At 45.3% G+C, this 144,179-nt stretch overlaps 1 protein-coding gene across 2 annotated transcripts; it reads right to left on the bottom strand.

The window, feature by feature from the left end:
• Nucleotides 1–67,530: 67,530 nt before the first annotated feature.
• On the bottom strand, nucleotides 67,531–127,904 carry LOC119167665 (sulfotransferase 1C3). 2 transcript variants are annotated; one of them, XM_037419175.2, is made up of 3 exons: nucleotides 127,826–127,904; nucleotides 87,343–87,591; nucleotides 67,531–68,425 (listed from the first exon to the last, which is right to left on the bottom strand). In XM_037419175.2, the coding sequence occupies exons 1-3, from the start codon at nucleotides 127,835–127,837 to the stop codon at nucleotides 67,706–67,708; spliced, it is 981 nt and encodes a 326-aa protein (XP_037275072.2). In that variant the 5' UTR covers nucleotides 127,838–127,904; the 3' UTR covers nucleotides 67,531–67,705. The 2 variants fall into 2 exon arrangements, with proteins under 2 accessions (XP_037275072.2, XP_037275073.2); XM_037419176.2 differs by lacking the exon at nucleotides 127,826–127,904 and adding an exon at nucleotides 120,442–120,620.
• Between the last annotated feature and the right edge of the window lie 16,275 nt (nucleotides 127,905–144,179).

The following is a 144,179-nucleotide window of genomic DNA, read 5'->3' as shown; positions in this document are numbered from 1 at the left end:
TTATTATGCATGCGTGTACAAGAGCCTAGTTCACTGCTACCATATGTGCCTTTCAATGTGCTGTCACACAGCTATAGGTAGAAGCTTCTTTATGATGTAACATAGACGAGATGTGTAGTCACTGGCAGGAAGGTAGGCTTCCTGTCGATCAGAGTCAAAGAACATGGTCACTGGTTAAACCTACAGTCACGCTTAAAGCAAGTTTTACAGTGTTGCAACCAATGTCTGCCTTGAATATCATAGATATACGTTTCATTAATTTCAATGCTCATTGGGAGGTAGGGGTTGGTGGAATACTGTCAGTACATAGTGGATTTCTCTATCTGTTAAGACCCATGATGGCATAAGTGATGCAGCCAGCAACTGCAAACGCAGGAGCAACAGCGCGTAACCTAGAAATATCTGGAGTAAGAATATATTCCACCCAACGCTAAACCACGCAGTCAACACAAGCCTACAAGTTTGTCTTTTGCAAGGTAGCAGTATAGTCAATGACACGATAAAATCCCCAGAAACGTCGCTGAATCAAGTGTTTGGGCCTGCAAATATTTCCAGCAACGTCATAAGGTGATTAAATTGTGAAGTGCTGCAAATCATTTGATACAGGTGGTACGTAAGCCCACGTGATGCTATACACCTTACGTTATCTGCCTGGGGAAGCCTCTGGATTTCCCGTGTATTTGGGCATGAAAGACAGTCTAGTAATATGCCTAATTGTGCTTGTAAGTGGGCATAAATGGTCAATTCTTGGGTCACAGCATGTGTTGAAGCTAATATGTTTCTTGTTGAAGCTAATATGACCACTGAAAGTCTAGCAGCGTCAAGCTTATATTTCTAGCAGATGGCAGAATTTGTTGTCATGTCAACCAGTCGCCACTTTTAAGGTGTATATTTCTCTGGGACAAGTGAACGTGTTGATTGGGCTATGTGACAGGGCATCAATGGTTGACAGCTTCTATGATATGTTTCTTATATATTTGACATCTGCTGCAGTTCATAGAAATATGGATGCCACGATTGTAATCGAGGGAGTGTAACATGTAGCGATAAGAGATGTCCTCAGATATTCTATGACAAAGAAATCACGTAACTTCTTCCATGCAATCGTGTAATGACATTAGCACTAATCATTTATGATTGATTTAATTGTGGGGCTTAACGTCCCCAAAACACATTATGATTATGAGAGACGCCGTGGAGGAGGGCTCCGGAAATTTCGACTACCTGGGGTTCTTTAACATGCAACCAAATCTGAGCACACGGGCCTACAACATTCCCGCCTCTATCGGAAATGCCGCCATCGCAGCCGGGATTGAATCCTGTGACCTGCAGGTAAGCAGCCGTGTACCTTAGCCACTAGACCACCACGGCAGGGCAACCACTTATGCCCGCTTGTAAGCACAGTTACATATATCACAATTGTAGAGTCTTTCACATACACCCAAGTACACGGGAAATCCAAAGATTTCTCCAGGTAAATAACACAAGATGTAGTGTAGCATCACGTGGGTGTACGTACCACCTGAGTAGATTGATTTGCTGCGCTTCAAGATTCCGCTGCATTGTCACATTGCTGGGTATGTTCAGAGGCCTAACCACATAATTGAGTGACATTTTTGAGGATGTATTGGCTTCACCCTCCACAAAAAATGCTGTGATGCTGCTCAGATAGTGCGCATAAGTTTTCAGCACAAGTCTGGGAACTGATTGGCCGCCATGTGTACTCCTTTGACGAGTCGGTGATCCAGCACAAATTGCATTCAAGATGTCGTATGATGATGTGAAGTGGAACCCTCTTTTATATTCAGGGAGTAGCATATACTGTCGCGCAAGCATCTGTTAATCTCCAAAAGTCAGTATGGGAGTTCCTAGTCTAAGGGAGCTCAATATAGTAGCATTTCTGTGTATCAATAGCACGAAGCGAAGGAAATATGTATAATAGCCTGGCACCATGGTACAAAATGTCAGTAGAGTACGTAGTCCTCAAAACTTACACGAAGGAACTTGTAGGGCTTATCAGCATCTAGTATTCGGAGATGGAAAGCTCTCAACACCTATAAATCTGCCTCGGTAGAGCTGAATACTGGATGCTGAGATGACAGGGATAGGAAAGGTGAGCTTTTCAACATCAAATTCACACCTGCTTATGCTGACAAATGTGCCTTGTTCATGTGTTCGATTACATAATTCAGATGTGAACTGTGCTCATTTGATGAACTCGCGATGAGTAGGTTGTTGAGGCAATTATGACATAATTCAAGCTGGGGAAAACGCTGAAAAGTATGTCTGGAATTTCTTATGCCGCATGACATATGTAGAAGATCAGACACGATGAACGGTGTCACTAAAAGTATGTTATTTGAAATCTACACGTCTTCTTAAATGATTTGCTGGTTGAACCACATGAGGCTAATATTGGAGGAAATTGCTGCATCATATATCTGTGACATCATATACAAATGTGAGGTGCTGGGTTGAAACAGCTAGGCTCAGTTGACTACTGGTGCTATGCCGTCAGCATCCTGATTTAGACTTCAGCACCATTCGCAGAACACAGTAACACCAACACACACCCTATTGTGGCTGAGTGAAGTCTGCAAAATCTGTAAATATATGCGTAATTTTTATAGCTGCCTCAAAAATTCTTTTGAATTGCAGCCCAGTTGAAATAGTGCTTCTTATATAATTTATGTAGTATATCAATTTCATGGCTGAGTTTCCATATGCTAAATAATTTTCTTTGTTTCTCTGTCATCAGAGCCTTGAGACTTGAGCTCTCCCTCAAAGAACTGTTGTGGCGACTCCATACTGTTGTGGTTGCTCCATACTGTTGTGGTGACTCTGCGGTTTTATATATGAAACAGTTATGATAACGTAGTGTGCGATAATATTATTGCAACGAAAAGAAGCAGGTGCGATTGCTATGCCTTAAAACGCAAGTAATAATCTGACCGATCGCTTCGCACCGATGAAGAGCTTTCCTTCGCTGGTAAGCTGTCAAAAATGTTGAAAATTAGAGCTCGTGTTGTGCACAATCTTCCACAGTCCTCGTTATTTTTGCGATGTTTTGTTTATATGCTCACTGGTAGCATAGTCTGGTACTTTTCCGAAGTGTATACGTGTGATGTTGTTAGGAATAAGTTATTAGCGGACCGGCGTAGGCGGACTGTCACGGCTTTGCACATTACTTACTGATAAAGCGTGCACGTGTATACGCTTGGTTATTGTATTTTACGAGCTGCCGCATTTGTTCACGCGATCTGATGTATGTCGCAATCAGAGCAAGAGGTATTAAATGTACACACATATGTGACCAAGCTGGGTCACGTTTTCAAGGGCGTACCCAGTATTTATTTCTGGATGAAGTGCAAACCCACGGTGTGGTTGAACCAGTATTACTGTTTTGAATTGTATAATTTGAATTCAACCTTGTAGCAATACCTAGTGCCTTATACTACCACTTAATTTAATTAGGACAAACTTGTGCGCTTCTTCGCCTCTTTACGGTCGTCATTCTCGCTTGGTATTTACGCGTCATTCTCGCATGTACAACCGTGGCTTTTCCCGCATGTCGAGTTCAAGACTACTGCAGCTGCATGCCATCCGGAACTCCGGCATGATTAAATGAAATATATGCTGCAATCGGATCAGCTGATGCTGGTTTTCGCAATTTTGCGAGGATCGCCTGATTTTTCTTGCTGCTTTTTTAACGGTGTATTTTGATCGTGATCAGACCCCTCAGGTTGTGTTTGGCGCAAAATCCTGCAAACGTTTGGCGAAGACGTTAGCTAAATCACGGCCTGATAGTCTGAAATTGCGATGCGCAGACTGTGACCATATTTTTCCCTCCGCTATGATAGGTGTCCGTGTGCCAAACAACGCAAGCTTAGCACAGTCGTAAGAAGTAGTACGCTGGTTTTGTTGTTTATACAGTCAGCTGATGCTGTATAAAAGCTATCAATTGCATGCTACTTCATTAAAAAAATTCGTTTCACAGTATTTTGCGCCAACCACGACCTCGGTCGTGATACCAGCTCGCCAAGCTGAGCGACAGTAGATTTTGACATTTTCTGCTTGACTACACCATCACTGCCTTTATGAGTGCTCAATATCATTTTTGTTAAGGAGGCATGAAATGATTTTTAGTTGTGTTGGGAATAAATACTTCCCTGGCCACATTTCGGGCAATTTTGTCCGCTTTCGTCGAGGCTTTCTTACCAAGACCTGGCAACACTGATTTTGTCATCCAGGTTCTGGGAAGAGAAAAGAAAATTTCAGCTGCCTCAGCAACGCCAGCGACGAGCCAGATTACATTTGCGAGTGTAAGTTACCGTTCTTCTGTACAAGCTCCTTCTTGTTCATACCTGTCAGGTGCACCTTATTCAACCGCTCGCTGTAGTGTGCGAGTATTCGGCGAGTAAGCAGGATGAACAGTTGCGGCTAGTCGCATACGTGCGACCCGAGAGATCGATCTTTTTTCTTTCGGTTCGAGAGTACATAGTAGAGTACAAGCAATCTTGCGGTGTGCAACTTGTGTAGGCTTACCGCAAAATGACGGGAGCCTATGTCGTCTCCCTATGTCTCGGGTATCATTTAGAAAACTGCCTGCCTGGCACCAATGCTAATTTTATGTGCCTGGGTGCAAACTTGTGCAGTGGATTGGCAGTGTGAGCTAAATGGTGCATACAAGTAGCACATGCTGCACCATTTTGCATAACCGCATCTTTACGATGCACACACAACAAGGCCAACTACTACAGTCTGCCGTGAGTTCAGCGTGGCCAATATGTGGAGCGTTGCCCATTGTAACTAGAGGCAGTTCTCTGTGTGGGAGGTTAGTATGCTATACAAGACTTGTGTAACTTGCTAGATACATTGGATATAGTGAGCAGTGACGTTTTAAAGCTTCGCGACATCAATATGGGCAAATAAAAGTGGCATCGACACTTATGTCAGTTACTTCTCAGCAAAGGAAGTGGTGGGGGTGATTATATATATTGCTACAAGCGGGGTTAAGTTTGCAGACAACAAAAGGAGGTCTGAGTTACTTTTTCGTGTTTTCTTGCTTTGCAAGCCCAACAATACCTTTCAGTTCGTTTTAGAAATTCGCTCGTGGCGAGTCAAACAAAAAATGATATTTCAAGTAATAATTCATCTTAATTTCTACGTTTGCCTTGTCTGTTAGCTTCGTGTCGCTTTTATAATGTAAACGTTCCCCATTCCTCATCGAGCGATGCTGTTTCTGCACACAAATGTGCCAAACTAAGTTTCCTGTGCCATCTTAATAAAATCAATGTAAATTATGCCATGCTGCACCAGAGTGCCACATTTGACAGTGTGTATCAGTGGAAATAGCATTGCTGGTCTAAACATTTGCTGCTTGATTTCGAGGCCACCAATTTCACAGGCATACACCAAGGATTATTTTAATAACTGAACAGTGCTGGCACGCAATATGTGCTCTACTGCATGCAGCCAGAAACCAGATGTAATATTTAACCACCCAGAGGTGGAAATTCAGTTGTGGTGAAGAAGTTGTGCACAAGTGCACAACGACCATAAAGCCGTTAAAATTTTTTTAAACAGTGCTGTAATAGCGGAGTAAAATGCGTTTGATTATCTAAGCACAGTAATCACTCCTTTCATTTTTCTTTTCACCACCCTCCGTTGGTACCCCTCACGAAGCCGTTTTGCCCTCTTGCCGAACACCTCTCTAAATCTTGCGCGGCATAGATCATCGATGACATATTGCTCCAAACACTGTCTTGTTATGGTTGCCGCGACTCCACCCTCTGTTAACTGTGTGCTTGTTGGCGGATCGCTGTTGTTTTGCCAGCTGGTGCTTATATGAATAGTGTCGGTATGAACCTTGTGCTACGGACCACAGTACCTGATTTGCAAGCACGCATATGCATGCGGGCATCACGACAACCGATGACTCGCGTGGACAGCTTCTTGCAGGCTAACAGGAAGTCAGAGGTGCTTGCTTGACCAATTGAAGCATTTTATTCTGCACGTCAGATTCAACTTCTTGATGTCACGGGCTAGCGCGAAAGGCATGGTAAGATTGTTTTTTTAGAATTTGTGGAGCACTGGCGGCTTGTTGCGCTGCCACGTGGAGAATCATTGATCATGCAGCATTTTGCATATGAAGCACGTGTTTACTTCAAACGTTTAAAAAAAATTAGGGGGTAGGTTAGGGGCCCTTTAAATGGACCGGAGCAGTCGCCGTACTTCAAAGTAAGGATTGCGTTAGTGTTTTGCTAATTATGATGAACAATGCAGTACGGCTGAGAAGAGGCTATAGCAAGACACAGCTGTGGGCTAAGGAAGCTCTGTTACACCATTGCAAAGCGTAATTTACTAGAAACGGCCTATGTAGACATGGGGGTTAATTTCTAAGCGTTTTAATTTGAATGGGAGGAGATAGAATGAAAGAATAAGAGGGATCAAAAAGCTTGTAGGCAAGTTAAGAGAATTCGGAAATGCATTCAACACGAGAAAAACTATAAAATGAATACAGAACATCACCATTATGGGCACGTGTTGTTTTTCAAAGTTCGAGATTGCAGAGTGGGATGACTTCATTCATTTATTCGTGTCTTGAGTAGATGATAGGTGGTGTTGCAATTCAGAGGAGTCATTTTGTTTTGATTTTCGCAGCAGGATTATGGCTAGTCAAGTGCAAAACAGGCTAATTCGATTCTTTGGACTCCAGCACTTCATTTAAATCGAATCTATGTGATTCGGATGTCATTTTGTCTCCATTTTTTTGACGCAATGCGGCCTCCACCCGTTCTACGCACCTTTAATGGCTATACTCATGTCTTAATAATGAGAATAGCCTTGACTATTGTAGTGTAGTTCCCTTGTGTTCTTCTGTTTCATGTCTGCCCTGTTCTCGATAGAGTACTTACAAAATAACCCTTCCGATTTATCGCAAATATAACTTGAAATGAAACTTTTTACTCTTTCTTTATATTTCAAAGAAATAATTCTTTGCTGCTGTAGTCATCAACATACGCTATATATAGGATTAACACACAAGTAGAATTCTTTAAACTTCCAGTCTTCTGAGCGTGGAAAAGAAAACTGAAAAGCGTACCGATTAGGTAGGTGCTTATTAGCTGGTATTTCCCTCAATACCCTTGGGGGGGGGGGCATGTGCTCGTAAACAGCGCAGTAGGTGTAAAATTTTTCCGTTCACGTCATGACTTTCGGGGCTCATTTGCACCTTACAATTTCATGCCGTTTGCAGCAGGGCAGTTGTGTATTGCCTCCTGATCATTTGCTAAGCCACCTTTGTGCGTAAACAGTGGGAGCGCACCCACAGTTCAGGGTAACAGATTTGCCAGGACAGCATTTTTTTTCAGTTTTGAACAGTGTTGACACACTTGCGACATCTATTACCATTTTACGGCACCCAAAGGTGGATACAAGATTTTTTGAAGAAGAATCATCATTTGGAATAACAGATTTGCTCTTCTTGGGGTATAAAAATAATAATAACAAGGGGGAGGGTCAAGGCATTCGGATCGCCCTTCCGAAATCGGCCGCCCGCTCTGAAAGTGCACATGAAATGCTTGAAAAGTACAAATAGTGAAGCAATACGTGTACAAACCTCATCACCAAATTTTACCTTATTAAACTCCACAGTAAACAAGTAACTATAAGCAACATGTTTGTGCAAAACCGGTTCATTAGATGAGAATCAATGACTTGCAGAAAGTACGTGGCTAATATGTCATTGTTATCGCTATGTAATCAACAATTTAAGGCTGTAGACAGCAGCAGAGGCAAGCATGAGTAGCCTTGAAGCAGCTTTGAAGCTCGTACACAAGGCCGGTTTGTCTATACCTGCATTCACACGGTGCAAAAACTGTTCCATTCTGGCATGGTATAAAAGAGCGTGCTGTGGTGAGTGCCTATACTGTCCCACTACCGGATAGAACGAATAACACAAACACGCATTTATTTGTAAGCAGCGAGTGTAGCAACAAATCTGGCCTTTTGTGTCAGCCACGAGGAAGTCAAATAACGTAGAGGTTAATTTTCTGCAAGCATATTTTAGCATCCCAGTTTCCTCAGTCTGAGCAACATGGCACACGAAAACTTGTTGGCACTGCCGCCCCTATCTGCCACTACACGTTAATATGGACATTCCATGGCCGCACAGATGGAGCGCGCCCAGCCTTCAACATTGCAGAAATGCGCTCGGTGTCCACTAGATGGCCGCAGATTCTACACAAGGTCTGTGCAGCGCTGTCGGGTGTTTCAAAAACACACCAGTTCACAAATTATTTCTTTTTTAGCCTAGCAAGTGTTGTCGTCCTGCAATGATAACAAAGAATTCCTTTGTTTTTTGTGCTGTTGACCTGTGGTTTGCAATCTAAGGCTTGTTTAGGCTAGTGTGTCTGCTATCGCTTGGACACCAGTGCTGGTACAGAGTGGCAAGTTTCAAAATGTCTCGTAAGTGCTTTCTATTCATATAAACCAGAAAAGCTGAAATCTCAAAGTGACGCTTCCCTTAAAGGCTGAGCTCCTGGTAGTCACTTGCTTTTCATAGCAGAGCATTTTTCAGCGAACTAAAAACACCTTATCCTTATGTGTCTGTCAGCCGGTCTGAATAGTACCTATCTGATCGATCGATTTAATCTAGCCTCTTATATTTGGGCGCTCTGTGATCGTCTCCTTGACTTGACTCCTTTGGTCAGCAACTCACTTATGAGTTGACTTGGTCGAGCCTCGCTCATACTTAAGCCATGTGCTTCAGTGAGTAAGGATGAGTAATATATTAGGGAGCTTGAGGCCGAGCGAGTCTGGTTTAAGAAAATTTTGGTTGGTCAGAATGAGCCCCAGGCGCGAAGTATGTATAATAAGTGAGCTCTAATTTTTTGCCAGCTGATGTTTGACATGAACCAAAACTTGCATGACAAGACAGAGTATGTTATAAAAGGGTTTAATTCAGCAATCAACTGACATTTGGTTTCTATGATATACAAGATGTTTATTTACACTACTTAACAATACGTTAGAGAGCCAAAAATCTATGGTTGATTTTTTTCGAAAAGTCTCATGTCACTGTCTTTTTGACCACTGATTCACCACGCACCGACCACTCTTGTCTTCCTCTATTGCTTGCTGCACCGTCCAGTATACCAAGGGTCAGTCATTCAGTTTCCGTAACATATTAAGCACGAGGCCCACCACCAGAGGCGCGATTGCAGCAATCGCTGTGACGTGCAGGGTTAGATCACGTGATCTCGCCTCGCAGTGACAAAGGAAAGCTTGCAGTTGCATGGGTGATTTTACCGTGACTGCACCTACTAGTCTGACCAATATAATTGTTGGCGCACGACAGGGGAATCTTGTACACTACTCCTGTAACACAAGAAATGGAGAAGCTTCGGTGTTTCTGACCATGTTCACCTTTATTTTTGGTTTTGCTTTTGGCGCCGAACTTGACAAGTGTGCAAGGGCTGCCTAGTTTCTTGAAAGCTGTACATACCACTGCTGCATCATATATAGATGCGACACTCTTAAATGTGCTCCATCTTGTGAACAAGTCTTACAAGTGTGGTGTATTTTTATGTACTAATAAGATCTTGTATTAATAAATAACTTGAACATAGGGCAGCAGGCTGAAGCGGCTTTCATAATTTTTCTCACAGACTTTGCATTTGCTGAACCTTTGATCCATCTCGCCACCTTTTCGCAGCATCTAGTGACCGCATAATCTGGAAACCCTGCTGTTGGAAACCTCTAGATCTGAGCATAAACACTGCTCAATACCTTGTGCACGCATGACTTGCACACAGCCTCCTGTACCAAAGATGCAGGCAATTCATCTCTGATCCCTTTGGAATAAGCTAATGTGTAAGGCAAAAGGGGCTGTTGTGACCTCGACCTGTACTGCCAACACACATGCATTGGTAAGGAGTGAGACAGCTGCTCATATTGCGCATTTTCGATACATTTCTTTTTTTGCGCCAAGCTTCTCTAAAAGCATAATAATCAAGAAAATTGCACCGAACTGTTCCGAAACAGCCTCAAAAGCTAGAATTTTGTTGCCGACCTCAGCTTCAGTCGGGAAAAAATAGTGAGTTTGAATAATAAGACGCACCCAATTGTGTTTTTTTCACTTTCTATCTTTCTGGTGACAAAGGCTCCTATGGTGCCACCATAATGTTTAAACTTTAGCAAATATGCGTGACCCCTCCAAAATGTGCTGCCGTGCATCGAGCGTGCTGCTTCTACTGGCTAGGCTGTGTGTTCTAGTGCCAATGTCGGCTAACGAAAACCACTGAGTTGGCTGGCAGGCATAGCGGGGTAGACTCTCCGGTTCTCTGTCGTGCATAGCGCATTCCTCCAGTCACTGTGGCTTTCATGTCGACGCCGCTGCATGCGGTCACCTACGAGTACGTGTTTGCTGTGAGCGAGTAAGTGTGAACATTCGGGTTTACACCCATTATCTACTAATTTATTTAGACAGGCGAGTTATCATTGCATTCTGCATTTAAAAAGCCATCGCAAGTGAAATACACATATCAGTGTCTGCAGGTAGAGAGGAAGAATTGGTTACATGCGAAGCCGCGGTGACGAAACGGGCGTTCAAACCATTGTAAACTATATTAACAGACACCTTGGCGCTTTATTCGAGACTCATTACGCATCGGCAATCACTTGAAACAGTTTTCATTAATGGCAATTTGCCACTGTTCCATTTTGTAGTCGAAACTCGCAACAAGTGCCTAAAGAGGTGTCGCTGCATGCGTGCCGGCCCCGGGCTACACGAACTTTTGGGTTATCTCAACCAGTGCTTCGGTCGGCGGCAGTGTGACTTCGTTTTCTGTCTTTTCTTATTGTTTGCAATAATACCTGCCTCTCTATGATCAGCGGTTTGTTTGCGTGGACAGGGATCTTTTCACTTGCGGTGCGCGAGTACTTCACGCGAGTCACGGAGCGGCGCGGGCAGAAATCGCAAGTCCATGTATCATTGGGAGTTTTTCATCGACGGTGTGACCGATAGATATTGAAAAAATATAAAACGGGCCAACTTGTGCTACAATTATAGCGCGTGGTTGCTGATGTGGAGAGGCGTTATCAGTATCACTCACTTATCACTTAGTGCCATATGCACGTGCTTTACGAGATAGTCTATGCGGCGAGATTTCTTGGCTCTCGTGCTGCACTTTTGAAAGTGGTCCTGCATGAGGTGGCCGCGAACGGAAGTGCAGCATGGTTTTGTTTGTTAAAAGCTCTTGACGCTATCATGTCAGGCTATCTTAAGCGAAGGACTATTGTTACATCACCAAGATTCTTGTGGAATCACAACTTTTTAAATGTCTTTTTAGTGTGATGCGCTTTTCTAATGTTTCCGTGGAACCTAGTTTTCTACAAAACCTTTTTTAAATATTACTTCGCGTGTTACGGGGGGTAGAAGTGTCACGTGGTATGTAAAATGTAGTGCAGTTCATACCTACCGATAATCTGTTCAAAAACTTCCTTCAATATCTGTTTCAGCATAATGTGTAGCCAATTAAAATGTGCACTGGTGCCTCCACGTTGGTAAACAATGGTATTTTTAAGCTAGCAGGAAACTTAGTAAAGGCTGCTAACTGCTGCAAATTGAAACTTCACTGCTCCAAAAACTGGTCCTAATTTAGATTCAACCGTCTCACCCCAATTTCAGTAAAGCGTTAGCCTTAGGTCGAAAAACTAAAGGTTTAATTCATGCGGCAGTTTTGTCGTAATGTCAAGTGCGTTTTCATTCTCTTTAAAGAAACACAAAAGAGCTAAACAAATTTTTGTATAATGGTAACTAATTTAACTATCCCAAAAACTCCTCTCTTGCCGCGACATGATGCTTAGCAACGGAGAAAACATGCAAGAAAAAAATTTGGGTGGAGATTCTGCTGAGATTGCCATGCCACGCACAGTGAGATACGAAATAATGAAGGCGTTTACGGGGGGGGGGGGGTCCCACATACCTTCCACTCAATAAAAATGAAATACATTGTGTTCAGTGGGTGCTAGGTCTAGCATATGATGGTTTGGAAAAATTTTATTGAGTCAATGTCGTGAAAATACGAAAGAGACATTTTGAAATTTCCTACGTGATCCTCAAATGCAGGGGCGCAACAGCTGCGCGATTGCGCCAATTTGATAAAATTCCTCATTTGTGTGCCGAGCTGTGCCAAAACCATTAAATTTGCCCGAAATTGCGCCACGCTGTGCCAAAATATTCGATGTGATGGTTAAGGACGTTCGTCACAATGTTTGTTAATAGCGGACGAGAAAGGATTAACATCAACAGTTTATGCGAACAAAAGAAGCTTTATATTGCACACTAGAACAGGAAGTGACAGGTAAAAATAAAACTATCCAACCCTACACGCCAAGCATCACGCAACCTGCACGAGAGTCAGACCTCTATTATGCGGAGAGCTCGTGGCTACGCTAACTCAGAGTCCAGTGCGTATAGTTCTCGGTTCGCAAGAAGAAACCGCTGTCTCACAGTTTGGGCCCCCGTCGTCCCGACATGATGTGGTCGTCGACGTGCGCGAGGGCAAAGGTGGCACGGCTGGAACGGCTGACGGCACACGGATGCGCTACCGTGTGCAGCGCCGCTGAGTCGGACGTCACGGCCAATCCAGCAGTCAGGGTCGCAACTCCTGAGGTCCAGGATCAGGCCACGGCTCACGAGGACCACACCCGTTAGGCCTCGCCCACGAACCTGCTCCCGGCCCAGGAACGCTGCCAGGAACTCGTCCTCTCGAGCGGCGCACCGCTTCGTCTGCCTTTGTGCCCCACGTTCGAGTCTGGCGCGTCGCTCGGTACGGCTCGGCACCTCTCGGCGATCCTCGATTCAGCCAGCAACTCCCCTGGCATCTGAATCATCGGCCACCCTGGACCTCGCCCGGCTCGGTCGTCCTCCGTACACACGCCCGCGTCTCGCTCGGCAGAACGTCTCCCTCGTCCCTTGCCGATGTGCGACGCTCTGGTGACACCGGCGCTTGATGGAATGGGTGCGGGTACGGAGCAGTCAACTCGCATCGAAGACGCGATGCTCCATGCGGAGAAATGGCCAGCCCGTCGAGCGAACAGCTTGCGTCGAGACGCGATGCTCGGCGCAACCGTGACCATTAGCCAGGCCACGTTCATCGCTGTGCCGAACGGCTGGCCGTGGAGACGCCTCGCCGAGATCCGCGATGCCCTCGGCAAGGAAGAGAACAGCAGGCCAGGCCGCGCCCCGAGATGCAGTACTCGTGCCGGCAATGCCGCCCCAGCTGGTGGTTGGACGGCAGCAGCTGGACGGCCGCGTTCCCTGGCCGGAACCTGGATCGCCTGCGTCCGACGCTTTGGCCCGCTGTCTTCCGTCTGCCGCTGCTTCGGCTCGTCCCCAGCCACAAAGCTTACCGCCACGTAATGGTCAGACGTGGCCCAATCGTGGGACGCCACTTCTATTGGCCACCGCAAGTCATCAGCTGATTGGCGCACAGTTGCCTCGTAATCCCACGTGCCTTGTCCCGCACCTTCGTCGTTGTTTTTCTCGAATCCTCACAATAACCCCCATCACAAGAAAGTTGTTTCTACAAAACAACTTTTCTCACACAACAATGAACAGACATCGCTCCTCGAGCCGGAGCCTTTCAGCCTCCATGCGAGCTTTTTCACGCTCATGCTCCGCCTGTGCTGCTAGACGTGCCTTCTCTCGATCTTTCGCTCTCTGGTCCCTCATTTATTTTTCCTCAGCACTCACCCATGCCAGCAAAGCCTCTCCACTCAGCCCCATCTCCTTCCCTAGCTCAACTAGCTTTCTCTTTTCGTCCATTCTCGTCTGCCACACACAAACAACGTGAGGCTCTCAGATGTAACGCGAGAGCTTAGCCCTGTCGCAGACGCCAGAAATTGTGATGGTTAAGGTCGTTCGTCACTATGTTTGTTAATAGCGGACGAGAAAGAATTAACATCAACAATTGATGCGAACAAAAGAAGCTTTATATTGCACACTAGAGAAGGAAGTGACACTTTCTTGTTGATGAGCTGCGCCAACCAATGGCACTGCGCCTCCGGCGCGGGGAACACGCCCCCAAGCAGCTGCAGCAGCCCGATGAAGGCCAGCGTCGGGTGCGGCAGGTGCGGCGGAAACACATACTTATACAGGCACACCTTGTTCTTCTGGGTTTTGTGCACTTCCTGGTCCAGGAATGGGAACGTCGCAGTTTGGGCGAAGAGCGTGCGTCGTGACGCGATGCTCGGCGCAACCGTGACCATTAGCCAGGCCACGTTCATCGCTGTGCTGAACGGCTGACCGTGGAGACGCCTCGCCGAGATCCGCGATGCCCTCGGCAAGGAAGAGAACAGCAGGCCAGGCTGCGCCCCGAGATGCAGTACTCGTGCCGGCAATGCTGCCCCAGCTGGTGGTTGGACGGCAGCAGCGTGGACCGGCCGTTCTCCGGCCGGAACCTGGATCGCCTGCGTCCGACGCTTCGGCCCGCTGTCTTCCGTCTGCCGCTCCTTCGGCTCGTCCCCAGCCACAAAGCCTACCGCCACGTAATGGTCACACGTGGCCCAATCGTGGCATGCAGTTCTATTGGCCACCACAAGTCATCAGCTGATTGGCGCACAGTTGCCTCGTAATCGCATGTGCCTTGTCCCGCACCTTCGTCGTTGTTTTTCTCGAATCTTCACACCCGACCAGCCTCAAAATAGTGTCGTTTCCCCAAAATTGAGCGAGAAATAGAGGCCACTTAAGCGACTTGTTGTTTGCGTCATCAATTTATGGGGGCAGACCCTAACCCTAAACCCAAGTGTAATAACGCTGCTCATTGGGTCAAGACGCTCATGAAGTTCGATCGACCAGATGAAGTAACAACGCCGCGTGCCTGTAGGTCTGCTGACCGCAGAAGATATTTACCGACGGGACGACGCAACTACAACACAAAAGATGTGTTGCCGTAGCCAGCAACACTTCGTCGGAAATATGAATTTTCTAGTCAGCAAGTGTGGCCTGGGCATGCTAAGAACCATTAGGAACGAAAGGTAGAAGTGTACAAACTCTCAACACATCGAGCTTGTACACTAGCAGCTTTAGTTCATGCCATGACCACGTCAGTTGCCATAGCAACACCACATGCGACAGATATCCGGTGTCATTGCTAGGCCAATTGGCGCGTGCCATTATTACTTTATCTCTTCCAACGCGCCTTTCAAGCAAGCCAAAAAGTTGTGCAAAAAAGTTGAAAAAAAAATGGAGGGGAGGGGGATGGTGGTTCGAACACTTCATGGTCTTGTTCTAACCTGTGCAGATACACCGCTTAAGCCACCTTCGCCGTATTACATAGGTGGCCTTAGAAAAAGCAATAAAATATTTAGAAGAGACTTATAGTTGTCTCTAGACACTGCACAGTTTGTTCGATGACTGATGTATGTATATGCCACATATTTTTGAGTACTATTATGCTCGCTGATGTCTAAAAAAGTTACTGGCAAACTTATTTGGAGTACAATATGACATTTCTGGAGCTATAAAAAGTCAAACAGTTTTGTTCCCAGTTTTACAAATCTCATGGTCACCATCTTGGGAAATCCACATTTGAATTCTTAAACAATTTGACAGGCCTGGTGAATTCTAATGTGGATGTCATCATTGTTTGCTGAGTGGGGGGGGGGTGAATAACGAAAATACTACTTTGTTAAAATAGCAGTGCTCCTATTCACTGTGCCCTGCCGCGGTGGTCTAGTGGCTAAGGTACTCGGATGCTGACCCGCAGGGCGCGGGTTCGCACCCCGGCTGCGCCGGCTGCATTTCCGATGGAGGCGGATATGTTGTAGGCCCGTGTGCTTAGATTTGGGTGCACGTTAAAGAACCCCAGGTGGTCTAAATTTCCGGAGCCCTCCACTACGGCGTCTCTCATGATCATATAGTGGTTTTGCGACGTTAAACCCCACATATCAATCAATCAATCAATCAATCCTATTCACTGTGCATAATTTAGGGAATATCGAATGGCTTGCACATAGATATATGTTTTTAAATCTAAGCTTTCTTTCTCAAGCTCTCGAAATTTGGTCCTTCGAGGTGAAAAAATGATTGTTTTTTCGCTTGTAACCTGCTCCAAATTTACGTTTTTGTGCTCCAAAAGTAACATTTCGCTGCTGCAAAAATTGCTCCAAACTCTAGTTCGGCTGTTGCACTCCTGGCAAATCTTTGAGCACGAAGTTTAACAATAAAACTTTCACCTTGATTTCTATTCATTAATAATGAAATGATGACAGTGAACCTTGCAGCGTTAGAGTTCTCAGACCACAGTTTGTTCATCTAGGTCAAGTAATTGTCTCTCTTTATTTTTATTTTTTTTTATTTGTGGAATACTGCAGGCCAAAAAGGCCCAAGCAGGAGGGGCACAAACACAACCACAAGATCAGTACATGAGTGACACAGCTTCACTAAAATACATCTGTGTAGGAGAAGAGCGAGTAGAAGAGAAACATCAAAACAAAAAAATCAAGCGATATTGGGAGGGGGGGGGGGTCAAGATTCACAGAAATAAACATTGGGTTCATCAAGATCGAAGGTTTGGAGGAAATCAGAAGGCAAGTTATTACATTCTGTTACACTTCTCGGAAAAAAGGAAAACTTAAATAAATCTGTCCGCGCAAAGATCGGACATGAGAATGACGAGTTTGCATAGTCGAAACTGGGGTAACGTAATGTGATGGGTCTAGCCCTAGTTTATTGTTAATTAGTGAGTCCAAGAATTTTAGACGGAGAAGCTGGCGCCGCGATTGTAGTGTCTGGAATTTGTTATCTCGCATTAGTTCAGTAACTGATGTACCACGACCATACTTCGAGTAAATAAAACGCACTGCTCGTCTTTGAATCTTTTTGAGGGAATATATGTTAGACATAGTATGCGGATCCCATACAATACAAACGTATTCAAGCTTTGGACGTATTAAAGTGTTATAAGCTAATAGTTTCACTTGCGACGGGGCGTCTCTGAGTTTGTACCTTAAAAGACACAGTTTACGGAAAGCCGATGAATGTGTGCATTCCAGGACAACTTATTCGTTATCGTTATACCTAGGTATTTGTATTGACTGACTTCTTTTACGGGTTGGCTTTTGGAGGAATAGGAAAACTGAAGCAGATTTTTCTTGTTAGAAATTCGAAGGCAAACAGATTTATCGAAATTGAGCACCATGCCCCATTTGTTACACTACGAAAGAATATTGTTAAGGGCAGTGTCGAGAGCAACCTGGTCATCTGGCGAGTGTACATCTGTGAAAATAATGCAGTCGTCTGCAAAAAGTCTTAATTTAACCGGATCAGTAATAGCATTAACAATATCATTGCAATAAATTATAAACAGCAGCGGACCTAGAACACTACCCTGCGGTACGCCGGAATCTAATGGGAGATGAGGTGATGTCTGTCCACAGACGTCGACATACTGTTTCCGGCCGTTCAGGTAAGCAGACACCCAGGATACTAGATAGTTTGGAAGCCCTATAGTCTGCAATTTCTCGATGAGCTTGTTATGCGGAACACGGTCGAAGGCTTTACTGAAATCTAAAAACAGTACATCGACCTGACCAGCTTTGTATAAAATAGAAGCAATGTGATGAATAACTGAGACCAACTGGGTGACTGTGGAAAACCGTTTTCTAAATCCATGCTGAAAGGGAGATAAAATGTGGTTATCATCTAAGAAGCTGTTTATACGCGTGGCAATTATATGTTCTAGCATTTTGCAACATGCTGAAGTCATAGAAATTTGACGGTAGTTTAGTATGCACTCTGGGTCCCCCTTTTTCACAAAGGGCAGAACACGTGCCGATTTCCAATCAATGGGTAAAGTTGCTGAACTTATTGAGGCTCGGAAGATCACAACAATGTACTTGGCCAATATTTCGGCATATCGCCGGAGAAATGCATTGGGTATGTTGTCTGGTCCAGGGGTTGATTTAACTTTTAATCGCAGCAGTAAATTTAGGACACCATCGAATGAAATGAGGTTAGGATCTGAATCAGAAGCGTCAATGCTAATTGAGACAGGCAGGGTAGAAGTTGAAAAAACGCTATAAAAATAGTCGTTGAAAATTTTCGCGATCGTATGGGGATTGTCAATTATAGTGCCGTTAAACTTGATTCGGTTTACAGAGCTTTTACGGTCCTTAATAAAATACCAGAATTTTTTAGGGTCCTCTTTGATGAAATTTTGTAACTTGACAGTAAAATAAAAATTCTTGGCACTTTTAATAGCTTCGGAGAGGGAGTTACGAATTTCCCTGAGAATGTTAGCGGGAGCACCTTTTTTCCGATAGCGCTTGGCTTTACGCTTCATTTGTATTATTGGCCTTGTGATCCATGGTGTGAACTTTGGGGGGTTTTTTGTTTTGTTTGGTACAAACTGTTCAATGCAGTGGAAGCATAGTTTCTTAAACTTATCCCAGAGAACAGCAGCGTCGTCGCCATCAAAATTCACCAATTTGAATTCAAGATAATTTTGGATGCTCGTATCGTTAGCACGGGAAAAATTTTTGACCTGTTTAGAGTTAGGTGTGCTATTGGAGCGATTAAAATGCAAGGGAAAACAAACTGTGACCATGTCGTGATCAGATAAGCCGGGTTCAACACAAACACAGCAATCAAGAATAGTGCGATGCATGAACACAAGATCTAGTAACGTGGACGAAGCATTACCAACACGTGTCGGTTGCTGATCAATTTGGGCGAAATTTTGGGAAAGCACAATATCGAACAGTATATTTGCATTAATCAAATCTGATGTCGACTGCATTTGGTTCCAGTCAATATTAGGCAGATTGAAGTCGCCGATGACAATTAGCTTTTGATTACTGTACTTTTCCATATAGGTTTTCAAGTTAAACAAATAATCCGGCAACGAATTCGGCGGCCTGTACACTGCATACAATACAAAAGACTTATTGAAGAGTGAAAGCCTCAGGCATATGCTTTCTGTGCTTCCAACGTCAAGTAAACGGGTGACAGTAATTCCTGTTTTAACAAGTACAGCAACTCCACCACCTCTTGAGGCCCTATCTCTGCGGTACATTTCATAAGCTGGAGGCACTAAGTCTTGGTCACACATTTCACTGTGGAGCCACGTTTCCGTTATTACAACTACATGAGGGTTGTATGCTAAGAGTACAGCCTCAAGTTGTTCGGTTTTATTTCGGTTGCTTCGAGCGTTAATATTAATCAGTCTAACTTGCTTCTGCGCAGCTGGTCAACACTTGCTATTGTCTCGAGTATATCTACCTGCGGCCGGTCTGGAGGCGCACGCTCGCTTTCTTTACGGCTTGTGTACAGGAAGGAGGCTGTTCTTCTACCTATCGCCGCAATCTCGCTCCAAACTAACTCGCCACCGTTCATTGAAAAAAAGGCTAGCGCACTCAAATAATGCTCAGGTTCATTTCTACTGTTGCACTTCCTGGTGGTACCACTGCAATAGGAACACGGTAGGAAGCATACATGACAAGTCTTTCTGATACTTCAAGAAAGGAGTAAATTGATAAATATTCAATTCTGCACGCATGCACCAATGTGCATGGCGTTCAGAAGGCTCGGCCACATGATTCGTCACTAAGTGGCAGACGAAGTGACGTACAACGTAATCTTTTTTTCTTCCTGAGAAAAACAGTTTTCGGAACGCTTACTTTGAATCCACACGCTGGCAGCCAGTGCCCATGAAAATAATAAAATTTGTACATTTTTGTTCAAGGTATCACATTTTGTCCTGAATGAAATAAGTACTTCAAAAAGCTGAATGTAAAAGCATAATAAGGATGGTCACTATTTTTCACAAGTAGGTGCAAATAGCAATCGCACTAGCAGGAGTATTAACAATGGTAATAAGATTTTAATAAAAATAATAATTGTTCAAAATGAAAACACAAAAGTTAGAAGCATGAAGGAGCATGTAGTGATACATTCTTAGAAAGTCATTGTAGTACAGAAAAAAACAACCCCAAGTCCACACGCCCATATGCAATCTTCAGTGCAGATGAGAAAATGTGAATAATTTTTCTATGCAGTAAGGCTCGCCAGAGACGCAGGAGAACAATACAATTTTAGAGAATCAAAAAATTTTCTCATTAGTACTAATATATTTTCATTGCCCATGAAGAAAAAAACCACTGTTGGCAAAACTTTGTCGTTATGGTTTTAGGTGAAGTGGCGACATTGTTTCTAGCCAAAAATGCTCTTGTGTGGGCTTGTAAACAAAGCTAGAGGGGCATATCATTTTGATCAGTTGACATTTTTATGCAATTAACTAGAAGAATCCGGAGAAACATTTCAGCAATAATTAGCGCCGACCCTTCTGCGTGGCTCTTGTCCACGCTTTCTGGGCAGGCCAGTAGCGGTGAATATTCGATGTATGGCTCAAGAATCATTCGTCATTGTCAAGGATTTTTGTTCGAGGAAGATATTTCATTGATATGTTTATAAAGGACGCCATAGTGGAAGGCTTTGGGAATTTTCACCATGTGGAGTTCTTTAACGTGCACCTCAATGATAAGTCCAACCACACGAGCCTCAAGCATTTCTGATTTTAGCGAATAGAATGTGTTCGAGCCTAAAAAAAGATTTGTGTGCCATTGCGTGTTCGTATTCATTACCCAATGCATGAGTGCCAAAAAAGGCAGGCTGTGCCCACACATACCTCTACTACTCTCACTGCTTCCTACAAATGAAAAAAATGCCGCCATATCCACGAAGTGAATGATGATGAGTGGGCGAAGCTCCGAAGGTAAACCTGGTAAACCATGAATCCTCCGTACATTTTGCCCACTCAATTTTATTGCAACGCTCCCCCTAGCGTACGTCACCGCACTATATCGAACGATGACACGCGCCATATGTGGCATCATTCCTATTTTATAACACCTCGCATCTTTCATAATCAACTACACGTACCGCCGTCTAGTTTATAACATCTTGCATCTTTTGGACGGACGGACGGATGGATGGATGGACGGACGGACGGACGGACGGATTGATGGACGGATGGATGGACGGACGGACGGATGGACGGATGGATGGATGGACGGATGGACGGACGGACGGACGGACGGACGGACGGACGGATGGATGGATGGATGGATGGATGGATGGATGGATGGATGGATGGATGGATGGATGGACGGACGGATGGACGGATGGACGGATGGATATGGCTGTACCCTTTAGATCGGGCGGTGGCTAGCGTAATACTTAGAACTGAACGAGAGGTGGCTACATACAGGGGACACACAACCCACGCCTTAAGGAGCTTCGCTCCTAAAAGTAAATGGCTCGAGAAAGTGGCCGGGGACAGCTGACTTACAATGCAATGCGTTTTGAAGAGTTGGCTCTCGATGCCCTCAAGCGGAGTGCGCTGTCACTGTATAAAAAGAACAACATTTTACTGGCGGTGGCTGCTTAGGCCATAAAAGCAGGGGGCGAGTGAGCGCCTATATACCGGCCGTGATCTACCATCCATTCGTTAACATTGGGCCCTTCAGAATTGATCAGGTAGTCGTGCATGTACCGATATACATACTGCCAAAGCATCTAATATTACTGTCGCGATTCATCTTGTTGGCATCACCCAAAGCAGTACTGAGACGAATTTTCAATATTTAGGAATTGTTGTTTTATAGAAGACGATTGGGTTCAAGAAGAGAGTTCTTTGTCGCCCGGGAAAGCATCGCATATATTTTTAATACCTCCACCTTTTAGAGACACTTTCACTTTTGATATCAAGTGGTTGGCTTGTGCGTGACATGACAAAGCAGTGTGATGTTGCAGGAACTTGGCGATTCGCTACGTACTAATGGCAGATAAGCGATCTGCTCGTGGTACATATAAACGATGAGTGCATTGCCCCTATTGACCATGGCAGTGATTTATGTGATTTAGGCTGCATGGAAACTCCGTTTGCAAACTCGGAGGCACCTTGTTCACTCGTCACGATAATGTCCACTCCAATGCTTGCCAATACTCTGGAACGAAAACTTTAACATCAAAGCAACTATCTTATGCATGCTGGCTGACTATTGTGGGGTAAGTGATAATACTACTTGCATACCGAGTAATCTAAAAATGTACATTTTGCGATGTCTCAAAATTATCTCGGTACACCTTTAAAAAAACTAAAACCAAAAACACTTTCCGCGTATTAGTCAAGTAAAATTTCTCAATCCAAAAAATAACCCTTGTACCACGAAAAGACGCATGGTAAGTGAGAAAATGCGCGAAAAAAAAGTGTGCGTGGAGATGACGCCTTGATCTTCTCGCATTAAACCACGTGACATCATGAAGTTTAAAGGTGTGTACTGGGTCTTACGTACATATTAATTCATAAAAATTCAGTACACTGTCATCTGGTGGTGTGATGGACCTAAGATACAAAGTTTGAGACATATTCATCAAGCCAACGTTGCTAAGATACAATACATTTCAGGATTTGACCATCACGAAATTAAAAAATAAACTTCAACCCTAATTTTCTCCGCTGATAATGAGCTTGTGGCATGAGAGGTCTCGGTGTGTAGCGTGTCAATCTAAACTGATACATTGGTTCTCTTTAGTGTACCTTTAAGAAAATATTGCCAACTGCTGGTGCACCACGAGTCACTGCAAACACTGCTTTGAAGCAATATTTGATTTCATTCAAGTAAAACATCAGAGGTTCACTGACATCTTAGTCCTATCACTTCATTGAATTTGGCCTTGTCGTAGACCTCGTGTTCTAGCGACTTAAGAGCAGTCACGAGTTCTTTCGGGGGCATGGCATGGCGTTATTATGATCCCTTTCTTCTGCCCAATTCAGGGGCTATCGTGCTATTTCTGCGGCAGAATGATCAGAAGACATGCAGTTAATTTAGCTTAGATATCAAAGACCTGTACTACCATGAAATCGGGTTACTTTGTGACAGATTTTCCATGTTTTTTTCTCTTGCTGGAGAAGCGTCAAAATAAAGGCAAATGAATAATGGAAGAAGGTTTATAAAACCTTCCCTCGCAATACAGAGTGTTCTACTGATCCGCATTTTTAATACAAATGGCTCTATTGAGGTGAGGAGGTGAGGTGGCGCAAATGACTCTACATCGTGTGGGGCAGCTTTGTGACAACGCTGTTTTTGGCTGAATATGATTGGGAAAAAAAGGCTAGCACAAAGTTACACAATCAAAAGTTCATTTGAGTTATGTACAACTGGTTTCTGTTCTAGCAACCTCACCGTTGTATGAAAATTTATTCATACATGTACCTCCTGAATCAAGATGTTTTACCTCAAAACTACATTGTTTCCCTAGTGGATTCAAATGAGTACAAAATTTAGTCTTCACAGTCCGGCCGACTACAGTTATTTAGGGTCCTCCCCGTAGCGTTGATGATGTGCCTATCAAGTTTGTTTACTGTTGCTCATCCCAGGTAAAAGGGTAGTTCGAAGTTTCCTATGTCGAAGTTATCCTTTTCGAAGGTTTTTTCTCCGGAACCCGCACCATCGAATCCTAAATGTTGCTAGTATAGGGAACCAGCGTTGGAGTTTCCACGGCTACCCTGGCGGTGAGAGCGCGCACTTCTCAGCTGCTCCCGCAGACGAGAGTGGCGGCTGGTAAAGATGGTGCTTGCGCGCATTGCCGTAACAGAAACAAAGGAGGGGCTACTCGGGCTGGTTGGTATTGCATTTTTTGAGAGAAATATACTTCCTTAGTGCGCAGAAAATGTTTCAGAGAGAAGATATAGCAGAGAGATAAGATATAGCGCACACTTACAACCAATTTTATTGCACAGATGGCGGGAATATATATAAAGCCAAGAAGGTGAGGAGACCACACGAAAGAAAGAACTAATGATGGCGCATGCGCCAGGTCACCTTATTCCAATCTTAAAATGACAAATAAACTGAAAAGATACCTGTCACTCTGAAGAGTAATGAATACAGGTATCTTTTCAGTTCGGTTGTCATTTTAAGACTGGAATAAGGTGGTCTTGCGCATGCGCCATCATTCGTCCTTTCTTCTGTGCGTGATTTCCTCGCCCTCTTGACCGCATATAAAATCCCGCCATCTGTGCAATAAAATAGGCTGGAAGTGTGGGTTCAACCTAAATCTCTCTATCTCTCTGATTTGATTGATATGTGGGGTTTATCGTTCCAAAACTACCATATGAATGTGAGAGACGCCGTAGTGGAGGGCTCGGGAAATTCTGACCACCTGGAGTTCTTTAACGTGCAACCAAATCTGAGCAAACAGGCTTACAACATTTCCGCCTCCACTGGAAATGCAGCCGCCATGGCCCGGCTTCGATCCCGCGACCTGCGGTACAGCAGCTCAGTACCTTAGCCACTAGACCATCGCGGCGGGGCCTCTATCTCTCTGCAATATCTTCCTTTCGAAACGTTCCCTGCGCACTAAGAAAATATATTTCTCTAAAAAACCAAAGGGAGCTGGCGGTACTGCTGCGTAATAAAGTGCAACAGTATGTAAAAAGGGGGACGTATAGAGGAAAGGGAGAACGTAGAAAGAAGAGGTCGTGTTGCATCCAAGCGGTCAGCCAAGCGAAATTCTGCTCTCGCTCCCCTTTCTAGTGCTGTCGGGGTCGTTTCTAAACAGGATGGCACGTGTCTGCTATATTTATTCAATAGTGAAGACAGCCACCAGTGGAAACCAGGGCTAAACAGTCGAGTTTAAACGGCCTTTCGCCGGAAATGAAACGAGTATAATATGCAACAAACGGCATTGTAAACTCCTTTCTACTTGTCCCCTGAACGTTGAGTAGTAAACTTCAAGACTAACAAAGTATCCATGCGTCCGTCCATTTGACCATCATCACGAAACCCTTATCTGATGCCAATGCGTTCAGTGAACAAAACGATAGGCAGGTATTTTTTTTAAACAGTTGCGTGTAAAGAAAAGATGCGTCGCCCAAGGCACTTGTGCAGGGCCACGTTCATACGCCTCCGGGCTGTTATAAAAGATACTGTCATGGTGAAAACTCGATGCCGAAGTGCCTCTGTTTAACATACTGTGTTCAAAAGACAGGGTTCTTGTTACGAACAAAGGAGCGGACTACTCAAAGCTTCGCTTCATGGAGCCAGCCAATTCAGTGAGCGTTTTTCTCACTTGCTGCCGTGGCTAAGTAACATCGGAATTTATGCGTTGCTAGAGAAGTATGAAATGTCTTCGATGTTTACTTGTTGTTTAGTTCACCTAACACACAGTTTCGGTTTTTTTCCGATTGCCTGAGTCGGCCTAAAATGAACATGTCTGTTCAATATCGATAATTGCTAGGCTTTAATGTACCAACAAGATATCATTCCGAGGTACGCTGTAGTGTGCGTACCAAGATTTTGACCACTTGGGGTTCTCCAATGCGCACATATCTTTGGTTCACGGGTGTTCTATTTATATTTCGTCCCCATCTTAAATGCAGCCATTGTGGTCGGAGATCCATCCCGCGTTATGAAGCGTAAGACCTGACACTAGCCGTGCTATGCTGTCATTGTGGTTTGCTTCATCAACGTCCACGTACATACATACCGCAGACAGGGCTTACGTATGCCACCTGAAAAAAAAAGTGATGCAGCAGCCACTACTCATTTGATTTTTTTACTACAGAAGTGCGCAGTGTAATATCCTCGCCGCATTGGCGTATAAGCCGGTACTACCATAGAACAAAATCCCAACCAGGAAATGATCACGGCGGAGTTGCCATCCCTGCACAACACTATCTCTTCGATGCCACATGTATTGATTCAGTCCGTTTTGCAGAGCTTCTCTCCGTTTTCCAGTGCTATTATGTGAGAGTAGCCTTCAGACAATTGCTTTTTAAACCACAGTGCCGTATTATTGGTGCATTGGCTTTTAGAGCTGTTCGTTCCTGAATGAAGCACGGCCGCGCCACAAGTACGTGCTCTCCCTGCAGCCGGTAGTCTGGGCGCAAACGGCTGAGTTCTGTCGCGACTCTCTGCCAAGTGCTTTTTTTTGGTGAGCCGCCTATCCAGTACTGGTCTCCTATGAAAACAAAACTTGGGATTAATGCAAGTCTCAAAAAGCACGTGAAACTTCGGAGGTTTATTTAGTGCGAAAACAACTACTTAGGAAACCACATTAGCACATCATTCATAGCATTCGGAGATACCAATTTAAAATTAATACAGGAGCCTTGTAATGATCCAAATGTGTTAGTGCTGAAATTGGGTTTGCATAGATTTTTTCATCTTTTGTGGTCTATCTGGTGGTCAGTCATCCTCTTGTGTAAAATTAGCTGATGTGTGCCCAAGAACAATTTAGAGTTGAAAGTTAGTGCGGTTGTTTGTCTTGTACTGTTATAAATTTATACAGCCATAAGCTATAGCTGCAGACTAATTCACCTGGCTAACAGCCCTGTAAGTCATGTTTAGAAATCGTGAAATACCTTGTGTTTATTTGTAAATTAGACAAACAAGCTTGTTTTATTCAACTTTCATTGAAACCTATTCCTAAATATTTTCGTCTGTGGCAGATTTTTTTGCACAACGAGTGTCGAAGATTTGTTCATTTATTTTTATAATCGCCACATGGCATTTGATCTGAATAGTACAACATAACGTCTGCTGTAATTGTTTTTTATTGTTTTAGCTTGCATATATGTTATACTGCACTGCTTATAACTTATTTTGAGGTGTTTGTTTCCATTCACTTATGCAGGTGTCTGAAAAAGCTCAGCGTTTCATCAAGACGTGGTTGTTGAAGTTTTTTGACCTCGATGGAGGTTAGGAAAGGCACTTCACAGTTGTGTTCATAGATTTGCAGCCCGATCGCTGCTGTCCCTCAGAGCAGGTATCTGCGACAGCCTGTGATGGTTGGTTTCCTGCCCAATCGCTGATTTCAGGACCCTGGGCAGCTCACAGTCATTGCCTCATCTCCTGCGGCAGCCTCTGAATCATCGCCTCACCTCTGCTGCCCTGGCCAGCCCTATGCCCCTTAGAGCCTTGCTGAAGTCGCCTCCTAGTTTGGGCTGCATTACTGAACAGTAGTAACTTGAAAAGCTGAACTGAAAAATAAATAGTTTGACGTGGTATATTAAGAAATAAAGTTACAAAAACTGCGTACTGGTATTCTTAGTCGTAGATTACTTCTGTGTGAATTATTTGCACTGAACAGTTATTTTAAATATTGTTTTTAGCTAATATTTGATGGAACAACCTATGTTACAATTTCTGTTAAAACCAGGGCTGGAACGATGGTGGTGGCTTTACGATGAACAGGTTTTGCTATCGGTCAAAAAACGATAACCACTGTGACTGCTTATCGCTGTCAGAAACCGGTGCAAGGAAAGCGTGTCGTTCGTACGCGAAATGTTTGGAGCACTAGAATCATCATGTGCACTGACGCGAGAGGGGGTTGGTTACGTGGTATTTTTTGTATCTTTCGGACATTTGTAATTAGCAGAAAAACACTTATACATAATAGATATAAAGTTCAAAACTATCACTTCGGACGTTTTGCAAACCGATCTACAACTTTCTCATTGAAATTTTTTATCCGTCTACGTTCCTTCACAAGTTACTTAAGCAAATCTAATTCAACAATACTTGAAAACAGAATAAATGGTCTAACTAACAACAGACAAGGTGAGCAACATGCAATTCTTCGCGTCGTATTTGCGTATGCCGGCATATTTTGTACTCTTATTAAAGTTACCTAAGAAACCCAGTATACATGGGGCCCCGCCGTAGTGGTCTAGTGGCTAAGGTACTCGGCTGCTGATCCGCAGGGCGCGGGACCGAATTCCGGCTGCGGCGACTGCATTTCCGATGGAGACGGAAATGTTGTAGGCCCGTGTGCTCAGATTTGGGCGCACGTTAAAGAACACCAGGTGGTCGAAATTTCCGGAGCCCTCCACTATGGCGTCTCTCATAATCATATGATGGTTTTGGGACATTAAACCCCATAAATCAATCAACCAGTATACAAGGGACACATGCGTGCGATAACATCAAAAAAGGCCAACAACATACACAATCTAGACATACAGATTATCATTTCACAGCTTAGAACCGATAAACTGGTATTCACGTGGGAACAGATATAGTGAAGGGGTGCTTACACAGTAATTCTTATTTTTTTCTATGAAAAAAAGTCCTGTAACACTTCAAGTGCCGTTTTTCTTGCGCTTCTGCTAAGGATCTTTGTCTCAGAAAATTGTGCCTCACAACCACACAAAGTGACAAGTGTAACCAGGTGCGCATACTTGTCATCTCGTTTTCGTAATTTTTCGGCATGATTCCTTAACAGATCATTGACACACCTTTCGGTTTGACTGATGTTCGCTTTGCCGCAGGTTAATGGAATCGAGTACACGACCACCGTAGAACATTTAACATAGGGCCTTTCATGTTTCTTCTCGCAGCCGCGCTTTTTGCTGCTCCAAATACGTTGACACTGTTTCCCAATTTTCTCGAGTGCCGAAGACAACATTGGGACACCGTGCCTACCCGCGACTTTCTTGAAATTGCGCAAGACCTTGTGAATGTAAGGCAAAACCCGTGGCTTAATCCTTCAGGGCTGGGTAGCAATCATTGCTTCCCGTGTTTCACGTTTAAGCTTCTAGAGAAGAGATTCAGCAACGGCCGTAATGACCGATCGAGGGAACCCAGCAGCCTTTAATCGGCTCACCTGAATAAGGAAACTATGTTCGATGCTGTGTGGGCATGACTTCCTCAACACCGACTTAAAGCAAAGAGAGGGTACGCCCCTCTTTAAAATTTTTTAAAGGGCAGAATCGTAAGGCAACAGCTCTTTCTTAACGCGAAGATGATAAAACCAGCAAAAATGCTCATAGTTCCATGTGCAAATCGAGTCTAAAAATTGTGGACAAGCTTGTTGCAGTAATTTAACAGTAAAATAAAGCCCCTGTTCTAGTCTCCTAAGACATTTAAATTGGAGTCATTGAATTTAAGGTCATTCTGCTCACTTAAAACAATTAAAAATTATTGACGTTTTGGAAACCTTTAAAACCACCCCGCTTTTAATATCATTATTCAAGTTTCCATCTACTTCCACTAAAAATATATCACAGAGGACTGGTGCGACACAGGAGCCAATGCGAATTCTCTGCCGATGAAGGAAGGACTGGTTCAGGGAACATGCCCAAAAATTAACAAAACGAGATGTCAAGTATGCGCACCAGGTTGCGCATGTCATTTCGTGTGGTTGTATGGCGCGATTTTCTGAGACAAATGTTCTCGGCAGAAGTACAAGAAAAACTGCACGTGAAGTCTTAGATGCCTTTTTCGTAAAAAAATAACGATTAATGTTTAAGCACCCCTTCACTATAGCTGTTCTCACCTGAATCCCAGTTTATCGGTTCTAGGCTGTGAAATAATAATCTGCATGTCTGGATAGTGTATGTTGGCCTTACTTGATGGTATTGCGCGCATTTGTACCAGGTATATATTCAAGCATGAGTGCTATGACTAATCAGTTGGAAGTGAGCGCTGTGCGTGTTTGGTGCCTGGGTGCGTGTGTTTGCGCGAATGTGTCGTGTGTTTGCGCTCAGATTAATTTAATAAATGTTATACAAACTATCCCAAAAACAAGTTCTTTTACAATGAATGCTGTATTTCGGCCCTGTGTTTTGCGGAGCGCCTTCCAGCCATCGTTCCTCTTCCTTTCCCCCTGATCGCCCATTCGGCCCAACCAACCGCTGCCCATCTTCCCGTCATCGTTCGCGTTCCGCTATGCGTTGACGTTCCGGACCCACCGAGCAGTAAAACTAACTGCCGCAGTTTCTGAGGCACGAACTTCGCCGCATCACTATGCAAACGTCTTCGCCTCTTTTCAGCCAATGTTATAAAGTGTCAGTCGACCGTATTGTCGTCGTGGCGTTTGTCGACACCGGAGCCGCTGTATGCGTCTGTTCCACGCAGCTGTGCCGCAAACTCCGCAAAGTTCTGGCGCCATTATTCGGCCCCTCTTTTAGAATGGCTACGCGCAATGTGTAACACCTCTCGCAGCCTGTACCCCACTGGTTGCCATCCGAAGGCTCGTGTGTATAGTCGAATTTGTCGTGCTGTTTTAGTATTCCCAAGACATAATACTCGACTGTGACTTGCGAATCATAATGATGTCATTGACTTTCTGCACTTCCTGAGCTTGACGCTGTCGAAGCCTCCCTCCCATATTATAAGGTTTCTGTGTCCGACGACGGCACCATCCCACCACGCTTTTTTCTGCTTGTGAGTGTCGTGTGCCTCCATTTTCGATAGTTATGTTTGATTTACGCCCTCTTACCTGTTCGTTAAACGCAAATGTCCTTCTCTGTCCGTTGCTCTCCTCACTCTCCACCATGGCACCGCGAAGATGCTTGTTTACAACACGCTTCAATGGCTTTGCCTTTTTTTCTTGATGAATATCTCCGTCACCTGTATTTTATCGACGCCTGTCACCATTTTGGCACCCCATCTAGTTCACTTTTTATGGACCTCAGTGCACTCACTTCTGATGCTGCTGTTGACCAGTCACTCCCTGACGCTTTCCACCGCTCATTCGATGTAGCAACGCCTTCTTCCATACGAAGCCAGATTGTCAACCTGCTGCAAAATGTTCGCACTTTTTTTGACAGCCATGCTTCTTGTTTCGGTCGCCTATCGACCATATCTCACAAGATATTTCTGACGCTTTATTCGAAATTTTGTTTCCATATGGTCGCTCCTGGTGGACCTTTTTAGTGGCGACAAGGAATTTCCCACCTGGCCACCTGCCTGCGACTACGCCTTCACCAAAATACACCGCCTGCTAACTTCACCACACAACCTCCACCAGTTGAATCCTGCCACTCCCACGGAGGTTCTTACTAATACCATAAGTGTCAGACCTGGCGTTGTACTCACGCAATAAAAGGCAGGGTTTAATGAATGTACCTTCACCTGCGCAGGACAAACTCTGACGACAGCCGAGGCTAACTATTCTGTGACCGAGAAAGTGTTTTAGCGAATATTTGCGCCCTTGAGAAATTCCACCATTATCTGTATAGTCACAGATTCTACATCGTCACTGACCACCATGCCCTTTTTTGGCTATCAACTCTTAAGAAACGTTCCGGACGACTTGCTCGCTGGTCACTCATACTTAAGGAGTACGACATCCGCATTATTACGGATCGAGTCGTAAGCACACGGACACCAGTGCCATTTCTCGCTCACCCATATCGGATGATCGTGTTTGCCTGTTTTCCCTCGAAGGTTCACTTGTGTCACCCACCTTACGCAACATGCCGGTGGAACAAAGGAAAGATCTCTGAGCCAGTGGTCTTATCGGCATTCTTCTGATCCTCTTACTTTTTCGCTATCTTGTGCTCTCCACCGCAAGGCTAGCAACTTTTGCCTAAGCGACGACCTCCTTTATCGACGCAACTACCCCTTCATGTCCGAGTTGTTATGTGCAAAGCTTTCCACGCTGACCCACAGGCGCCCACGCAGACATGTTTTAAACACACGCTAGGTTTCGACTTACATTTCATTGGCATGGCTTGTATACCTAAGTGCGGAAGTTGATTTCCTATTGTGCTCAGTGCCAACGTTGAAAGTTACCTCTCGGGCAAGTCTACCTGTCACAATATCTTCCTGGTCGTAGTCGACATTTTGATCGCGTTAGCATTGGCAGTTACAGACCGCTACCATCAACTCTAGCTAGTAACCACTGAATTATGGTTTCTTTACACCACCTGACAGGCTATGCTGAAACAGCCGCGCTACCGACTGGCACAGCCCGTGATGTTGGAACGTTTTTGCTGTGACACTTTGTTCTGCGTCGTGGTGTGACTTGCGAGCTCTTAAGTGACACAGGCCATGCCTTTCTTTCTGACACTTTAAATTAACTACTCAGCTATAGGGACCGAGGTTAGGTCCTCTATAAACATGCGTGTGGCGGCGAGCGAAAGCAGAAGGAACCTTTTGAGGCCGTTCGCAAGAGCAGATATCAGCTTCCTTTTCTCTCATCCACGGAGCAGCATGCCATCCAAGGAACAAAACAAAGGGGCATGCACATACACCTGAGCACGCCAAAAGTATTAGGCGGCCGATGATGACAATGGCTGCTAGAGGGCTCCCCCCCCTCTTTGATAGCAAGGGAAGTGATGCACTGGGCACCAAGAAACAGCCTTAGTGGTCAGGTGATCGAGGGGAGCCTGCGTTTCAGCGGTGGCAAAGAAGTTCAAAGCATATATTTTCGGCCTATCGCTAGGTAGACGGGTTTCATTCTGTCGATCCACGTAGCTGTGTGCATCGGGCGCTGTGACAGCACCTGGCGCGAAAACCTCCCGAGGCATACGCAGCATCGGAATATAAACCAACTCCACAGCTGTGCAGCCAAGATCTTCTTTGAAAGACGAGCGCACGCCATGCAGTACGAGAGGAAGGTCTTAAGCCTAAGATGAATGAGGTTGACGAGCCATCAAGGTGGCTTTAAGTGATTGGTGAAGGCTTTCAATCATTCTATTCGCTGATGGGTGGTATGCGGTAGTATAAATATGGCGCACTCCGAGCAGGCCCATCTGTTGTCGGGAGAAATCGCATTCAAGCTGTCGACTGCGGTTGGCGATTACGATGCTGGTGCATCCAAAACGTGTTACTCAGCCACTGTTGAGAGCTGAAACCATGGTAAATGCCGTTATGTTGGCGAGAGGAAAAGCTTCGGGCCAGCGGGTGTAACGCTCCACACAGGTGAGAATGTAGCGAGCACCTCGAGACGGTGGGAGTGGGCCAGCGATGTCGATATGAACGTGATGAAACCGAGCCTCGGGTGGGCAAAAGGATTGAATTGGCGGTTTAGTTTGTCGCCTCGTCTTGAAGCGTTGACGTTGGAGACATTCCCGCGCGCAACACCGTACGTCGGAGTTCACACTCGGTCACACAAAGCGGGTCGTAATGAGATGCTTAGGAGCACGAAATTCAGAGTGACTGGTGCCGTGCAGCTTGTTGCATATGGCACGGCGAAGTTGGAGAGGAACAAATGGTCGTGTTTGACCTCGTGACACGTTGCAAGTTACGGTGCCTGATTAAAATGGAAGGGGAACGTCAGTTGATTGATTGATTTGTAGGGTTTAACGTCCCAAAACCACAACATGATTATGAGAGACGCCGTAGTGGAGGGCTCCGGAAATTTTGACCACCTGGGGTTCTTTAACGTGCACCCAAATCTGAGTACACGGGCCTACAACATTTCCGCCTCCATCGGAAATGCAGCCGCCGCAGCCGGGAATCGAACCCGCGACCTGCGGGTCAGCAGCCGAGTACCTTAGCCACTAGACCACCGCGGCGGGGCAGGGGAACGTCAGTCAGCGCCAGCAATATGGTGAATGAGCGGATGTCCCGAAGTTCACCGTCTGTAAGTTGCGCCAAGGTGATTTTTTCGTTGTCAAGTGTGGGTGCTGAATTAGCATCGATACGGGAGATTGCATCTGCGGGTGCGTGGACTGGGCCTTCAATGTATCGAACGTCCATGGTGAATTCGGAAATAACTTTGAGGTGTCGTATTTACTGTGTGGTATAAGTGTCGTGAATACCGCGAAAAGCAAATGTCAACGGCTTGCGGTTCGTGAGTATGTGAAAGCGTGAGCCCTCCAGTAGGTGTCAGAAATGTCAAATGCCTAAGTAAACTGCCAACAGCTCTCGACCGAGCGTGCTGTAGCGCGTTTCTGCAGCTTTTAGTTTCTGCAACAAAAACCTAAGGGGATACCAGCAGATGCGTTGAAACTGCTCGAACACGGCGCCGACAGCCACACTATATGCAGCGGTGCCAACAAGACGCAGCCAACTAGACGCATTGGTGCAACATGCAGAGGATGCAGCAGCAGTTTGGCGTCTGCCAGTGCGTTTTTGGCAGCTTGAAAAGAAGATTTGGCATCAGGTGTCTATATCAAGGGGGATGACGGAGATTTAGTGGTCTCGGGTAGGCTGGTGAGCGGTATCAATATGCGGACGATGTTGGGGAGAAACCGGCAGTGGAAGGTGGGCAGCCCAAGAACCTCGTGGAGTTTTAGTATAGACGTTGGGTGAAGGACTTTCTTGTCCAACGGTCTGATGCCCTCGCTAGTCGCACGATGTCCTAAGAACTTGATGTCTTCAACACCAAAGACAAATTTCGTGGGGTTGATGAGAAGGCCATGTTTCTGAAGACGAGACAATAGCAGGCAAAAATTGTTGCAATGGTGTTTGGGAGAAGCACTAGCTGCCAAGAGGTTGTCAAGATACGCAGATACGAAGAGTAATCCACGGGTTACTTAATTGTTAAACCTCTGGGACGTCTGAGCAGCATTTCTCACCCACAAGGGCATGCGAACGTACTCGAAAAGCACAAATGATGTCACAATCGCAGTCTTGAAAATGCCTCCTGGCATAACCGGAATCTGGGGGTAGGCCTTTACGAAGTCTATTTTGCTGAATATCAACACGTTTCGGGGTCGGCAGAGAAGTCGTGAATGCTAGGGAGGGGATACCGATCAGGGACGGTGCGCGCGTTAAAAGTAGTGTAGTCGCCACTCGGGCGCCAATCTCCGGGCCACGCATTAGTACCATGTGCAGAGCTTACGACCAGGTGCTCGACGAAGGACGTATGATGCCCAGTTGCAGCATGTGCTCGAATTTTCTTTTGGCGATGGCAAGGCGGTTTCCAGCGAGGCGGCTGGGTCGGCAAAATACTAGAGGGCCAGTAGTGACTACATGATGTGTGACATTGCGATCGACTGGCAGCTCAAGGTTGAAGGTTCCGTGATGGCTGGAAAGTCGGACAGAATTGAGGCGAACATAGACGATGGTATCTGTGGCGATGTTCGAGTGGTAGTTGTTGGAGGTGCAAAAATACCCTGTATCAACATACTAGTCATTCTGTCGACGAGTCGACGTGCGCGGAGGTCAACACTGAGGGCGAAATGAGTCAGAAAATCAGCACCCAATAAGGCCATGCATACGTCTGCAACAATGAATCTCCATCTGAAGGTGCGCCAGCCACGCATATGAATGGTAAGAGACCACTGACTATATGTGTTGAGGGGAGAGTTGTTGGCTGCTTGAAGGGGTGCAGTTTTTAGAGAGCGTTGCTGGTCCAGTCGCACCGCAGGAACGACACTGACCTCTGTACTTGTGTCCACGAGAAATCGACATCCGGCAATCCTGTCAGTGACGTAGAAGAGGCGGCTTGTCATATGACAAGGGTCACTGGCCCTTATCAGTGGCTCCACGGTATGTTTCCTTGCCAGTTACAAGGAGGTCGGCATAGATGTGCGCTGGCAGTGAAGGTGCAGTCATACCAGCAGTACACGGGTTGACAAGGACCTGAACGGGAGAGAGATCTCGAAGAAGTTTTCGAACAGCAATCGCCGTCTCGTGCATGAGGCTGGGATGGTGACTGTAGTGCGTTTACAGTCTCAGCAAGGTGATTGATTAATTTCTCGAGGCGACACTGTTAGTCTTCGAGTTGTAAGAGCGGAATGGTAGATGTCGTAGCTACAGTATCTCTTGCTGAATAGTCAGTGACGCGATCGGCCTGCTCTGCCAGCCTGTTGAGAGGCAGGTTGCCTGGTATGGTAGCCAAAGCAATAACCATGCTCTGCGTCAGGCGCTGAAGGAACAGCTTTCGCAGCAGCGGACTGTTTGCGTCCAACCGACAGTCGCTGAGAAGCCGCTGCATGTGACACAATACTGACGGTCGCCGGTCACCGAGCTCGTCCCCATTGAGAAGCTTCTGACGGTGCCTGCTGAGAAGCACAGACTTGCGTTGAAGCACCGTTGCTCTGAAGTGGTCTTTAGGATCACTTTTGGGGGGCACACCCACAAGGTAATGCAACTCTAGAACCATGTACGTTGAGAGTGCTGAGACAGCGTACTGGTACTTCGTTTGCTGCGAAGTAACGCGCCGAAGGGTGAATATTGCCTCGATGTGCGTAAACCAGGCGGCAGGATTTTGTGGCCGAAACAACGGCAGGTGAATCTACACCATTGCGATGCCTCCGTGCCGATCGTAGGTCTGTCGTACGCGGTCTCGCTCATGACGCAGTGCTCGCCTTGCGGTACTCACGTCCGGGTCACCACGTTACAGGGACCGATGTTAGGTCCTCTATAATCATGCCTGTGGCGGCAAGCGAAAACAAAAAGCAACCTCTTCACACCGGTGGCCAGTGCAGAACTACGTTTTATTTTCTTTCAAATGGAGAGCACGCCACCCGAGTAACAAAATGCAGGGCCGCGCACATGCGCCTGAGCGCGCCAACATTAATAGGCGGTCCATTATGATAATGGCCGCTAGATCAACGAATTCCGAATCATGCACCGGACAAGTAAGCCGTATCACCCTCGACGAATAGCATGACGAAGCGCTTCAACCATTCTCTTGGCGATATGCTTTCCATGTAAGTCGCCTCTGATCATTCAAATCGGGACCAAGTTCTCGCGTTCGTCACTTACGCGTATAATACTACCATGCAAGCAACTACTGGGTTTTCACCGTACTTTATTCTCTACGGACGAGAACCTTCCAATACAGTAGACAATATTCTTCTACACAAGCCTGATGAGTCACAAAGTACTCCTCTGTCCGGAGATGCTCCACATGCGGAAGAAAGCCGCCAGCTTGCCTGCTCATTCTCTACCGAGGGCCAGTGGCAGCTATCACGCCAACCTGGGGACCATTCGGCTGCAAATATTTCACCTGCTGCTGATCAGACTGAAAATAATCGACGTGAACACCAGGGACTTCATAGGTATTTTAGCGTTAGATCTCGCCAAAGCATTTCACAACACCACACACAAACGTCTTCTGCAATTCATTTCAGACCTAAACGTGGGAAAACGCTTATAGTGAAGAAAATGTCTCTCAGAGCAGCCGGCTTGAGTCTAGAGATCAAGCCGTGCGCTCTAGTGCCCGACATCAATTTTTGGCGGGGTAGGTAGTCTGACGTGGCTATGCAGCTCTCATCGGGAAGCCTTGGATGTTACCGTAGAGTACCTGAAAGAAACGGGACTCTGTCTCCATCAAAGTAGGAGCTGCTGCTCTCTCTCGGTGATGGAATAATTCCTCTCAAGGGGGGAAAGCAGGAGACTGGCGTGAGTTATCACGCCCTATCAGCCGTGGTGCCGCTGAGCGAGAACTATGCTGATACTGTGACCACTGGCGTCGATGCGAACTTCTGTGGCAGCAGAAGGGATAAAGAGGACAAGTATTGGGGGCATAGTTAAGTAGCCGATGAGAGCAGTGAACGCTTGAGCCTGCTCAGGGCCCCATGAGAACGTGGTATCCTTCTTCAGCAAATCTGTGAGTGGCCTGGCAACTTCGACGAAGTTTTTCGCAAAACGACGGAAGTACAAACTTAAGTCAATGAAGCTCCGGACGTCGGATGTAGAACGGGGCAACGAAAAGCTACGGATGGCGCGGATCTTTTCGGGATCTGGATGGACGCCATCGGCGTGTACTAGATGGCCCAGAATGGCAATCTGACGGCTGCTAAATTGAGATTTCTTGCAATTGAGTTGTAGCCTAGCTGTTCTGAAAACTGCGAGAGTTGCAGCGAGACGGGTCAGGTGGCTTTCGAAAGTCGATGAAAAGACTATCACATCGTCTAGGTAACAAAGACAAGTAGACCACTTATATTCACGCAGCACACAGTCCATCAGTCGTTCAAATGTGGCACGGGAGTTATATAGTCCAAAAGGCATGACCTTAAACTGGTGTAAACCGTCCGGTGTAATGAAGGCCGTCTTCTCGCGGTCCTTGTAGCGCCATGCAGGCAGTCCAACGCACCATCAATGCGTGGTAGCGGGTGTACGTCCTCTCGCGTGACCTTTTTGAGGTGGTGATAGTCAACGCCGAAGCGCCAGGTACCGTTATTTTTCTTCAACAGGATGACAGGGGAGGCCCAAGGACTACTTGATTGTTCTACGACACATTTGTTGAGCATTTTGTCAACTTCCGCTTGGATTACTCCGCGCTCAGTGCTGAAGACACGATAGGGGCGTCAACGAATAGGACTGGCGTTACCAGTGTGTATACGGTGCTGAACGATAGATGTTTGCCTTAGAGGTCGGTCGTCAAAATAAAAAAATGTTGGTATATGACGCGAGAAGGAGATCGCTGTTGTTGGCTTGCAATCAGGTCGGGTGCAATCATCTTCGAGAAATGATTTGGTAGAGGACAAGTGCTCTTAGCCACAGCCGACTGAAGTAAATTAATCTCGGTGGTGAGAGCCGCTATTACAAATTCGTCAGCATTAGATACGCTGGCCAAGAACATGCCATGAGGTAGCACTTGAGGTCACAAGTTGAAATGGGAAAGTAGCAGTGAGGTGCAGTTGTCAGTGACAGTCACAGGCGTATGGGGAATGGCGATGTTGTGGCTCAAAAGGACGTCGGCGAGAGAAAGAAGGACATATTGGTTATCGGGGCCCCGCCGCGGTGGTCTAGTGGCTAAGGTACTCGGCTGCTGACCCGCAGATCGCGGGTTCGATTCCCGGTTGCGGCGGCTGCATTTCCGATGGAGGCGGAAATGTTGTAGGCCCGTGTGCTCAGATTCGGGCGCACGTTAAAGAACCCCAGGTGGTCAAAATTTCCGGAGCCCTTCACTACGGCGTCTCTCATAATCATATGGTGGTTTTGGGACGTTAAACCCCACAAATCAAAATCAATATCGATTATCGGGAATCTGTGGCTATGCGGTGAAAACGACATAGGTGGCTGTCTGAGGTGACAGTCGCACATCCCGAAGAGAGCACAGGCGCGGCGGGGCAGTGTGGTGTTCAGCGACTATCTGAGTCAGCTCTAGCTGAAGTACACTGGTAGCACAATCAATAAGAGCAGAATGATTCTACAAGAAGTCCAGACCTAGGATAATGTGATAAGGGCAGCGGTCAATCACGGCTAAAATTACGCAAGTAGTGTGGTCCGCTATACTTAGGCGGGCAGTGCACAGACCAAGAACTTTTGGCGTACCGCCATCGGCCAATCGTAGCATTCGTGCAGCCGCTGGTGTCAGAACTTTCTTTAAACGTGTGCGTAGGCTTGAACTCATGACCGAAATGCTTCCCCAGTGTCTACAAGTGCTTATACAGGTACGCCGCCTACTTCGACGTCTCTTACACTTGGTCTGGTGGGAACGGAGAGAGGATGTGCTGTGGAAGTCGTCAATGCAGCCCCACCTGCGGGGGCTGCATTTCTCAGTTTTCAGAGACGATGCGGCCGGAAACCACGGGGAACGAGAAGCGCCGTGGCTGTGGCGAACATGACTATGGGTGACGATTTTTCGGCGAACGAGACTGAACATGCTAGAAGCATGCCTTGACGGCGAAAGGAATGAACATGCTAGAAGCATTCCTTGAGAATGTCATTGAATGTCGAAAAAAGTGCGATTCTGTCATTTTCTTTTAAGAATCGTGTCAACATTTCTCTGATGTATCGTAATGAGCACATTCCCCAAGTCAATTTCCTGAAATACCTAGGCATCATATATAATAGAACGCTAAATTGGAAAAGCTAGCGTCACGTGCCATGGGGTGGTTACGAAAATTGGGATTGCGACGGCGTTCATTGATAATGATTTACAAGATGTATGTGCGGCCTGATATAAAATTCGGGTGCGCATCATTTTCTGGCAGCGCGGCATACAAGATGAGACAGTTAATATTATTAAAAAGAGAAGTTTGCACTTGTGCCTTGGACTCCCCAGATTTGTTGCAAAAAGAATTTTTATGTGGAAGCGCGTCTTCCACCTTTGTTAACTCGGTTTAGAATACTTACAGTTCAAATTTTCCGAAAAGTATAAGATTCGCCTCTGAGACAAGCGTCTTACGCTTTTATTCAAGAACCAACTGCATTCATTCTTCGGAACACAATGGTCTAGACTACACTCCCCTCAAATTAGGTTCATCCAAGCGCTGCTAGAACGTTTGAATGTAAATATCTATCAGATTACCTTAACAAAGACGCCTAATTCAAGACTTGAAATTAGTTAGATGATATTTTCTTCTCTATTGCGAAACAAAAATCGATTTTAAATAATCAGTAACAAGATTACTTGACTCACCTGTCCATAAACATCACTATTTCGACGGACGCATCCGTATTAAACGAAAACGCTAGAGTAGGCATCTTCTGTACTTCTCTTCGCTGGTCTTTTTCTGTTTGATTACCAGATTACACGCCTATATTTATCGCTGAATTATTTGCTATAATTTTAGCATTTCGTAAACTTCCTGCAAGCGGAACAGAAACAGTCATACTTACTGATTCTTTGTCAGTATGCACTGCACTATCTACAGCAAAAACATTGCACAATATTGAGTATGAATAATAATTTATTACCAGTATTGCCAGAAAACCTGAAAAAAATTCCACTTGCTATGGGTACCTGGCCACTGCGGGATTTATCCAAATGAGATGGCAGACTCGTTAACCAAAGCTTCTTTGAGCGGACCACTCTTACCAATGTTACCTGATTTCGCCTATGTAACGGCACTCAGATATACAAATGCTTGGTAGCTCAAAGAAATAGAAAAAGATATCATTGGATAAAGTCAAAGACTTTGTACATCAAAGATTTTGCTGGATCGAATAGTGGTTTGCATCTCGGCAGTAAGAAATTACAATCAGCAGATTAAAATGCAGAATTCCGCACCTGGACTATTTCCTACGCAAAGCTGGGCTCACAGCATGTCCGTCACGTAAGTTTTGCAAGGAATTAAAATCAATAGATCATTTCTTTTTATTCCGTCACCGATGTTCTTACAAAAGAAAAAAATATCTTATTGATTGATATGTAGGGTTTAATGTCCCAAAACCACCATGTGATGATAAGAGACGCTGTAGTGGAGGGCTCCGAAAATTTTAACCCCCTGGGGTTCTTTAACGTGACCCAAATCTGAGCACACGGGCCTACAACAATTCCGCCTCCATCGGAAATGCAGCCGCCGCAGCCGCGATTCAATCCCGTGACCTGCGGTACAGCAACCGAGTACCTCAGCCACTAGATATCCCCATGGCGGGCGAAAAGATACCTGGTCAACCCAATTAAGAAGCTAGGTTTAAAGATAAACGTGGCAGTAATGTTATCCTTCGGAGGTACTGCAATATGTTATAGCCACAGGGAGGTTTGTTCTGCTTTGTGTGCGTACATAATTGCAACAAAAAGGTTACCTCGTTAGGCTATTGTTATTATCATTTCCGGCTACGAGACTACCTGAATGCGTGACTGATAACTAACTCACTTGATGATCCAGGCGCGCGGTTCTTGACCAATCTGCCTTTCTAGGCGGGTGCGAGCAAAGCTAAAGGCTCTTCATCAACATCATTATCTAAATTTTTTAATATTGCCCTAGTGGGTATCAAGCAAGTGTGCTCGCAGGAGTTGCCCAATGGGTATTTAGAAAAGGCCCTGAAAGGCCGCTCTTCTAGCTTTCGCTGTGACTGTGTGGTGCCTTCCACACAGGCATGGCGTTTTTTCGAGATGTCTTTCGTGCATGCTTTGTTTTTTTTTCAAGCCATATTGTGAATTATTGCAAGTGTACCCTTTTTTCATAGCAAAATTTGTTATTCTAGTTGCTTTCAATTGATAATTAGGAACTGCTCTGTCTATGCGTCATAGTTTCATTTTATTTATTGTATTCACGCTTGGTTATATATTATTCTCTTCAAGTGTGAATACTGAAATGGGACCTTTTGTCTAATGTAGAGTGTCAAGTTCTATGAAAGGGAACACGCGAAGGAGTGGGCCACGTGCTCCGGCGGCTGCTTGTAGAGCTTTCAAGCGGGAGTGATAGCCACCACATCCTCCATTCCTGTCTTCTAGTGGCAAGTAAAACAACTGGTCATTGGTGATATGAAACCAGTGGCAAGGTAGCAACCCCCTCCCCCTCCAAAGCAATTACTAAGATGGCGGACGTAATCGCCTTAAAGAAGATAGCAACCTCCTCTCCCTTGAAGGAAGTTGCAATCTTGACGCCAGTTCGATATCGCTAGAGACCGGTTGTTTCTGTCCCCACTAGATGGCGCGAATGGCAGCTGTGTTTGCTATTGCTCCCGCTTGAACGCGCTACAAGCAGCAGCCGGAGAGCTCGGGCCACGCGTCCACGTGCTTCCTTTCTTAAAAATTGACACTGTGCATTATAGAAAAAAAAGAAAAAAACAAAAAAGCAGCTTCTACGTATTTTGGGAATCGACGTAATGAGAAGCATGCGGAGGGAAGGTAGTCATGTTGTCATTTTATAGTTAGCGACACGTCATGAAATGACGCCAAAGAAAACTTCTACTATCTTTTTGCTGAACGGAACCATGTATAGATGCCAAGCAGCGCGCTCCCACTTGCACTGGCGGCGACGTTGACGCTGGCATTCGTCAAGCGAAAGCCAAGTAAAGAGTCTATTGACTGGATTCTGAACACGCGATCCAGTGCCGACATGAATGGGGCAGTGAACTGTTCTGAAGCGCGAGCAGTCAGTTTTTTACTGGCAGACGCAGCCTGCGTAGGCCTTGCGAGGCGAGAGAGGGGGAGGGAAGCAACAGTTTTGCAGGTGTGTTCTTGGGCCCGCATACACATATTTTGAAGCGTTACACATATATTTATAACCAGCTGTTTGGACTTGCGCAACAATTCCAACAGGAACATGAGAATTAGAAAAACCAAGAACGATAAGCGGGCTTGACGCGCTGGTGTTCGCGAGGATGGTAGCTGAAACGCTGTGCCATACTGCAACGCACGGTAGCTAACTACAATTGACGTTAACCTGACATGATGCCGGTATCATAGGAGTACATATGTAATGTTTAAAATTTGGATAACAAGCACTGCGACCGCAGTTGACATTTCATGAATATTAGATCTATTTGAAAAGTAGCTTCAAAATTTGTCATAGGTCTGGGGTAAAATGCTTCATTGCCACGCAGAAAGCTTGGGTTCGATTCCAGCTGGGATCCTGGCTATCATTCTATGCATTCGTCGGGTCAACCCTGCCGATGACAAGCTTTTATGAACGCTCGCACATTCAAATTGCCCATAGTGTGTTCTCTTCGTTCCTGGTAAGACACTAAGGGCCAATCACCTGTGGTACATACCCACATACCAGTTGTACGTACCCTCCCGCGGGTATGTGCCACTGTCCCGAGGGAAATGTATGATGACGTACGCGACAGAACTGTGACCTTATTCATGTATTCCCCAGCGCGTCATTTTCGTCGAACCATCAGTAAAGGTTCTTTTCTTCTCGCGAAGTTAACGCGAGAGATCTTTGGTTATGAAGTTTGGCGGAGGGAAGTATTCGACAGGAGACGTTGAATGATCGATAGAGAGAGAGCCCTCCTTTGAAAAACAGAGAATTTAGAATGAGCAAACTGTATCACATTTGCATAGGGTAATTTCATGTCAGAAGAACAATTTACACATAATAAAGGGTGCGAAAATTCCTCGCCCTTATACACATGACTTCGTGTTATAGCCCAGAGCACTGCGAGGAAGTATGCAGCACAGAGCCTCACCATTCTACGACGCAATGGTTACAGCCCAGGCTGCCCGTCTCTGCTCCGTCGTGTGATGTTTACAATTGAAGAACACAGGGAGTGGGGAATAGATAGAAAAACATGAAGAAAGAAAGAGTACAGTTTGGCTCAGCGGCGGTAATGGCGTTGCGCCTTCACCCGCTGATGACACCGGTCTCCGACTGACCCCTGACCCCCATTCATGACTCGTATTCTAAAGCGAATGCGCACGCTGGCTTGAGGCTCTTTTATTCTGGCGTGCGGAGGCAGATCTCTTAAGTGAGGGGAGGGAAGCAGTTGATTCTCTAATTTTTATATGTGTCAAGGTCTCAGTTACCATTGTTTTGGGCTTGTAAACAGTTTAATCGGCCCATGCTCAGGAGAACGTAGCTTTTCGTCGGCGCGATTCATTCCTGATCCCTTGACCAGGATGCTCTGCGGCGTAACACAAGCCTGGCCTTACACGTCCCCTCTAGGAGTATAAGTGAGCTCTGGGTGCGTTCAGTTAGCCTAAACATAACAGGCCGAGGTATTGCATAGGAAAAGCCTGCGCTCGTCTACTCCCCGTCTTAGCTAACTCACGCCCGGCCATACACAATCTTCCCATTCCACGCTAATCATGCTTCACGGCAAGTTAAAGAGACGATCACAACAGCACCCTGACGTAAGCGGCTAAATATATATATATATATATATATATATATATATATATATATATATATATATATATATATATATATATATATATATATATATATATATAGTTGGAAAAAGTGCTTACATTATACAAATAAATGCGTAAATGCGTCGCCTTTATTTTGGTAGGTTCCACGTGCCTTGGGAATCAATGTTATGCGACTGATGCAGATAGATATTTGACCTAGTCTCAATTTTTTTATGGAGGGAATCGTTACGAAGTACCGCTAAAGAGAAGTAAAAATGCACGCACACAGAGACGTTAGACAAAAGCACTGCTCCACCGTGGTGGAGGAGAAAACAAGGCAGTTCAAAAATTTGCTCAGCCCATCTGCATGATGATAACGTGTTTAACAGGAACAGATGAGGCATTAGGTAATGGAACGTGAGTTCCTGCATGAATGACGGTTATTTCGTAACCAAAAGATTTTTCCTTTGTCTCACTCTGGCATCATAATGGAAAACAGTGTTCATGTGTCATTCACACGAATGTTTGACGTTGGTATCCATGGATAAAATTAGAAAACAATGACACGCACAAGCTTTGCGCAAACAGTATGTAACACTCCAGCACGACGTCTGTAGTCAGTGGTTAGGTTCAATAACTGTTTTCATTTTTACGCCAGCTGCATTGCAGCTATCACGCCAGTATCACGGGCAATATGTCCCCAAAATACTAAGGGCAAAATGCCACCCGACACTTTCTCAATGTACAGAAAGAATGTGTGCATAGACATGTGCGTTACTTATTTGATTCTTGTGAAGTGCAGATCACTGTTGTGAAAAAGAAGCTTGCTGGATGTTTTGCAGCAGGGCTGACCTCATGCTGGAGGTTTTACGCATATATAAAAAACGTGTCCCTGTCGTTCCTCCTTCCTTCATTCTTCATAAAAAAGTTCATAGAGTCCCAAAAATCACATGCGAGACAATTTACAGTACTTGCTCTTGCTGTTAGAACTATTTTCCGGAAGTGGATTTACAACGATGGCCTAACGCATCTATTACATATTGTTGTGTGGAAGCAAGAGCAGACAGTCCGTAACTACAGCACAGCTCACACACTATGTCGACGTCTTCTCTTCTAGTCTGAGACGCATCTAACGGTGTGTCCCATTATGCCCTGTTACCGTTAGCCGAAATCAAGTAACGATACCCTCGGCGGCGAAAGTGCCGGCCCAGCGCGTCTACGGGGCCACGGCAGGAAGAGAGTGGTAGCGCTTTAGTCTCGATACATAAACGAAGTCCCGTGACCGCAGAGCAGAAGAGGTTGAGGGATCATCAGGAACTATTTTGTATGCAACGTCTGTGACTTGTCGAAGCACGTGGCATGAGCCCGAGAAACGAGAAGGGAGCTTCTCGAAAAGGCCTGCATGTCGCGTATAGGACCAAAAAAGAACAAGAGATTCCATCGGAAAATTGTCCTTCGCGATGCCGCTGGTCATCACGGTGCTTCTGCGTTTCTTAGGAAGTCGTTAATATATCGCTGCCAAGCTAGCTGGCGAGTTCAGCGTGGGCCTATTCAGAGGTAGACTGTGCAGGGGCCGGCAAGGAAGGAATTTCGAAGTAAGGTGTGGGAGTAAACTAGTTGCTATTGCGTGTTTTGAACAACTGAAGCGCAGGAAAAACACAAGGAACTAAGGGAACAACAAGCACAAGCGCTAACTTCCAAAGTGATGGTGACCACGGCATGATGAAGGTATGAAAGTATTTCGCCGGCACTCTCACTAAGAGACGTTGTAGGTGGACGATTAGCGTGTTACCTCAACGAAAATGGCCTTTGTCAGTTGAACTATGACAAAAAGGCGGGTTCTGTGCAGTACGTAACGGAACCTTCATGGGTAAAGCACAATCTGGTATTGACTCTGTGTTCAACCGGTACCCCGACGTGAAATTGAAAGATGTTAAGCGTATCCTCAGTACTCTTCTCCAGTCTCTTATGAAGATATATAAGTTAGATCTCAGAATGTTTGTCTCCGTTAAGAATCGCTAATTCGAAAGCACTTTTAGAGTGATTATTTCTAAAACAGCGACATGGAAAAAGTTGATCGCCTTAGGGCTGCAAAAACGCCTAAAGTTGCTTTGTGTCAATGACCCATTATTCGGTAAACAATGTCTTCGAAGATATATCAAGCAATTCAGTGAGTATCTCAGCCTTCCTAACAAAGTAGAGTCTATCGACATAAAAGACTTATATCACTCGAATTCTCAAGAAGGTTTTTTTGGTGTCATAGAAGGAGTGATTCTTGAATGTGGTGCGATGGAATTGCAAAATAAACGTGTCATTGCTGTTTTCGAATTCCTCGTTGTGCTAAAACAGTACCTTACGTCTACATATGCCAAATGCGATGCTAGTATCTTCCTAAAAAAAGGGTGTGTCTATTGGTTCTCGTATAGCTCCATTGCTTAGTTATCTGTTCTTGGCCTAAATAAATAAGATAGTTCTGGAATGTTTGCACGAGACGAATGTTAGCAAGTGTTTCCGTTTTGTTCATGTATATTTGATTCTCTTTACCTCTGATGATATTGCTTACGAATATTTCCTCCAAGAAGCTTTGATGGTGTTCAAAGATTGCTTAACGCCACTCACTCTGATGCACAAGATCTCAGAAAATAGAACTCTGAGGTTCTTAGATCTAAGATATTTGTTTTCAAGAAGCCATATATGTTGAAGCAACAAGCCTCGTTCTACTAAACCTTTGTTGCCTTTCGCCTCGGCACATACCGAACTTGTCAAGTGCAGTATTGTTCGTGTTTGTTTGCACAATGCTTTCACAAAGTCATGCCACCATTCAATGCAGGAAAGTTTCTGAGTGCGGAGAGCTTGTTTCTGGGCAGCTGGGTAACATAGAGGCTTGCTGCTATCCGCATCAAAAAAAAAAACTGCGAAAAGACTCAAAAGTCAGCGCTACGTCTAATTAATCTCAGGTAGCCGTGTGTAAGAAGGTGGCTGTGATCACAATTATGCATGGAATTGCACACAGTTTAAAAAAAGATTCGTCAGGGGGCGGGGGTGTCGGTAGTGTTATCTGCGCCGAATAAGTTGTCGCAGTTATGTGCAAGAACTAGTCCAGTAAAAAGGCCTCCTAGCGAGTGTAAAAATAAGCAGCGGGACGAATTTGTTCATGGTGTGAAGAATGCAGTATATGACGTATTTTTTATCTGTGGTCTAAGTTAGGTCGGACAGTCAAGTAATTGCCTATTTCTGCGAAAACTTGAACATAACAAAAAATAAATAAGAAAGTGATCTCATTAGTTCCGGGCGATTCCTTGCGTAGAGTGGAAATGAAAGCGGAAATTTATTAAAACTGTGTAGAATGCTCACTTTAACAATAGTGTAAGGCTCATAATTGAGGTGGTGGCGATAGCAAGCCACCCACAGCAATCCATCCGTCGCACTAACAAAAAAGAATAAGATAACTTGAATTCACCGGTGCATGGTTTTTTTAGTTGGAATTCACTGCTGCTTTGTTTTTGTTTTCAACTTTGTGCATTGTTTGGTATAACTGTGATGTCATGTCGCAGGTATATATTCTTCGTGCTTTGAAATAAAAATTTAGTTAGAAGTTAGCACTTGTCCTCGTTTGCTTATTCCGTTGTTACCTTCCTGCGCTTCAGTATTTGAAAAAAAAGGAAGGTATCTGTTGTAACTGAAGTGTCACGCTTATAAGTTTTTGGTTCAGCTGAAGCCAACGCTTCTATATTATCTTTCCTTTACGTTGTTTTCATTTCTCTCTTTCTTTAACTTGTCTTTGTATTGGAAGGCACTCGAAAAAAAAACGCCCATCCCGACCAGCTTCTCAGCCTGCACCTACCTCACTTGCGCCAAAGCGCAGTACTCGACTAGAGATATAACAGTGGCAACCAGAAACGGAAAGAAAACCCCTGGGTTAAACCAGAACGGCAGCTATGTGACTGCACGGGCAAACGAACCAACGATGGCTCACCAACAGCTGCTCAACTTCGACAATGAGAAAGAGATCTGGAAGACGTATGTTATCAAGGCGAAGGCTTACTTTGAAGTGACGGTAATGACAAAGTCGGCCAAGAAACGAACGTTGTTGGTAGCAGTCTGAAGTACTCGCCCAGTCCAGATATTAGCAGGAAGAGTAGCACCCAAAAAAGCTAATTCTTTGAAGTATGACGAAGTCGTAAAAGCCCTGGATGAGTTCTTAGATACCAAGCGTCATGAGATAACAGAAAGCTTCCGCTTTTTCAACCACTGCTAGCTGGACGGCGAGTCTGTTCCAGAATTCATTCCCGAGATTCGTTGTGTGGACAACTGTGGTTTTGGTACCATGCTTGACTGTATTCACGCGACCATGTTTTGGCCCTTGCATGTGTCCAGGAGGGCGCGGTCTCCGCAGAGGTGTCGCAGGCGCTAACCGCCAGTAACAGTGACCCCGTGCTTGGCAAGGTTGTGCAGTACATAAGGAGTGGCTCGCCTACAAGCGCGAAGCACTACAACGAAGATTGCATTCTTTTTCGACCGCAGACTCAAGCTTTCGCTGGCACGCCATTTGTCCTATAGGGGCCATAGGGCTGTCATACCTGGCAACACGCACCATAGAATGTTGCAAGAAACGCATAAAAATCATCGGAGATGAAGTGAACCGCTCGGTATGCTGTCTGGTCGCCTTGCATGTACCAAGACGTCGAACAAATCTCAGCTAGGTGTACAAACAGCATTCGGAATTGGCCAATGCCAGCAGCTGCCTTGTGAATTAGCTGGCCTACATGCCAGGAAAACTGATCGAGAATACAACTAGATTTCGCGGTGCTAATTGGTGGAAACATAATACTTGTTCTTGTAGATTCGCACAGCAAGTAACTGCAGTGAGGGCGTACAATTGAAGTAGGTGATCGCATCTTTAACTATCAATAGCCTGCGCAGCATCTTCAGTAGCTTCGGCATTCCTCGCACTCTACTTTCAGATAATGAAACGCAGTTCAGCAGTGAAGTGTTTACCGATTTCTTGAAGAAAAACAGAATAACTCACTTTCACACGGCCAGGTTTCACCCACAGTCAAATGGCCTGGAAGAGAGAGCTGTTGAAACTGTGAAGGAGGAACTGAAGATTAACCATGCAGGCGGACTTGAATATCGTCTTTGCTGTTTATTTTTTAATTACTGGAGAACACCCTTGGCATCGGGTAAGTCACCTTCGGAACTTCTTTTTGGTTATCAAGTTCAATCTCGTCTGGACACTTGTTTTCCACCATTGGTTGCAGGAATATCGCGTGACTGGATGTATGGACCATGACATAAGAAACTGGTGTTTACGTCCGCAACTTTGGCAAGGGTGAAAAGTGTAAGACTGGTAGGGTGAAGTCAGTCAAGGAAGAGACTGTAGAGATGCCAGATGTCTTTGTGGAAGACAGGTGGATCAAGTTCACACAAGAACTGATTTTGTTAAACCCCAAGAAGACGGGAAAGGCGAAAACATGCCTATCACGATAACTACGCAACGCACTTCCGGATCTGGGCTGAATGATGTTGCAAATTATGTAGATGACGAGGAAGGACGTTGCCTTCGCAGTCGAACGTTGCTCACCCAGCTCATCCAGTGCGTCGTTTCCTGGCTGTGAAGAAGCTCGACTGTGAAGAAGATGCCCGGGCTTAAGATTGGGCGGCAGTATCTCTTTTGCTCCTTGATAGTTTGTTATTTTCGTTAGCTGTATTGATCTTTCTCAGCTGAAGCGAGTCAATCGGTCTCGATCTCATTTTAATTTTCTAGTTAAGGGCATTCCCCTCGGTTAGCTTCCAATCTGGACAAGGATTGGCCGATTAACTATTTATTACGCAGTAAGGCGAGCAGTGTGCGTGTGGCCATGGTACCTACAAATGGGGGCATTATCCTGATGAAGAGTCCAAAGTTGATTCAATCGGAGCTTGAAAAAGCCACTTCACACTTCGAAAAGATCAGCAAGACTCGTCAGTTTCATCGCGGAGGCATCCTTTGCTGTTGCGCAGATCAGGAAGGCATTCGGCAGCTTCTGAAATGTTCCGAGTTTGCAGCGCATCCGATGAGCCCATTTAGTCCAGCACACCTCCCATGCTCCAACGGATGTCCACGGTTAGACAAATTCCTGACACTTGCAGAAGCACTGGATTTGTTTTCGGCGGCGAGTGTAATGTTAGTGTACATGTTCACCCGTGCAAGTGACTAGAGAAAATCTCCAATGGAGTCAGTGATAGTGACCTTTTTGGGAACAGTTCGACCTTCAGAAATTAAGGCATGACCACTGATCTTAAATGTAGAGCCACTTTCTCCCAAACCACCATAGAGTCAAGAGACAGTAGGATTGGGCGTGCTGGTATACCATGATAAAGAGTGCTTATAAGCGCAAACAATAGGGTAGGAGGGGCAGAAGAAGAGACGAGACAGAGCGCTGAACGACGACATGATGCTGGAGCGAAGACGGCAGGAAAGGGCCCGTTGTATTAGAAATGAAACTCAAGAGACAGTAGCATTGGGCTTGTTGGTATAACATGATAGAGTGCTGCCAGCGCAAACGACAGGGCAGGAGGGGACAGGAGAAGAGAGGAGACAGAGCGCTAAACAACAACGTGAGGCTGGAGAGAAGTAGCCAGGAAAGGACCCGTTGTATACAACGGGCCCTTTCCTGACGTCTTCGCTCCAGCCTCATGTTGTCGTTCAGCACTCTGACTACGGGCCCTTTTTTGAATTCTTCGCTCCAGCCTCATGTTGTCGTTCAGCGCTCTGTCTCGTCTCTTCTCCTGTCCCCTCCTGCCCTGTCGTCTACGCTGGTAAGCACTCTTTATCAGGTTATACCAACACGCCCAATTTCGCTGTCTCTTGAGTTTCATAGTTTCAATTTCGCTGTCTCTTGAGTTTCATAGTTTCAATTTCGCTGTCTCTTGAGTTTCAATAGTTTTGCGCCAGTTTGTATTCCTTTCTTTGTCCTTGTTCGCCTGCGCATACATTTTAAGGATGGACTCTCATAAGGCTCTGAAGTTAACCCGATCTCCCCCATCAAAAAGTTCATCGGGTAATTCGAAACCAAGAAGTATTTTTCCAAAAAAATCTTTGAGAACCTGTCTAAGAAAGACTTTTTGCGAAACAACATTTTGAACCAAGCACTTTATGCTACGATTCTGTCATCAAAACAGGTTTGCTTACTATATTATAGTTAAATTGCATATCAATTGTTTTTGAAGCCACAGACATCATACCTTTCTTCACTACTTTCCCCGGGTATTATAGCACTGCAAAAAACCTGGCCAGAAGTTTTATCTAAAAATATCGACTATTTCGTTTGGACTGACCCAGTAGATGTGGTGGACTTGTTGTCTTGATAGCAACTATGTTTAGTCAGAAAGCTGAAATTTCTTATCGGGGTATGTCTCCAGATTGTGAAATTTTGTCAGTATATATATATATTATTACCAGTTGGTTGTGCCTCTTCGTTTGTAAATGCATATTTCCCGGCCGGAGTGCAAGACACGCAAAGTTTGGACGACTTGGTATCTGCCTGCAGAAAGGATATAATAATTACTGACGACTTCAATTCACATCATGTAGCTTGGGATTTAAAAACAGATTTAAAGGGAAACGCTTGTGGAAATGAGCTATTGACAAACATTTATCTTCTTTAACTTCGCACGCTGCTACTTTTGTCCGGGGTCTCTCTAAATATGTAATAGACTTGACGATTTCAAGTTCATTTCTAAATACATTTTCGTGCCCAACTTTAGACTGTGCTATTAACAGTGACCAATTCCCTATTAGTTTTGTCCTTAACTTTCTCAGAATACTTGTCGTTGAAAAGGCTGGCTCATTTCTTAAGTATAAAAAATTTTAAAAAAGACCTAAATGCCATTTATTCACCGCAAGGACCTGCAAGAAGACGTAAGGGCTATCATCGAGTGCCTGTGCAGTGTAAAAATATCAGTGAAAGATGCAAATTTTAAATAAATTCGGCCACACGAGGTTATTTTAGCCCATGGTGGACTAAAGAGTGCTTGAAGAGCTATAGAAAATGTAAAGCTGCATAGAAACAACTGCTGCTCGACCAATGTCCACAAAATTCGTGGCATTATAAATCCACAGTAGCAGAATTAATACGCGCAATAAGTACAGCAAAAATGGTTAGAATATGAAACGATTTGGTTTTCTTTCTAAGACTAAAAGTAAAAAGCGCACTATAGATTTTTAGGATCTTGAAAGATGTGACCACTCGCGGAAAATATTGGCTCTTCCGTTCTTTCTCTCTGTGAACTATCTGATATAGTAAAAAATATTGCGAAAGGGTTCCAAGATAGATTTATGTGAACTATACCACTGCAAATTTGAGAATATTGAGAAATTTGAGAATTTGAGGATTTTGAGAATATTACATTATATGAACAGGCAGAGATAGTAAAGCACTTTTCTCTTTCAGCACTTGGACCAGAGGGCGTGACCAATGCAATGATAAAAGTAATATTCAAGAATATTTCAACTGAAGTATTTAATCGGTTGAATTTTTCTTTAACAGAAACTGGTGTACCCGCGGAACGGAAGCTGCCTAAAATGATTCCACTTCATAAAAAGCAGGAAACAGGATTTGTCTTGGACAATGCAAGGCCAATATCACTCACAATATTTATGGTTAAGCTACCTGAAATAGTTTGGAATTCTCGGGTTATGAAGTATGTTGATAATGATGCAATATAGAAACCACAGTCAAATTGTTTTTAGATCTCGTTGCTGAACATGATGTACACATGTTGATTTAGAGAGCCGAATAGAACTCGATCGGCGTCGGCGCAAATGCGGTTCATTAGTTCTTCTAGATTTGGCTAAAGCGTACGATAAGGTTGAGCATTCAATTCTAATAAAGCAGATGGAATGTCACCGCTTTCCCAACTACATCAGTACGTGGGTTTCGAAGTTTTTAAGAGGGAGGGAATATTACTGGTTTAAAGATGGGTACTCATCGAATAGATATAAGCAGACACGTGGCGTACCGTAGGGCGCTGTCCTGTCACCAGTTTTATTTAACATCTTCTTAGGCTACATTCCATCAACTAAAGATATTCAGTCATATGTGTACACGGACAATATTGCTTTCTTCGCAACTTATACCGATCTTCAATGCCTATACTAGAGTCTACAAAATTAACTCAATACGATAGAAGGGTGGCTCCAAAATATTCATATGACGCTAAACGTAAAAAAGTGCGTTTCTTGCATTCTTTTTTTCTGCAGACTATCAGCATCTTGTTATCGTATAGTAAAATGAGCTCATTTCGAAGGCAAATTGCCTAAATATTCGGGCATCTTATATGATGATATAATAAATTGGAGAAGCCACATTGATGATGCGTACTCTCAGGTAGCACGCGCCATGGGGTGGCTACGGAAGCTGCGAACCGTAAAGCGGATAAAATAGAAGATGTGCTACTATACATACATAAACCTTATGTGGGGCCTATTATGGAATTCGAATGTATTGTTTTCTGGCTGTGCAGCCGATAAAGTGAGACCTCTAGTACTGCTGCAAAGAGAAGCGTTGCGCTTGTGTCTGGGTCTCCGTGAGTTTCTTGCAAATAGCGTGTTATATATGGAAGTTCGCCTACGCTCTCTGGTAAATAGGTTTCAAATTCTTGCTATGCAAGGAATCTTGAAGATATACAGTTCGCACCAAAGATGCTCATTTTACGTTTTTATTGAAGAACGAACCTTATTCTTTGAAGCACAATGGTCGTGACTACACACCCCGCCGAACATATTCGCACAAGCGATGCTATGCTGACTGAGTGTAAAAATAAACATAATGACCCAATATACAACCTAAAGTCAATGCTTAGCCTACAATTTGATGACATATTTCCTCGCAACGCAAAACAATTGGCACATAGGTACTTAAAGGACTAGTTAGAAGATTATTTAGCGTACCTGGATGTTTCATTCGCGTGTGAAATGAACAGACTGGGCAGCTGGGTTGTCGAGAAACAAGTAAACCCCACCGTTTATTCTGCGTTGGTAGTTATAGTCGAAGGTGGAAAGGGTTAGAAAAGGTGAGGGCCAGGAGTACGCACGAAGCAATCATGCATGTAGATAGCACATGTGCTTTCATCAGATATGATACATCCTCCTTCAAAACAATTGACGAAATTATGCCGCTGGCTTGTCTGCTGGAACTGCTGGCCATAACCCAGACGATCTGGCAGCCGCGTCTGTCGTCGACTGCGTCTCAGTGGTTGAGGCGACGGCTGCTGAGCTTCCGCGGGTGAAGCTGCGGTGGTCGACGACGCCTCACCTTGAAATGGGATGTGGTTGTTGGCACGATCTTCGTCATCTGATGAACCAACACTATGTGGTTCCTTCGTCACCAGAAGGTGCCCACGGTTGCGCCTCAGCATGGTGTTGTTCTCTGTGCGTACGTAGAAGGACCGTGGGCCGGCTGATCCGACCACTTTAGCTTTCGTTGCCTATGGTGTCCCATTCAAGCGAACCACGTCATTGTCGCAGAGGCCTGGTAGGGTGCACCTATGATTACTTCTATGCCGGTGTTTCTTGACGAGCGTTGCTGACACTGAATTGAAGTCCGGCAATGGTGTGCGCAGCCGCCTTCCTCGCAAGAGTTCGCTCGAAGACCGGCCATCTTCAACAGGACTCGCCCTGTATTTCAACAAGCCCAGCCAGAAACACTCTCCTGCAGCTTTTGTTTTCTTTAGGATGCGTTTTACAACCTGTACACCCTTTTCTGCGAGCCCGTTCGATTGCGGGTACTGCGGGCTTGATTTCACATGCTTAAAGTCGTAATGCTTTGTGAAATTAGTGAACTCTTGGCTGCTAAACTGTGGGCTATTATCAGTACAAACCTCGGCTGGTATGCCATACCTTGAAAATACTGCACTCAGTCTATCAATGACAGTACTGGCTATTGTATCGGGCAGTAGCTCCACCTCAGGGAAATTGGGCATCAAGTCATAGGCGCACAAATAATGTCTTCCCGAGTACTGAAAGAGATCGACACCAATACGGTACCATGGCTGAGTGGGCGTTGGTTGCATTATTAAAGGCTCTGATGGCTGCTTATAAGTGTATGTCTTGCAAGTTGGACATCTTTCGATCAAGGACTGAATTTCCGAGTTTATATTCGGCCAGTAAACCATTTGTCTTGCTCTAGCTTTACACTTCACCCAGGCCGAGATGGCCTGCGTGGACCCGTTTCAACATGTCGCTACACATGCTTGTCAGTATCACCACTTTAGTGCCTTTCAGTAGTATGCCGTTTCTACGGATAGCTCGGCGGCCACCGGTTTCAGGGGGCCATCGACCGGCTCTCCCTTGGCAAGCTTTCTTAGCACTGTGCCAAGATATGGATCGAGAGCTGTTTCCTGTGCAAGTTTTCTAGCTGTCGTTTCACTTACGAGTACTGATACGACCATGACGGCGTGGATCTCGACGTCACTCGTGCCTGCAGCTCCCTTGATTCCAGGAAAAGGTGATCGGGACAACATATCAGCAAGGGCCATCTGTTTACCAGGAATGTACGTCAGCGTGTAATCATATTTCATTAGTCTGAAGAAAAATTGTTGGACTCTGGGTGGCATATCGCTTATGCCTTTCTTTGATATGTCTATCAGCGGACTGTGATCACTCTCGAGGGTGATGGTGCGGCCATAAACAAAGTGATTGAATTTTTCACAACCAAAAACTGCAGCCAAAGCCTCTTTTTCAATCTGTGAATATCTTTGCTCTGATTCTGTTAAAGCTCTCGACGCATAGGCTACCGGCTGCCAGCAGTCTCCATGACGTTGCAGAAGGGCCGCACCGACCCCACTTTGAGAGGCATCTGCAGTTACCTTTGTCTCCCGATTTGGATCAAATATAGCAAGCACTGGGGCATTACTTAAATCCCGGCATATAGCCTGCCATTCGCTTTCGTGGTTTGGTGTCCAATCAAAGATGGCACCATGTTTCATGAGAGAACGTAAAGTAGATGTACGCTGTGAGAGAGCTGGTAGGTACTTGCTGAAGTAGTTAACTACTCCCAGTAGCCTTTGGACAGTCAATTTGTCCTGAGATCTTGGCATTTTCAAAAGACCGTCAACAAGACCAAGATTCGGCCTAATACCCTTGTCGCTAATGATGTCACCCAAAAATACCACTTGTTGTTGGCCGAAGCGACATTTGAATGCATTGAAGGTTAGGCCTGCTTTTTGAGCTGTTTCTAATGCTCTGCGCAGCCTCTCATCATGCTCAGCCCTGGTCCTTCCACAAATTAACACATCGTCTACGTATACGCGTACACCGGCAAGACCATCAAAAACCTCGTTAAGGGCCTTCTGAAACACTTCGCCCGCCGAAGCTATACCGAACGGTATACGAAGAAAGCGATACCTGTCGAAAGGCGTCGCGAATGTGCATATTTTCGACGATTGTTCGTCTAATGCGATTTGATGAAATCCCGCATTTGCGTCAACCGCGAAAAGAACTTCGCGCCTGCCAAGTCTGCTTCAATATCCTCTCGGCGCGGCATTTGGTAGTGTTCCCTCTTGATGTTTTTGTTGATGCGTCTAGGGTCCATGCAAACCCGCAATTTGCCGTCTTTCTTTTGTACAATGACAAGGGGGCTTACCCAATCTGTAGGGCTGCTGACCTTCTGGATGATGCCCTCCTTTTCCATTCTGTCCAGTTCAGTACGTAGATGCTCACGCAGGGACAGGGGAACCCTCCGAGCTGGTTGGACGACTGGCACGGCATCGCTGTGCAGCTTAATCTTGTATTCACGTGGGGCGCATCCTGTTCCGTGGAAAAGACGTGGAAACGCCTTAAAAATTTTTTCGGTGTCATTCTTCGTCACGCTGTCAACAGCCCGCTGTACGATTCCAGGCTTTTTGCTGGTGTTCAATTTTAAGATAGTGCTGTGGTCGTTCTTTACTACGAAAAATTCTGCGCACGCCTTTCGACCACCAATCTCGATAAGCGCTGAAAACTTGCCCATGTGCGTGATCGTGTTGCCACCATATGATCTCAGAACTGCGTTACTGAACATCAGGGTTGTCGTCTTGAGCTTGCGAAACATTGAAAGTGGCAGAACATTGGCCTGCGATCCTGTGTCCACCTTAAAGGGGATGTACTTGCCGCCAATGCATGCGTTCACACTCCAGTCACGTTTTCTGCTTGCGCAGCTGCTGGCGACAGTCAGTACTTCGAAGTCGTCGCTCTGATGTTGCGCTTGATACACGCGCTCTCTCTCACTGCAACAAGACGCGAAGTGGTTGTGGCCATTATACGAGTAACATACTTTTCCGTATGCCGGGCAGCATCTGTAGGCATGCCTTCGGTTGCAACGATTGCATTATAGGTCGTTCCCTGACCCTTTAGGGGTGCTCTTACTGGCTGTGACAGCGTTCATATCGAGTTCTTCTTTTGTTTTCTGTCAAAATTCATTTTGATGAGCTGATGTTTCCGCTGCCTTGCAAAGGATGATTACTTTTTCCAAGGTCAAGTTTTTGTCCCTGACCAGCTTTTCTCGAAGCCTTGGCGAGTTTGTTCGAAAAACAATTTGGTATCGAACCATGTCATCCGCCATGGTCCCGAAGTTGCAGTGCTCCACTTGTTTTTCAAGCTCGCGTAGAAACTGCTCAAAGGGCTCCACCTCACCTTGACAGCGGGAACGGAACACGTATTGCTCGTGTATTTAATTTTGCTGCTCCAGGCAGTAATCATCGAATTTGGCAATTACGGTGCTTAAATGCTCCTTGTTTTCTTCTCCGCTGAACACAAAATTGTTGAAAATGTCCAAGGCTTCCTCCCCCGCAACGCTGAGGAGAAGGGTCGTTTTCGCTGCTTCCGACCTCGGATTAGCTTGGCACGCCGTCGCTTGCAGAAAAAGTTCTAACTGCTGACGAAACCGCGTCCAGTTTCTTCCTCTTTCAGCTGTCAAACGTAGTGGTTCAGGCGGCCTCAGGTGATCCATGTCGTTGCTTATGCGTTGCCCACTACTGACATCATGTTTCATTTGCGTGTGGAATGAACAGACTGGACAGCTGGGTTGTCGAGAAACAAGTGAACCCCATCGTTTAATCTGCGTTGGTAGTTATAGTCGAAGGTGGAAAGGGTAAGAAAAGGTGAGGGCCAGGAGTACGCACGAGGCAATCATGCATGTAGATAGCACATGTGCTTTCATCAGATATGATACACTGGGGATAAGTAATATCATTGCGATTGATGCATCTGTGTCGAAAGAAAAGGGTGGGGTTGGCATCTCTCTTATTCTCTTGACTGGTCCTTTTCAATCCGACTACCTGAATATAGCCCAGTATTCATCGCAAAATTATTGCCTATTGTCTTGGTCTACGCGAATTGCCCTCATGCGAATCATCAGCAGTGATCATTGCAGATTCATCATCAGTTTGTAATGCACTATATGCGTTAGCAAATGCAGATCTGATGAATACGTTTCGTCATTTATTGCAAAAAAATGTACAAAAACAGCATTTGCTATGAATACCAGGCCACCACGGATTTTATTTAAAATGAAATGGCGAAATCTTTAGCAGCAGTACCCCTGAATTGGCCGTTCAACCCAGTTTTGCCAGATACGGCTTACGTGACAGCGCTAAGGTTCCGAAATGCTTGTGCGCAATGGGGAACAGGTAACTTGGATAAATTTAAAGATTTCGAGCATTTAAAGTATTGCTGGAAAAAACACTAGTGTGAATCTCGCCAATTAGAAGTTACTTAGACCAGATTGCGTTGCATAGTTCTACAACTAAATTATTACCTTAACAGAGCTCGACTCAAGGCGTCACTGCGGTGCATTGTATGCAACAAAATTGAAACAATTGAACATTCCTTTTTATTCTGTTGTCGTTACTCTTATCAGAGAAAAAGATTTTTAGAAGCCCCATTATAGAACTTAGGAATGCAAGTAAATAGACTAGTACTTTTAACACTTGGCGGCACTTCATTTGATTACTGCGACAGGGATATATGCTCCAGTGTGTTTGACTGCTTCAATTCAACTAAAACATTACCGTGACAGTGAACCCTAACCTTTTCAGATCTTTTGTTTATAATTTGTAGCTATGTCTGTGAGAAACAAGAGACGCTTTGACCGCTTGCTCAAGAACCAATTTTGTTTATTCGCAGTTTTATCTCTAAACAAATTTTTCAGATTGTCTTTAATTTCATAGAAGTTTCATTTGGGTATCCTGCCATCCTGTTCTTGGTCCGTCGCCCTCTGTGTGTGAGCGCCATCCATCTCAAATCATCCCCCCACCACGGTGCTCTAGTGGCTAAGGTACTCGGCTGCTGACCCGCAGGTCACGGGATCAAATCCCGGCTTCGGCGGTGGCATTTCCAATGAAAGCGGAAATGTTGCAGGCTGAAGCGCTCATATTTGAGTGCAAGAACTCCAGGTAGTCAAAAATTTTGGAGCCCTACCCTACGGCGTCTCTCAAATGGTGGTTTTGGGACGTTAATCCTCACATATCTATCTGAGGTCATCAGCATCAGAATCAATAACGAGGAGGCCGACAGGTGGGCTTCGCCATGGGTATGACGGGTTATCCTTTTCTCCACCACATTTTAGTGCCGTGAAACCTGGGAGGAAGGACCTTCGGAGGTGAATGGAGTGGGCGTCACGCATTTCGACCGCAGTCATAGCCTCGACGGCTTTTGTTAAGCTGCCGTGGGTAAAGCTGATGTGCGAGGCCTAATCACCACTGAGCACAGGTAGTGGTTCTCCGGCTAGTGGTTCTCCAGGTAGTGGTTCTCCAGGAGCACCCATGGAGTGACGCGAGTGCAGGCATCGTCTGGAGGTTCGCGAGACGGAAGCCCTTACCTCTACTTTCGTTCCATCCTGACTTGCCCTTCACGACGACGGCCTGATATTCACAAGTAGAGGCAGTCCATAGGTCAACGACGTACAACTCGACAGTGCAGCCCCGTAAGTGCAGGTGTCATCTGCAGAGTCGCGAGACGGGAGCCGTCACGGCTTGTTCGGCTCAGTCCTGACTCGCCCTTCATGACGAGGAAACGTATATGCACAAGATCATGAAGAACGAGAGCTCAAGAAGTGGCGAATATTTGTTGTGCGAACTTTCTGCGATTGATGCCGTGTTGACTCCGACTTCGCCTCATAACACGGCCGGTCAGTGCTTTCTCCCGCTTATGACATTGAACTGGATCATGGGGGCTCTCTAAGAAAGGTGGAGTCAAACACAAAAGGTGGAGTCAAACACGCAAGACGGTCAAGCAGGTCATCGCAGATATCGAACACCTTCGGCATGTGGACCATCCATCAATATTTGAGTTGAAGAAGTTTCACCAAATTTTGACTGAACAGTACGAGCTTCTTAGAGAAATTTATAAGGAGATCGAAAACACAGTTGAAATTCATCATTTCTAAGCAGAGATGGGGGAAGCTGATGTTTACGAGCTCAAGAATATTGTAGCAAGGTTCAGAGCAGAATATAATATCGCATATACAATAAAGGCTGGACAGATGCATCAAGACCTAATAAGACAACGTATGAGAACGGAGGCACAGAAGAAAGTACTCTCTCCGACAATGTCACCGCAACCTAACAATTACGTCTTCAGCGGCTATCTTGTTCCACAGTACTTGGATGAGTGTACCACAAGACAAATACAGAGACAAAATGGCAGCACGCAAGCTAGAACTTCAACTTTAGAGAAGGCCTCTTCCGCACCGTTAGAGATCTCATCAGCGTGCTGCACCCATCAAGCTATTCACAAAAAGTCAACAACAACGGCAGTGCTCGCGGTGAAAAACATTCTCATGAATGAGAAGGAGGAAGACTGTACCTCTAAAAGGCCATTCACGAGACATTAACAATGCGTCCAAGCGAAAGCTAGCAGAATCAGACGTTACAAGGCCCTCAAGTGCCCGATGGAAGAAAAGGAAGGCCTGCTCACTAAGCAGGAAGAAACGGAAGAAAAAAGCAAGTCAGGATGCCACAAAAGCAAGCCTCGTACATTGTTCAAGGCTTCGGCTCTTCGAGAAAACTGCAGAAGCCAATACTCAATGAAAAGGTGGACAGTACGAAGGCGAAGCTAGAAGACTGAGGCTTATAGGGTAAATGCAGCAAGCAAGAGAAAACCAAGAAAGATGTTCCTCAGAGATAGCTTCACGACATCCTGCGAGAAGAGTCTTATCTGCGAGCTTTCGTATCAAAGAAACCTGCTCACCGAGAACACAGGAGCATCCGTGTCGACGCTCTTAATAGCATGAACGTGGCACAAGCGCCAAAACACCGCTCGAATTTCAAGCGCAGAAGGAGACTGGGATGACTTTATACTAGGACTGATATGGAACTCTTACCAATACTGACGAACATATTGTACTCAGAATCCAAGGGAGCGTTCAGTTTTCTGAGCCATCATGCACCACTGTGGGGGCGTGGAGGAAGTTGCAAATTGTGTAGAAGACGAGGAACGACGTTATAACCATAGGGGAATGAGATAACTGTTAGCAATAAAGAGGCGGTCAACGGGTGGGCTTCGCCATGGAGATGGCAGCTTGTCCTTTTCTCCACAATTAACTTAGAGATGGGACTCCGTGAGCCACTACACCAGTTGCCGTCATCATCCCAAGACCTGACAAAGACAGTTTAGCCTATAGTGATCAATGAGCTCCGACGCTAAACACAACAGTGAAAACCTGTGCAGCGTCTTCATGAGTAATGGTAGAAAAATGTTGTAATTGAAGTGTCAGCTTATCACTTTTTGCTTCAGCTGAAGCCAACGCTTCTATCTTGTGCTTCCCTTGCCTTCTTTCCGTTTCTCTCTTTCTCTGACTTCTTTTATATTGGAGCGTACACGGAAAATAAGCGTCCATTCCTACCAGCTCGTCAGCCTATGTGAACCTTACTTGCGCCAAAGCATAATGCTCGACTAGCAATGTAATAGCGTCCAATGGCAATGTTAGTTCGAGTCCAAACAAAAGGTAAAATGGCGAGTACCGCGCATTGGCATGCCGGCACGAATTTTACGCGAACGTCACGTAGGGTTGTGCAAGGTCCCAGTCATCATAGTTCGCCAAAACGTATTTCGATAGCATATCCGTCAGGGTGCAATTTAAGTGTTCTGTAACCCCGTTTGTCTCGGAATGGCACGTGGCCATGAGCTCATGTTGGGTGGAAAAGGAATGCAATATCGTCAACAAATTTAGAAAAAAAAATACGGCCTCGGTCTGTGAGCAGTGGACGCGGAGCTCCGTGCACTAAAATAAGATTCCGTAGCAGAAAATCTACGACGTCTGTAGCACAGTTTGTTGCCATGGCTTGTGTAACTGCATAGGGGGTCGCATAATCTGCAGCGACCACGACCCACTTGTTCTCGGTGGCGGATGTTGGGAAGACATCGAGAAGGTCCAAACTGACACGGCAGAAAGGCTCTGGTGGGAATACAACGGGCTAAAGATACCTTGAAGGAAGTCCGGCCGTACTTTTGCTGCGCTGGCGAATTTCGAAGGCGTTAACGTAATGATGTACAGAGCACGAAAAGCCAGGCCAGTACAAACGGTGACGCACGCGGTCATATATGCGAGAAACCTCAACGTAATCCACCATTGGCGCGTCATGAAGCACGCGGCGAACTGTGGAGCGCAGGTGCTTTGGTATGGCCGGAAGCAGGTCGTGACCGGCGGGTGACAAATCACGAAGATATAAGGTGCCGTCCCTTAAGGTTAAACATGTGGACGGAAGCGTCGAATGGTGTAGATTTTAGCCGCTGTATTGAGCGACTTACATCCGCATCGCGACGCTTCTCGTCCCCGAGATGAAGTAGCTGGGAAATGGGAAGGACGCAAAGCACAGATTCTGTGGTCGTAGAGTATCAGTCGGTCACAGGGTAGCGTGAAAGGTGATCCGCTTTTTAGATGCGGAAGCATCTTATACTCGCGCCTTGTAGTGCGCCGTCCGCGCCGTCCGCGCCGTCCGCACCGCTTCTCGAACATTCGACAGCTGACGCGCGTGCATGCGCCGTCGCGCCGTGGCCCACCATCTGTGCCGCGCGCGCTTCTCCTTCGAGAACATTCGACAGCTGACAGCGCATGCGCTGTCGCGCCGTCGCCATCTGTGCCGCGCGCGCGCTTCTCCTTCGAGAACATTCAACAGCTGACAGTGAATGCGCCGTCGCGCTGTATATACTCAAGGTCGGCGCTCGCTCGCTCAGTTGCCGCTCGTCGGTTGGCTTGTACGGCGCGTCGACGTCGAAGGTCGCGGTGAAATGAATTCCAACGAATCCACAAACACAATGATCGACGTCCCTTCGACCAGCGCCGTCCTTTCGCATACGTGTGTACGTGTTCACTCATTTAACACCCCCTCCTACAACCACGTTAACCAATTTAGCCATCGACCCAAGTAAGTCGCAATTTAACACCCCATTTCACAACCACGTTAACCAATTTAGCCATCGACCCAAGTAAGTCGCACTTTAACACCCCGTTAACCAATTATATGCTCCGCATCCTCCTCAGTGTTCCCCCGAGGGAATCTGCGGGCAATTTTTTTTGTGCAGTATTTTAGACTAATACACCACGATGAGAGAATACTCTTGGGGGTGAAGTGCCCAGTCAGCGAGACAATCTGTGAGATTTCTCTGGAAGGTTAGCCAGCAAAGAGCATGGTGGTCTGAGAGAACTGTTAATGTTCGGCCGTATAAGTAATAGCAAAACTTCACGCTCCATGGTTCACGCTCTAGAAATTCACGCTCCATGGGTCAATAACTTCGCTACGAGGAGGATAGCAGCCTGCTGGCATAAACGATCTGATTCTACCCACGTTCACGCTGAGCTAGCCCATCGCCTATTCCGTAACCACTGGCATTATATAAAACTTCGGTTGGTGCAGCAGGGGCGAAGTGAACCAAAACAGGAGAAAAAGGGAGCCGAGTGGTGAGATCAGAGAAAACTGCTGCTTGCGAGGCACCCCAGTTAAATATCATACCTTGTTTCAGTAAATCTGTTCGGGGCAAAGCGATTTCCGCGAAGCTGTTGATGAACTGTTAAGAATAGAAGCAGAGCATTACAAAGCTGCCGACATCTCTGGTGCCTTTTGGCACAGGGAAGTGCTGCACAGCTTGAAACTTTTCGAGGTAAGGCTGTACGCTGTTAGCATCAACAGTATGATCAAGTATTTTAGTGCGGCGGCAGCCGAACTAGCACTTGGATGAGTTCAGTAGAAAACCGGCGAGATGCATTTCGATGATCTCTTCCGGTGCGTTTTGGAAGTGAAAGCAAACAAAATTACGCCGTCCAAATACATAGACACGTAGACCAATTGAATCTATGGAGCAGGAAGCCGTTCAAGTATGCTTGGAGCATTACATAGGCATTACATTACAATTTGTAGAGGTCATTAGCTGTTACGAAAATCGTCTTCTCTCTGTCCATGGAGTGCACGGCAATCTGGCAGTAACCAGAACAAACTTCGATGAAAGAGAAGTAGGTGGTATCATAGGCAACCAAGGACATCGTCGATTCACGGCAGACAGTAGGCGTCTTAATTCGTGATATTGTTAACGTGGCGATAGTCCACACAAAATCGCCATGATCCGTCCTTCCTTTTAACTAAAACCACCAGGGATGCACAGAGACTCGACAATGGTTCAGTATTGTCCTTCACTAGCATTTTCTCACCTCGTTCTAGATTACGCTTCACTCAGAAGCAGACACATTGTAGGGACGCTGGTAAAGAGGGTTGGTATCACTTGTTTTAATGCGATGCCAGACAAAGAATGTCTGCCCTAAAGGTCGGTCACGGAAAAGAAAAATGTCCTGGAAGGTTTGGAAAAGGCGCGAGGGGGCTTCAATTTGCTCAGGCAGAAGATCAGTGGCGATTATTTCTACAATTCGAAGGCTGCCCGAATGTGCAGAGAGTGATATGCGCTGCGTTGAAGCAAGCGTGTCAAGGCAAGAACTTGGATTTGTAAATGAAGAAACGGACAAAGGTGGGCTACAGAATTGTCTTGCCGAAGCACTTGATTCATGAAGCCGAAGTTTATAAGTGGTAGGCAAGCTCTGTTAGCTGTGATGCTGAGCACTGTGCAGGGATCGAACTGAACCATTGTGCACAAAGAGGACATCGGGGACAGGTGTAGTGTCGGAGGCGTGTCGGGTGAAAGGGAGTGTCGACAGCGTCGTGCCATGTTGAAAGGAGGTAGCTATTGATCAGTAATATCTACGGCGCATAAAGTTGACAAAAGACCCCGGTTAGTGAATTCCTGGCAGACAACAGCCTAGATTGAGAAGACGGCTTGCGTCAACGTGTCGGGCAACGTCGGTTTGTTGGTAGCCGGGTACGCGGCCTCGAGTTCACGTCGGAAAATGCGCGCCTCGTCTTCGTGTTGGACGGCTGACAAGGAGTGGCCTCACGAAAGGACGTTGTAGCGGTGTTGCGTAGGCGATGGAACTGATGCGAATTGCATTGACACATCACCTGTACAAAGTGGCAGCCATCTTTGATTACAGTGTCCATGATCGTTGCGTTTGTAAAGACAAGCTAATTGAACGCATCGCCGGCAATACTTTTCAAGTTTTGTGAAATCTTAACAGCCTCGGCCATGACACATCGGCCTTTTCGGCCTTTTGACACATGGCTAGCACGTCTTGAATATAGGTGAAGCTTTGCTTGGTGGACGCCTCTGTACGTAAGGACAATTGCTTCAGAGCATCAAGCTGCTGACCAAATGGGTTGCTAAAAAGGTGGCAGAGCTGTTTAAACATTTCTCAGCTTGTGGCTTCTTGCTGGTGGATCTCAAACCAGGTGCGAGGTGTCTTGTCAAGAGTGAATAAGACATTCGAGAGCATAACAGTAGGGTCCCAGCCATATTGCTTTCTGACACGCTCTTACATAAATACTGAGCCACTTTTCGATACTCGCGCTGTTCTTTTCAGTAAAATTACCGAGATCACGGGGTGCGTTAAGGTGACGTACCGGGTTCCTGTCGTTGCCGAGGTAGGTGGCGAAGGTGACAGCCTTAAGGAGGCGTCCGCTGCACAGCCCCCTCGTCAAAAGAAAGCACCCATTCTCACCACCAAAATGTTTCGTGGAAATAACGGCAGACAGTTCGTACCCACAACACAGCTCACATAAACTGTCAACCTCTTCACTCATAGTCTGAGACGCGTTTCTGAATATATCCTATCATGCCCTGTTACCTTCAGCGAAAACAACGTAAAATTGTTATCAACCACATACCAATATCGCAACATATTTGTAAGCCACACCGTTGTTAGGAAACTACGGATCACTTTTGGCCACTCCCGTCAGGGGCTATAGCCCTCACTTAAAGCTGACTCTTCTTGAATTTCAATCTTATCGAAACTCCGCCGTTTAGTAAATGTAAACTGAGCACTTGAACTTGCTGTACGACATCCTGCATGCTAAGCAACAGTAGGAGGAAACATTAAAGTTTTGAGGGCTGATACATCGAATATTAAAGCGGTACACTATTTTTCACAGCGAAATCACACAAATGGCTTCCTCCGAAGCAAAAACATACGCTATGCAGAGAAATTAGATAGTTACAGCCTTATCTCTCAACCACTAAATATTTATTCTAATGTTTTGGTTCGGACCCACTGACCCAATTGGTAACTTTTCTTCCTCTTTCTTTTCATTTTGGCGAGGATCAATATAGTATTGTAAAGGAAATAAGAGTTCGGTCCTTTATGCTCTCCTTGGTTTCATTGTTTGTCGGTATCATTACTTCAATATACGCGAAAGTAGGACCCCAGAACAATTCCCCTATTTCCTTATTTGCAAATTGATAACGTAACAGCTTTTCTAAGGCACCAATGAAAACAGTCACGGGACTGTTGCCCCTGGTGTAGCAATGCAGGTCTCCTACAGCGAAGACTGAGTGATCTTACATAATGTTGATTTGAGAGAGAGAAAACGCAGGTTTCACACCGACTTTTAGTTAAAAGTCGGGTTAATATCTGTATTATTCGCAGTGGCTGGCATGAATGGTGGCCTTGCTTTGCGTCCATTTCCCGAATCTATTTGCTCATGAGCGTAAAGAAGACATACCCACGCGCACTGTGTTTCGTGTATTCGCCGCACGAAGTACGGCGCATTGTTTGTGGTGAAGTCAATCGTTTATAAAGGCAGCTGCTAGCATGATCGCTTTAGCAATATCCGTTACTCCAGTATGTCGTAGCACAGGGGTAAGTGAGAACACACTTCTGTGTATGCTGTTCTAGTGGTATTTCATGTCCACATTACCATTTATTAGGTATACAGTTATATTTACTTTCTCAAATAATAAATTTACTAGAACGAGAATAAAATATTTTGTAGTGAATGGCTTTCAAACATTGTACTTTTGTTTTCTTTGTTTATTTATGCCAAAATTGAACAATAGTGTGCTCTCAAGCTACGTGCTTACTATTGATAGCGCAATATTTTTATGTTACCAAAACACTTGTTTCACAGAATACATTCCTTGTCTCGTGAGATACCTCAGCAGCCGCTTGTCTAAAGGGTAGGTCACTGGCATTACTCAAGCCTCTTCCACAGCTTCATGATGTCACTCTTGCCTCCAGTCAGAGCCCTGACACGTTCTTCCAGCTTAGCCACCATGTCTGGCTTGAATATATCTTCTCGAGTCAGACGAGCCTCGCCTGGTGCCATCTTCTTGCAGAATAGCCTTCCAAAAGTAACAGTGCTCGCTGCTCTCTCCAACCGCTTCACCCACTCCGGTTTACCTTCGTCAGACATGGCGGCAGCCTCCCTCATTTTCAACTTCGTGTCCTCTTCGACACGCTCCCAGATGCCTTCGTATTGCGTCTCTGCACAGATTTTGTTCAAAAGTTTCCTGCTCTGCCTCAACCGTTGGCCGTATTGGCCGTCTTCGTCCAGAAAGTCGGCGATTCTCAGTACGGTTGTCATAATGTCGTCTTGCAGCTCCTCGTACGTGAGAAATAAGACGTTGTCATTGTACCTCTTTTTGTGCCAGGACACTAGGTTGGCAAGGTAATCGCCGCAGATGGCCCGGCCCTCGACGAACTCGTCGAAGAAAGAAGGGAACGCCTTGAACGCCTCGTCAATATTTTGCCCCTGGGCGCTCGATATCACTTCGAAAAAGAACGCACTGCAGTCGTACGGATTTCTCGCTACGTAGATGTACTTGGCGTAGTCTGCGTGAGGAACCAAGTGGAAAGGAAGGTGGGTGCGCACGCTTCCGGGTCTGGGCATGGCAAGGACAGCACTGGCACCCTGAAAAGAAATGAGAAAACAACAGTTTGCATTATGAAGGGTGTATGACACATGTCTTTTCACAGCTTTGTGAATATTCTGTACATCCCAGCATTTCAGACAAGGATTCGCAAAATTTGGTTTCTAAACTATACAGAACATGACTCAATGGAACATCCGCAGTACCAAAAGCGTCCTAAGAAGAGATAAAAGGGCTGGTAGAAATTTTAGTTTTACAAATGAAGCTGCAGCTTCGCCAGACTGTTGTAAAGATTTTGTAAAGAAAAACGTGTCTGAAACGAGACATAGATCTCCGCATAACTCCAGTGGGCCCGGAATAATCACCTGTGACGTCATCGCTCATTTTCTCTCAGTGTGACTTTTTGCTGTATATAAGTTAGTAACACGTGTTCGCTGTTCGCTAAGTGCACTAGCAAGACATGTATTTTGCTATTTCCATGCTCCCATGCAATATGTATTGTATATACTGAATATTTTCTTGTATTTTTCTAGCTGTTTTATTGCAGAGATGTCGAAAGTAACCTTGGTCCACATTACTGGGAAAAAAAGAAGTGCCAGCGATGTTAAAAGTACCAAAAGCCGACCCGGGTAGGCATGCCGAGGGACAAGTTGAAATCTTGACTGATACCGCAACAGCGAATTAAAAAAACTTGTTTCAATGAAGACGCCAGTATTGAAGATAGAGGCCGAATGTAAAAAAGGACGCATTAAAAGAACAACTCTACCTAGTTAAAGGCCTTGAAAACCTTCGAACATAGAAGCAGTGTCACAAGTTCACACCTTGATGACATCGACTACATGGCGCGTCGTAATAACCTAATATTTCTTGGTGTCCCGGACGGCGAGGAATCGGGGATACCGGCCGGGAAAGAAAATTTAAGCCTATTGACGCAACGTGTTGATACAAACCTAGCTGATGATGTAATTGAGTGTGCACAAGTACTGGGTGGCAGATACCAAGAAAACAAAAGTAGGCCTCTCACTTTCAAGCTTAGTGGTTTTAAGCTTCTGCAACAAGATCTTTCTATGCGATCAAAATAGAAAGGTATCAATACTAACCTCACTGAAGATTTTTACTACCCACATAGGTTGGGCGAAAGAAACTGCGATTTTGCAAACTCACTGCCCCAGTAACCACTCGGTTTGGCATAACAAAGTACATGTAGGTAACACTTGTTGTGTTTATTGCCTTGCTATTCACGGTATTTTACATTAAGAAGCAAATGTGTAAGACTACAGCACCAATCTCAAACAACAGCGTCATCCAGTATAAGCCAGTCGCATTGAGCCGGCTTTCAGTACACATGCTGCTGTACAATGCTGTGTACAATGTATGTGCATAGTGCTGAGTACATTGTGCATTGTACAATATAGAATGTACACTGCAAGTACACAATGATCATACTGCTCATTCTAATCATTCTCAAAAGCAACAATTCTCCGGATGTAAGGATGATCTTGCATGTACTGTTTTTGAAGTGCCAGTACATTTTACTAACACAAGGAGCATTAAGAAACACCAGATGAACCTTAATTTTATTGTTTCGTCAATGGAGGCCAGTGTATAAACATTGTCTGGGACATGGCTCAACATAACTATGCAAAACACGTAAATTTTTCAGTGACGTCTCTTATGATACATATCGCTGCAACAGCGAATGTAGAAAGGGCATGGAGTAGTGATCAGCATATGTTAAACAAGACATACATATCATTGGTTACCGCAATGCTGATTTCAACGCCCTTAATCAAGTAATTTGTGCGTACCTAGACACTTCCTGTTGCAACTTTTATGAGCGAAGTGTACAAAAACTGGCATCTTTTCAGAAACCTATTTTCTGCTCTCGCTAATGCGCACGTTCCACTACGATGTACACGGGAAAACCCAAAAAAAGCCACCGTAAAACTTGCGCCTGCAACGATTGCCTATTATAAAGAGCTCCTTTCCTGCTCAGAAGTTACAAAATATTACAGGTTGTGGGAAGCGTATCACAATGCTTATGCAGAATACACGAAGGCTGTATAGGCTGCTAAGAATCATTGAAAATCCTATACGTTGCCTAAACTTTTGTGAAGGAGTCCTTGGAGATTTAGAACCTGATCAATTGCAATCAAAACACGAGTTTAGCAATCTACAATGAACCTGCAGAGAGGCTAGTGAAGAATATTTCTCGGCAAAGTTTCAAGACACCATTGCTGCACCTGCTGACGCAGTTGTGTTCCGTGACTACTGCGTAATGTTTCCTAACACTTCTCATTCTGTCGGACTTGTCAAGTTATTTAATATTTCAAAAGAGTCCTCATCATATAACGCCGAGAATTTCAACTTAGTTTTTCAAACAGACACGCGCATACTGCTGTCTCTTTTACCACAAAAATGTTTCTGCCGGGGTCCACCAAGATTTCAGTGACGTACTTTCATCTCGGAAACGATAAATAATTTTAAGAAGAAAAAAGGTTGCGTCAACGGGAGTCGAGGTCATAAACTTCTCGTTCGGTGAAACAGCTCCCAAGCACGCAATCCACTGCGCCAAAGTCACATATTTTGTGGGCTTTAAAACGCGAGTATTTTCTTCAACGCGTTGCTTCTATAGGTCCGTCCTATTCAGTGCACTTAAGATAGAAGTTCAATTTTGTCAGCGCCTTCACACGCTGCCAGGTGGGGACCTCACCAAAAATGTCTGCGTGGTACATAGCATCGAGTCATACCAAAAATAATTTTACAGAGTGTAGAGCAACGTGATTTATTTGCCTCGATGAAACTGCCCATGCACTGCTTACGATCGCCATGCGAGAACTAGGGGCTGGGCACTAGAAAAGACACAAAGAGCGTTGCGTTTCCCTTTAATTGGGCGGTTCCATCAAGTAACACAGATGCCGCAGTAGGTGACCTTAGCCGAAGTTTAGCGTACCATATGTCACGCTCTTCCGGTTGCCGGACCACTTTCTTGGTTGCTCTCACAACATTAACTACTAAAGCTACCACAGGCGCGGCCACTGGATAAAAAAGAAAGGGCGGCCTGTTGCGTCTCGTCAATGGGCGAGAGCGTGTCCAGTGAGTTGACAGCTGCGCCCACTTTTAAGGTGAAGAGGTGGAAACACCAGCGTTTTTGCGAGTTGTAATTGATACCTGCCAAGTTTGCAAGTTTCTATGATGCTTGTACAGGCATTACTGAGAATACATTTTGTTTGTGTTTTAAACTCTTGTTTTTAACTCGGTCTTTGTGCCTCAACCAGCGTTGATCGTGCGCTAAAAGAATCTACATTTGAAATTTGCGTGCTTTTGCGGGCCGTTTAGTGAGATGATACGTCAGCCCTTGGTATCAGCCCGACCATTTCCCCCCAAAGAACGGGATCAGTGGCGCGTTTCATTCAGGAGAGTCAAACGGGCACAATTCATGGAAAATTTTGAGCCCTGCTCTACGAAAGAATGGCCATTGTAGGGCATTCTGTTGACATACGTTTAGTATTAAGTACTTATAATAACAATTCAGAACGAACCAGTGATGTGTAACTGCAAAACACGTTATTTACGGCCTGACTGGAGTAACTGTTACACATAGCAATGAGTGTCGGAGCGTTTCTCCTGAGAGGAGCTTTGGCGCCAGAGTGGGCGAAAGGTGAACTAGGACAGGGGCACCAACAAGCCGCACCCGCTTTTTTACACAGCGGCCATGCCTTAGACAATCATGACGACGACAAACATACGTTTAATATTAATCAATAAATAATTATGGATATTAGTCATTTCAATGAAGATGTCCACATAGATGCTTTGAGAAAATGGTGCCCAAATTTAGCTGTCAAACACGTATTGAAATTGTGTGAGCGCTCCTATATCAGTGTACGTATCCACTCAACTTCTGTCAAAAGGCGTTTTACTTCCATATTACCCAGATTTGCAAGATTAAGGCATCAATTATCTTGTATGTATTTTCTAGCAGCTTCTTTTCCAAATAATTTTGCTGATAGACTGGAAGGTCGGTACTGTTGTATCGATACAAAAGTTTTGCAATAAACACTTTGGTCGTAACTGTCGGCCAACCTCATTAATCAACTTTCACTGTTGGCTAAAGCAACATTTACTACACTCACAAAAGTTGAAGTTTTAGAATTCAGTTAGGTTTTTTGCATCAGCGCAACCCAGGCTCAGGTGAAAATTTTCCTATAAAACTCAGTCCACACATCTAACTCATCATATCTACACTATTTTTGATAAACAATCTCGGATGAACTCTATCTTCGTGGATTGCACAAAGACATTTGAAAAACTCAATAACGCTTTGGTGATGTGCAGCTTTCTTCTCTCAACCTTGACTGTAATGCTCTGGCATGGGTCGATTCCCATCTCCAGTACATCGCTGTTAACGGTCACGTCTCGCCGGAAGTAAGGATAACATTGGCTGTAACACAGGGCTTAGTTTAGGGCCTGCCGCTTCTCTTAATATTGCCACGTTCCTTCCTCAATTTTCGTTATCACCCTGATACTGTACTGAATTCTCAGCAAAAACCGTGCCCACAGTGTAAGAGAAGCTTCGGGGCTGTAGTAGAGCACTTCGTTAGAATCACGCCCACTTCGCGAACATTGCCTATTATTTTGGAACATACGCGTCCGTTAGCGATAATGGTAGAATGTTTGACGCCACGTATATAAATGTCGACGCGCTTCACTGTTTGTCAGTCGATCGAAGGCCGATGCTACGTTCGCCGCTATCAATGAAAGACTGCTACTGTGATCCGACTTTCCATTTACCAAGCACAGAGTAGCCCAAATAAACAGTTTGATCTCTCTATACAGTCTTACGTCTTTGGCCACGTCACGACCCAGTGACAACTGGTGGTGATACTGCTTCGTTCATGTACAACACCCACCGTTACGCCGTTAACCAAGCCCATGTCGTGGAGAAGACGCCGACGCCAGGCAGGAGCAGCGAACAAGCCGCTGGCAGCCAGGTCTACCACCAGAGTAAGGGCATCTACAAGACAAAGCTTGGAAGACCAGGGCCATGACCTCGAAGCGGCAACAACGACAACCATGGCGTCACAGCCCGTGATTGCCATGCATCAGCCAAGGGAGCCATTGACTTTCCATGGGTCGTAGTTTGAAGACCCGGGGACTTGGCTGAAGACCGGGTCCAGGTTTGCCAAAATAAACAGTTTGATCTGACCATACAGTCTCCTGTCTTCGGCCACGTCACAACCCCGTGACAATATGTTGTTACGGAGGGGGGGGTGAGAGAAAATGGCGTATTTGCAATATTTGCAGTTCACAGTAATGCGGCCTGAAAGGACCAAGATGACGAGAGCAGGCACTACCTAGTACCTTTTTTCGTTCTCTAGGCTAGCGGCACACGACATTCCCCTCTGGCGGTGAAGGCACCGACTCGGTGCAGCCGGAGAAAGACGGTAGTGTAAGTGTTCAGTATACATGTGTGTTGGGAAATCCGGTGTAAGATAAGGCTTCAGACAGACAATGTGAACGATGTTCATGCAGGGTGTCGTCAACGAGGACGAAGACAATTGCTCGATTTCATATCTGACGTCGGTCACTTGGCGGCGCACGCGGTATGGTCCGGAGTACGCGAACATTAGCTTATCAGAAAGCCCTTTACGGAGTGCTAGAGACCACAGGAGGACAAGAGGTTCTGGAGAAAAGTGGGCGTTTTAGTGACGGCTGTCGTTACAAGATTTTCGACCCACATGCGAATCAGTTAGCTGAACACGCGCAAGTTCATGTGCATAATTGGCACGAGCTATAGCTTCTTGAGTGTACTCAGTGGGTGAGTACGTCGTAGGAGGTATCATCGTGTTCATGGGCAAAGTTGTATTTCGGCCATATGAACGAAAGTAAGGTGAATAGCCCGCCGTCTCGTGCCGTGACATACTGTAGGCGAACGTGACAAAATGCAACGCTGCATGCCAATCTTAGTGGTTGGCAGACACGTACAGTGCGAGCCTGTCAGTAATGGTTCGGGTCATTCACTTCATCAAGCCATTTGTCTGTAGATGGTAGGCCGTGGTCAGCATATTTTCGGTCGAGCAGGACATTAACACATCACTGATGATCCGAGATAGAAACTGCCTTCCACGACTACGGCCCGCCAGAAGCTGCCGTGGTGCTCCGTGCTGAAGGATGACGTTGTGGAGCAAGAAGTCCGCTGCGTCGGTCCGGCAGCTAGTGGGAAGTTCGCGAGTAATTGCGAACCCATTGGCATAGTCCGTGCCAACGGCGATCTATCGATTTCCCAAGACAGACATAGGGAACGTACCAAGCCAACAGAGGCCGACACGATGAAAGGGTTCATACGGGACGTCGAGTGATAGAAGACAGCCGGCAGGGGGGAGTGTTGACTTCTTCCGGCACTGACATAGGTCGCTAGAGGTCATGTAACGACGTACTGATTTATACATTCCTGGCCAGTAAAACTGACGGCGTACACAATCGTAAGTGCGGGAAACGCCGAGGTGCCTCGCCATCATCACGCCATGAAGCTGAGCCAGAACAGTCGAACGAAGGTGTGCCGGAATCACAAGTTAGAGGTCAGGATTATTGGGTATCAGACTGCGACGTAGCAAGGTGCCGTCGCGTAGCACAAAGAGACGAAGAGATGATTCGGGAGCTGTAGAGTTGAGGCGCTCGATAATGTGGCGAAGAGTTGGGCCACGTCGTTGCTCAGCATAAATGTTGAACAGGTTAGTTATAGCAAGCACAGACAGAATGGTATTGTTTGCCGAAGAGTCGTGTGGGTCGACGGGATAGTGGGACAGGCATTCGGCGTCTTGATGCAAGCGGTCAGACTTGTACACAACAGTCAACGTGTACTCTTGAAGTCATAATTCTTAACGACCAATTCGACCAGCCAGATCCTTCAGTGAAGACAGCCAGCATAAGCCGTGGTGAGCACTTACCACGGTGAAGGGTCTGCTGTAAAAATAGGGACGAAATTTTGTGAACGCCCAAACAAGAGAAAGGTACTTTTTGAGCACACATTCTGGCCTCATCGGCTGTTCTTCTGGTTTGTTACAGTTAAAGCTTCCTGCTGTATCTGACCTCACTACCACGTCGCCACCATGTTGATGTGTCGCGCAGTTGTGTCGCCCAGGTACCTCGACTTATGTCTCCTTTAACGCAGACCCACCGGCCCGTGATGGCGACTACTTGAGTACCCCGCACATCCACCAAGGATGGTACGGAGAGGAATGACAGAAAAGGCGCATTAACAATATTTACAGTCCATAGTAGTGCGGGCAAAAACAACCAAGATGGCATGAGCAGGCACCACCCAGTCCTTTCTGTTCTTAGTCCTCTAGGTGAGCGGCACATATCAATATATATTGACCTACCTAAATGAGCCGTCTTGTGTGAATTTGTAATCTACAGAGAAATACGTGCCGATACAGATAATGACATCTCACAGAAAGTTAAAAAAAAACTTGAAATTTGTTGGACTAATCCGCCGTGAATATAAATCCTAACAAATGCAGACTTTTGACTGTTTCCAAGCAGTTTATTAACCATAACATAAAAACTTGGGGACACTCATATTGACCATGTGTCAGCATATCGGTACATGAGCGTCCCCAATTTGTTTAGTACAAAATAAATTGCTCCTAATAACACCATCGCAAACGATGCTAACAATACATTGGGATAGAAAAATCGTAATTTTAGCATATGTCCACCCTCCCTCAAGGTGCTTTTTAAAAAAAATGTGGAGCGCTCGTTATTTTATATATTTATCAAGTGTAGATAATTACCAAGCATTCTTTTCCATTTTCGACTTGTAACATGCTCCTCCTCTCTGTAATGTGAAAATCCTGAGGGTAAAAAGTAGATAAATAAATAAATGAATTAAAATAAGCTGCTACAATCTAGGGCCCCCACTACGAAAACATTAAATCTGTTGGAATATTTTATATTCACGCCACACGTTTCAGTTACTCTCCATATAAGCGAACATCAAATGTAACAGCAATGAAGCACAGTTTGTCATGCACTGCCATCTTTATCCCTACATCGCAATTACTTCCGTCTTTGCCTGTTTCGTACAATGTATCACCTTCATCCCTACGTATTAGCTCATTAGGCCTCCCATTTATCATTCATCTCGAATTGATCACAAACCTAAGCTTGATGGTACTGATTCCCACACGAACGCATTTTCTTGCTCATTCATACTGGTTAGATCAAACGATTGGAACCAGCTGCTCGGTGACATCATTTACATCTGCAATCACTCCTTTTTCTTTGATTAATTATCAGCTCGCCTGTTTTGTGGTGGCTTTTTTGAGGCACCCGATGTACCCTTATTTCTACTGCCTCCATTTTACTAGTTTCGATAGGCCTACTTTTTGTTTATTCTTCTTTTTTTCCTTTTTATGTTAATAATTTGTGGTACATACCGTAAATTTTATCACGTTTTTGCAATTTTTTCTCATATGTACGCTTCCATTATGTGGTTTGTATTCAGTACAGATTGTGATTCCTTTAGCCTTAATTCTTTATACAGCATCACAGTTAACGTTTCTGGTTTATTTTTTAATATATGTATATTGTAACCCGTTCCTCTGTTTATTGCCTTGGCAATTTAGGGCGAAAAAAACCAAATACGTAAATGAGTAAATGAATAAATGAAAGAGGGAGTTGAGGGCAGATTCTGAGGAGGAACACTCACACTTTGTGAATAGTAGCGGACGCATGTACAAAAGCGCCGAACTGCATGAATAGAGTGGTGATATATAAGAAAGAGACAACAAAGCTTTTATGGAAGCGTCTTACTTAATGTCATTCTGCGCTTTGGTACATGGGTCCACTACGATTCACAAATTGTGAGAGTTCCTCCTCAGAATCTGCCTTCAACTCCCTCTTTCATTTATTTGTTTACTTAATTACGTATTTATTTTTATTGCCCTAAATTGCCGAGGTATTAAAGAGGGGAACGGGCTACTACATATAAATAATAAAAAAGAAACGATACCTGTGATATTGTATAAGAAATGAGGCTAAAGAAAATACTATCTTTACTGAATAAAAACCACGAAATCAAAGCGTGCGTAGGAAAAAAACGCAGGAACGCGGTAAAATTTATAACATAAAAAATGATGAATGGATATATATATATATATATCGTCAGAATTCATTGGACTTCATCTGTCAATAACCATCATCTGTCTTCGCGTCGTTCCTCTTCATCATCGGCGCCATCTTGCTGTTACTTGAATAAAGGGTCAGCTGAAACATGGTATTTGAAGTGGTGAAAGTTGCTTCCCGGTCTCTACGACCTCTCTCTATCCAAAGCCAGCTCGTGAAGCTCCGTTCCGGACGTCACTAATTCCAGCAGAGCACCATGGCGCAAGAGCAAGCCCAATCCAACCACTCGCCGGCCCAACCACCCACCGCCATCCCCAGCCCGGTAAATGACCCCCCTCGAGAGCTTCCCATCTTCTCTGGTCTGCCTGGCGAAGATGTTGAAGACTGGCTCGACAACTATGACCACGTAGGTGTCTACAACTGAAACGAGAAATCAAAATTAGCACGCGCCCAGTTTTACGTCTCTCAGATTGCCAAGACGTGGTTCTTAAATCATGAGAGCGTTCCGCGATTGGCCTTCCTTGAAAGACCAGCTCCGGCGTATTTTCGGCACACCGACCGTCCATTCAGAAGTTGCTCGGAAAAAACAGGCAGAATGCGTTCAACATTGCGGTGAGTCCTACACTTCTTATATTGAGGATGTGCTTGCACTTTGCCGCCCTATCCACGACACCATGCCAGAAGCTTATCGTGTGCAGCACCTTCTGAAGGGTATCGGACGTACCGCTTTCAACGCCCTCGCCACGCACAACCATTCGACGGTTTCCGACGTCGTCTCTGTATGGCAGCGGCTTGATACCTTGTAGTCAATCTGCCTGTGCCCCTACTTCTCTTAGAACCCCCTGGCAAACAGTATGGAGCTCCGATCCATCATTTGAGTCATAATTCGTGAGGAACAGCAAGCTTACAGTGTACCTCCTTCTAAAAGCGTCCCCGCTCAATCCGTTTTAGCGATCTGCGTGGCATCATCAGGAAAGAAATGTCTGCATTTCAAAGCACCCCCAATGCTCCACCTTGCCCCCAACCCGCTTGGCACGTACAGATCGCTTCAATGCAATCTTCGCCATCTCAAGTACCACCACCTGTGCCTGATCTTGACCATCTCGCTTCTCTAGTCGCCCATCTACCGAACCCTACCTATCATTTTTCCTGTTGAGCCCTACGGCCTAATTGCTACTACTGTGGAATTCAAGGACATATTTGCCGGTTCTGCTAACGTCGGCAGCAAGATGAACGTCGTCGTTATGCTGCTTTTGAACGTGATGACACATGTGCTCGAGGTTTTTATTTGTTTATTTCACAATTCTGCAGGCCAATGTGCTGGCCCAAGCAGGAGTGGATACATCAAAACGTAATTGTAGAAAACAACAGACAACGATACAAAAGAAACAAAAGGTTAAGAAAGAAGGTGACGCTCAAGGTCACCAAGAAACTTATTAGAATGAAAGATGTCACACGGCAAACAATTCCAGTCATCGACAGTTCTAGGAAAAAAACTATATTTAAAAGCATTTGATCGGGCGAAAATTGGGGTTAGAGCATGTTCACAACCATGACGAGTACGTCGTACTGAGAGCGGTTTAACACAGTCAGGGAGATCAATTTTTACAATATCATACAAACAATTGTAAAGAAAGGAAAGACGACTGAACTTTCTCCGAGCTTCTAAAGTAGAAATGTCGTTTAATTGCATTAAGGTGGTCGGGGAATCAAACCTACGATATTTGCCAAAAATAAACCTTACAGCCTTTCTGTTAATACGTTCCAGATTCATAATATCTTTCTTGGTATGCGGATCCCAGATAATAGAAGCATACTCAAGCTTAGAACAAACACAGGCATTATAGGCTAGAATTTTAGTACGCGAAGGTGCAGATGCTAGTTTTCTTTTTAGAAACCATAGCTTACGTAATGCAGAAGTGGTAATGTCAGTTATGTGGGTCGAGCAAGTTAATTTGCTTGAGAGTGTGACGCCCAAGTACTTATTTTTGTCTACATTATTTATGTTTGTGCCTCTTAGAGTATAGTGGAATTGACTAGGGCTTAGCTTCCTGGTGATGCGCAGAAGCACAGTTTTGTTAGTGTTTAACTGCATGCCCCCGTTCTGACACCAGTTATCGATAGCGATAAGTGCATCTTGTAAAGCCACATGATCACACGGTGAGGAAATTCGCTTAAAAATGACGCAATCATCCGCGAACAAACGCACAGACACATTTTCAGGAATAAGAGAAGCTAAATCATTAACATAAATTAAAAACAAAAGTGGCCCTAGCACACTTCCCTGTGGGACTCCAGAGGACACACGAAGAACAGTCGATGAAGAGTTACCAATCACTACATACTGACGTCTATCTTGAAGATAAGCCTGAATCCACAGAACAGTTTTTGTAGGTAGTCCAATACGCTGTAATTTGTGTAACAATTTCCCGTGTGGCACTTTATCAAAGGCTTTACAAAGATCTAAAAACAGTACATCAGTTTGCCCAGAAACATCAAGCACACGTGAAAATTCATGGACAGTTGTAACTAACTGAGTAACAGTGGATAACCCCCTTCTGAAGCCATGCTGATGCTTTGATAGTACATTGTGTTCACTGAGAAATTCATAGACGTAATTAGCAATAACGTTATTACCATTATACTTACTTATCTTACTACCATTATCTTACTACCATTATACTGACAGTCCTTGCAACCACTGATCCCTGTCTCCTGTGCACATTTCCAACACGACCAACAATACATGTGGCTCCCGACCACGCTCCCGTTCCCCACCCCGACGCTCCGTTTCACCACTTCGGCATGCCTCTAAACTGTCTGCCCAGCGATCAGAAAACTGAACAGTAGAGTTTTTGGAGGAAAAACTGCATCGTGGAGAATTGACCCATGTCCTCCTGAACGACCATCAATGTTATTGGTGACTGTGCAAGGTGTGCGGGTGTCGGCTTTGTTAGACACGGGAGCAACTATTTTAGTTATGTGTGCCGACTTCTGTTCTCTATTGCGGGAAGTGAAGACGCCCTATCTTGGATCTTCTTTGATTAGCACCAACGGAGCTATAATTAAACCGTCGGCTCAATGTACAGCGCGTGTCTTCATTGGTAGTATTCGGCGTCACATCACCTTTGCTGTCTCAATTTTGTGTGCTCATGAACCAATTTTCAGTTGGGATTTTGTCTCATCAACATCTGCATTAATTTCTTGCCTTGAACGTGTAGTTCAGATGACAGAGACCGATCACTGCAGCGAATGCGTTGACGAGAAACCACTGCGTTTTTTCAGAGCTTCCGTTTCCATACTGCTCCCGGGTCAGGAGCAACTCATCACCGTCACTTCTCCGAAAATTGCAAATGATGACGTCATTTTCACCCTTTCTAGCCACTGTATAGCTCGCGGCGTAGTACTCCCTTCCAGCCTGGTGCGGTTTAAAGACAGTGCTACGATAATACTTGGCCTTAACCCTACACCGGAGCCTGTCCTCCTACCCCAAGATTCTGCAGTGTCGTGTTTTGTGAATACCAAACCGGTATCTCTGGTTTCTCTTGACGCATTGCCAACTCAGCCACAACAGGGCCAGCCTGTTACTTCCTCCTTCTTTGCTCCCGGGATAAATACTGAACTTTCTGCTTTTCAACATGAGGCGTTGCTAATTTGCTAAAAAAACACCAGGCCTCCTTGTACGCCAATACTTTGGCACTAGGAGAGACCATAGTTGCATATCATCGCATTCACATTGAAGGTCAGACTGTTGTACGCCGTCGTCCCTACCGACTCTCCTTGGCCGAGCGCGAAATCATCGAAGAGAAAGTGACCGATTTGCTAAAAAAAAACATGAAACGACCCTCTGCCAGTTCGTGGTCATCACCCATTGTGTTGGTAGAAAAGAAAGATGGATCAATACAATTTTGTGTTCATTACGACGTGCTCAACTAGATTGCCCGAAAGGAAGTACTTCCGATGCCCCGTATAGATGATGCACCTGACTTATTGCAAGGCGCCCAATACTTCCCCACCCTTGAACTCCGGTCCGGATATTGGCAAACTTCAGTGTACAAAGCCGACAAAGAAAATACCGCCTTTTCTACGCCAGATGGTCTTTACAAATTTAACGTAATGTCATTCGGCCTATGTAACGCCCCCGATTCATTTGAAAGGATGATTGACACTGTTCTTTGTGGCTTCAAGTAGAAAACTTGCCCATGCTACCTTGATGATATCGTTGTGTTTTTTTCTACTTTTGCCGATCATCTGCAACGCCTAGATGAAATTCTCACATGGCTCTCCAACGCTGGACTTCAACTAAACACAAAATTTCTGCATTACTCGATTTTCCGCACCCCTTTCGTTCCAAAGAACTACGCAGTTCCCTTGGACTCGCATCGAACTTTCGCCGCTTCATTCGCAAATTTGTTACCAATGCTGCTCCTCGCCACAAGCTCCGTGGTAGTACCAGTTCCTTCGAATAAAATGATCAATGCGAAGCCTAATTTCAAGAACTCAAGCACCCACTGATATCCCCACCAGTGCTTTGTTATTTGGATAACAAGGCACCTACGTTATTACACGCTGACGCTAGCGGACAAGGAATTGACGCCGTTTTCCTCCAGCACGACCATGCCTTTCGCGAGTGAGTTGTCGTGTATACAAGCCACACTCTGATCTCTGCAGAGAAGAGATACTCAATAACCGAACAAAAGTGCTTGGCTGTTGTCTGGTCCATTCAAAAATTTCGTCCATATCTGCATGGTCGACATTTTACTGTTGTGACAGACCACCATGCTTTTTGCTGGTTGTCGACAATCAAACACTTATCGGGGTGACTTGGCTGCTGCATCCTCTAGTAACAATCACATGACTTTAACATCATCTACAAGACCGGAAGACAACACCAATAGGCCGGCGTTGCGTTACGATGCCCTTCTCCGCAGTATTCGGCGCACATCACATCCCCTTGTCAAATTGGCTATGCGGAAAACGCCTCGTCGATATCAACCATTTTCTCTCTACCTTCCTCCACCCGTCCTTTAGTACTTACCACTCACCAGCGAACCAATTGTTCTTGCACTGACCTCATCGGTCGGCTTCCCGGTGCTTCGTCTTCCCCCAATGCCAGGCTCTGAAACAACTCCGACTATTCAAGTTGGAGGACAATGGGCTCTAACGATACATTTTCTACCCTGAAGGCTATCGATGGGTTCCCGTCGTACCACGCGCACTACGCACTAAAGTTCTTCATGCTTCACATGGCGACCTAACGTCAGGCCACTTGAATTACTACAAAACCTACGAGCGCATCTGCGGTCGATTCTCCTGGCCAGGTCTTTCCACGATGGTAGCTAAAAATATTGCCTCATGCGCACTTTGCCAACCCCGCAAGTGGCCCACTACTGCTTCAGTCGGGACCATACAACCACTTCTTTGCCCAGCAGAGACGTTCTCTGTCGTCTGAATTAACCTTTTCAAGCCCATTTCAACTACAGCAGACGGCAAGAGATGGATCGTCACCGCGGTTTATCACTTGACCCGGTACGCTGAGACGACCTCAGTCACTTCAGGAACTACTTTTAAAGTAGCAACTTTCTTCGTGAATGCTTTTTACGTACGTCACGGATCCCCTCGTGTTATTTTGAGTGACCGGGGCAAGGCATTTCTTTCAAGCACGCTCAGCGAAGTTCTGCAAGCATCAAAAACAGTTCATAAAACAACATATAGCTATCACCCACAAACGTATGGCTTAACAGAAAGATTTCATCGCACGCTATGCGACATGTTGTCCATGTATATCCGACCGGACCATCACAAATGTAATGCCATTTTACACTTTGTCACGTATGCATATATTACGGCAGTTCAACGAACCACAGGCTATTCTCCATTTTTCCTAGTATACGGATGCAAACCGACATCACCACTCGACATTTCATTCTTTTCTGGCCCCGTTAACTCTTCACCATTCGTTTGCGACCAGTTTTCTCCCATGTTGCTCACTCCCGTCGTCTTGCCCGTGTAAACACCGAAGCTAGCCAAGAAGATCACAAACATTGTTACGATGCCACTAACCGCGTCATTATCTACCACCCTGGTGACGAAGTACTTTTGTGAACTCCTGCAAGAACGCCTGGCTTATGCGAGAAGCTTGGGTTACGCTACATGGGTTCCTACAAAGTTGTGGAACAGACCTCAACGGCGAACTACCTTGTCACACCTGTTTATGCGCCCACTGACCAACGCTGTCACGGGACAGAGATTGTACACTTTTCACGTCTCACGACCTATTCTATGCATTCCACAGCGTAATTCGCGGCTAGGTTGGTCGCTTCCGTCGACGGGAGAAATTAGTGTAAGAATTCATTGCACTTTATCTTTCTAATCTGTCAATAACCATCATCAGTCTTCACGTCGTTCCTCTTCATCATCGGCGCCATCTTGCTGCTGCTTGAATGAAGCATTATCTGAACTGTGGTACGAACTGTGATATATATATATATATATATATATATATATATATATATATATATATATATATATATATATATATATATATATATATTTATATATAGACTACGGTTCAATATTCACAGACTCTAAGCGCGCAGTCTGCCAAATCCGCCTTTTCCCAAGCATCTAAACTTGCCAGGGCACTCATTTGAGGTAATATAAGTCACCCTTCTTCAGTGAGGCTTCCGCGGGACTCGTCAACGGGAACAAAGGCAGTCATACTTCATCCCCAAATTCCAAACACTAACTCATTGTATCAATTTAAGCATCGGCAACTCATCGTTTCTTAGGTCGTGCAGCAGTGAGATGGGACAGAAATCGAGTCTGGCGTAATTTTCTTTGATTTATTTTTAAATTTAAAATGTTTTAATTAATTTCTAAGTATTTAAAATTTTCACTTTTAACCATACTTGTTATTTTAATAACACTATTATTATTATTATTATTCCTCGATATGCTCAACAAAGGTGCCCAATAGTTATCGGGGGAATGGACCAACCGAAAAACATTTTCCACGTACTGTTCGTATATGTACCTTTGTCGTGTGTTTTTATTTGTTTAATATTACTATTTTTCTTTTTATCATAATTATTTCATTTTTGTGTGTCTTCTTGTCTGTCTGCATTTTCCTGAGTTTCCAGATTCGTGCACATATCTCTTGCACAATATCACCCATTCCATTATATTTGTTATTATTTGTTTCATTTTCACTATTCACCTTTCCTTATATTTTATATGCCATTCTGTTTAACTTATGTTTGCCTTATAATCTGCAAGTGGGAGAGCCCAATCAGCACCAGCCAATTTCAATCACAGGCGCTTCGGGGAGTGGTACAAAGAGCTGGAGACACGCACGCAGTCATATTGACAACATGTGTCTTCCGGCCCTAGATGTCGACTTTACTTTCCATACGGCCTTTTGTGCTCTCGCCTTCATTGCCCCGAAATCCGCCCCCCCCTCCTCCCCCCACAAATGTAATGTGTCAATATAGCTTCAGCGAAAATGAAACACTGGTTTCTCCTTTTCGTTTTCTAACTGACCACAAAAGGGGCCGAATCGGGCACTCTCTCTACCGGAGTCCCTCGTCTTGCTACAGGCAATTGTTGGCCACCCAAGCTCACACACAATGTCCCTCCGTGACCTTCAAAGACGCGTCGCAAAAGCCGCCTTATCTCCTTCTTTCTTTCTTCTCTGACCTCTTGTTTCTTCTTTTTCTTTTTTTTCTTTTTTGGTTTGTTCCAGCGAATGAGACGAAGATAAGTTTTCGGCACAGCATATGTCACCACTGTAAAACACCACTAATTTGTCGCTCTCTCCCGTTTCCTTCTTGCACCATCTCGATGCGGCATGTTTGCATAGCGTCGCACTTGTTCGCAAACCCTGACGAAGACCGGTCTATCAGTCGAAACCATTGGTAATAAAATTAAGACAACCGCTAAGTTCTGTTTCTTCTTTCTCTTCCCAAGTAGGTTCGATCCATTGGAAAAATTTCTTCAGTGTATATATATATATATATATATATAGGCAGGCATGGTGGGGGAGTGGCTGTAGCGTTGCATCAAGTCAAGAAGTAGATCCTCCGTGAGCGGTCACAACGTGGATTATTTCGACGTTTCGGTCTAGAATTTGGCCTTCATCAGAATTCCTGATGAAGGCCAGAATAACCAGCCTGCTCACGGCTGATGATTCTTTCACCCACTTTTCTTTCTTCTTATTTACATTCCATTGGTTCTAATAACTTGCCCTGTACATTCCTTGGCATTACTGTGTGTTAGATCTCATTATTATGGTGTCAAAACACCGAAAAACGAGCCCTTAGGTAAACACTTCTTTCCCTTATTCATTAACGAGGGTCTCGTACTGGCAGACTTGGTGTGATTAGGTTGTATACGAGGGACTAATAATCAGCTGCCCGCTCGTAATAAGTTAACGTGCTACGTGACGCCACACATGCGCTTAAGAGAGTGTTTCACACTCGTCGCTTGGCTTATAGATGGCGCTGACTGACACTCCTACTTCTGAATTGACACATAAACCCAAAAAAGTAAATGCAGGGAAGGCCGCTGTGATAGCTCAGTGGTTAGAGCATCGAACGCGTTATTCGAAGTTCTTAGGCTCGTTTCCTGCTCACGGCTGGTTATTCTTTCACCCACTTTTCTTTCGTCTTATTTACATTCCATTGGTTCTAATAACTTCCCCTATATATATATATATATATATATATGCTCACTCAAGAAATTCATTTTGCTCTGCAAGCTCAGTCGGATTCAGACTCACTAAATGCACTCGTACTCAAGGCCACCAAATATTGCTCAGCTAGCCTGACTCATACTATCATTCATGGCTTGACATGAGTCTAAGTCAGCCCGAGTCAGTCGACCCATGAGACCAGTGGCGTGAAGCAGGCGTTTCTGTGGGGCAATATTTCAACGCCATTATCACTGATCGTTAGTCTTCTACAATACGTCGTATCGTGCTTCAAATCAGGCGTGGATCCACTCACTCGTTTTAGTAAGGGGGTTACTTGAATTAACATTGGAAAAGTGGCGTAATCAAGATTTTTTGCTTTTGTTAGCAGAAAAACCCCTTCACAGCATAAATACAGTTGTAATGTGCTCACAGTGGTTTCACTAATTTGTAATGATGGGTGACAGGATGTGGGCTACAGGCACTGCGCTGACGAGACCTCGGGGACGGGGAGGGAGAGAGAAAACGATCGCCCTTACAACTGCTGCACGTCTGGATCCGCCATTGTTTCAAATACAATTTACCTGTGATTGCAATCCAGTGAGGACTTTTTCCTATGAATTATGGAACTCACACAAGATATACAACTCATAAAGAACATCCCGTGAATGGCTTTGTGGCGGTAGGTCTTGGCACATGTTGGATATTTTTGTTCATGATAAAATTTAGGCTTCATTATTTTATTTTTATGTAGTTTCCAGCAATGGTATCCTTCTTATATGTCTGTATTTACCTCATGAGTGTGATTCTGTTACTTCATATGTACAGGTGGATGACAAGCTGAAACGCTCAAACACTACCGACTTAAAAGTGGCCACCATTGACCTAATTGCAATCTTGATATGGCGGTTAGCCCCGCCTTTTGAATCCAAAATCTACTGATGTAGAGAGAACTAGTGTCGTGTCTGTCATCAGTTTTTGTCTTTCTTTTTGCTCTACTTCTAGCAGAATGTGAATAACCTCCGTATAAGGTGACGAAAACTGCTGTCGGCGTTCATATCTATACAGCGAGTCTCGGATAAGTGAAAACAATTTAAATTTAATCCACATCAATGTTGAAAACAAAATGATGCCTACCTGCATTTCAAGGTGCGGCAAATGTGCGGCCCGTTGCATCAAAGGCGCCGGTGGAGGCTTCTCATGGCGAATATAATAGATGATCAGTTGCACCCAGGTGCCTCCACAGAGAGGAAAATGTGTAACAATGAAGACGTCGTCTGCCTGAGGTTGGTAGGACAGTGCCGAGTGGATATTCTCCTCGGGGTAGAATCTGCTAATGGTGGAGGTGCTGCCCTCTTCTCGGTTTCCATTTTCTGGCATGCTGAGCTAGAAAGTCATAGCAATGAGTCTGATTGAATATACAAGGAAAACTTATCACACACACTTGAAAACATAAAATTTTCTAGTAAAGGTTCTGGTGCGTATGAAAGAGTTTTAAAGCGCTGAGTTTGTTTTAATGCGGGTCCTTGAAGATTAGGCAACAATAATATAAGGAATACACTGGGTATTTGAAATGAACATGTTTATTGGCTGCTTACCGATAAATATGTGCATTTAGAATATGCATCAGCCAGGAACAGAAAGTGACAGATACCATTATCTGCCAATAGAAACCGCTTTAGGGAAGGCGGGGGGTTTCTCTCATTTCGGCGGTATACAACAGGGTCATGTTCTCTGAGTATTGTTTTTCATTGTAAGAGGCAATGATACATACCACCGACAAGAACACAATGATGGACATGTATTATTTGAATATTTTAAAAAAATTGAGTACAAGAATATGTTCACCTTCTAAAACCATATTTCGTGATCCTCTCGCAAGATATGCGCCAATGTCACGCAGTAACTGTCGTGCTGTCAAATACGATTTTAATCGTACAGGTGATTTTACGGACCGACCTTAAAAGATGTTTCAAAAGCTTCACTGACCGCGAGGCTGAGATCGAAGGTGGAGTAATATTTGTTTTAAGTGTGTATATGTACAAGACAAAGCAGGCAAAAAGGCAAAGAAATGCCTGACAATATACCTTAACCCGTCCCAGTTAATGAAGCACACAAGCAGCAGGTTGCACACATGTTAAAACAGTATTAAAAATGAAGTAGCAAAAGTTCGACAACTGTTCTGACAGTTCGCACATCGTTAGAAAAAACTTAAACTTTGAGACCCGCCAGAAAGACATCGTTCATGGTGGTCACGTAGTGTATCGTTCTTTTTTTCAAAAACACAAAAACAAGGATGTCCTAGAGATACCCAGATCTTATACAAAACAACTTTGCCATCACAGCCTACTACCTTAGTATGCAACTTATTATTTTACGCGTCAATTTTAACAAAAGTCTGTTTAATTTCTTAGGGAGAGCAAGAAAATTTTTTTTGAAGCATTACCAGATATGTTTGCCATTTCTTTTTAAACGACATTGCTAAGTGGCTCTCTTTCGCTATAGTGGTAATTGGTGGATGTGCCTTTAACAGTTCAAGGATCACATGCTGTAGCCTTTGTGCACTGTAGTTTGTTCATATTCCTTCACTGCAGGATGTTATGGGTATAAAGCTGCATGTATTGTGTCTTAGAGAGTATGCATCGTAAAGTACGACCACGTTAGATGTCAATTTATCACATACAATCACGGATACTTTTTGTTAAGCATGTTCTCGAACGTTAATATATTTTGTTTGTGGAAGAGTGGGGTGGATTTTCTTCTGGACTCAACCTCTCTTATTGTTTGCACTATCCTAATCAGCAAATCATAATTGTTTTATTTTTTTATTTTTTAGTCTTACCTCATTTTAATGAACAGTATTGAATACGTTTATGAACTAAAGAATAATACAGTTGCTCTGTTACCTAAATAGGCAAACAAACAACTATTTTTTTAGATTACACCGACTAAGCGTGAAATATCAGTAACAACTTTGTTTACGTGACATTTACAGTCGCGTGTTTCATGAAAAATAGCACCAAGAAACTCTTGGAATGTGACCCGTTCAATCAAACCTTCCCAAGATTTTCCTTGAATGTCATGGCCTTTTTGTTCATTTTTGGTGGAAGAATTCCATACTTAGGTTTTTGTGTTTAGGTCATGTATGGCATTATATCTTATTTCTTGAACATTGTGCAGCTAATATTATGCTCAACATCATTCAGGCTCCCAAGTGTACGCAAATTCAAGTGCACAGGTCCTGGGGGCTATGTATTGCGAAAGTACTACTTACTGCGTCTTTGCACCTATAGCCATCTGCTTATCACACTTGTTTTTGAAAAGGGGCTCTCATCAGCCAGGGGAGCTGAGTGACATTTCAACCAAGAAGGAGACGTGTCCTTGCGCACCCGTCTTTACCTTTATCTTTGCTCCACACTCTTCGCGCGCAGCTCTTTTAGGGCTACAAACGGCACCTCAGAGAGGCAAACGAGAAAAAACGCCGCAGCAGGACGCTGTCGTGGCAGCCGCGGCATCAACATTGACGCCAACCCAGAAGCAGCAGGCAAAACTCAAACCCGCTTGCTTCAAAAAGAAAAACAAGTCCCAAGAGGACACCAGCCATGACACTGGCACCTTCTCCCCGGATTCGAGCGAAGAAGAAAGGCAAATTAGAACTTCCTCCTTTCCTGCGGTGTTTATGACTTCCTGCAAGAGATACCATGCTTGCAGCAACATCACTTCCTCTCACCTCTTCACCACTGCGGTTTCCGAGCAATTTGTGCCTCTGTCGCTTCATTCCCCATTCTCCCGTGAGTGTATCGGATGAAGTGTCCTTACATGAGATACAATTATTGTGCACTCCACACTCCATTTTCTTACCTCTTCGTCTTTTTTCCCCAAAGAATCACCCTCTCCACTAGTGGGAACGTGCCTCCGAGCACATCTCCGCGCCCCAGAGGTCCCCACTTTGTTGGCGACCTATATCCGAGTGGCCGTATGGCCACCATCATTTATCGGCCCGTCGAAAAGAAAGCTAACTTCATGGCTGTGTCGAGGGTTGTGATCGCGGCCTTCTTTTTGTGGTTCTCAGGCACCCAGCGTGTGCGGGTGAATTTCAACCTCAACTTGATTGCGCTTGATACGCACTCTACCGCCATCGGGACGGCCGGCGATATCAAGGTTTGGGCCAAGCAACTGAACCTGAACACCCGTGTTAGCGTGGTTTTCAAAGTCAACCAGATGATCCCCTTCAAAGACCTCGCCGATAACATTGCGTCACCAGTGCCACTTGTGTCCGGTGGCCGCAGAGGCAACTGCCTAATCCTCACTTTGCAGCAACCACTGTCCCCCTGGATATACTGCCTTACAAGCAAAATCACCCAGTTTGTCCTTGCCTGCCCCTGCAGTGCTCCTGTTGCGGTTCCTTCAAGCACGCAACCGCCACCTGCGACGAACAGTGCCTGAGCTATGGCACCAGGTACGCCCCGGGATTGTGTGCAGCACAACACCCTCGCTGCACAAAAGGTCGTGGGAACAATCCGCAACCGAGTCACTTTGTCCGTCCTGGCAACTTCAGCGCAAGGCCGTGGTCATCATGGCCTCAACTGACTGTACCGTGACTCGTTGCCAGGCCATGGAAGACGCTAGCACTCCTGGTAGCAGCGCGACTATCAAGCGACGCTCTTTCCGAGATGCGCTCGCCGCTACCGGTGGCACGACCTCAGAAGCCACCCCTCGTCCCACACCGAGTGCCCCCGTCGTCCCCTGGAAAACGACGACGGCTTCGCCCTCATCCATAGCTCAGCCACCCTATTCCGTCGTCACTAAGCGTTCGACAGTGACTCAGACACCGCGTGCTTTTTTCAACCGCCGGTTCGTGGCACTGTCCCGAAGATCACGACGACGACACCGCCCGCTTCCTCGACGCCGCCGGCTCCTGCCAGCCTCTCGTCGACCATTGTAATAAACACGCTGCTTGCGGCAATTCGTGCTGCAATCCTGATACTCTCATTGTACTGTCCTGAGCGGCACTTTAGTTCTGCAGCCTTAGGATTAGCCCCCGTAAACGTGCGACCATCGGGAACAACTGGATTTACTGAGTGAGTTTGGAAGTACCCAATCTTCTTCTAACCCACGTTGAACCGTGTGCATCACTGCGCCCGCGGTTTTCTCGGTGGTCCGCTCGGCCGACTAAGTGTTGCGTCTGTGTGTTCTTGCACGCGTAGGTGGGGTGGATCGAATGCGACTTTTTTCCCTCTCTTCTTCATTTTTCCGTACGTATGCCTTTTTATTTTCACTACCCCAATCCTGTACAGACATGTTGAGGTGTCATCGAAAGAATAGACAGTGACGGGTGCCATTTTTTCTTTTTTTTTCTTTTATAACCACTCAGAACTTTTAGCCACAGGGCGCCTAATTTTTATTTGAAGAAATGAAGAAGGGCCGAATCACTTAGGAGAAGCAAGAAGTGAAAAGAACCCAAATAGCGAACATGACTACGAAATACCTGCAGAGAGATCGGGTGTTTTGAAGCTTTGAAAATACTGTGCATAGCATTTAATGTCCCAGAAATAGCAATATATGCGATACAGCTGGTTGTGTACTTCTGTATTTGCGGAAGACTTTTCTTGGCAATGAAGAGCAAGCCTACCGAGCCAAGGTGGACTTGTTCTACCACAAAAAGAGATAGTCCACAATTACGTCCATGTTTTGCGTGTGAACATCATTAAAAACATTACTTTATTTTTTAGGGCAAGTGGCCTACAAAGTGGCCCTGCACGCAACCAAGATCTTAGATCTTTCATTTTCGTTTTACTTTATGCAGAGCATTTTCGTGTTTTGCAAGGGGGAAAGCATCGCACGTTTCACGGCCACCTCATAGTCAAAATTGCTTCATAGCCTTTAGAGAAGCGCTCGTCACCCTCCGGCTATTACGGCTAGTTGCCGAAGGAGCGTGTAACGAATGGCTGTCTAAGCAGACATAGAAAACGCTATTAAATGTTTTTATTTGAACATGGCCGTCAACCAGACTACCTTGCGGAAGAGCAGACGTGCAGTTGTGTCCGTAGCTTTCCTTCAATGCCAAGAAGCATTGTCATTGAGCGCTGCTTCAGCGTCACGAAACATGCATTCTCTGGCATATCGTTGCTTACAATATTTGCTAGTGGGACTTCAGCGCTGGGATCTTTCAGCCACCATGACAATGATGGGAGGTATCCAAATTTGCCCATATTCATTTTCCTTGTGGCCTTCAAATGCACTTGTGTCTATGTTTATTATTATATTTTTGTTTTCAGTTTGCATAAAATAATACATGATACTAAACTTTGGGCAATAATTTGAGTGGGTGAGCCTGAAAAGGCTAAGGAGAAAGCGCGGAACGGTTGAACGCTGGCTGAACATAGCCTTATGACATGGTTTATGCAAGCCGTACGGAAAAAGAGGATCGGACAGAACGAAGCTTCAGTTGGAACGACCAATTCTTATTTTGCTTGCTACGTATGCCTACTAAATAAAAAAAAACAGAGAAGATCGCACGTACAGTGTGAATCGATGATATGCGAAGCCCGAGTGAGGATGGTTCATATGTCCCTTTAAAATCCGCACAAAGTTACGAGGCAAACGTAAATGATACTGTAAATGACCTCGAGGTCATATTTTTGATCTTTCGACATGTCAATTACCTTCGTCGTCCATTCCCGTCACGTAATAACAAATTTGGTATATGTGGAGATAGCGAAACGACTGCGGCTATGCTATAAGCGCAGCATGTAGTCATGTTTTATATGACATGCGTCTCATGATTATCATTTATTTGGGCATGTTATTTACCTTCGTCGCCTATTCACGTCACGTGATACATTTGGAATATATGTAATTAACCAAACAGCTACGAGCACACAATGAGCTTGACATGCAGTCATGTCCTTACGTGACATGCAACCCATAATTGTCATGTTTGCACCAGTCACTTACCTCCGTCATCCATTCACGTCTTGAGAAAACGAATTTGGTATATGTGAAGCTAGCGAAACGTACACGAGCCCATCATGAGCGCGTATTGTAGTCATGAATTACATGACATGCATATCATGATTTCCACGTTAGGGTCTGACATATGTTCGCCAGGCAGTCATGTCATACCATACCGGTTTTCCCATAAGTCATGTGAACGAAACTACCGCAGGATCAGCAGGACCATCATATGTAAATCATGACATTCACATCATACATATCATGACTTTCATGTTATGACTGATCACTTAAGCTTACCATAGCGTCTTGTTATACCATACCAATTTCGGTATCAATACCATTATCGAAACGGACAGTAGAACTAAAAGTCGTAGGCGGATAGATAGATAGATAGATAGATAGATAGATAGATACGCTCAAAGTTCCCGATGATTGGTTAGACCTAAATGATTCATCTTTAAAAAAGTCACAGCTTTACCGCAAAGGCGAAGCAAATAATGCCCCTATTGCAAAAAGAGCGTGATGCCAGTACGTTTTTTGGCGCTGGTACACCCTGGAGACGCTGGTACACGCTTGTAATCACTGGCCCTTCGCTGGGCGCACTGCGAAATAGCTGTGTTGCACTGGTAGGGACGCTGGCTCAACCGCTGTGATGCTGGTGCGCACTGTGAAGCACTGGAAGCGCTGGAATTTTCACTGGCAAGCGCTGGTGAATACTGGAGCACGCACTGTTTCTACCAGCGCAGCTGCAGCGTGCATGTTATTGTAGCGTGTGCCGTGGTTTGTTTCGGTGTCGTTAAGTATAAAAAGCTTAATTAGACGGCAGGGAGAGATGCTACCCTAACAGATACCGAGCATAGTAATTTTTTAGCAGATACCAAGCATACGTAAGCGGTCTGCGCCAGTGCCCGGCCCAGCGAGCATTAAACATGTTATGCCAGCCGCGTTGGTATATAAGGTACCGGCGCTTCTTGTTTCGTTTACGCACAACTTTAAAGTGTGAGAATAACTTTAAAGTATAGCTTAGACATCCATGAACCTAAATCAACAATTTGGTCTTGTGTCGATGTTCGGACAAGGAGCGCTGACGATCGAATGTAGCGCTTTCAGCTACGCAGGCTGTCACCGAAAGCTGCCGCCTGCACTTTGCCGGTACTTTTCCGACTGATATGTAACAACGCGCAATTTTCAGTTGGTAATTTAGTACGCCCTCGTGAACTGCCTCCCTGACATACGTTTTCAGCGGATTGCATTGGTATTTTTATGGGTGTTTTTTAATTGTTGGTATTGATATAACTGCTTATATCAATACCAACAATATCTGTACACTGGCACGCCTGCTGTTTACTGCCAGCGGAGGCCAGAAAAACGGCTGTCGCTCGCCATCGCTACTCCGTAAATGCATATCTGGCATTGATTAACCTTCCACTTACTTCAGGTACAGTATAGGTAACAGTTGGAAATATTGCGAAGCTCAAATGCAGAAACTTCAAGCATCGCAACTCAGCTGCTTCGAAAGCAGCCTTACCCAGTGCCCCGTCCCAGTGAGACCTATCGTGCCACCCGCGTCGGCGTACCTGCGGCCAGCTCTTTTTACTTTAAGTAGGCACAATTCAAAGGCGTAAGAATGATTGTAAAGTACAGTTTACACATCCCTGAGCCTAAAGCGACCATTTATCCGCGTGTTTGGTGCCCGCACAAGGAGCGGCGACGATCGATGTGTCGTGCTTTCAGCAACGTGGGCTGTCACAGAAAGCTTTCTTTTGAGCGCAGGAGCCGGTACTTCTCTGACTCGTACTTATGAGTACGCAATTTTGAGTTGGCAATTTGGTACGCGTTAGTGAACTAACATACTGGCATACTTTTTCTGTGGATTGCATTAGTCATTTCTTCGGTGGTTTCTTAGTTGCAGGTGTCGTTATAACTGCAAATATGTCATGTGGCACGCCAGATGTGTACTGCTACATCGTCGCTTGCGCAAAAGAAAAATACTCAATATTCACTTGTAGGCGTGGATATCTACCAAACAAGACTTGTAAATCATGAGCACTTGTTGACCAGTAGCAAGTGCTAGAAACGACTATCAAAGGAAAAAAAGACTATCGGCAGCAACAGCTGACAATCTTTGGCTGCTCCTCCGGTCAATTTGAGATTTTTCAGAGTTAAGATGTACATGCTTCATAAAACTTTGCGCTCTTGCTAATTTCCGCTCATTCGGGGCCCGGAAGCCGTTCGTCACTGTCGAATCAAGACGCAATTGTTATTTGGAAAGGCATATCGTGTCAGTCTTGACAGTGCGACTTGTAAACATGAAGTTGAACGGCGCATTCTTCGGATAAATAGTAGCTTTACAACCCTCAAAAGCATTTTATGGCGTGGTGTAGTGGGTAGCGTGCTCGGTAAGAAATCAGGAGGTAGCGAGTTCAAATCCCGTTAAGCGGTGTTTTAGTTTGTTTCAACTTTTATTTATTCTTAATTTTTATTGTGTATGCGCGATATTTTACTTATATATTTATTTATTTATGGCGAATGGGCGCCCCCGTTTTATCCCCAGGAAGCCATTTTGCGCAGAGTACTGGGACGCTGCCGCTCCAGCGTCTCAGTACCTGCGCTGGGAGGCGCTGGTACCAGCGCCATACTGGGTCCATAATCAGGCATGGCACTGAACGCTGGTACCCAGTGGCGCTGGTTTTTGCAATAGGGGCAATAGCAACAAATTGCAAGGTCATATGCAGAAAGGAAAGCAGATCAAGACGTGTGCCGCGTTTTTCACGAACAAAAGGCGCACGAAACGTACTCACAGGTACTGATGCACGCGAATAACCGTCTTAGCTGTTACTTCGCTGTGTCTGTAAAGTGCGCGCTTTTCGCAAACGGAGACTTGAATAATTGCAGTGACCTTTGTGCGCCAGGTAACTACAACAGAATTTTTCCAGGTAAAGCTCGGGGCTAGCCAAGACGTACGATCCTTGCCTCCTTCCCACAAGGAGATAAGGGTGCGCAAAAGAGCGTTGCTCCTTTCCTCTAGGTACGGCAAAGTACGCGTGGGTGAATAAACCACGTGCCGCCATGCAATTTGGCGACGCGCGCTCATTGCACCATCTTGCTGGTGAAGCTCAAAACACAATAATTCTCCCTTATATGCCCGTGAGCATAAGGTAAGTTGTAGGTATAAATAGGTTGTCGTTTGAACCATAGAGAACCATACTTACATAAAAAGCAGACAATCCCCGTAGGGCCCTGCGGCCAAGCTACTGCGGTGCTTTCAGCTCTGCAAGTGGTTGCTCAGACCCGATAATGTCTTCAGCATAAATAAAATAATAATTTTTATGTTTCTGACTCTGGGATTTGAGCGAGCAGAGGGAGGCGCCCGGCAGAAGCAGTCACTCATCGCGTCGTCTCTGTGTTTTCGGAATGCTTCTCGGCGGAAATTACCATATCCAGCAGATTTATTGCTACGAATAGACGCCACAAGTCATCGCCAACATCCCGATGAAATATCAGATGGTAGGACATTACATTTGACTATTTTAAGCCTCTTTTTGTGTTCCCTGCGCCGGCAGGAGAGCCACCTCCATAGCGTTCGCCATAGACACCGCCAAAACCACTGCGACGGAGCTAGGCGTCGTGAGGAACCACGAGGAAGGCGGCGCCCTGCACGCTTTGCGTGTCGAGTTTTTGACCAGATGGAACTGACCGTGGAGGAAGAAAGCGTTACGAAAGAAGAATTTGAGGTAAATACTGGATGGCGAAAAATTACAGAGCAAGTGTTGAGCAACCAGGTGAGCAGCATTCGACAGGGCAGAATGGCAAAACACTGTGAGAACAAAGGCTTCACCAAATCACCAGAGATCGCAGAATGCCGCCACTTCTAAGAGAATACTACAAGATAATTGTTCGACCTCGTGGGGGACTTCGCATCAGCGACCACGGTGCCACTCGCATTGCCAACAGCGTCTCGTCTACGAAGCGGCCAATATTCCAAGGGAAGTCCGAGTGCAAAACACAATCTGCCTTAACTACCAACAAAACATCGTTGTGGTCAGCACTCCTCTCGAAGAACATGCCAACAGACGCCAGCAAATTTCCTGTATTAAAATAGGCACGCAAGCTTTCGAAGCCAGTGCTTATCAAGCAGCCCCAGAAAACATCTCTAAGAGAGTGATCCGAGGAAAAACACTAGAAGACACTACCCGAGATATGACTGAAAACGTCGTAAGTCTCAGGAAACCACCTGCGCTCGTGTCCAAGCGAATGGCCAATACCACCAATGTGATTGTACTATTCGACGGCTACTGCGTGCCAAGCTACGTGAAATACGGCGAGGCATTGCTACCATGTTGTACAGAAAACAACTGGACGTGTGCTACCACTGTGGACGCTTTGGGCATAGGGCGGATGTTTGTTCCTACCCCAAAGACAAGATCTGCCGAGGCTGCAGGATGCCAAATCCTGCCGAAAGCCACAGATGCAAGGCCAGGTGCCAGCTTGGCGACGATTGCCACTCCACAGCAGATCAAACCAGCAAAGCAAGATATAAGACATCATTCCTCGTGTGGAAATGCCGCTGGGAAAGAGCCAGACAAGAACAAGAGAACGCGTCCTTCGTCGCACGAGACAGGCCATCTCATGCCAACGCAGTAACGGACAACATATCGGAGCCCTCCCCCAGTGTGGCGCATGAGAGGAAAAGCCGCTCAAGGCCCAGGAACCATTGCAAGTCAAAGTCACGCTCCCAGTCGAAGGCCAACGAAACGCAAAACCTCGGCGCCGATACATCGTTCAAGGTGAGCTGGACAGACAGGGTCAAGTGGACATGCGCGGAAGCGGAGGCTGCTTCGGACCTGAAAGTTACCAAACTCGATGCAGAGTTAGCCCAACTAAAACAAAGCATTCTCCAAAACAATCAGATAATTGCCGTCATTAGAGAGAACAAAAAATTTGGGGAAGAAATTATAAACAACAGAACACGCATGGTGCACTGCAATGACGCAATGATTAAAGCACAGGATAGTGTAACCAATACGAAGTCGAGCACTGATTCTCCTCTCCCAAAACGTAAGGCTGTAGAGAACGACGGCAATGGTACCATTAAGCACAAGAAAACCAAGACTGCTAGCATGTTGCACAAATGAAAGAAGAATCTGAACAATGCGTAGAATAAGCAAAGTTGAAGAAGCTGCAAAAACTCGAATTGAGGCAATGAGCGACATTAAGGAAATTATGCGAGCGCAAATCAAAGATTGGGGAACGGCTATTATGCAGCAAATTAACACAGTTGTACAACAGCAGAAGCTTCACCAGTAGCGACTAGATAGCTTATCTACTTGGGTAACAGCACTTGAAAAATTCCCCGCTGCTACAGGCCTGCTGGCCAGTGGAGTAGCGCCCATTAAAACAATCATCAAATCTGCGCTACTAAAGCCGCTTATCATGAAACCGGCATCTCCTCAGCGATAATTTCCGCCATGGACAGACGCAACAAATACGCATTATGTCAATGGAATCGTAGAAGTTGCAGAAACAAGATATCCATCCTCCACGAGTATCTTAAAGATAATAAAAAACGAATATAATCATTTTACAGGAGACGCATTGCTCGCTAAGTTGGCATTGCTCGCTAAGTCTGGCTGCCACTCTATCTGCAGTGCCGAGCGGGAGACTAAAGCCCTTACAACTTTAGTGCGGAGGAACCACATGGCAGTGCAACACAACACACAGATTACCGATATAGAAAATATACAAATTGAAATCTCCCCCACAAGAAAAACAGGGGACAGTGTGTTCATCGTAAACATGTACAGTAACCCAAAACTCACACGGCACAGATATTTAACTCTCTTTATGTGGACGCTTAGCATAGTGGGCAACCAAGTTGTAATCATTGGAGGGGACTTTATTTCACCCACTTTTAAATGGGGTTATTAAAACGTCCATACAAAGGGCAGGAATCTCTGGCTCGACTCGCAGCAAGAAGGCCTAACACTCATCACTGACCCCACAATGCCCACTAAGCAAGGAAATAGTGTCTGTGCTGAGACTACGACGCCCTACCTTATCTTTTTAAAGAACACGCAATTTTCGCGATGTTTGAATACACAGGAAGACATTAAAAGCGATCATTCTATGATTGATATTCAGCTTATTTGGGGGCCCGCCAAATACATGGGCAAACAGCTTAGGCTAGTTGACTGGGTTAAATTCAGAAATATATGAGACGGCATCACAGAACGGATTAGAAACATTGACCAATGAACAGCTAATCTAAAGAAGGATAATTCAGAAGCAACAAATATAGTCCCACCGGAAGCTAAGCTTAAAATTCTGGACAGTAAGCTATTAAATATGTGGGAAGTCACACAAAGGCTGCAAAAACGCTGGAAAACGCAGAAACATAACAGAACACTAAAAAAAAGATAGCCACATTTAACAAACAAATCAAACAACATGCACAACAGCTTTCTTACCAACAATGGGAAGAAGCCTGTAACGCCATGGAAAACCTACTGAGCCTAGGAAAACCGTGGAATTTACTTCGACATCTCATAAACCCAGAACACACAAAAACAGTACACAAACAAAATATGAAGAGAATTCTACATGCCTATAAAGGTACAAAAAGGCTTTCGTAAAGAGGACGCGCTTAAATACATATCTGAGGCACCACCGTGTACTCACACCAATTACGTAGGAGTGCCGAATCTTGACCTTGATGAAGAATTCAACGAAGCCCAGATAGGAGCAGTTCTACATATACTAAATACTACATCGGCACCAGGCCCTGAGACTATTACGAACGAAACACTGTGAAACCTAGACGATACTTTCATTGGCAAATTAACAGACAGACTTTATTAATGAAGGCTCGAGACAAGGCCACATACCACAGCAATGAAAAACGGCGCACGTCGTGCTCATATTCAAGCCTGGCAAACGCTTACAGCTTAAAACCCTAAGACCTATAACACTAATTTCCTGTCTGGGTAAGGCTTCGAACACGCCTTACTAAGTCGATTGACTAACTACCTAGAGGACAACAGCCTACTCCCACGTACAATATTAGGATTTCGGAGAACTCTCTTTACACAAGACGCCATGCTACAATTAAACCCCCGGTCATCGATGACCCTAGCAGATCAACTCGAGCCATCCTCGGGCATGATCTATAAAGGCTTTTGATAATGTAACCCACGAAGGCATACTTAGTCATATCAGTAACTAAGGTTTAGGTGAGCGGACGTATGATTACATCCGGAACTCCCTAACAGATGGACAAGCAAAAACTGTTGTAGGTGGCCTCACATCTGAGAAATTATTTATGGGTAGGGCTGGGACACCCCAAGGACCAGTACCATCACCTATGGTATTTAACTTAGTCCTAACTGCCCCCCCCCCCAAGTAGATTAGAATATATTGATTCCGGAAGATTAGCAGATATTTTGAGGGCGTGTCCTGCACCATGGGTCATCATAGGCGATTTCAATACGCACCATCACACATGGGGAAGTACGCGGACAAATGCAAGAGGACGCAGTTTAGCAAACATTGCCTGCAAATGTAACCTTACTCTCCTGAATGACGTTAGCCCCACTTTTCTTCGAGGGGTGACATACGGCAGCTGTCTCGATATTTTTTTAATCTCCAACTCCCTCACGAGATACGTGAAGTGGTTTGCAGATGTTGAGACACGCGGAAGTGATCACGTTCCAATTCACCTTAACAACAAAGGATTGTCTAGTTTTGGTCCACGGACGACCATTCAAGCAGGCCAATGGACCAACTTCAAATCTTACACGGGAGATGCTTGCAGCGATGACATGATCTGAATTAGATCAAACAATTAAGAGCACAATGCAAAACGCCCCTTGCACGGTGAAGATATTGCCACGTTCCATTTCCCAGGTTTTGTTATCGTCCAAAAACACTACACAATTCTAAGCGCAAAGCGCGCCTGCAGTTTTCGAAAAGCTTCCGGACTGTAGTAGATCATTTCGATAAGATGCGAACGGTTATTCTTGAACCTACACCACCGCCAGCGATAACGCTAGAACATACGACGGCAAGAGTATAAATGCCGACGAGCTTCGCCGCTTGTGAGTAGTTGATCGATGGCCGACGCTCCGTTCGCTGCTATCAGTCCAAGACTGCTACTGTAATCCGAATTTCTGTTTACCGGGCGTAGGTTCACCCAAATAAACGGCTAAATTCCAACACAAAGTCTCCAGTCTTCGGCCACGTCACGACCCCAAGACAACTGGTGGAGGTGCTGCTTCTTTGATGTTCCGGACGCCCCCTTCAAGCCGCGACCCCAGCCCAAGCGGCAAAGAAGACATGGACGCTAACATTGAACAGCGAACAAGCCACAGGCAGAGGGGACTACAACCAGAGTACGGGCCCCTTCCTGAAGCAGCCAGGCAGACCCAGATCCCGACATCAACTACTGCAACCACGACCGCTCCCGTGCAGCCTGCCCTACTCCCGCTCCGACAACCCAAAGAGCCACCAACTTTCTGCGGTTCGCGACTCGAAGACCCGGAAAGCTGGCTCGAAAGGTTCGACTGCGTCACCGCCTTCAATGACTGCACAGACGATGACAAGCTCCGGCATGTGTAATTCGCCTTAGAAGAGGCTGCTCGGACCTGGTTCGAGAGTCAAGAGCGAAGTCTTACAACGTGGGACGTCTTTCGCGCCAGGTTCCTCACCACTTTCACAAGTGTGGTGCGCAAGGAGAAGGCCGCTGCTCTTCTCGAAACCCGCATGCAGATGCCAAAGGAAAACGAGGCGCTATCCACGGAAGATATGATTAAACTTTTTCACCACGCTGACTCAGACATGTCTGAGGAGAAGAAGGTCCGTCTGCTCATGCGAGGAGAAAAGCAGAAACTCTTCCCCGGGCTGATCAAATGAATTCGGCGACTGCCGAAGACGGTCGCCGAATTCATTTCAGAAGCATCTACAATAGAGAAGACGCTCGAGATGCGCACGTGGCAATAAAACCGTAGCTTCTCGTCTACAAGCTACGCCGGCATTCAAGGGCTTGGAACCACTGACTTGCGTGAGACGATCCGAGCGATCGTGCAAGAAGTGCTGCGAAAAATACTTCCTTCAGCATAGCCTCACGTGGAATCCTTCGCAGACGTCGTACGCCAGGAGATCCAGCAATCGCTTGGCGTTCCTCAGTCTCAAGAGCCTCAGCTGCAAGCCATGAGCTATACTGCTGCCGCACGCCGCCACGGCCCTCCTAAACGCGCACGCCTAAACGCTGCCCCATCGCACTTCCGTCGCCAGACGCCACCACCCCCACCGACGCCCTACCGTTCGCCAGCGGCCCAGCGCAGTGCGCCGAGGAAGACTGACGTCTGGCGCACCCCTGACCACCGCCTGCTCTGCTGCCACTGCGGCGAGGCCGGACACACATACCGCCGTTGCCAGTACCGGAAGATGGGACTGCGTGGCTTCGCCGTCAATGCACCGTGCCCACAGCCAGGAGATCGGCCACGTGACATCGCCGACTACCTGACAGGAACTCAGTGGACACCACGAAGGCTTTCCCGTTCGCTGTCGCCCAGCCACCGCACGTCACCGCACCACCGGCAGTACTCTGACTCAACGCGGGGCCGGTCTCTTAGTCCGTATCCGGAAACTAATGGCAGCAACCGATGGAGGTGCTGTTGCTGTGCGACGAACTACCGAAGATCCTCCGACGAGGACGACGCCGCGACGGAGGTTTCCGAACACAACGCCAACCAAGCAAAGCCCTGACGGCAAAACCTCACTTACCGAAGGTGACCTGATGACGCAACATGGAAGCCGTGGAACAAGTCGACGCAGCCGTGACCCAACGCCCCGCCCTAACTGTATTGCGAGACGACAAACTAGCGACCTCGACGTTGTTATCGACGGTCACAGTGTGACCACTCTCGTCGATACTGGAGCCGACTATCCCGTCATCAGTGGGTCGTTCGCCGTGGAGTTAAAGAAAGTTAGGACAGCTTGGGAAGGCCCTGAAATCCCCAAAGCCGGAGGTCATCTCGTAACGCCTGCAGGAATCTTCACAGCGAGAGTCACCATTAACGGCCCTATTATCCTAATGACTTCGTAGTCTTACAGCGTTCCTCGAGAGATGCCATCCTTTGCATAGACTTCTTATGCCTCCATGGTGCTGTCGTGAACCTAAAAACAAAGTCGATAACGTTATCCACAGAAGAAGCACTACCGCCGCGCACGCCGTCAGGAAACCATGCCTTGAATGTGCTGGAAGAACAAGTCACCATACCGCCTAGCTCAAACATCATTATTTCAGTCGGCGCTCCTAAATCAGCTGACTTGGAAGGCATCGTTGAAGGCAGTCAGCATCTGTTGGTCACCCGAAATATTTGCGTCGCAAGATGAATTGCAGAGCATCGGGGAGGCAAAGCAACGGTTATGCTCACAAATTTCAGCAATGAGTACAAGCATGTGAACAAAGCAACAACGGTCGCATACATCGAAGAAACTGTCGAAGCCACCAGTGCTTTCGCCCTCGCCGATTCTGCGGAACCTGCTCAGAGGAACCAAGCCCCTCCCATAGCTTTTGATGTCAGTCCCAGACTTCCGAACCATAAGCAAGAACAGCTCAAGGCCCTGGTCCTGCGATACGAAGATTGATTTTCGTCATCAAGAATTGGGCAGACCCCAATCACGAAACATCGCTTCATAACCGAAGAAAATGCCAGACCACTCCGTCAGAGTCCGTACAGGGTTTCGACGCGAGAACGTGAGGCCATGAAAAGAAAAGTTGATGAAATGCTGCGGGATGACATTACCCAGCCGTCCAAGAGTCCGTGGTCATCCCCCGTGGCGTTAGTGGAGAAAAAGGATTGAACCTTACGTTTCTGCACCGATTATTGCCGCCTGAACAAAATCACAAGGACGTGTACCCTCTCTCACGAATAGACGACGCACTTGATCGGCTCCATAACGTCAAGTACTTTTCGTCAATGGACCTCAAGACTGGCTATTGGCAAATCGAAGTCGACGAAAGAGACCGAGAGAAGACGGCGTTTATAACACCAGACGGCCTCTTCGAGTTTACAATGATGCCCTTCGGTCTTTCCTCAGTGCCTGCAACCTTTCAACGCGTTATGAATACAGTACTGGCAGGATTGAAGTGGAAGACTTGCCTAGTGTACTTGGACGACGTCGTCGTGTTTTCCTCAAGTTTCGACGAGCATCTTCAGCGCCTTGAAGCTGTACTTCAAGCCATCAAGACGTCCAGACTCACACTGAAGCAAGAAAAGTGTAGATATGCGTACGAGGAGCTCTTGTTTCTGGGGCACGTTATTAGCAAGTCTGGAGTTCGTCCCAATTCACGGAAACAGCCGTCATCGCCGACTTCCCGCTGCCCACTGACAAGAAGGCGATGCGCCGATTTCTGGGCCTGTGCGCCTATTATAGGTGGTTCGCGAAAAACTTCTCCCACATCGCCGTTTCTCTCACTAACCTTACCAAGGCTGACGTGGAGTTCAGGTGGGAAACGCCACAGTAAGAGGCTTTCCAGGAGCTTAAACATCGCCTCCAGACGCATCCATTACTTGCCTGTTTCGACGAATTCGCCGAGACAGAAATACACACTGACGCAAGCAGCGCAGGTCTTGGTGCCGTTCTTGTGCAGAAGGATGACGGAGTTGAAAGGGATATTAGTAACGCCAGCCGATCGCTATCCAATGCAGAAGCAAATTATTCCACAACAGAAAAGGAGTGCCTCGCCATCATCTGGGCTACGTCGAAATTTCGCCCCTAACTCTACGGCAGGCCCTTCGATGTTGTGAGCGACCACGACGCCTTGTGTTGGCTAGCCACCTTGAAGGACCCTTCAGGTCGCCTCGCACGATGGAGCCAGAGACTTCAAGAATATGACATTACTGTCATTTACAAGTCCGGCAAGAAACACTCCGATGCCGACTGTCTCGCTCGTGCGCCTGTCGACCAACTACCACCCGACGACCCGGATGACGACTACTTCTTAGGAACGATAACTACCGACGACTTCGCTGAACGACAGCGGGCCGACCCGGAACTTAAGGCCCTAATAGAATACCTCGAAGGCAAGACCGTCGAAGTCCCGAAGGTATTCAAGCGCGCACTTGCGTCGTTCTTCCTGCGAAACGGTCTTCCACGAAAGAAACATTTTTCACCACTTCGGGCTAAGTACCTCCTTGTGGTGCCTTCTTCTCTGCGACCAGAACTCCTGCAGACCCTGCACGATGATCCGACGGTAGGGCACCTCGTTCTTCCTCGCACGCTCGTGAGGATACAAGAAAGGTACTACTAGCCACGTCTTACCACTGACGTCACTCGTTATGTGAGGACATGCCGGGACTGTCAGCGACGCAAGACACCGCCGACAAGGCCAGCGGGACTTCTGCAGCCAATTGAACCACCTTGCCGACCCTTCCAGCAGATTGGTATGGACCTACTGGGGCCGTTTCCGACGTCGGCTTTCGGAAACAGGTGGATCGTGCTAGCCACCGACTGCCTCACCGGCTACGCCGAGACAAAAGCCCTTTTCAAAGGCAGTGCAACCGAGGTAGCTAAGTTCTTCGTCGAAAATATCTTCCTACGTCACGGCGCCCCGGAGGTCCTTATCACCGACGGAGGAACGGCATCTACTGCCGACTTAACTGAAGTGATCTTGGCATACAGCCAGACAAACCACCGCCGGACGACAGCGTACAACCCACAGACAAACGGCCTCAGCGAGCGGCTTAACAAGACGATCGCCGACATGCTGGAAATGTACGTCGATGTCGAACACAAGACGTGGGACGCCATTCTTCCGTACGTGACCTTCGCATACAACACGGCAGTGCAGGAGATGACGCAGACATCTCTATACAAATTGGTCCACGGAAGGAGCCCGGCAACGACGCTCGATGCCATGTTACCCAACGTCACCGACGAAGAAAACCTCGATGTGAGTGAGGACCTTCAACAGGCCGAAGAAGCCCGACAACTCGCGCGTTTCCGTATCAAGAATCAACAGATGACCAACAGCCGCCGTTACAATCTTCGACGACGCTTCGTGAAATACCAGCCCGGTGAACGTGTTTGGGCGTGGACACCAATACGCCGAGGTGGACTAAGTGAAAAGCTTCTGCGACGGTACTTCGAACCGTACAGGGTGGTTCGACGTCTCGGCCCACTTGATTACGAAGTTGTCCCCGAGGGCATCGCGAACTCTTAGCGACGCCGATCGCGACCTGAAGTCGTCCATGTCGCTCGCCTCAAGCCGTTTCATGCGTGTTAACAAACTGAAACACTGTTTTTTGTATTATATTGTATTGTATTTCATTCATTATACTTTCTCGCATTATTGTTGTACCTTGATCTTTACTTAAAACATCGGGACGATGCCTTTTTCAGAGGGGGGCAATGCCACGTTCCATTTCCCAGGTTTTGTTATCGTCCCAAAACACTACACAATTCTCAGTGCAAACCGCACCTGCAGTTTTTGATAAGCTTCCGGACTGTGGTAGATCATTTCGATAAGATCACGCCCACTCTGGGAACGGTACAGATTATTCTGGAGCCTACGCCACCGCCAGCGATAACACTAGAACATTAGACGGTAAGAGTATAAATGCCGACGCGCTTCACTGCTTGTCAGTAGTTGATCGATGGCCGACGCTCCGTTCGCCGCTATCAGTGCAAGACTGCTACGGTAATCGGACTTTCCGTTTACCGGGCACAGGTTCGCCCAAATAACCAGGTAATTTCCTACACAAAGTCTTCTGTCTTTGGCCACGTCACGACCCGTGGGAATATATTCAGCACAAAACGACTTTGACATAGAGTTGGGGTGACTCCGAGCACTTCGACGCAGGGCGGAGCGTCGGTATGGGCGTACGAAGTCAATTCACGATCTTAGGTCAGCCAGGAAGGCGCAAAAGAAGATTCAGTGTCGCATGGATAGATTAGCGTCGGAACGATGCACAACGTTTTGCCAGTCACTAGAACATCGCAAGGCACCTTCACACATTTAGAAAACGGTGCAAGGTCTGCGTCACCTTGCGGAACAGCGTTTTCCATTCAAAGCGGTCGTGCTCTTTCAAGGATGGCAAGACATCAATGTCGTAGAAGATTTCTGTGCGCAGATCGCCAACCAAGCCACTCCTCCAGATTCTCCAGCGAGATGTGACGTCCCCCGTTCTCGTGCCTACCACATGGACCTCCCTTTTACAATTGAGGAGCTCCAGGCGACACTAGCTGTCTGCAGGTGTTCAACTTTGCCGGGTCCAGATGGTATTTTGTACCGGGATTTTGTGCAACCTTGGGCAAGGTGCAAGGAGAGAACTGTTGAGCTTTCAGAACATCTCGTGGCAGAATCGCAATGTTCCTGACAAGCAGAAAGTAAGCCGCTTGGTACCCATCTTGAAGCAGGGCGAATCCCCCCTCGAACTTGCCTCATACCGCTCATTAGCATTGATCAGCTGCGTAGTAATGATAACGGAAAGGATGATAATATGCCGCCTGGAGTGGTATCTTGATTACTGCAAGATTTATGAGAATTTCATGGCTGGTTTCCGACGCGACCGCTCTTCTGTTGATAATGTGGTTGATCTAGTTTCATACGTTCAGCACAAAATATCCCGTAAGCGGCTATCTACAGCTTTGTTTCTAGATGTGAAAGGCGCGTATAATACATCGCAAGAAGCAATTTTCGGTGCTCTTTCGGTGGTTGGCCTTGGTGGTCAAGTCTTCCGGTAGATTTCGAGTTACCTGGCTGCAAGATCATTCTTTGGATTTCCCCGCAGGGGCGCCTGCGCAAGTAGGCGTTTGGTGTGTAGCGACACCATGGACCCGAGCTAACGGGGGAGTTTCTACTCACTCCCACGCCTAGCCGTGCGTGGCTTTGCCGTGTCCGGGGAAAAGGGGATCCTGGGGGTTGAGCCGACGCTGGGTGATTGGACCATTAAGGCCCCCCGGCAGACGCAACACACCCCTTTGGCCCTGGCTTCACGTAGACGGCACCCCTGGGCTGACCCACCCAGGGGAAATCGGCAGTCGCCTTTTCCTATCTCTCTCTTCCTAGATCTTAGTCTTTTCTCGTCTTTAAATCTGTCCTGTCTTCTTCTCCTTTCCATTTACTTCCGATTTTTCCTGGCGGCAAGGGTTAACCTTGTGTAATTACTCAACCTTGAGTAGTTATATTTGGTTATAGTGGCAATGTACGGCTGGCGTCTGCAGCCTTATGCTATTAAGTGCTTCAGCGTCCACTGGTTGGACTCCATGGTGGGTGGTCGCCAATGCTGCCAAAAAAAAAGTACACTACTATGGGAACACCTGCATTTCCCCGTCTCCTAGATCGTCTTCCGCCTAAGAGGGGACGCACCGATGATCTATCAATTTTCAGCCAACCCAGACAATGCTTTTCCAAATTCCATGTTGTGCACAGCGAAAACCCAACAAAACAAGCCAGAGCCATATCTCCATTTCTTGTTGCTAAATCTCTGACTGAAGTCTTTGGCCCAGGATACAAGGTTACAAAGATGGCTAGCGGAGAGCTTCTCCTTGAGCTGCCTGAAAAACACCACTATGAAAAACTTGGCAGTCTCGTAGCATTTGGTAATATCCCAGTATCTGTTTCACCTCACAGATCAATGAACACCTCACGCGGAGTTGTTTCAGAAGCAGACCTTCTTGAAATGTCTGAACAGGAACTGCTTGAAGGGTAGAAAGAGCAAAATGTCACAGATGTGAAAAGAATCGTCATCAGACGAGACAACAAAGGAATACCTACCAAACATTTAATACTGACCTTCGCATCTAGCACACTGCCTTCATCTATAGACACAGGCTACATCAATCTATCTGTCCGTCCCTACATTCCCAATCCAAGACGGTGTTATAAATGTCAACGATTTGGTCATGGCTCGCAGAACTGCCGGGGTCAGGAAACTTGTGCAAGATGTGGTAGCCACGGCCACCCATCTGATAACTGTGTTACTACCCCCCACTGCGTGAATTGTGACGGGGAACACGCCGCGTATTCGCGTTCGTGTCCTAACTGGAAGAAAGAAAAAGAAATCATCACTCTTAAAATCAAAGAAAACATCACATTTAAAGAAGCAAGACGAAGAGTGTCGCCATTTTACGGCGCAACATATGCTGATGCGGCGCGTCAGGGGGCAACGCCGCACCAGCCCTCGCCACCCCTTCGGCCAGCGCAGAGCAGAGCCATCGGCTGTGGCGCCTGCCCCCAAGGCGGCAGTAGTTCAGTATACTCCGCCTTCAAGCAAAGGGAGGTCGGAGACTCCAGGGTCCTCCGGTCTCAAGGCCTCCCCTCACCAGGCGAGGCCTAAAATCCGAACAACCAGCTCGCATGTGCGGGCATCCAGTGCCTCTGAGGAGGCAATGGATACAACGGTACCCTTGGTACCAAAAGAGCGGCGCGCCTCCTTGGAGCGTGCCAAGAAAAATAAAAAACCAATAACGGGGCCGGACGACCGTCCTGCCAACTGAATTAACGAGCTCACTCCAACACAGGATACTCTTTGTACACACAGCAGCATCTCTTTTGTTTAAACATGCAGACCGAAATATTACAGTGGAACATCCGAGGTCTTCTTCGAAACCTCGATGACTTACAAGAACTCCTCCATAAACACAATCCAAGAGTGCTGTGTGTACAAGAGACACACCTAAAACGAACTAACACAAACTTTTTACGTAACTACATAATCTTCCGAAAGGATAGAGATGATGCCATGCTACCATCCGGTGGTGTAGCGGTTATAGTAAGTCAAGGTATAGCATGCACACAATTACCCCTTCAAACTTCCCTCGAGGCGGTGGCTGTCCGAGCAGTTATTCTAAACAAGCTTGTCACTGTCTGCTCTTTGTACATACCTCCGCACCACCGTCTCGAAAAACTTCAATTCCAGTCTTTAATAGACGAACTACTTGAACCTTATCTGGTCCTTGGGGACCTGAACGCACATAATGGTCTGTGGGGTGACTCTCGCTGTGATGCCCGAGGTCGCCTCATTGAACGATTCCTCATTTCATCGGGTGCTTGTCTGTTGAATAGGAAAGAGGCAACATACTATAACCTTGCCAACAAAACTTACTCTTCCACAGACCTCAGTATCGCATCTCCTTCACTTGTACCATTACTTCAGTGGAAAGTCATAAATAATCCATACGGAAGTGACCTTTTCCCTTTAGTTTTGAGTACACCAATAATAAATGAATGTCCTCCACATGTTCCCAAATGGCTGGTAAACAAAGCCAACTGGGAACAATTTCCAAAGCTTACTCACCTAAATTGGACTGACATCTGCGGGTTAGGCATAGATGAAGCTGTGCAGTACTTCACAGCTTTTCTTACTGACGCAGCAACCAAGTGCATTCCACAAACATCTGGACTGCCCGGCAAACGATACGTTCCGTGGTAGAACACTGAGTGTCAGAATGCGCGAAAGGAACAGAACAGGGCATGGAAGTTGCTGCGGAACTCGCTGACAGCGGAAAACCTTGAGAGCTTTAAGAAAATATAATCTCGAGGCAGGAGAACGCGTCGGCAGGCCAGAAAAGAAAGCTGGCACAAGTTTTTATCAGGGATAAATTCATATACACAAGAAGCTAAAGTCTGGAACATGTTTCGTAGGGTAGCAGGAAGACAAGTACACTCACTCCCACTCGTAAACACACAGGGTGATAGCCTGGAAGATCAAGCGAACTTCCTCGGTGCACACTACGAGCAGGTGTCTAGCTCGTCACACTACACTGAAGCTTTCCAAAGACACAAAGCAAAGATAGAAAAGCAGAAACTAGAATCCAAGTGCACAAATTACGAGGAATACAACCAACCTTTCAACTTAGCTGAGCTACAAACATCACTAAACTCTTGCAATAATTCCGCTCCAGGCTACGACCGTGTCACATATGAAATGTTGAAAAACCTGCCGCTCGAAACGCGAAAAATTTTACTCTCTCTATACAATGCTATCTGGCTTTCAGGCACCATCCCTGCTTCCTGGAAAGAGGCTATTGTTATCCCTATTTTGAAACAGGGTTATTACCCTTCCTCAGTTTCAAGTTATAGGCCCATTGCACTAACCAGCTGCCTTTGTAAACTTTTTGAAAAAATGATAAAGCGCCGACTTTTATATTTCCTTGAAACACACAATCTGCTCGACCAATTTCAGTGTGGGTTTCGGGAGGGTAGATCCTCCACTGACCATCTGGTGCGTATCGAGGCACAGATCCGAGACGCTTTCGTCCACAAACGATACTTCCTCTCAGTGTTTCTCGATATCGAGAAGGCCTACGACACAACATGGCGTTTTGGCATATTAAGAGACTTGTCTCACCTAGGTGTGCGCGGTAGAATGCTTTCCATAATCGAGAGTTACTTGTCTAATCAGAAATTCCGTGTCCATGTGGGCAGTATTCTCTCGCAAACATTTGTGCAAGAAACGGGAGTACCGCAAGGTGGTGTACTTAGTTGTACACTTTTTATTATTAAAATGAATTCCTTGCCCCTGTCCATCCCCCGCAACATGTTCTATTTCACATATGTCGATGACGTCCAGCTTGGCTTTAAGTCATGCAACCTAGCAATGTGTGAGCGGCAGGTTCAGTTAGGTTTAAACAAGGTCTCCAAATGGGCAGAGGAAAACGGATTCCGGCTGAACCCAGGAAAAAGCACGTGTGTCTTGTTTTCCCGAAAGAGAGGCATGCACTCAGACCCCGACATTGAACTGAACGGCCAACGTCTGTCTGTGAATGCGGAGCATAAGTTCCTAGGCTTAATCTTGGACAGCAAGTTGACCTTCGTACCACACATAAAGTATTTAAAAACAAAATGTTTAAAAGCCATGAATGTTATAAAAGTGTTGTCACGTACTACATGGGCTAGTGACAGGAAATGCCTCATGAACCTGTATAGAAGCCTCATTCGCACCCGCTTAGATTATGGGGCCATTGTTTACCAGTCTGCGACTCAAAGTGCTTTGAAGATGCTGGATCCCGTGCACCATTTAGGCATCCGCCTTTCTACGAGTGCTTTTCGCACCAGCCCCGTAGAAAGCCTTTACGTTGAGTCAAATGAGTGGTCGCTTCATCTGCAAAGAACTTACATGTCCTTTGTATATTTTCTTAAGGTGAAAGCAGACAAGAGGCACCCCTCATACTCTACTATTATTGACTTGTCGAGCTCCATTCTGTTTCAAAACAGGCCTTCAATGAGGCAGCCCTTCTCAGTTCGCCTGAAGGGTCTAGCTGAGGACACTGGAGTGTCACTCGAACACAGTTTAATGGCTCCTGTAGCATACCTTCCACCATGGCAGTGGCAGACTATAGATTGCGATGTGTCTTTCCTAGAAATTTCTAAACATGCGCCTATTGCACATATTGGAACATACTTCCTGGAACTTCAACACAAATACACACGTCCTGAGTTCTTTACAGATGCCTCTAAGTCTAACTCCCCTGTGTCCTACGCTGCTGTTGGCCCTTCCTTTTCGGATGCTGGCCCTCTACATCCAGGCACAAGTATCTCCACAGCGGAAGCTTACGCGATACTTGTGGCAGCTAAACACATCGAACAATTTCAAATACAAAAAGCAGTAATTTTTACAGACTCCCTCAGTGTGGTAACGGCTCTGCAAAGTCTTAAAAAACAAAAAAACCCTGTCCTCGTTTCACTTTACTCCATTTTATGCACACTCTACACACTCAACCAACATGTTGTAGTGTGCTGGGTGCCAGGGCACCCTGAGATTCAAGGCAACGTGAGGGCGGATCAGCTCTCTGCATCCGTCCACAAAAGCACTGCCCCTACACCCATATCAATCCCGGCCCTTGATCTTAAGCCGTCTCCCAAACGAAACCTCAGGGTACACTGGCAGAGCAAGTGGGATACACACACACAAAACAAACTACACGTCATTAAGCCACACCTTGGTCATTGGCTGCCCGTATCGAAATCGCGTCATACAGAGGTAATACTAACGAGACTCAGGATAGGACACACATACACGACACACACATATCTTTTGTCTGGTGGCGATCCACCATTGTGTGGCAGATGTGGTGAAGCATTGACAGTCCTTCACATGTTAATCCAGTGCAAACACTTAGAAACTCTAAGAAAACGACATTTTTCATTACCCTACCGACAACATATACCTTTACACCCTGCAATGTTCGTCGGTAGGGAACCGCTTTTTAGTCATAAATTATTGTTAGCGTTTTTAAAAGAAATTCATAATTTTCATATCATATACCCGGGCATTTCGTAGCACGACCTCTTTAGAGAGGTTTTTGCTGCGGAGGTTACACAAGAAAGCACTTGCCTCACGGCCCTTGGACGCAAGGGTATGAACGAGTAAGGCACTTGTGCTAATGCCATGCATATCCACCATCGTCTTCATTATCACCAACTTTTGTCATCTATTCACACCACACACATCTTTCACGGCATGGTCATCATTTTATTACTTGTATGTTCTTACCCGCCTTATGGCGAGGAATTTTATGGCCCTTATACAACCGCTTATCACAATCATTGTCCATATTTTTAGTAAGATGAACTGGCGCTGTTTGGCCAACAAATGGCCCTTGCGCCAAAAAACACCATATATCATCATCATCATCATCATTCTTTGGATTTACAGAAGATGGCTCAACTACACGACACTATACTTCCAGGGGTGTTCCTCAAGGCGGAGTTCTTAGCCCGGCGCTGTTCAATGTTGCACTAATTGGCCTTGCTGAATAATTGCCAAGTACAATAAAAATCTCAATATACGCAGACGACATCTGTGCCTTACTTCGGTAGTCGCACGTCCTCAGATATGTTCCCGGCTTCAGAAAGCAGTATTTAAGATTGTCAACTATTTGTCAACGCAAGGTCTCAGCATATCACCAGAAAAATGCGCGCTGGTGGCCTTCACTGGCAAAGCAATTACCCCTTATGTCATCCTAATCTGCGGGCGACGCATTTCTGACGTCAGAGCCCACCAGTTTCTGGGCATCATTATTGATAGGGACCTCTGTTGGAGTCTGCATGTGGCCAATATGAAGAAGCACCTGACTGCTTTTTTCGAATCGTTCAAATTCCTGGCAGGAAAGACGTGGAGGATGTCAGCAGACGCAATGATGGAACTCTACAGAGCCCTGTTTCTCTGTTTCCAGAGATATAGCCTGCCCGTGCTGAGCAATACCTGCAAGACCAATGTTCTTTTTCTACAGGCAGTACAAGCCCAAGCACTGAGCGTGTGCCTTGGTCTGTCAAGATGTACATCAACACAGGCAACAATAGACATTGCTGGTGACTATCTAATACAAACTCACATTTTGTAGCAGTCTCGAGAACGCACATCAGACACTTTGCACGTCCTCCCGTCATCACCTTGCACTTTTGTCATCAAAGAGGCGTCAAGCATGGTTCGCTAAAATGATTGCGAAGTACAACGAGAAACTTCCCTTGGGCTTCACTCCTGCATCTAAACCATCGATGCCCCCTTGGAGTCTCATTCGACCCACAGTGCGCCTTAGTATACCAAGGATACGGAGGAAATCTGAGCTTTCATCGCCAGTGCTGAAACAACTGTCTCTTCTTCTTTTGCACGAGAAATACTCAGACAGTGTACTTAAATATAGTGATTGCTCCACGAACTGCCAGTGTTTGTCCGCGGCAGTAATTGTCCCAGCAAGAGGGTTTACGATCAGCTTTAGGACTGACCACTGCACGGAATCTACAGCAGCGGAACTAGCTACTTTGTGCGCTGCACTTTTTGTGGCCAATCGGTAACGACCGCTACAATGGTCGATTTTCAGTGACTCAAGGGCTGCCCTGCAATCTGTGCTCTCCGCACTGCGTCGTGGGCCGTACGAACAGCTTTTTTTCAAAATTCGATGCCTTCTCCACACTTCACACGAGAAAGGGCACCATGTGACACTTCAGTGGCTGCCAAGTCACTGCGGCGTCATAGGGAACGAACATGCCAATACTGTTGCACGGGCAGCTCTCAAATGCACGCGAGAAGAAGCCATACCACTTTCCCGGACAGGTGCTTCCAGCAATCTTCGATGACTTGCGCGTGAAACCACGTTTTTACTATGGCGCCCACCAAGCAACTAGACCATCCAGACAATTCGTCAACTCCACCTGACCTCTTTGATAGTTCTCCGTATGCTCACTGGGCTCACCGAAGCCATCATTCTTCATCGCTGGTGGCTAGAGGTGGCATTTACAAAATCTTATTCATTTTTCGTAGGAATGGCCGACAACGCTCTCTGCGATGCCTGTCGCTGCGAGGAGACGCTACACCCCATCCTGTGCGACTGTCCGTTGTATGACATCCAGAGACAGTCGTTGGCGTCCGTTCTTGCGCGCATCGACAACAGCCAAATGTCTGTGGACACTATTCTTGCAAGTGCCTGAGAGAAGACATTGCAACAGAAGGTGACAAAAGCACTGTTGAAATTCCTACGGGGCATGGGCTTGAACACGCGGCCGTAACAGCAACGTCAGGCACCACGAAAGACAAGACTGGACTATGACGGAGTGTGCGCGCGGGTGCTGCTTGACGTGGTCTGTTTACGTGCCTAAAAACATCAAAATTTATTGAATGAAGCCAAATTTTCAATCATGAGTGAACGTTTTCGCTGTGCATGTTTATTTTCTGGCCGCACTTTCTTTTTCCGTCTAGGCTTTATTTCAACCTGCAGTTACAGTGCCAAGGGAAGTATGTAGATGCATATGCTGCGAATGGCGCGCAGTGGTCGAGTCAATGTATTTTGTTTTTTGAAATGGCACTTTTAAATCCGAAGCATTTCTTAGCGAACTTCGGTGACCTCAAGTCTATCTATCTATCTATCTATCTATCTATCTATCTATCTATCTATCTATCTATCTATCTATCTATCTATCTATCTATCTATCTATCTATCTATCTATCTATCTATCTATCTATCTATCTATCTATCTATCTATCTATCTATCTATCTATCTATCTATCTATCTATCTAGCCGCCTACAACTTTTAGCTCTTTTGGTCGTTTCGATAACTTTATCGATACCAAACTAGGTATGGCATAACATGACTGTATGGAGATCATATTTGACTTGTAATAACATGAAAATCGTAACGTCGATGTCATGAATGTCATGATTTACATTTCAAGGTCTGGCAGCTCTCGCTGTGGTTTTGTTCACATGACATGTTGCAAAACTTGTAGGGTATGGCATGACTGCATAGCGAACAGAAGCGACAGACCTAACATGAAAATCATGACATCCGTGTCATGTAACAACATGACTACATGCCACGGTCATGATGCCCTCGTGGCTGTTTCACTAGTGTAGCATATACGAAATTTGGTATTAGAGTACCTGAATAGATGATGATGGTATGTGACTGGCGCAAATATGATAATCATGATATGCGTGTCATGTAACAACATGACTACATGCGACGACCATGATGCGCTGTCGGCCGTTTCTCTAGCTTCACTTATACCAAATTTGGTATTACGAGACGTAATGGGTCGACGAAGGTATGTTACTGGTGCAAACACGATAAACATGAGAGATGTGTCATGTAACAACATGACTACATGTTACGCCCTTGATGCGCTCGAGGCCGTTTCGCTAGCTTCACTTGTGCTGAACTCGGTATCACGCAACACAAATGGACGACATGGTAAATGACACATCCAAACATGATAATCACGACATGCGTATCATGTAACATCATGTCTACATGCCACCCTGATGATGCGCTCGCAGTTCTTTAGCTAGCTTCACATATGCCAAATTTGGTATTACGTGAGGCCAATAGATAACGAAGGTAGGTGACTGGCCGGTTCAAACATGATAATCATGAGATGCGCGTCATGTGAGAGCATGGCTACATGCCACAGTCAAGGCGCCAATACATTTCGACGTGACGCGGTGCGCGCGCTTACCGGCATTCATTTCGTCGCGTCCCACCGGCGTTGCCAGGCCAAGCGCCGATTCTGCCACATACACACAGACGCGTGCCGCGCTGCGTTTCTTCGACGCTTGCGCGTTTCAGCGTGTCCGGCGTCCCTCCGTTACGAAAAGAGAGAGACGCAGTGTTTTCTGAGTAACGCATCGGCGCGAAATGCATCATGTCGAATTTCTTGCCGGTTGTCATCGGGCCACGCTGACGGACGCTGGTCGCGCCTGGCGTCAAACTGAAGAGTGCTCGCGTTTTGCTAACGTAGCGTCGCTGTGCCCAGCATTCGCGCACGTCAACGCTACATTGGAGTATATTGGGCCATTCATGATGCGCTGGCGGCCGTTTTGCTACCTCAACATACACCGAATTTGGTGTTATGTGACTTCAATGTATGACAAAATATATGACTGGTGCAAACATGATAATCCTGACATGCATGCCATGTGAGAAAACGACAACATACCACGCTTTTAGCGTGCTCGCGGCCGTTTCGCTAGCTCCACATATACTAAGTTGGGTTATCACGTGATGTGAACAGAGGACGAAGGTAAACGATACATCTCCACAAAGTAATCATGGCACGGAAGTCATATACGATATCGTTTACCTCCACCTCCTAACGTTGTGCTGATTTTAAAGTGACATATCAACATTGCTCATTCGTGCTTCGCATATCATTGATTCCCGCTGTATGTGACATCTGCCAATTTTTTTTCTGATTCAATGATATGGGCGGTCCAAAAACCACTGTATGATTAGATTGATTGATATGTGGGGTTTAACGTCCCAAAACCACTATATGATTATGAGAGACGCCGTAGTGGAGGGCTCCGGAAATTTGGACCACCTGGGGTTCTTTAACGTGCACCCAAATCTGAGCACACGGGCCTACAACATTTCCGCCTCCATCGGAAATGCAGCCGCCGCAGCCGGGATTCAAACCCGCGCCCTGCGGGTCAGCAGCCGAGTACCTTAGCCACTAGACCACCCCGGCGGGGCCACTGTATGATTAGGAGACATGCCATAGTGGAGTGCTCCGAAAATTTCTGCCACCTGGGATTTTTCAACGTGCACACAAATCTGAGCACACAGGCCTACAGCGTTTTTGCGTCCATTGAAAATGCAGCCGCCACAGCCGGGAGTCGATCTTGCAACCTGTGGGTCAGCAGCCAAGTACCTTAGCCACTAGACCACCGCAACAGCGATTGCACTTAGTTCGAAAGCACAATTCAAATATACCAGAACCGTGCAATTTATTCGTAAACAGCGTTAGAAGACATTGATTCCTAATTCATCCGTGAATTTATGGACAGTGCTTGCGCTTTTAGGCAACCAGGCTATACTGTTTTTATTTAAGCTGAAGGCGGGCTGACGCTAAAGGATAATAATAATTAACTGATTCTTCTGAGACGCTTGTAGATAGGCCATCGCAGAAATTGTAGATAGGCCATCGCACACGAACACTGTAGTTTGTAAGTGAATCACACAGTAATATATCACACCTTGCCGAGTTTACTTGATCTTAGAAGTGCTGGAGCGGTGCAAACTGAAAGTTCAAGCGTGAGTCCCGCAGACTCGTTGCATCGGCTGTTGCCAAATTTTGCTGATGCGGCGTGCCGACTTTTCTATAAGTGCTTTCGCCGCTTGTGCAAACGATCACAGCAGATGACAGGGTGTGCGGCCTCGATAGGACCGCGTAGTGTTGGCTGTGTGATGAAGCACGTTTTCCCGGTGGAAGTACAGTTGATAACTGTCACGTGCCAAGCATATAGTTTCTACGCAGAACGCTAAGGAGCGCTGCAATCACAGTGGTCATAAATTACCTTATAGTATTGAAAAAGTAGTGACACTCTCCTCCATATCCTCTCCAAAGTGTCCAAACCTTCTTCTCTCAAGTGTACAAACCATCTCTTCTCCCAAACGGTCAGTGTGCCGGCGCCAGTGCCCTATAACTCGGCTCACGCCACTTTTATGTCAAGAATATCATGTCCTGCCGATGACACACACTATGTTCGTGATCTTTGTCGAGTGGCAGCCCGAGAGGTGAGAGGCGGGAGAGGGGGTTGCGGGGCACGGCAGATCGTTAAAAGATAGATGGTACTTCGCAAAAATCTGCAGGAACTTTAGGTGCTCACAGGGGCGCAGGCGGGCACATCACGTGATTTTTTTGTTATCGCAATGATAAGGATACACTCGGCTGGAGTTTGGCGCCAGCATCGGCGTCATAGTTATTCACCGTAATGTTTACGTAATTATACGTACCAAAACGCAACAAATAAAAACAATCCAAAAGAATACTCCGTCGTGTGGAATGAAATCTCTGACCTATGAATAGTCAGTGCGAGGCGTTAGCCATTAAACTACAAAGGAGCACCTCCTTCAACGTTCAAACGGTGAGCAATTCATATCTACCACCTCCTGCTGGTGAAGGGCGACTCGGCGGAACTACTACCGTGTTTTCAGCACTACCAGTAAAATGGCACAAGAAGCGCGCGTCACCAGATTGCAACGACGCGGCGGCGCACGTTCTCATCTCTCACAAAAATACTTTGCCCCGCCGAGAGGGGACGCTCTCCCGTGCGTTTGGTTATTTCGCGGTGGGAACAAGTGGACGCCTCAGACTTTCACCGGAACATTTTCGTTGTGGTTACCAAGTGTGCAATGGTCACTGCACTCGTAGCACAGTCTTCGTTTGCGAAAAGGGGGCGTTTTTCAGACACAACTGAGATGCTTATTCGCGTTCATTAGTACCAGTGTGTGCGTTTAGTGCGTCATTTGTGAATAAAAAACGTGGGGCACATTCACATTTGCTTGCCATTCTTTGTGGGCCCTTCTAATTTGTTGCTATCGCTTTCATTGCTTTGCCTTTGAGACACAGCTGTTACTTTTTGTCATTTTTATTATTTTTCGGGCACGTGTTTTAAGCAGAAAAAAACGCTAACAGTTCCAAACAATAAACTAGAAACGGTCAAATGAGATGTTTTCCGAAACAATGGCCGTTTTTTTTTCTTGCAACATTCGGCTGGCTACATTGTTTTCAAAGTTTGTGAATCGAACATGTCTAATCACGCAATTATGCTGAAAACAAAATATTAGTGTGACTTACAGAATAGAAGAGTAAACAACATGTTTTGTTGACGTCATCACTGAGTGCGTCGACATAACATTAACTCTTGCTTAATATATCTGGGGCAGTCCGTGTAGAATCTCCTTAACTATAGGTTGGCAGTTAGCATTATACTGCACGGGGGAAATCTTTTAAACACTAGAAAAGCTGAGTCAAATATAATCAGTGCTGTACCTTTATATGTGCGTGGTCTTGTGAAAAAAGCCTGTATGGTGTGGATGCCTTGATACAACGAGGTAGGAGCCTGTAGAGCTTGCTCTGTACAATTCAACTTCCTGCACGCGTACCCTTGAAACGTGGTAAGTACGCCGATCGGCAGTGTACAGGTTGAAAAGTACGTCGAGCACGTCATTTGCCTACAGCTGCTCAAAACCAGAGTATTAGCGAGCCCTACCCTCACCTAGTCATTGACATTATTCCACAAGGGCAGCCACTTGTAACAGCTTGAACTGAAAGAAGCAACACCGACTTCTTTCTTTTTTTTTCCGCTTCCCTTCATTGCGTGCATTAAGTGTCATGAATATCCTGTTTGGCTGCATGGAGCGCATGGCCTGAGAGACCTACACCAGCCTTCCCTTTCATCACAAGCAAGAGGGGTGAAATTTGTACATCTTTCGGTCCACGAATCACAGGCAGTGCCTAATTCATGGTCAATTTATTCTCTAAGCCTCCCTCGACGCCGTCAGTGTTCACATTTTTCGCAGAAAACACGTGGCGCACACAATATGAAGCTCTAAAAGCAGCCACTGACGCATATTAAAATAAATAAATATCGGAAATATTGACAAGTACAGCTCAGCAGAAACTTCGGCTTGCTGACATGCACACACATGAAAAGAAGCACGCCGACGGGCAACTGAATGCTGTTCTACTGAAAAAACAACAAAAAGCGCATAACGTTTCTACTACTGGGCAACCTGACGAAGTGCGTGCACCTAGCTATTCCCATTCGTAAAGTTTGCACTGCTACGTTTACCAAAGCGTCAATGACACTGTGGTTTGAGGTAATGTAGGGCTTTACCAGCACGAGTCGAATCTCGTTAACGAGGTTCATAAACTCTGTGGGACCTGTTCACTACTTTTTGCTGCGATTCATGAACTTCCAGCCTTCTATGGCATTTAAGATACGCTTCCTCTGCAGCAAGTTCCTCCAGGTTGTTTCATCTAGCATATGTTGTCACGTTGCGACGCAACGCGCTACCAGCACAGCGCCGATGCAGAGGAGTTGCACGGGAAGGGGCATCCACGCACTCAACGCTGTTGGTGTCGCACTGTCTTCCACCATGCCGGAACCAACCACACGCTTCCGAAATTTCGTAGGTTTAAATGGGAAGTATTTCTTAGCAAAATTTGGTGACATTGAGGGTTTCTGTCTGTCTGTCTGTCTGTCTGTCTGTCTGTCTGTCTGTCTGTCTGTCTGTCTGTCTGTCTGTCTGTCTGTCTGTCTGTCTGTCTGTCTGTCTGTCTGTCTGTCTGTCTGTCTGTCTGTCTGTCTGTCTGTCTGTCTGTCTAGCCGCCTACGACATTTAGCTCTCCTCGCCATCTCGATAATGATAATAATACCAAGATTTGTATGTCATAACATAAGTGTATGACGAGCATATTTGACTACTCATAACATAGAAATCATGACATGTATGTCTTTATTGTCATGATGTGGATTTTATAATTTTGTGGCTTTTATGATGTTTTCGTTCACGTGAATTGTTGCGAAACTGGTATAGTATGACAAGACTGCATGTCAAACATAAGTGACAGACCCTCAGATGGAAAACAGGACAAGCATGTCAATATTTTCATGGTGTGACTAGTCATGACTACACAACACGCTTATGGTGCACTCGCCGTCATTTCGCTAGCTTCAGATACATCAAATTTGGTATTGCGGGACGTGAATAGATAACGAAGGTGCATGACTTGTGCAAACATGATAATCATGAGATGCGTGGTTAGAGAGAACAATACTACATACCACGCCCCGCCGCGGTGGTATAGTGGCTAAGGTACTTGGCTGCTGACCCACAGGTCGCGGGATCAAATCCCGGCTGCGGCGGCTGCATTTCTGGTGGAGGCAGAAATGTAGGCCGGTGTACTCAGATTTGGGTGCAGGTTGAAAAACAACAGGCGGTTGAAATTTCTGGAACCATCCACTACGGCGTCTCTCATATTCATATAGTGGATTCGGGACTTTAAACCCCAGATATCAATCAATCAATACCACGCTCATAATTCACTCGTTGTCGTTGTGCGAACTTCACATATATCAAATAGGGTATTACGTGACTTGAAGGGATCACGAAGGCATGTGACTGGTTCAAGCTTGACAATCATGACATGTGTGTCATGTATAACCACTACATGCCACGCTCGTAATACGCTCGCGGCCGTTTCGCCAGCTTCGCATATACGAAGTTTCGTGTTACGTGATGAAAATGGATGACGAAGGCATATGACTGGTGCAAACAAGATAATCATGATATGCCTGTAACATAAAACATGGCTACATGCTACGCTCATAGCGCGCTCACAGCCGTGTCGCTTGCTCCACAAATACCAAAGTTAGTATCACGTGAGGTGAATAAACGACGAAGGCAAATGACACGTCCAAACTTGATAATCATGATGTGCGTAATATGAAACACGATTACAAGTTACACTCATAGCGTGCTGGTGGCTGTTTCGCTAGCTCTTCATATACCAAATTTGGTATCAGGTGACGTGATCGGACGACGAAGGTAAGTTACACGTCCAGACATGATAATCGTGCTATGCATGTCATGTAAATTGTTACGGCATGCTACGCTCTTAGCGTGCTGACGGCCGCTTCGCTAGCTCCACATATACAAAGTTTGGTATTTCTTGACGTTGATGCATGACGAAGGTAATTACTTGTCCCAACAGGATAATCATGGTATGCGTGTCATGTAAACATGACTACATTCTATGCTGATAGCACGCTCTCGGCTGTTTTAGTACCTCCACATACCCCAAATTTGGTATCGCATGACGTGGATAGACAAGAAAGGTAAATGACGTGTCTAAACATGATAATCATGACATCAGCGTGATGTAAAACTTCACTACATTCTACGCTCATAGGCTGTTTCGCTAGCTCCACATACCAGGTCACGTGATAACTTCACTACATTCTACGCTCATAGGCTGTTTCGCTAGCTCCACATACCAGGTCACGTGATACTACATTTGTTATCCCGTGGCATGAACAGACAGTGAAGATAAATGGCACTCCCATACATGATAACAAAGGGCAGACCATTGAGCAGGTTGTCATTAGGGTTTTGAAAAAAAAAAGGTGCAATAACGTTAGCAATAAATGAAATCAATTATTGTCCCCAGTAATTTTGATGACTGTTGTAATTACGTATACTGTAGTCGTTACCGTCTGTCGACAATTTTCATGCCTCTTAAAACAGCAAACCATCGCGTTCGCTCGTAAGGGTTTACAGTATTTTTCTCCGCAATGGCGCATTACGTTCCTGCGTTTGCTTGCAGGGGCATCGATTATTATTCCCGTTTAAAGAGGGAAAAGTAGCCAACTATCCAGTTTTAAAAGTACTCACGCAATATTTTGTTTACTTCAGACAGTCCAACATCTTGACTGAATTAGATTTTTCACCATGAAAACGCCAATTTGTTTTATTGCTCTTTAACATCTTCAGCAAGTGCAGTTTCACAGCTCTGATTCGTTTTTTTTTTGTCCCATGCGGAGGAAGGATGGTGTCTTGTAAGTCTAAGATGTGCAAAGCATATGCTAGTTGACCATTTAAGCATTACAGCGATGATAGTTCAGAATTAAGTACAATAGTCTAACAGTGAATATCGCACGAATCTATGCAGATGTTACAATTGAAGCCTGAACCGTAATGCACTGGATTTTTAGGCAAGCTCTAAACTGTTTCTCCGGCGAAGTATCCGCAGTGTCCACCCACGGAGGCTTGCGCTCGTATGTGCGAGGCCGCTCGGCAATGAAGGAAACACGTGAGAAACAGCCCGCTGTGCGCGGTCGCCCGCCTGTGCGAGTGGAACTTGCGATCGGTGCACGGCCGCGCACTGTAACTGGGACATATGCCTACGCGTGAGCATTGACAGCACCAACGACTTACACTCGCCCGTCTTCAGGCCAACTACACAACTAATAGTCAACAATTTGGGAAAATCAACAAGGATGTTTTTTAGACCAAACTTTTTCCTTCAAACACTCCTTTTTTTTCGGTCGTTCTGGTTTTGCCAGTCCCACGTTTAGTGAAAAATTGCAAGTCTATGAGTCACGGCCATGCCTCATAGGCGTGGAATCGGGCACTTCACGTGATATATTTTTTATTTCGTGGGCATGTGTAGTCTTTGCACCTGTTGTTAAAAAAACACATTTATTTGTTGTGTTCCAATGCTTTTACTGAAACTAGGAGAGGCACCTAGCTATTACCGTACAAAAGCGAACGAAGAAGAGAGCTTCGGGGCCACGTGGTAATAACCTCTGTAGCTGCGGTTTAAAGTCACGGGATGGAAAGCTCCTCACGTAGTAAAATTAGATTGTGACCTCCTTTTACTACGTTCCTCTGATGTGGTGTTAAAAAGTAGTTTGAGCATGGCATTTTTCTTTAATTAACATGAGGTAGCAATTTTAGAAGTGAGGGAGTTTGTGAAGGTCACGAGCAGCAAAAGCCCCTGCCTCGAAAAACTTTTGTTTGCATTGTAAGTACATCATGACCAAGCGGATCGAACAACATGAGAGCGAAAAAAAAAAAAACATGAAGCGCTAGGTCCTGCCTGTCCTCTTGCCCTTCCGTTTTTCGCATGTTTCACCATAATGTGCGTTATTACCTCGTTTTGTATTTATGTCACCATAAAGCTTTATAATCTTGAAATTCCGCTGGGAACTTATTACTGCAACTGAAAAATGAAACATTCCACCATGGCATGTTACTCATGTTAAGGAGATGTCGTGCTCAAACAGTGCCATTTCATACAGTCTACTTTCTCTTCTTCTTCAACGCTCATGAAATAAAACCAGCCAATTTATGGCACGCATGTTCTCACTTCTCGTAGTTTACGTCACACTGACCTAATGTTAACTATGTTAACACGAGCGCTTAGAGTATACCTTTATTTTTCCCATTCGTAGGGACAGGACGACGTTATCTCTATAGAAGTTGCGCAGTATAGTAATAAATTCTAGAGAACACGGCAGTGTGTGCCAAACGACATTGATATTTCTTTTCAAGGCTCCAGTGGAAATTTTTAAATCACGTAAAAATGCGCGCGCACCTTTTAACACCGGCCAGTGTGCTCTTCGCTCACTTGAATGGCGTACATGCCGGAATGTCGAACGATGGTCGTGGTGTTATTTGTGCATTTGCGGCAAGTAAGCGCCCGAACAGTGGCATCGTAACGGAAATCGGTTTCAGTTTTATTACTTTCAAGAAAGTAGTACATCACAAATATACAGGACATGGTCCGAAAGAAAAAAAAAACTCTGGCAGGCCCCTTTTGGTAAGACCTCTTTTGTTACACCAATTCTGTTATGACCTGTTTGCGTCAGAATGTCAGATGTTAGCGTCACGATGTCATCGCTCTGAACCTCCATATTGACTGCAGAAGAGCTACCATTCCTTCTATGTAGCGTTCTGAAGTACGTGCGCTAGAAGCAAACAAATGAGCAGACTGACAGGTGGAAAGAAAAAGCGGTCTTACGCTGTATACACGTTCTCGGAATCGGGGATGAAGCTATTCGAAGGCGCAGCAATGCTGTTTGGCACAAACTCCCGGGGTCTTTCGAATTTCGCATTTGATTGATCATAGCAGTTTTGATACGTAAGGTTATGATGTCGCCTGCTTCATTTTTTGTGCACTGCTCAATAAAGCAACTAACAACAAAAAAAAATGAATTTAGCGAATGTGGCAGTCAGCGAAGATATTGCAATATTTTCGAGATAAGTGCCACTCCTCTTTATTTTTTTCACTAGTTTTTGTCTGTACGATGGCACGTGCTTTCCCTGACTGGTAAGCAGCCCGAAACGCACTCTTAACAGGTTCAATTGTGGGCACCTTCAGTGAGGCCATGTTTCAGTCACTTATAAACCAGAAAAGTGGTTTTTCATAGCAACCCGCTTTCATCATTGTGGCAGAACTGAAAAATCCATGCACCAGCGCCATGTTAAGTGAAAACACAGATTTTGCTGAGATCGCATCGTCAATTAGAAAAAAAAAAAAAGGTCCGAGCTACTTGAGGCAATAATCAAAGTGGAATTCAAAACAACTGATAGTCGAATAAAACACGGCAAGAATGCATGCCACTACATACAAAAAAAAAAGCTTCTCCAAAAGCAATGCCATGTTCACAACACCGAAATTCAATGCGTAGGTAGGTTTGCATAAGTTTGCTATGTCTGCACCAGAAGAAGTCGTGAGCACAGTGTCCTAAAAACAGGAGCAAGAAGCGCAGAACTGTGTGTGTTTCGATAAATAAAAATATGACTACTGTTAGCTTCTGAATTTATCAAAACCTTTGTTCTAGGTCTGTTCGTTCTGAATAATTCCTATTTACTACCAATGTTATCGCCAAACGGAGCGGTTCTGCGTTACCACCTTGGTAACTACTTCAAATAAGAGGCTCTTGGAAACCTCACACACAAAGCACGCTGGCCTTTCTTAAACAAGGAGGAAACCAGTGCGTACAAGCAGCGACTACGGCTTCGACGAGGGCTTTCAACTTGTACGAAGCCACAAGGTGAAGTGAAGAAACACCAAATCCTTTCAGCGTTCAGGAAAGTGAACTCAAAATTTCACTTTGAAGATCACCTTATTACACCATCCTCTTTCTATACGAACTTGCTCAAAAACCTGGGATGATTCACTTGACTGTCTGTCTCAATGCTTCTATAGGTAATTGTGTTGAATGAAAAATGTATTTCAATGTCATCTAGCCAGAACATATACTGACTACTGGTACGCGACGGCGAGTTGAAACCTTGTAGCAAAATTGTGAAGCATAACTGCATAAATTTTTTGCTACACGTTCCACTGCAATAGAACCACAGAAATGCATGGGTGTCATACCCAACACAGCACCAAGCATGACTGTACTGTCTTCTTTCCGGCGTTCACAATGACTGAACAAAAATTTGTATTTAAGATTGCTCTGCGTACGGAAAAAATATAGTAAGTTAAAGACATGCATTCACCGGCTTGGCGAGAAAAATAGCAGTTAAGTTTTGTTTCGTTTTCAAGTGTCGGGCTACCCAGACGTGTGCCACACAAACGCAACACTGAATTGTACATAGGAGCTGGCTCTTTCCAGCTTCATTAATAACTATTAATCGATTTTCCTAATCGAAATCGCTCTGCTCATGAGAAACTCGCACTTCAAACACTTGCAGGCCACCTAGACGCGACGGCAAGCACTAAACCTTCGTTTTAAAATCCTGTATCGTGTGCACTTGTGCGGGGGCCACACATATAACAACACACCACTATGTGCGTACAGTTTCACATGAACAAAAAACGCAGGCAAAGAAATAAACTTTAGAATTGTACTTACTGCTAGGGACATAATGCCGCAAGCGTACACTGACAGGCAACGTGCACTGAGGTGTATATCTGCGCGCCGCTCGCCGAAGTGCCTGTCGGAGCGCCGCCGTAACCAGAGCCCGCCGGCGCGCCGGCATTCTTCTCTCCGTGGGAGAGTGAGCGGAAAGGTACCACGTGAGATGAGGTGAGGTGGAACCGCCAGGAACACACGACACCCTCCGCGGTCATGGGAAAAACAAAAGAAGCTTCAGTCCCTGCTAGAACATCGCATCTCGGGATTGATAATTTATTTTTATTTTCCTGCTCTAGCATTCCAAAACTATTCTTTCTTGTTAGTATCACCCATTGAGGACTCGACCACGCTGTGAACTGTAGGGTTTCACCAACCTAAGCAGATGTAGTCTGTAAAGTTTTTTTGCGGCAAGATATTGTTTTTAAATGCGAAGTATTCCTTAGCGAAATTCGGTGAACTTGAGCGTATCTATCTATCTATCTATCTATCTATCTATCTATCTATCTATCTATCTATCTATCTATCTATCTATCTATCTATCTATCTATCTATCTATCTATCTATCTATCTATCTATCTACGACTTTTATCTCCCCTGGCAGTTTCGTTAATGGAATCGATATCAAACTTGGTATGGCATAACACGAATGTATGAAGAACATATTTGAATAGCCAGAATATGAAGATTTTCATACGTATGTCATGAATGTCATGATTTACATATCATGGTACTGCAGCTCTTGCGTTAGTTTCGTTCACATGGCATGTTGCAAAACTGGTATGGTGTGGCATGATTGCATGGCGAAGAGAAGCGACGGACTGTAAGATGAAAAATCATGTCATGTGTGTCATGTAACAACATAACTACATGCCACACTCATGAAACGCTCGCGGCCGTTTCGCTAGCGCCACATATACCAAACTTGGTATTACAGTACGTGAACGAATAACGTAGGGTTGTGACTGGTGCAAACATGATAATCATGAGATGCGTGTCATGTAACAATATGATTACATGCCACGTTCATGATGCGCTGGCGGCCGTTCCCATAGCTTCACTTATACCAAATTTGGTATTCCAGGACGTAAATGGTCGACGAAGGTATGTTGCCGGTGCAAACACGATAAACATGAGAGGCGTGTCATGTAACAACATGACTACATGTTACGCTCTTGATGCGCTCGCGGCCGTTTCGCTAGCTTCACTTGTGCCGAACTCGGTATTACGCAACGCAAATGGACGACATGGTAAATGACACATCCAAACATGATAATCACGACATGCGTATCATGTAACATCATGTCTACATGCCACTCTGATGATGCGCTCGCAGTTCTTTAGCTATCTTCACATATGCCGAATTTGGTATTACGTGAGGCCAATAGATAACGAAGGTAGGTGACTGGTTCAAACATGATAATCATGAGATGCGCGTCATGTGAGAGCATGGCTACGTGCCATAGTCAAGGCGCCAATACATTTCGACGTGACGCGGTGCGCGCGCTCACAGGCATTCATTTCGTCGCGTCACACCGGCGTTGCCAGGCCAGGCGCCGATCCTGCCACATACACACAGACGCGTGCCGCGCTGCGTTGCTTTGACGCGTGCGCGCTTCAGCGCGTCCGGCGTCCCTCCGTTACGAAAAAAGCGAGACGCAGTGTTGTCTGTGTAGCGCATTGGCGTGAAATGCAGCATGGTGCATTTCGCACCGTTTGCGGTCGGGCCGCGTCAACGGACGGTGGTCGCTGTGGCGTCAGACTATAGAGTTCTCGCGTTTGGTGCCGTGGTGTCACTGTGCTCAGTGTGCGTGCGCGTCAACGCTACATTGGAGTATATTTGGCCCTTCATGATGCGCTCACGGCCGTTTTGCTTTCTCCACATATACATATTTTCAGTGTTACGCGACGTCAATGGATGACGAAATTTATGACTAGTGCAAACATGACAATCCCGACACGCGCGTCATGTAAGAACATGACAACATACTACGCACATAGCATGCTCGCAACCATTTCGCTAGCTGCATTTATACTGAATTTGGGTGTACTCAGATTTGGGTGCACGCGAAAGAACCCCAGGTGGTCGAAATTTCCGGAGCCCTCCACTACGGCGTCTCTCATAATCATATGGTGGTTTTGAGACGTTCAATCCTACATATCAATCAATATACTAAATTTGGTATCAGGTGACGTGAATAGACGACGAACGTAAACGACACATCGAAACATGATAAGCGGGACACGGAAGTCATACACGGCATCATTTACCTCCACCCCGTAACGTTGTGCAGATTTTAAAAAGACATAACAACATTTCTCACTCGTGCTTCGCAAATCATCGGTTCCTACTGTACGTGGGATCTTCCAATTTTTAATTCTATTCACAGTATAGATCTTTTTGTTACGCTAGTGATTGCTACCGCCGTATCTAGTTTTTCGTATAGGAAATATACTGTATTGCAGTGTAAGATGGGTTGTCATTTTTAAAATCGAGTTTATCCTCGAAAGAATCGCTAACGCCCACATTGGAGCATTTTCTGTTAGTCCACTGGACGTTCGGGCCCAGCTATGCATCGGTAAAGCAAGTCCAACGCAGTTAGGGCTGCCTATCCTGCGGGCGTCCCACTTAGGATGTCCGCGTAAGGAAATTTCTTCTTAGTTCAGCGGACACCCATGCTCGGCTCTGGATATATTGATCTAAACAAAATATCCGCCCACATCGGCGTGTCGTGTTGGCTGTCTGATTCAACCAGTGTCGATACCATGGAGATCCCTGATAGAACTAAGGCGGGAATCTCGTGTAATCCAAGGCTACGCATGCGGTGCTTCTAACCTAATTCTCGGCGAACCCTCATGCAACATACGGCAAGCACTCTCATCGACGGGTCCAATTCAAGCGAGCGACCAACGGTGGTTCCTTATTGGAGGCTTTGAAGTGTACTGGCTGATGCAAGGGATCTCCCGGAGATAAATATAAGTGCCAAGCTGCTCGAAGACGGCAGAGTGATCGAAGAGATCCCGGGTCATAGCCGCATCTCAGTGCGAGCCCAATAAGCTGTGGGCCATGGTGCCCCAATGTGCAATGCTTCTGTTTATATTGTACATAAATATTGCCTAAACTCACCATCGCCTGCCCGGCTTAGTCTATCAGCTCTGTGAAGATGCAGCCGCGAATTGTGACAACCAATTCACAACAGTGGCTGGTAGCTGCGGGATCTGCCGGCATCAGCTACCACGATGCGGTGACTGCCTGATGTTTTCCCCTCAGTTCAACAGACTGCTCCAGTACAGGTTGGAGTTTTTTGATTGATGATTGATATGGGGGGCTTAACGTCCCAAAACCACCATATGGTTATGAGAGACTCTGTAGTGGAGGGCTCTGGGAGTTTCGCCCACCGGGGGTTCTTTGAAGTGTGCCCGAATTTGAGCTCATGGGCTTACAGCATTTTAGCCTCCATCGAAAATGCAGCCAACGCAAGGTTGTGGTAGTTCAGAGAAAAGCTTTGTGAAGCTCGCTTCCAGGACAGGAGAGAGAAGAAGACACAGAACACATACACGGCACTAACTTTCAACAAGGTATAGCGCATCCGTCCTGAATGCGCTATACCTCGAACAACATGAATAACCAACAAGCCCGCCGTGCAACCTTTGTGAAGCATTGGAGTTAGCTATGATTGTTTTAAGCCAAGAAGAAGGGCTTTGAACCTAAGATAATGCGCAGAGCCTAAACACGGTAATGTGGTGAATTGCTTGCGCGTCTTGCTAGTAAAATTATAGTGGGTATGGCAAGTTTATTCTTAGCAAAGGCAAACAGCAGACGCTAGTGTGAATAAAGGAGAACATTAATGTGAAGGAACTCGTCGAAACTTGTGAGGAACTTGGCCTTTTTCTGGGCTGTGCGAAACGAAAGCGAGTAATTATTGAGATCATGACAAAAAGGAAGTTACGGCTGAGGAAGTCGATGAGACCTAGGCGGACACAAAAAACGCCGCGAGGAGGCTGAAAAGAGAGAACTCCGCAAGCGCGATGAGTCTGAAAGACGAGAATGTCATGAATGTGAGGAGGCTGAAAGACAAGAGCACTTCGAGATAAAGAGAATAAAATCGACGCTCCAATAGTTTTCAGGGTTGCCTAGCATAGCTTCTCCGATGGCTCAAGGCTTCGTGACCAACTGTTTTTGTTTGGAGTAGGCGAAGACATGGTGAAGTATCTCGTGAATTTTGAACAGAGCGGTCTCTTTCGGCATAGAACCGGTTAGCTCTGATTCCCAGGGAAGTATCCTACGTGATAACTTGCTAGTCGGGGGAAGCGTTTCAGAGGCTTGACGAGGTTAAGGAAGTTCTCTTGAGGCGTTACAAGTCATCACCCAAGGTGTTCCGGCAAAAGTTCCGATTTAAAAAAAAGGGGCATAGAAGCACATGTTAAGTTCGTGTTTCTTTTTGAGGCTGATTAAATTGAATGGCCCAATGCGGAACACCTTCGTGACGATTGCATTAATTTGGTAGAACGCATTCCACTGGAAAAATTCTACTGCTGCATTTTGGATGACGCTAAGCTTTGGCTGCTGGATAAGTTACACTCACCAACACGTCCACATTAGGGCAGTGCAATTTGAAGGAAGTAGGGAAAGTAGGACTTTTCAAAGAAAGCTAATGAGCGGATTCTCACTCTGTGTCGTAACTCCAGAAAGGACCCTGTGAAAGACACGGTGAGGGAAGGGCAAACGGAAGGCCGAAATAGAGTGAGTTCCCTAAGCAGCGCTCCGATACCAGACGGTGCACTGCTTAGGAAGCCGCTTGTCAAGGAAGCCGATAACCTGCTATAACTGCAAAAAGGAAGGGCACATGTGTAAAATTGTAAAAAAAAAATTTGCTTTTGACACAGGCTGGCAGTGTGACAAAGAACATGCGGTTGTTAGAGCTGTATAATAAAAAAAAATGGTGATCACGGGAAGAAAGCGTCGAGCACTTAGAGACTCAGCGGCAACCATGGAAGTTGTCAATCCTTCGTTTGTGTCTCCGAGCGACTGTACGGGAGAATGCGTGTGGATCAGGCAAGTCAGCGAGGAGCAGAGCGCTTTCTTAGCGATTGGTGCAGTTGACTTTGAAGGCTCTTTTGGTAAGCTTTGCACCAAAGCAGCTCTGTGTGCCACGCTTCCGGAGCGTTTTGCTTATCTTTTTTTTTTCGAATAACTCTTGGGAGCTTCTCAATAAGAAGAGTAAACCTTTCGTTTCCAATGTCGACTGACGCAATACAAGCGCGGATGCTTTCGCAGAAACTTGACCTCTTTGACTGCAGTAAAACGTCACCTGCAAAAGCGGCCGAGTGCGTGACCTTGACGGCGAGTCGACAGAGCCTCGGACAGAAAATTCTCGGGTTGGGTTACTCGAGTCGCCCGCAGCCGAAGTGTGTAGTGTGTCGTCTCCATTGGCGGCGTAACCGAGGTGGTGCCGTTGGGCGAGACGGGCACAATACACTCTTCAAAAAAAAGTTACTAATCAGTTAGTAAACACGTTTGTTTACTAGTTTCAGGAGTATTTTATTACCTTCGCGGCATACTTTTACTAGCCACCACCTAGTAGAGCTTATAACTTTAGCTGTTACTAACCAGGCAACTTTTCTTCGTTTTTCAACTAAGCAACTACTAAGCTAGAGCTTTCGTAGATGCCGCAATAAATTTTTCCGTAATGGTGACAGTGCAAGCAAAATTTAGGCAAGCTCTATTTTAATGGCTAGCTTAAAATAGAAGTTTCGTGCTACGCAATGGCAAACACAAAAGCAAATAAAAGGGGACATGATGGTGCGTAGAAAACAACAATTATCTGATAAATTCTGTGACTACAAACCAGAACGCGGTGTGTGGTACAAAAGTAGCGGTATATTAGCCTTCAAGCTGCTGCTACAAGAGAAATATATGTCCAAGTCTTGAACATTTGCTCGTGCATGCGTTCGCATGCGTGTTCTCGCGATACGTTTATAAAAATCCTCATACTTATATCAACGTAAGATCATGTGAGCATGAGAAGTCATGTGAGCATGAGCAAACGAAGGCGGCACAACTGTTGTCGAAAGAATACTATGAAAAATCTGAAACAAAGTGTACCTTTAAAATATAAAGTTAGCTAATAATGCTGCGGCCAAGCAAGAAGGATAAGCATGAGGTTCCCTCGGATGGACCCACAAAAGTAATATCGAAGCTTTCCGTTTCGAGCTATGACGGGAAATTAGAAAAACGATTGACTAAACTTTTCCATAGGATTTTGATGAAACCTCACGTTCAACGCCAAGCGGTCATGAGTCTGCTATTGAATGCCTCAAAGAAAGGAGGAGCGGCAATTTTTAGACCTATACTCAACAATGGGGGCGCACCATCAGCGTTTCATGTAGACAAGACAACGCTTAGCGTTTGAAATGCGCATAAAAAGGCGGGACTTACTCGCGCGTTCAAAAACACGAAATCACAACGAATAAACTAAAGTAAACGCGACTACTTTAATGGTGTAAGCTGCGTCCTGTCTCAAATACCTCCACAGAGGAAATAAAAGGGGAATTTCTATATTTCACGGTGAAAATACGGGTGCTGTTGTGGAACTACATTCACTGGTGGTGGGATGCCCGCAGTTTGGTTCTGAAGCCTTTGCTCAAATGCTAAGAAAAGTCGTCGCCGAGTATTTTGTTACTCCCTCAACGCAGGCGACGCCACGCGGCTTTCCCCTGAACGTGGCACACGGTGATAGGTCGGCGACGCAGTTCGCTCTCGCGGTATTCATACGCACTGATTCGTTTTCAGTCAAACATGTTTCAACATAGCAATTTTCAAGGCTATGTTTCAACATAGCGAAATTTCGCCAACACTTGCACTGGGATGATTTTTTTGTAGGCTCGATCTTAGCGGTGCTGGTCGCCTGTGCAACGCTTTTGCATCTTGTTTTGTATTATTGCAGAACAGGCAATCGCTGAGCACGGGCGCTGTAATATCACATCACTTGTTAATGATTAATTGATACCCTTGTTAATTGATACCCTTTCGTGATACGCTCGTGCAGTTTTTGTTTTCTTTTTTTGTGTTTGTTGATCAGTTGTGTAATTTTCGTGCTTCAGCACCCCTCATGTAAAACCCCACTCATTGGGGTCTTTGAGGTACCTGAAAATAAAATAAAATATTCTGCTGTGACTTGTTGATGCAGTTATGGATTACAGCGAAAAAACTCTTTATGAACCTGTCAAAGAATTTGCTGCTTCGGGAAAACAATTTTTTTTGGAAGGATATACCATTACCGCTGCTCTGTCGAAGCTCTGGCGAGCCGATGAATGTGACTAATCGTTTTTGATGTTTAGGTTATTCCGTACGGAAACGCCAAAAATCATTTCCGCTTTAGTCTATGATAAAATTGATCAGCCTTGGTTTTGGTAATTTTGAGCCAAATCGGCAGCTTGCAAAGTGGCCATGAATAAAGCAGTGGACTCGAGCATAATAGGAGGCTCTGCTTTTAAACTTGCCCCAAAAGTTTATTTACCGGACCAGAGAGAAGGTTAAATACCGTGGTTTAGCACTCTGGAGGTTTAATAAAAAATCGAGGTAGTTGGTTTTCACTCAAACTTGAATTGTCCTTTAGAGCTCCAAATACATCTCGGACAGTAAAGAAGCATACGCGTGCAGGGCTGCTTAATTCTCTTTATTCCTCTTTCTCTCGGCAAGTATGAGGCCACAGAGATGTATATGCACACAAACTACTAAACACCGTTATGATGGAAGTGGAAATATTTTAATAAAGTCGCAATCCATCTCGCCAGCTGCTTATGTAGCCACTGCCTATGTCATTGACAGCCAGCCTACTTAAATGACACTTACAAGGAAATGCTCTCCAGCTTCGTGACATCATATAACAAGTAGACGATTTTGTCGCACACGGAAAATTTTAAATGCCGAATAAGCAATGGGAAACTATATGCCGTATCAAAGATAGTTTATTCTTTTATTTTTTACGTGGTCGTGTATAAGTGCTCATTACGCAATGGGTCATTTTTGCGTCATTTCTTGCCTCGAGTTGCAAGCTGGTGCTGGGAGAATGACAAAGACTGTTTACATCAATATTCACTGAAGGTTCCCCTCGAGCTGCTTAGTGCCGCTTGTTCGCCTGGTCTCTTCTCAGCCTTGTTGCGAAATAAACTCAGTTCACTTCAATATACAGCTAACGACCACTTTAAAAGAAAGCAACGAGGGATAGTTTAACGCAAATTGCCCCCATTTAGCTCTTTCAGAAGAAAATTTTGTTTACACCGTTTGTATCGGTTTACTCATGCAGGTGCCTGGGGGCCCGCTAGACATGCTAATACAAATTCAATGAATGTAAACAATGTACAACGCGCCTAGCAACACAAATTATACATTTGTAAAGAAAGGGGTTGAGAAGTTGCTAAGTCTTCGAATTCGGTACCGCCCAGCCTGGCTCTTAACTTCAAGCTTCGTTACAATAAATTATTTTTGAACAATAAATGCTACGTGTACGGCGCTACTAACGATTCTGTCCATGAACTGATTCAGTATGCCACAGGTGCTGGACTAAATCGCGCGAATGCACGGTTTTCGGCACAATAGCAAAAGAATGAAGGAAGTGGCCGATCACCTCACGCAGACAAATTTTCCCTGCCCATCCTTTTTACAGATGCAAGAAGTGTTGTAAACAAATACTTTTCGTTGTCATCAGCAATCAACACGTGCAGCGCTAAAATTGTCACCCTTACCGAATCCTGGCTTCCTGCACATGTGCTTGATTGTGATATATTTCATGGCGCTTCTGATTTCACTGTCTACCGGTGTGACCGCACTGAGCGCCGAGGAGGGGGTGTTGTTCTCGCCATTTCTAAAGATGTTCTGTCGTTTCATATTAACATTAAAACTGAGCTTGAATGCAAATGGGCTTGCCTAACACTCAGTAATACAAAGATAATCATTGGTGTATGCTATCGCTCGCCTTCATCATCTGCCCCCTTCATCAACAATTTACATGATGCTATCAACCTTGTTTGATCCAGGTTTTCCTCATCACCCTTGTTTTTGCTTGGTGACTTTAATTTTCCCAATCTCTTACGAAACACACAACCACCAGGTATAACACCTTTTTCAACTCAGGCGAAAGAATTTTGCGAACTTTGTTCCGTGTTTTCCCTGTCCCAACTCGTTACCCAGCCGACCAGAATCACTTCCACCACTGCGAGCACGCTTGGCTTAGTCTTAACTAATCGTCCAGATCTAGCTTCCCCTATAACGTTTCTGCCTAGTATTAGCGATCATTCTTTATTAAGTTTTGCTATTCACGGTAGCGCTCCTAAAACAACTAAGATTAAGGAAATTATTGGTGATTATAAGAAAGCTAATTTTGAGGCAATTACCAATGCAATGCACTCATTTCTCGACAGTTATTTGATAAACTTGATACGCGTTCTGTCGAGATTAACTGGAGTATTTTTGCAGATCAGGTACGTCTGTTGAAAGAAAAATACATTCCTAATCGTACCATCACTTCCAACGCACACGCCCCTTGGTATAACTCATACATCAAGCGCCTATCTAACAAAAAGAAACGGCTCTATTGTTCAGCTAAATCATCTTCTAACCAAGCACGTTGGGAATTTTTCGAAACTGCTAATCGTACATATATATCTGCCCTAAAGGAAGCTAAAAATTATTACCTAACCTACACACTACCAGACATGATCAAAACAGACATTCGCAAGTTCTGGCACGTCATTAACCTCCCTTGCGACAGCACTATAATTCTAAAAGACACAGAAGGCAACATAATCTCAAGTAACACTTGCGCAATCACTCCTAATGACGCATTTTGCAATATTTTTTCGGTTTCAAGCAACATTCACCTACCGGACATCAGCGCATGCAACTATCTTACCATGGATCCTTAATAGTACATTCATCTGGCATTGCTAAACTTACTGATAAATTACCCTTTAACTCAGCTCCAGGTTTTGACGGTATCAACAGCAAATTTTTAAAAACCACTAGAGTCTTCAGCTCCATCATATTGACCAAAATCTTTCATCAATCCGTAGACTCATCTACTCTTCCTTCCAAATGGAAATAGGGAAGGTGGTTACTCTGCACAAGTCCGGCAGCAAAAACTCACTCTTGAATTACCGCCCAATCTCACTGACCAGCACTTCTTCTTGAACACGTAATTTTCAGCAACGTGGTTAGCTTCCTCAACTTCAACTCATTTTTTACCACAGCTCAACACGGTTTCCGTAAAACTTACTCATGCGAAACGCAACTAATATTATTTACTCATGGACTAAACTGTATTTTAGGTCGCGCCTCATCTGCCGACTGTGTGTTTTTAGATTTTAGTAAAGCATTTGACAAAGTTTCGCATCAACTACTTTTGTTCAAACTAAGTCTTTTGAACCTCGATAATAATATACTGAAATGGATTGAATATTTTCTTTGTAACCGCCATCAGTTTGGTACTGCTAATAATCATGACTTACCTGTAACTGAAGTTCGTTCCTGCGTGCCTCAAGGATCAGTGCTAGGACCACTTCTTTTTCTAATCTATATTAACGACTTGCCATATACATTGACATCTCATGTTCACTTATTTTCTGACGATTGCGTAATTTACCGTGAAATAATCAGCACTGGCGATTCTAATGCTTTTCAATCAGATCTAAACCTTATAAGTGATTGGTGTAATACCTGGCGAATGCAACTAAATATTAAGAAATGTAAAATTTTACGTGTTCATAGAAATTCTACCACCATTTCATTCTACCATATGAATAATATTCCCTTAGATCTTGTGAATTCATATAAATACTTAGGCGTTCGTATAACTTCAAACCTAACCTGGTCTCTTCATATTGAATACATAACCAGTAGAGCTAGCAGCACCCTTGGCTACTTACGTCACAAATTTTCTAATGCCCCATCATCTTTGAAATTACTACTTACTTTATCAGTCATTAGTGCGCCCGAAACTAGAATACGCCGCAGCAGTGTGAGACCAACACAACGAAAACCTCATCTTCTCTCTGGGGCTCCTTCAAAACAGTTCTGTTCGATTCATTTATTCCAGTTATAACCGCACTTCCAGCATATATTCAATGAAAGCTAACCTATGTCTTCCATCACTAGCATCGCGGAGAAAAATAGCTCGCTTAACTCTGTTTCATAAGATATACCATCACCCATTTCTTCATAATAACTTCATTTCATAGCCACATTACTTATCGCACCGTGTAGACCATCGCTTCAATGTCGGAATTCAAGCAGGAAACACCAACAACTTTAGTCATTCATTTTCCCCTAGAACATCTCGACAATGGAACCACCTTCCCGGTGACATAGTCACCATCATTGGTAATAAACTTTTTCGAAAAGCTATAACCAACATTGTTTACCTTGGAATTCATGGCACCTTATTATCGTTGTAAAGTTGTATAAACAGGAATTAATATAATGCTACTTTGTTTGTTTTAACATTATTGCAAAGGATTTCCTTGCTACATTGTATGCACTGCTATTTCTAGTCGTTTGTTTTAATGCACTATTGTATTACGTTCTTGTTGTGTTATTTACTACCCAGGTTTGTACAATTTTCCGTTCACCACTCCCCTGTGTAATGACCTCGGGCCTTGACGGTACAATAAATGAATGAATAAATAAATAAATACTTTCATACCAGTTATATAATATTATCAATATTATTCATAATTGCACTCTCTAAATACAGTGTTCAGACTATTAAAAGGGTAAATTATAATACACGCGTGCCTGAAAATATGCAAGAAAGTGTAATACTTATTATAAAAAATATAAGAGAAATCATTCCTTGAAAAAAAAAAAGCATGGTATATCTCTCCTTCATAGGAGTCGGCATATAACACGAAAGTAAAACGCACATTTACAGGGGTAATTAAATGTTTGCTGTACAGTGATAAAGGAGAATTCACCGAATGTATGTATTGGTGTTTGGCAGCTATAGCCCCTTTCAACGTAGAAGTATCCTCGTTGACGCCTAGTACATCTCTATTTCGGCAACTAACATCCATGAAAAATAATTAAACAAACTATTGTGGTATCTGTCGATGTTAACCGCCAAAGCATAGTCGGAGAAAGAGGCGGGATAACAGGATGAGCATCGCGTATTAAACGCGGCAAAGGGGCTAAGGGCACCATCATTCCTTGGCCTGTTAAAGTGTGCTTTATCTCCTTGGTATCTAAGAATACGCGTCGTATCACCTCTTTGTAAGCAAATTTGTACCAGAGGGCGAGCACGTCAATAAAGTTCTCTCTCCTACTATATATATATATATATATATATATATATATATATATATACATAAGGGAAAGAAGTGTATACCTAAGGGCTCGTTTTTCCGTGTTTCAACACACTATTAATGAGATCTAACAGACAGTAATGCCAAGGAATGTACAGGGGAAGTTATTAGAATCAATGGAATGTAAATAAGAAGAAAGAAAAGTGGATGAAAAATTAACCAGCCGTGGGCAGAAATTGAACCTACGACCTTCTATATATATATAGAAGTTTATATATATATATATATATATAGAAGTTATATATAGTTTTTTTATCGTTCTGGAGGGTCTTTAAACTGTGATGGTGACCCTCTGCTACGGGAACTTGTCCCATTTCACTTACATCCTCCGAAGGAGGCTGGTCCACCAGCCGAAACTGTTAGGATTAAATGAATATTTTATTGTTTTGTTTACTATACTGCACTATTCTCGATGTTTATAACTTTTATTACGGTAGCCGGAAGAAACTCTGATCATCTATTTCATCTGCATATATATATTTTTATTTATTTATTTATTTATTTTTTTACTTATGGATATGATGAAGACCGGTCCCCGGCTGAAACGTAGGAAAAATAAAAAGTTTTCGTTTTGCCCGTCCTTCACTTTTTGGTATTTTTCCACTGGATCCAAAGACACCTTCTTATATATATATATATATATATATATATATATATATATATATATATATATATATATATATATATATATATATATATATATGCTTTCTTGGGCCTGGCTAAATACTATTAGTATTATGCGCAAAACTAGTCTATCATAGCCAGCCTTGTAACTGATGCCCTTGAGAAGTCAGAGCTAATTAAAGTGGCGCATGGCGCTCAAAAAAAGCGAATGTATTTTGCAAGCTGAAAGAAGCGTTAAGCGAAACGCCCGTTCATATGACATGCAACTTTTCTATCGGCTTTTTTATTCAGTGCGATGCTAGTGATCGTAGCTAAGTAGCTATGTCGTGCCAGGAAGACAATGATGGTAACCAATAGCCAGTTTTTTATTTAGGCCATACCTTGAGTTGTAGGGAAGAGGCATACAGTACATACGGAAAAGAATGCACCTGCTTTGTGTAGACTGTTCAAAATCTGGTCTGTTTTGCATCCCGTTCGAAGTTTGTGGTCGAAACGTATCACTGTCCTCTAACGTGGTTCTATAGACGGTTTCGCAAGAGCCTACCACTCTCTGGCAACATCTTGCCTTGTTCACCTGAAAACCACCCTTGGGTACATCCAGCTTGGCTTGTTTTTGCGTGATTTATCGTCTTTTTTGTGGCCGCGGTTGCTTGTGTCCCGATGTCTTATGCGAATAAATCTATACCGATGAAGCACTGACAACTCGAGCACAGTTGTGTCAAGGCAGGACGCAGTCTACATGCCTCTAATAATGTTATATGCTAGTCAAAACGTTCCATTTTCTTACCGATCACGATATAAATAGCCCCGGCATTGCAGCTATCACGCGAGAAAAGTGGATTCCCACTAAAAATGCGTAGGTTTGCTCTGCCCACTTCATAAAAGGCAATGTAAAGCTCAGTGCTCAACAATGGCACATAGGCGATACTAAGACGTTGGACAGGTCGACAGCCTCCGATTACCGGGAACGCATCAGTCACTGTCGTCTTCCGCCCGTACCATATAAGTGAGCTGACGCCTGAAATTGGTAACAAAGCCTGAAAGCCAATACAGAAAATCCGTCGCAAAGGTGTTTATTTCATAGTTTTAGCGATATCAATGATATGCACTGTTCGAAACAACACGGGACCGGAAGAAGTCACGCTTACAATGAATCACCGCACAGTGTACGTCGTGGTGGCCACGTTTCGTTGTAGTTGCATTTTTTTTTAAAGTGACGCCGGCGAGTGATTTTTATCTGGGCGAGCAAATGACTCATCGCCTGTCTTTCTGCTGCGAATTAACATCGCCGCAGTCTAGCTAATTTATCTTTTGGGTGTGAACATGAACGGTCTATGGGTTTAGGTAGGATCAAATTGAAAGTTTTATCCATGAATAGCTTACTCGCGAGTAAACCATAATAGTTCGCGTGCCCCAGCAGCCGCAGTTGACGTCATCCCATCAGTACATTTTATAATTCCTCAGTCGCACGAACACTTCGGATCGCGAGTGATTTCCGTTCACGGCTGATCTCTTCAAAAAGTGCACCCAGTGTGACAGAGGGGCAGAAATAGGCGTTTTACCTTGAGGTTGTGTGATTAAACAAAAACACAAATATGTTCGTGGTTCTACAGAAGGAACGTTTCCAGTTCTAGACAAAAAGCTAAATTGAACAACTTTACTTTGAATCCAGCAACTCTTCTTCTGCACGTGGACGATGTGTGTGCGCTTTGAAGACATGGACCGAGAAAATCAGGTATACGCTGTTAATTGCTGGTCTGCGCCTTCAAAGCGCATCCACATCGTCGACATGCTGAACCAACTGGCCCAATTAAGTTCGCTGACAAACTTCTCCTGTAATTTAAGCATTTCCAGTTTGTATAGACATGACCACTATCGGAGGTAACACAGAGCAGGGGGCCGCCCTCATTGGAACGCCACGACATATATTTTGCGCGGCACGCATCGGCCACGCGAGCCGTGTTATCTGCAGCAGTGGCCGCGTTTGCACCTGCCATGCGCTATGTCGAGACTCTTCATGTAGCCGCTACACGTTGCTTCAAACACATCCTAAGGAATGTGCCAGAAATTATAGAGAAGCAAACTTAAACACATCACGAAAACACCACTGTAACCATTGAAAAAGCATTGCCGGAAGAGGCTCACCGGAAGTTTGTTGGGGTAGGCTGTTGATTGATTGGTTGATTGATTGATTGATTGATATGTAGGGTTGAACATCCCAAAACCACCATATGATTATGAGAGACGCCGTAGTGGAGAGCTCCAGAAATTTCCACCACCTGGGGTTTTTAACATGCACCCAAATCTGAGCACACGGGCCTACAACATTTCCGCCTCCATCCGAAATGCAGCCGCCGCAGCCGGGACTTGATCCCGCGACCTGCCGGTCCGCAGCTGGATACCTTAGTCACTAGACCACCGCGGCGGGGCGAAAGGTAAGTAGAGCGGACATTGGTAATCATTAGGACGTCATTGAGAAAAGCCATCATAATGCTAGCCGAGATCCGAGATATAAGCTATGCGCAGGGCTCGGGAAGATTCAGTTTTCCTTGCAAAAACTGTGCCATCCAGGCTGTACGGCGCGAGCCAGTTTATTTACAAACACCAAAACTGTCTATAACATGTCGTCTTAAAGTGGCCGGCTACCGAGGTAAAGCATGATACTCCAAAAGCGCAACTTAGACATTCGTAACAAGAAAGGAAGGCTAAACACAAACGCTTCCTCATTGCGGCTTTAGAAGAAGACACCCGTTCTGAGTGATCTCAAGAGGCCAATTCTTTTTGTATTCTATTACACTGTGTTTGTTACATGTGTGAAATTTTGAGCAATGATTTTGAGAATTTTGTCTCTCATGTGTACCCCTTGATGTAGAGGGAACTGAAGTGATCGTACAGGTAGCCAGATACATACTGCGTTATATTGTTTCTGGTGTTCTGTCAGATGACTGAGGGCACTTGTTGGTCTCGCGTGTTGTCTGTTGACAAGTTGCATAATCATCAACAAGGGCTGACGCCAAAGATCATCAGAATATACGACCGAAGGCGGTCGACAAATCTTGGCGACAAGCCAGTGAAGCTGGGATCCTTCCTCAAAAATAGAATATTTTCATGGAACGGTGCCTCGAACTACATTTTTCACATTGCACTCCAAGCGAACCTGGATGAACTTGACGAACGAGTGCACCCAGCATCCGAGCCACATAGAAGCAGCTCGCCTTTGCTGTTCATTGTCTGACTGTGAGGCTGGTGTTATGCACGGGAGTTCAAACCAAGCCTCATTGCTCCGGCAAAGTATTTAAGCTGGTAGGACGTCTCAAGCATTCCTAGCGTCAACATCGATAGACTAGCTGATGCAACCAGCACCAATACC

The sequence above is a fragment of the Rhipicephalus microplus genome, chromosome 6 (genome assembly GCF_043290135.1).
Source record: "Rhipicephalus microplus isolate Deutch F79 chromosome 6, USDA_Rmic, whole genome shotgun sequence".
Lineage (NCBI taxonomy): Eukaryota > Metazoa > Arthropoda > Arachnida > Ixodida > Ixodidae > Rhipicephalus > Rhipicephalus microplus.
The sequence above is the reverse complement of the archived record's forward strand: the minus strand, read 5'-3'. Positions and strand labels throughout refer to the sequence as shown.

Coding starts and splice junctions, on each gene's coding strand:
- LOC119167665 (XM_037419175.2), bottom strand. Junction 68,426..87,342: donor TGCCGCACCTTGAAATGCAG/GTAGGCATCATT, acceptor ATTTCTTTTCAG/GGTGCCAGTGCTGTCCTTGC.